Consider the following 144,179-nt stretch of genomic DNA (forward strand, 5'->3'; position numbering starts at 1 on the left):
ATAAGCCACTTCGTTGAACATAATTTGTGGCCAGGTCGCTTCTGAAAAAGAGCTATAAAGTTCAGTGGCCCTTACTTGGTAAATTAAAAAAAAACAAGTAAAATAATTGTTTTAACTTGATGATGATTAATATGATGATGAACAAAATGGAAAATAAAAAAAAACTCTCCAGCAGCGTGCAGAGGCTGTGGTCACCCTGGACAGAACCATTGAACTTAGAATAACGGAGGAGGAGACATCATCACAGCCACGATGCACCACTCCGCTATTCCTGAAGCAATCGTCTGGCTCCACCGCCTCGATGTACAACGACAGTATATATACGTTGCTGTCCATCAACATCAGGGACGGGGTAACTTGCTGAGCTGCCCCTGCTGGACATCTGTGAAAAAGAGCTTCATAGCTCGTCGGATTCCTCCAGGATAAATAATGAATTTCATTCTGCCATCAGCCACACGAAGACCTTCAATTTGAAAGAATGATTGGCGCCGTTATTGAGAATATAAGTAACAAAATAAGCAGTCTATCTCCATACATCGGTTCATCTCCAATTTATCCCCCACCACGTCATAGCAGTCTTTAGCAGGAGGGTCCCAGCAGTATTTTATTTTAAGATGTCTTCAATTCATCAATGAGTAGTTGTTTATTATTATTATACGTGTGGGAGGAAACCGGAGCACCCGGAGAGAACCCATGGGTGCGAGGCTGGCAACACTCTTGTCATCTTACGGATGGAAACAGATGGCGATTCGTCCACTTGCCGTACCGCCTTCTCCTGGCGAGCCCGCGGGAGGGGAGTTTCACAACAACTGTGCGACGATCCACCGACCCTCGCTGCCTCCACAGTGCTGGAGTCCAGGCCACGTGTGTCGTAGGCTCGTAGCTACCAGCGCTCGGCATAACATTTTAAAGTGTCATTTACACGTGAGCAGCAGCCGTTGCTGACAAAGAGTAAATAAACGCAGATCGCCAACATTGTAAAAATACACTTTATTTTCGTACAAACTGATGTCCAAAATATAAATTATTACAAAAGTGTGCGTGCGCCCACACACAACCGTCCATAGCTCGCGAGGAGCGACGGCGCGGATAACTCAAATCATTTTAGTTCGCCTCATTGATTAGTTTCATCTCATCATCTCCACCGCAGCTGCTTCACAAAGTATGCATGATAGGGTTCTTGAACAGGGTGGCATGGGGGCCAAAATGTGACCCGCGAAGGCTCTTGGAGTGGCCTGCCCACCAAGAGACGTGGCCCACCGAGATGAGACACAGAGAGATACAATTTCTTGAGATATGATAGAGATAACCGAGAGATTAGAGATACAGATTAGCGGTCACACGTACAGACATCGTGACCTTTACAATTCCACCGCACGAGATCAAAACGTCCGTGCACGTCACATTGTGACGTCAGTCAAACAAAAACATGTGACGCGTGATGTCACGTGGCCCACCCAATGGCCCTCGGGAAAAGACAGCTGAACAAACTTGTATTACACGGTCCAACCAAGTCCCGTTTCTTCATACCGCACGAGCGTACTCCTCCACCACCACCTCCGACCGCCCTTCAGAGGCCGCTAAAGTTAATACGCGCGCAGCATGCGAGCCGCCACGGACGTCGACCTGGCGGCGGTGTTCAAGGTTGTTTCTTCACCTCCAGCCACTCCTCGCAAGCTATCCACTCGTAGCTGCCTATCGACGATGACGTGTGCGAGAGGACGCTACTTGCGCGAAGGCATCACTTCGAGAGTGGGCCCCCGACGCCAACTTGGGCTGGACACCTTTGGGAAACACCTCCGTAGCTCGTCGGGTTCCTCCAGCGTCAATCGAACGCCCGTTGTCTGTGCTTGATGCGTGTGGGAGTCAACTCAAAGTACGTTCCCTCGTTATCGCAGCTTCAAACTTGTGTCGGGGAGTGGGGGAGGCGGTGGACAGCCTGGGCCCGTGGCCTAGGTGAGTCGCCACGAGTTGTTCGTTTTTTTTTATGTTGGTAGCATCTTTTCATAAATCCACAAACGTCAATCCCTCACTCGAACCCCACTCTCATCCCCCCCATGAATAACATCAACAATATAGCGATCGCAATGGACAACAACGGTCAATTCAGACATACGTATTTGCAATTAAGCACACTTAAGAGTCCACGGCACGTACAATATTACCACTTTTAGGCGATGGCAAACGGTTGGTATCTGTTTCCTGTTGCCGTGTTGGGCCGGCACACGTGGTGGAGGTGGGGGGACTTTGAGCTCTGGCTCCGCGCCTCCGGAGTTTCACAAATCGAACATCGCGTCCGATTCGTGAAACACGTACGCCCCATAAATTGTGTTCATCACGAATGTCGTCGCGCTACGGCCTAGATTACGACTATATCGATGTCGGACCGACTTTGTCTGAATGAACCCAGTTTCGTTAGTTTATTTTCTTGGATGGGAGACCGCCTGGCAATGTCAAGGTGTCCTAGGCGTGGGCTGTTGGGTAACCACGAGATGGAGGCGCATAGCCAGGGAGCGTCACCCTCCTCCTATGCCTGCTGGGGTTTCTCTCCGGTTTCTATCCGACTGCAGCCACTCACGGTACTGGCCAAACATCTGACATATTGCAACCGAACCCTCCCGACAACGGGTCTTTTGAGGCTCCGCGATGCTGTCCTGGGTAAATCATTGCCCATTGTTCTTAACACAATGGGCAAGTTTTGAAAACGACGCTGCTGAGGTTTTTTTGCGCTCAATCCAGTGAACCGTGCACATCCCCGGTCGATAATCACAACAACACCGACCGAAGTCCAGAGGAAACTATCCAGCGTTTGTCTTTTTGGAAACGGACCGTTGTCTCCGTGCAAACTAGTTCACCAGCAAGCCACGGTGACTGATCTAAGGCTATCCGTCTCTCCAGATTCCAACTGCCTGCCACTGGCAAACATTCTCATAACGAAACGGACCGACCGACCGACCGCGCTCTTTGTGCGTTCCATCCCACGAGGCAAGGTACGAGCACAAAGATTGTCAAAAAAGACACAAATGTACACGTGCTATTCGGTAGAACACGGTAACACAATGGCCTCTTCGGATTTCACAATTAGCAACGCGAGCCCATGAAAGGGGGCAATCTTGTGCGGATAAGCGTTTGTTGCGGCCGGTAAAAATAAAAAAACAACAACAAAGGAGATCACGATGGACGGCGGTTGTGGGAGGGACGCAGGATGAGGAGAAATGTAATGGAATGGGGGAGCAAGAGAGGAGTGACATGGAGAGCAGACGGTGGACGAGTGGGCATTTCCACACCCAAACCCAGGGCTTAAATTATCGCTGAATATTTTCCAGGGCGGCTGGTGGCACGCGACGAGCAACCCACAGCCAGAGGGAGAGGTACGGTGCACGTGATGCGATCGACGCGGAATTGTTATTCCCAGGTCACAGACCTGGACGAGCCCAGCCAAAATGAATCAACGGCTAAGCCCATGAACACGGAACACGTGCCCAAGTGCGCACGCGCGAAAACGCTCGCCAACATCGCAACATCACGATGCCGTGCCGCGATAACCGGAGCGCAGCTTTCATTTATAGCCACGTCCGTAAAAAGATGTGCCGTCATTCTTCGTCTCCGTGCGTCAGTAAAAGAAAAAATAGAATCGGTTATCCCGAGTGCAATCAGGGCTGCTCAAGTAGTGGAGGGACGCAGAGCAGCTACTACGGCCCTCGCTGATTTCTGCAACCCTCTAGTGGTGCGGTCGCGCCGAAACGGGTCGCAAACCATTGCGGCGCAACTCCCCGGCGGATCACAGGGAGAGACCTTCCTCCTCTTAAAGGAAGACACAACTCAGAAAACATAACCGGCTCTAGCCGTGTAGATATTATTTATACATACCAAGCGTACCTGTGTCCTGGGCTGTCTGCCTTGACTTTTAAGTTGAACCTAAGCAACTAAAAGACTTGAAACGTTGCGTACGTTCCGCCGTGCCGTTGCGGCATCGTTGAAGACGCCAATGCGATGACGACGACGACGCGTTGCAAAATGTGCGGGAGGAATGTCGCAGCAACGTCACCGCCGTGGTGCCGGAACGGCGAACCTTGACCTTTTAGCTTGAAACGTCGAATCGAATATTGACGCGAATGCGTAAATCCTCCGCTCTCGTCGCCAATACGATGATCAAACGGTTCAAATATATACGGGGAAGTAAGTCTGATAGGAGACGGTAAATGCCCTCGGGGGAACAGAGCTAGGATTTGCCACGAATTAAATTAGCATTCAGCAAGAAGGTGGATGAGCAGGGAGCGGGAGAAGAGAACAAAGTGAAGGCCCTTAGCGTGGAGCACTGAAGTGCGTGGAGCGTTACACTCGGCAGGCATGGATGCCGGGAAGGCCTTGAGAGATGGGGAGTGGCGCCGAATGCAGAAAATCGGCTGTAGGGGGAAAGAAAAATAAATAAGCGCTCACGTGAGTTAACGAGCAGTCTAAGTGGAACCTATTGGAGAAGGCAAAAGGCCGAGGCTGAGCAGCACTGGTAGAGGGGAAGGCTCGCGAAAGGAAGCTCTTCAAGAGCCGGGGGGAGGGGGGGAGGGGAAGGCCAAGAGGTAGAAATGGGAAGGTGCTGCTCCACCGCTCATAGAAAAGAGGTTCCATGAAAATGAAGAAATGCAAGTTTAGACAGGATGGAGGAAACGTAACCCTTTTATGATGAGAACTCAAAAAAGAACATGATGGAAATAAATATATATACATAAGACTGACTCTTTGGGCAATGGCCCTGGGGGACACACGGCCTAGGTGCGCATCTACCTTCCGCTTCCCGGACCCGCATCCCCCCCAACCCCGCCCCCCAAGAGCCGTCGCTTACGAGGCCCCTGGGCCGCTCCCGCTAGCGGAGGAGGCCCAGCGGTTCGGCCCGCCACGCCGCGTCCATTCCCAGCGGATCGTCGACGTCCAGCTGGCCCTCGGATCCACCGCCGCCGCCGCCGCCGCCGCCGCCATCTCCGGGGGGCTCCGCCAGGTCGTCGTAGGCCAGCACGTGGTGAAGTGGCACGGCGTTGACGGTGGCCAGGAACTGCGAGAGCGGCGGGAGGAGGTGGTGCCTCCCCGACGAGGTGGACGAAGAGGAGGAGCGCAAGCGGCCCTGCCCGGGGCTGAGCGTGACGACGGCGTGACGGTGCGCTGAGTAGAAGATGGTGTAGCCGTCGGGCAGGGTGCGCTCACGGAAGGTGCACTCGCGCGGGCGGTACTCGGTCTGAGGGAGCGCACGGAACGCGCGCGTGAGTTCGGTACAACGTGGGGGGGTTTTATTTTCATCTCGTGATTTTATCTCGCGATAAACTTCGTCTCTGCAGTGAGGCTACGGCTTAGCCCGGGGCCCGCCGGTTTTTCCCTCCACAGTTAGGAACATGCGTTTAGAGTGTTTGGCTGCTGTAAATGTTTCTGTGGTAAGCCACTTCGTTGAGCTATCATTTGTGGCCAGGTCGCTTCTGAAAAAAAGAGGTATATAGCTCAGTGGGCCTTATCCGGTAAAACAAAAAAATAGTTTAGTTTTAAATAAGGCTGAGTCGACCTAGAGGAGATCCAGCAGCAGTTAAGAAATGTCGCCACTCATGTTGGCCGTGAGCGGGAATCAAATTCGGGTCCTTGAGTTCGTAGAGCAGTGCGCTAACCACTGTACTGCCACTCCCCACCCTGTTCCCACACTTGTGTATATGCACCGGGTGTCTGGTTCTGGGCGGTTGCAACTTTGGCGGTAGCAGGAACAGAAATAGTTGCTCAGCTCTTCTTGCCTAGGAATGAAAGTGCGTTGTGTGCGATCGCGTCAGTCCAAGCAAAACAAAAACAATGTCTCGCGCGTAATCGCAGTGGTGTAGTGTGCTTGGCATGCGGCCTGGTGGAGCAAGGGATCAAATGGGGGCTCCCTGTCCAATTTCCACCCCCTCCTTCGTGACTTGGTGCCTGGGCCCCTCCGGCCCCTGGGCCCCTCTGGCCCACAGGCACCGGTTGCAGTTGCACCGCCTGCACACTTCTGAGCTACGCCGCCATGTCATTGTTGATTAGCAGATTTTAATTGTTGTAGGTGTTCAAATGTGAGGTGTCAGAATACTCTTTGTTTTTTGGGTAAAGTCACGTGGGTAAAATAAAATTTAAAATAAAAGAAAACAACTAAATTAAATCGCGACGTTTCGGAGGCAACACAAGCTTCAAGCACTTGATGCAGATATCTTGCTGTGACTGTTCCACCTGAAGATGGAAGCTTGTGTTGCCTCCGAAACGTCGTGATTTAATTTAGCTGTTTTCTTTTATTTTCAAATTTATTTTACCTACGTGACTTTACCGAAAAAACAAAAGAGTATGAATCCTTGCAGTCACGAAAGCTTCAAATCTAGAATCAAAGGTGTCAGAATGTTACGGGGTTTTTTTTTTTCTGCTGAGCCACACCGGCTGACACGGAACACCAGGAAATACCTTTCTAACGTGAAAGAAAATGAATGCTATTTCCATCTGTCATCACCATTATCTACGAAGCATCTCATGCGCGCGCGCATTCACTGGCAAGACACACCTCCCCCAGGGTCACACAAAGTCAAGGATCCCTCGTTCAGAGCCATGCTGACTGCTAGAGCCAGTGCAGTTGTCGTTCCGCACGACGGAGTGATGAGAGCCAGCGCCACACAAAGCCCCGGCCTCCACTTAGGTTCCCCCCACGCGACCTCATTAGCAGATCACGGTTGTTAGCAATAGTAATTTACACTCATTGATCACGCATAGTCAGCGAAGGACAGTTGCGCCAAAGGCGTGACCTCTTGTGACAGCATTCGCATCAACTGCTCTTTGCTGCCTTACACAGGCAGCAAAGTGTTTGATCTACGGATCACTGGGGGGGAGGGGAGGGGAGGGCGCCATTCCTTGGAGGGTCACAGTTCTCACTCGGAACGTCGACCGCCAATTTGCTGCAGGAGTTTGCGCGTCGAGACGGGGCGACAGTGTCCACAAAGTGGCAGCCGTCATTTACAGTCCTCTGTCGATCCATCTGCTGGATGAAAGGCTCCCCACGCCCCGTCGGTTGTGCGGGTTGTTTGACCCCACTTCAACCTGAAGATTTGTGCAGGTTGGTGCCCAGGACCGTTTCAGCTATCACTCGCCACGAATGTTGGCCGTGGCCGGGAATTGAATTTGGGTCGCTGGGTTCGTAGCGCAGTGCACGAAACGCTGTGTTCACTGCTGCTACCCCAGTTCAGTTTTTTACACGTCGCAATCGCTGGGAAGGCAGTAATGATTCAAGCCCTGCCACCCCACTGCTGCTTGACAAAGAACGCTTACACCGCACGAACCTTCTATGTGTTTTTTTATACGCCGCCATTCATATTTTACCCCGCGATTCTCTGCAATATAATGAGGTTTTACAATGTTGCTGTTTGGTGTTGAATAGATGCCACTGCTTACGGGCGGTGCTCTTGCGAGTAATATTTGGTAACATACCCTGCAAGCACTGAATGTGTGAGTAAAAAAAATTGTGCCATGCTACTTTACAAATTAAAATTTTATGTAAACCTGTGAGCATTGATTTGTATGTCGGGCCAAAGACGTTTCCAATTATCTGCGTTATAAGATACTTTATTCGTTGGTCTGTCAAAATTAATGGTATCGAGTCGAGAATGGGCTCATTCTGACTGCAAGTGAGCCTTGAGACTGATGGTATTGAAAGGTTATATATGGACCTTGGAGCTTGGCCCATCTGTCATAAAAAAAAAACATGACCCGAAACTTTCTCCTCACTAAACTTAGGCACATTCTAAGCTCTCCTTCCGGGTATGTTGTACATTGAACTTCTTTCGCACCGTACGTAGCCAACCGTGCTAATCGTAGGTGTGGAGGGGGGGAGGACAAACGACTGCGCGGCCTCTCGTCGCTCATCGGGAAAGTCGAAGCGCTCCACCGTGTCCACCGGGCACCCGACTTCCCGGCTTGCCCGCATGGTATATTTGCATGCGTGAATGTGATTTTGATGTGGCCTGCCCCAATGCCCAGCCGGCGCTCCTCTACCACTCATTCGGGGGAAGCGGGAGGGGGGCACCGCTGTTCCTCACCGAGCCGTGCAGGCCGCCGTGGTCGTCCATGCACAGGTACCGCTGGCTGCTCACGCCCTTGATGGCCACGACGCCCCTGTCCACCCAGCGCATCTCCAGCAAACCTGCAGCGCCGCGGCACACGCGAAGGGGCGAGCGAGCGACCGTCAGTGCGGCAAGCTGGCACGCCGGTCCGTCTGTTAAGAGAGCCTCCGTCGAATTTTCAGGAGGGTTTAATAATAGAGACGTACGTTTGTCAAGTGGCGCATTTCATTCCGTGAGATGCCAATGCGCCCCGTGTGTATTGTCAGCAAGAAATCAACAGAATCGAGGTATACGGAGAGAACTCGGGAGTAAAGGCGAATTTAACGAGGTGATAATAATAATAATAAGGGTTTTCCCCTTTTTATTTTCTGGCAACAAAACTGAAACCTTTTTTACGGGGAATCAAGTGTGCATTAACCACAATACTTGTCGTCAAAATTCCAACAAAAAACGCACTCTGATAATATATGCATATACACACTCTGCATATATGCATATATTATCAGAGTGTGTATATACATATATTTTCAGAGAATTATTTTGTTGCCTATATTGCCAAAATCTAACCCAAAAAAACTATATTATTTGGGTGATTGGTGACAGGGATGAGACCATCAGCTCACTGCCATTGAGTATCCAGTTTCATCAAAGACATGACAATGGTAATGTTTGCCTGAATTCAAACGCAGGATCTTAGCAGTGCCCACTCAGCGCTCTGACCTGTGATCCACCCTGCCATCTACCCCCCCCCACCCACCACCATAAAAAAATATAAAATAAAATACCTCGAGAAAATTATTTTGTTGCCTATATTGCCAAAATAATATAGATAGATGCACATTTCTGTTACACTATATTTTATAAAAAAAAATTGTCTGGCTTGCGGGCAGGTGCGCAGTGGTTAAAATCACGTGCACACCTGCGTGATGACGTCACCTGCATCCCTCAGCGTTGAGCCGGCTTCACGCGTTGTGCTGATGTGACCCCTCCCTGACCCAACCCCGGTCGTGTATGCCGCGCAAATGCACGGCAGTGCTAATTAGTGTAATTAGTCAGCTGCGTGTTAAATTGCGTAGCAACTGGTTCAGCGGTTCATGCGAAATGTCCAAAGATAAACATCCGATTTATAGCCTTAACAGACTGTTGGGGCAAGTGCTGTTAGCGAGCATTTATATATTAAAAAAAACTGACACGGCACACGAGTTGATGGGTGGCCAGCGCCACGGCCGGCTACTTTTGTCTCCCGAGTGGCAAAGTTTGACACACCGCACCAGCTACAAATGTGAGGCTGAGTCGACCTAGAGGAGGCCCAGGACCGATTCAGACAATCTTAACTTTTGTTGGCCGTGAGTGGGACTAGAACTTGGGTTTGCCGGATTCGTGCTGCAACGAGCAAACTGCTGAGCAGTGGCTTAGCGGTTTGCATGCTGACCCTTCACGTGAAGTGTCCTCACACGGACCGACGGAGACGCAAGCAGACGCATAGCAATAAAGTGCCAATCAGATCCCTTAAAAATAAAAGTGTGGGAGAGGTGGCCTGGTGGTGGCTCAGAGGGGTAGGAGCACCGAGCCAGCACCACCAAGATCCTGGATTTTAATCCAGGCAGCCCATCAATGATTAAACTAGGTTTAATACGTAGACTTTCACGACCAATATTATCCATAATGGAGGTTTGTTGGATTAGATCACGTGAATGTGTCGTTAAACCAACCACCACCCGACACGGCCAATTAGTAAGGTTTGTCACGTGAACGAAACATGGCAATTACTTATTAGTTCAGAACACCGGTGTGTTGGAGGGTAAACCCACAACATTTACAATTCGAGTACGATATTCCGCCGGCAATTACAACTCGCCTCATCAGGTGACATCCAGAATTGTGGATAAATCCTCCTGTTTGGGTATTAAATCGAGGGTGATTAAACTGGGTTACCAATTATAGAGAGATGGCCTCTATCCATTCAGCAATTACTGAGCACAAACAAAAAACATCGTGTTACACATTTGCCCGTTCACTTAATTTGGCAAAACTCCCAATTCTGAGAAGTCACAAAAACAAAAAAATGTCTGAACCTGACTGTTATGTGTTGAACACCTCAATAGTAGCACATTGCGGGTAAAGTGCAGCACCGCTAGTGTGTGGATAAGAGGTCGCTTGAATATCTCAGAAGTAGTTCTGTAATGTCCCCCCCTGTGGGCCAGTCTCTAACACGTCGGTTGATATGTTCCTTCCACGGCCCACTCTCTGACACCTTGGCTGCTCTTCGGAATGGAGACTGCGTCTCATGCCAAGATCTTTGTTTGGTGGTGATGATGCTCATCGCAATCAATCGAATTATATATGGGGTTAGTGGGTCACGCAGAGATGTAGCCTTCGTGTGCCAGAGACCCTCACCTGCAAGGACAGTGAGAGGTGGTGCCTGCTTGAAGCAGTACAGCTAGTCGTTGGCTAATGTCTTGAATTCACGATTGCTGGTGTTGTGAGTGAATTCAAAATTGAGTGCCCAGTGAAATAAACTCATGATGAGGAGAGTACCAAGAAAGCATCCGCATGGTATGGAGCAGCAAACTACTTGATGTACTGCCACAAACAGGCACCACTCAGCCCCTGCTGCTGAGTGTCTATAAATATGATTGTTTGCGATCAACCAATCCCACACAAATGCATTTGATTACAGATGTGTATGGCCACATATATTATGCTGTATCTTCAGCATATACCTCAAATTATCTCTATATCTGTTGCGCCATGCAACACATTCACATTATCCTGCACCTCCGATTAGCACGGTCCCGCACCCCCCGGTTAGCACGGTTGGCTACGTACAGTGCGAAAGAAGTTCAACATACATACAAGACGTGTGAAAATCTATGAATGCCCTCATCCATGAAAACATCACCGAGTCTCAAGACAATATTTCAGGAGAGCATTGCGATATTGGGGCGTTGGCCAATTCCATTCATGAGAGTTTGGCTTCAAATGGCAGGAATCCTGAGAAAATCCACCATGCATATGAGGAGGTAACACTCAAAGCTCTGCACAGAGAGAATCAAAATCTCTTTTCCGTGTCACCCGTCTCCGAGCCACCTCGTAGCCCTAGCCTATAACACCTGGCATTCCGATAGGCCCTCTCCTATGCAAGTACTAGCCAGTCTCAAACCTTCTTAGCCTCCAAGATCAGACGAGATCGGGCACATTGAGGGGCATTTGGACGTCGCTGCGTCAGAGAAATGCTTCCTATAAACTTCCTATTAAACTAACAATTTCCGCGTCAACTTCAGTTTCACTCTTACCCGCTGTTCCAAAGTACAGACTGCACAGGGGATTTTACGACAGCTTAGGGCACTCGCATACATTATCAACAAGGGCCCACCAGGGTTGTCGAGGTCCAACACAAGAAGTCAGATAAACGTGGCTTTTTCCCGGTTGCGCTTTTTCCCGGTTGCGCGACGCGAAGCGCTTTGAGGCTTCTATGTGGAGGTGGCAGGCGCATCGGGGGGCTCATAATCGCCGTGTTAGTGACACCGTGCCGGCAAGATGAGAACATGGGTTCGGATTGGTGACTCGGCCAGCCGCACGTGATTTAAACCGAGTTCTCAAGCGTAGTGAGTTGACCGTGGTATCGCGAATATTTCACTGTCGATTGAAATTTGCATTTGACAGCATTCATCGTGTTGGGTTTAACAGCTATCCACGGTGTGCGCTTAATGTGAGAATGTATGAAGAACATCTTTGTGGCCAACCATGTTAATCGGAGGTGCGGGGGTAGGACAACAAATTAAACACAAAACGTAGTTCTAAAAGAAATGACTCTTCAATCTATATTTAAAAGTACATAGCTCCAGTGGCTTCCAAATATCTGAAGGAAGAGCGTTCCAGACGTCCGCAGAAGCGCATCTGAAAGCGCTCGATGCGGTGACCGTCTTTATTCAATGGCAAGCCAAACGCCGCTGCGAGGATGACCAGAGTTTGTGTGATGGTCTATGCTCCTTAGCTAGATCAGCAAGGTATTGTGGTTCGTTTGCGGCGAGCAAATTGTGTGTGTAATGATGACAACCAGCACTGGCTTAGAGCAGGGAGGGGCTGCAGAGATCGGAATCAGAACATGTATTTATACTGGAGGAATCTGAAGAGCTATGAAGCTCTTTTTTACAGACGCGCAAATCAAAGTTTTACAATCAGCCCCCCCCCCCCGCTCAATGTGCTGTGTCCTTTCTCAACGACGTCAGCGATCGTGGTCTTCCATCCACTAGGCGCTGTGCAAAATATTGCTCAGGAACTTTGCACTGGATACTCCTCCGAGATGCATCAAATTGTTCAAATTGCTCCCTTATTAAATTTGCTGTCTTCGGCTTGTTGTACATATAGCTTAGTGTGCCTTTAATAGTACGTCCCCGATTGTACCTAAATATATTTACACGATCTAAGCTAAACACGGTTATTCTAAATAATAAAGCCTACGTGTTAAATTGTACTTATACAATCAGGCAGATAATAGAAAAGAGCTGTATGAGTAAGATGTCGGTATTTGTTTTGTAAACTTGAATCAATCACGGGATTCTGCCTGGAGGAAAGCGCTATGGATGGAAACGTCTATGTTGTTGTTATGGTATTTGGGCCTGCTTAATAACTTATGTGATGGAATTTTGGTCTGTGTGTGACGAGTAGCCAGGGACATCAGAGTGGTTGAAGGTGAGGACAAGTTATTTGACAGGGGTGTATTTTGTAATTATAATTAGAACCCTTGGTATTTGCGCCGTTCGTAAGGCACAAGGCGCAAATAATACACTGTTTCACAGACGAATGTAGACGTATCAGAAGGGTGTTATGTTGCTCGTAGGTATTACCCAATTAAGAACTTTTTTAACTCAATTTGTTTGAAGTCGTGCTCGACCACGCGTTCACCAAAATCATGACCAGCGTAGAGACAGCAAAACATCCAGGGATTAACTATGGATCATTTACAATTGAGAGGCTTGGACGTGCAGGTTGGATATTTAACAACGTCTCTAGAAACAGTGGTTCTCAACCCGGGGTGCACGCATCCCCTGGGGGTGCGAGATGCCCTTTCTGAGAACCCAAGTGGTGCAGTCTGTAGTAAAGGTTTAGCACCACTGCTCTAGAATATAAGCTTCTGGCCCCTGTGCACACAGGTTCAAGTCGAAGGTGCAGGGAATTTCATGGCAGGAAGGGGTAAACAAGGTATACGTTTAGGAATAGAACATGGAAGAAAATGTACCATGTTCTATTCTGAGTTTACAATGGGAGGGTGGGTCACATGTGCAGGGTGGAGGAGGGCAGGTTACAGAGTCAGAGGTTGACTGCCAAGGGGAATACCTGAAGTCTGATGGTGGCGGTGGTGATGATAATCAGAATCTTTATTCAGACTGGAGGAATCCGATGAGCTATGAAGCTCTTTTTCACAAACGTACAGTCGGGGCGGATCAGCAAGTTACAACAAATAGAGAAGAAGGTAATAAAGTCACAACATATAAAGAATTAAATATAAATAAAGTATACGTCCGATTTTTCAACACTTTATGCAAGCTTGGGCAAGGCAGCAAAACAACAACAAAAACAGTCCAAGACCACACCAACACAACACACCGTACTTCAATAAAATGGCACATTAAAATTGAACTCTCATTACAAAGTTAAGGATAAAAGTTACAAATCAAATTGGCAAATGTGACTGTATCCAGCACTAATCTTCTGCATCAGGATATAGATTGAAACTGTGATTTTTAAAAAAGGCCTTAGTGGTCAGGTATGGACTTTGCAACAATAGGGGGATCTAGATCATGGGACCTCCTTTGCCAGTACCAAATTATGATAATAGATTTTTTCCTCTTTTATGGCAACAAAACAGGTGTTAAGATGTTAAAACACCAAACTGAAACCTTTTACGAGGAATCATGTCTGCATTAACCACAATACTCGTGGTCAGAATGCAAACAAAAAATATACTCTGATAATATATGCATTGTCTTTGAAACTGATTGGTCCACACCAGAGACAGCTTTCTGGTCTAACACCATTTTAGACTAGGCTCAAAAGAAAGCTGTCTCTGGTGTGGACCAATCAGTTTCAAAGACAATGCAAATATTATCAAAGTATGTTTTTTGTTTGCATTCTGACCACAAGAATTGTGGTTAATGCAGACGTGATTCCTTGTAAAAGGTTTCAGTTTTGTGTTTTAACATCTTAACACCTGTTTTGTTGCCAGAAAAAAAGCGGAAAAACCTATTATCAGGGAGATCTAGCATAAGGACGTGATGGCGAGGTGTGGTGGAATCGTGATGAGCTCTTGACCTGAACCAGCAGGGTGCTCGTAATCCTATCAACTGGAGGTGGGGTTGGTGGATCAAACAGTGATGCAGCCTATGTATGTATGTATGTAGAACTTCTTTCCCACCGTACGTAGCCCAACCGTGCTAATCGGAGGTGTGGGGGAAGGACAACAAACTAAACCCTAACAAAAACTGTTCTAAAGAAATGCGTTTTCAAAGTAGATTTAAATGTGCATAGCCCAAAGCGAGATCACCCCGACAGGACAACCATGACAGAGATGGAGCGATGAGATCGGCTCTGGTACAGGAGCGAGATGCATTTTGGCATTGTCGTGCCACAAGGGATAACGACGACACGGGGAAGCTTTCATCCAGCAGTGGCTCGACCATGGATGATGACAATGATGTACAGCACAAGCGTTTAAGACACATCTACTAAGAGACACCTCGCGATGTATCTCAGAGAAAATCCATGCATACACAACGAGATGCTACTGGACTCAATACCCCGCTGTCTGCCCACTTTGCAGGTGAATTTCAGTCGCCATCTCTAGGCGATCACTAACCCCGCCTTTAAGTTGTTTCATCGCATCGTGATCTTTATATCGGCCAATAGTACAGTGTTCATAATATAGCAGCAGTGATTGAGAAGTCTGGGCTGAGACGAGGAAGCGATTCATTAAACCATGCTATTTCATTATAATATAGTCCTCGAGCTTACTGGCTAGCTACTGGCTCCTCTGCACTCCAAAAATAATAAAAGTGTTCGTGGCTGTGGGCCGCTGCCACTGAAGCTAGCTGGGTAACTGGCTAAACGGGATTTTTTTCCACGCAATCAAATAAACGTTCAACTGATTTGCAACGGCTGAAAACGTTCGGGAAGACATTTATTAGTGACACTGCAGAGGTGGGAAGAACCAACACAGAAGACTGACACGGTTTATTTAAAATTGCTCAAACATTCCAATTTGTGCCTCTATAAATGTAAATTCTTTCCGCCAGAACATTTTTGTTTTAATCCTAAAGAATATAACAGACAAAAACCTCACAGCTCACAGTACGTATTATCTTGGCATTTTGTTACAAAAAAATCGGCTAACTTTAAAGTGCTAAGAGTACAGGACGATCGAGTATGAAAAAGGCAGCTCTTATTTTCTATTTCAGAGAAACGGGTTCTTTACTGGTGGTCTTAAAAAAATTGTACGTACACGAGTCGAATAGTCGACTTTAAATAATTACTAGATGAATCATACTTTATGGATTCAGTAGACTCGAGGGCTTTTCTCGTCACTGTGAAGCGCCACGTGCTGCATTGTTATGGAAGGAGCGGAGTTAAATTTTATCGGTGCGAATTAAAGGGCACCGCACTTCAAAGGGGCCCGCGTGCAGACAAAACGGCAGGGCCGTCAAGGCCACTCGCGCTGACTTTTGTGGCAGTACAGAATTTTTCTTGGCAGCGTCCCGCAGAGATGAAAACATGAAATACAAACGAAAGTGCAATGTATCATTCGTAATAACACTCATAACGTCATCGATATATCGCGAAAGCCCGAGACTCGAGATTTGCATCAGGAGAGTTCCATGCATTTATTTGGGGGTTTGCCCAATACAATGAATGTGTGTTAGCGCTCGATGTGGGACACAACCAGAGAACCCCCGGATGTGAATCCAGCATGCTTACGAAGCGGGGGAAACACTCTTAAAGGGTATGCTAGAGCGATGCGCTCTACTTAACCAAATTGCTGCACTGTGACATCCTACCCACCACCACCAACCACAACCTAGCAGCCCTTCGCAGCGGAGTTTGAAGGAATCTCACACAAATCACTACGTGATCCACCACCCCCCCCCCCCGTCCCCGTTGGCTGCATTTTAAGCCTGAAAACTAAAGAAGAGTGGGAGAGGGTGCGTGTGGGAGAGCCGGCACAGGGAGGATGACAGGAGATTGAGTGGTGGAAGGGGGGGGGTTACAGTGGTGGGTGTGCTAACCCATTCCCACCACCACCCCGCCTCCCCTTTCAATGAATCCAAGTCTGGTGAGGTGACAGAAGTGATATGGACAAGAGCGCAATGTGCGGCGAGGCGAATGAACTGTGGACAAAAGATTGAGGTGTAAAAATGAGACGAGAGAAGGGTTCTACGCGAGACCGGGAACGTCGTGAAATGAGATGCGGACAAGAGAGAGCCCATGTCGTGAGATGTGAGAATATAACTGAAGGCAATATTTGAGACGACAGAGATGAATTAGCTTACGTCAATGAGTATGTAATGCCCATTAGGGTGTGCATTCGAGCTCATGTTCGGTGCCACCTAGATTGTTTTCTAAACATCAAGGAACACTTGAGCTACTTGGGACGCTTCAGTTTTTTGCCCAGATTACTTGAGCGCAGCACCTACATTTGAAAGCGAAATTTGGGGGTGCGTCTTATCATCCACGAGGTGTGCCTATGAGCAGATTTGTATGACTTCATCCACACCGGGCACACCGTTTGAGGCTGCGTCTGATTTTCCGGAGCGTCCTGTAAATTCGAAGAATACGGCGCATAATCAAAACAAAAAACGTGATACGTACTTTGCTTACTCTGCTGGGCCGCTCCGCCCACCGTGCCGTCGTCTCTAAGATGCAGGTGCAGCCCTCCCGACCCGCGGCTCTCGGGGCTGTACAGGTGCCTTAGACGGACGGGTCCCGCCGCAGGAACGTGCCTTGGACTCCTGTGGGCTGCCGGCAGCGAAGAGGAAGACGACGACGACGACGACGAGGATGACAACGCCGATGATGACGATGATGCAGCAGCAGCAGCGGGCGCCGCAAGAGAGTGTCGCACAAAGTCGAAGTGCAGAGCCGCGATGAGCGCGGCCACAACCACTGACGGGAAGAAGAGTCCCTCCGAATCCCTCCGCGAGCCCATTCTCATCCTCTGGCAGCGCGGGTCCGCCGCATACGAACACGTGTCCCGTGACACTTGCAGTCTTGGCCACGCCAGAGGCCCTCTCTGTGTATTTTTCACGCCCTCGGTTCTGGCTTTCTGAAAATCCTCCTACAGGACGAGCTCGCTGATGGCAAGGCTGGTTGGTGCTGGTGAGTATAAGTATGCTCTTGGTGATGATTGTGGTGGTGGTGGTGCTGGTAATGGTGATTATACTGGCGGTAATGATGCTGCTGGTAGCGATGGTAATGCTGGTGGTAATGATGCTGTTGGTGATGATAACGCTGGTGGTAATGATCCTTGGACGCGCCGATCAGGCGACGACCGATGCATCCATCGTGTCTCCCTCCATCTCCTCCCCCTTATCTCTCTCTCTCTCACACCAACTCTTGCACTTCTTTATCTCTCCCTTCCTTAATTGTTCAACTTGTTTGGCGCGACATGACGTCTCTCCGCGCACTGCCTGTCACGAATAGTCGTGTCATCACCTCCCTTGCAACCCAAAGGCGTCGGGACGGCTTTGGTAAATCCTCTGTTATTACAGTTCACACTATTAAAATTTAGCCCTATTTGTGTTGTTGTTGTTGTTGTTTACTTCGCCGTTCGAATTGTCATCGCGCACCTATCTCTCTGTCCCGTTAGCCTACAACGGTGTCTCCGTGTGTTGTATCTTGTATCTAGCTAGACAGGGCCAGCCTCAGGCTTGGACTGGTCCGACCTTTGATGTCACCGTGTCACCTCAGTTTCCTAAGTACCCACTCGGGTGAGGAAACACTTCCAAAAACTGGCCAATTTCAACTCCGCCTCTTGTCTCTCGTCGCACGGACACAGAACACACGCAACCACCCCCAGCCAGTCTCTCTCCGGACACTTTCAACAACACACCAATTACAACTCTTGTCTCTCTGTCTCTCTCTCGTCGCACGGACACAGAACACACGCAACCACCCCCCAGCCAGTCTCTCTCCGGACACTTTCAACAACACACCAAATCCAACTCTTGTCTCTCTGTCTGTCTCTCTCTCTCTCGTCGCACGGACACAGAACACACGGCACCACCCCCAGTCAGTCTCTCTCCAGCCGCCCTAAAAGTGGTCACCAACGCCGGCGAGTCGGATTACAGCTCAAAACGAGAGCGGCCTCCCACGACGGGCGAGCTTTCTCTCTCTTTTCCCTCTCTCCCTGTCTCTCTTCTCTCTCTCTCCGGCGCGCTCTCTCTCTCTCTCCCGGTCTATGCTTGGCGTGTTTTTATTGATGGATTCGATATCGTGTGCCGATCCACTCTCAGCTGGTTTAAACCAGCTGAGAGTGGAGCGAGTACACGGGGCAGCGTGCGTGTGTATGTGTCTGTCTGTGCGTGGGTCCGTGCGTGTGTATGTGTCTGTCTGTGCGTGGGTGCGTGCGTGTGTGTGTGCGTGTCTGTGCGTGCGTGTGTATGTGTCTGTCTGTGCGTGGGTGCGTGTGTGTCTGTGCGTGTGTGCGTGTGTATGTGTCTGTCTGTGGGGAGCGATAGTGTAGCGGATAGCGCGCTGCGCTATGAACCCGGCGACCCAAGTTCGATTCCCGCTCACGGCCAACACCAGTAACGATTATCTGAACCGGTCCCGGGCCTCCCCTAGGTCGACTCAGCCTCAAATTAGTACCTGGTGCGGTGTGTAAACATTACCACTAGGGAGACAAAGGCGGTCGGGCGTGGTGCTGGCTACCCACCCCCTTGTGTACCGTTCCGGCCTTCATAGGTGCTCGCTAACAGCACTTGCCCCGACAGTCTGTTAAGGCTATATGGGGGATCTTCATCTTTTATGTGTCTGTCTGTGCATGGGTGCGTGCGTGTGTATGTGTCTGTGCGTGCGTGTGTATGTGTCTGTCTATGCGTGGATGCGTGTGTGTATGTGTCTGTGGGTGGGTACGTGTGTGTGTATGTCTGTGCGTGGGTGCGTGTGTGTGTATGTGTCTGTCTATGCGTGGGTGCATGCGTGTGTATGTGTCTGTCTGTACGTGGGTGCGTGTGTGTGTATGTGTGTGTTTACAATCGACACGTATGCAGACACACGCAAAGATCCCCCATCATCGTCTTTAACAGGCTGTTGGGGAGCGAGCGCTGTTTGGGTCGCAACGTGACGAGTGGCGCGTGTCCAGCAGCAGCACCACGCCCGGCCGCCTTTGTCTCCCTAGTGCAGATGTATTATTGTTATAACACGCCGCACCAGGGTTACCCATTTAAAGTCTGGGAGGGTTACCCAGGAACCGGTCTCTGATATTCCTCACTGATGTTTTCCATGAGCGGGAATCGAACTTAGGTGTGGCTGGGTTCGTCGCGCAGCGCACCGCTTACGAATCACTGCACCAGCGTATTTGCACACAGACACACGGACGCACAGACACGCCTCACACACAGACACTCCTCACACACAGACACATTAACGCGCAGACACACAGACACACGGACGCACAGACACACAGACACGCCTCACACACACAGACACGCCGCCTCACGCACATACACATTAACGCGCAGACACACACGCGCTGGCTTGCACGGTAACGGCAGCTGCGGCGTGGCAAAGGTCGCGTGTCTTGGAAGACGTGCCTCTCGACTCTTCCCATGGAAGAGGTGCCTCTGGACTCTTCCCATGGAAGAGGTGCCTCATGACTCTTCCCATGGAAGAGGTGCCTCTCGACTCTTCCCATGGAAGAGGTGCCTCTCGACTCTTCCCATGGAAGAGGTGCCTCTGGACTCTTCCCATGGAAGAGGTGCCTCATGACTCTTCCCATGAAAGAGGTGCCTCTCAACTCTTCCCATGGAAGAGGTGCCTCTCGACTCTTCCCATGGAAGAGGTGCCTCATGACTCTTTCCCATGGAAGAGGTGCCTCATGACTCTTCCCATGGAAGAGGTGCCTCATGACTCTTCCCATGGAAGAGGTGCCTCTCGACTCTTCCCATGGAAGAGGTGCCTCTCGACTCTTCCCATGGAAGAGGTGCCTCATGACTCTTCCCATGGAAGAGGTGCATCATGGCTCTTCCCATGGAAGAGGTGCCTCTCGACTCTTCCCATGGAAGAGGTGCCTCTCGACTCTTCCCATGGAAGAGGTGCCTCTCGACTCTTCCCATGGAAGAGGTGCCTCACGACTCTTCCCATGGAAGAGGTGCCTCACGACTCTTCCCATGGAAGAGGTGCCTCTCGACTCTTCCCATGGAAGAGGTGCCTCGTGACTCTTCCCATGGAAGAGGTGCCTCACGACTCTTCCCATGGAAGAGGTGCCTCTCAACTCTTCTCATGGAAGAGGTGCCTCTCGACTCTTCCCATGGAAGAGGTGCCTCATGACTCTTTCCCATGGAAGAGGTGCCTCATGACTCTTCCCATGGAAGAGGTGCCTCATGACTCTTCCCATGGAAGAGGTGCCTCTCGACTCTTCCCATGGAAGAGGTGCCTCTCGACTCTTCCCATGGAAGAGGTGCCTCATGACTCTTCCCATGGAAGAGGTGCATCATGGCTCTTCCCATGGAAGAGGTGCCTCTCGACTCTTCCCATGGAAGAGGTGCCTCTCGACTCTTCCCATGGAAGAGGTGCCTCTCGACTCTTCCCATGGAAGAGGTGCCTCACGACTCTTCCCATGGAAGAGGTGCCTCACGACTCTTCCCATGGAAGAGGTGCCTCTCGACTCTTCCCATGGAAGAGGTGCCTCGTGACTCTTCCCATGGAAGAGGTGCCTCACGACTCTTCCCATGGAAGAGGTGCCTCTCGACTCTTCCCATGGAAGAGGTGCCTCACGACTCTTCCCATGGAAGAGGTGCCTCACGACTCTTCCCATGGAAGAGGTGCCTCACGACTCTTCCCATGGAAGAGGTGCCTCATGACTCTTCCCATGGAAGAGGTGCCTCATGACTCTTCCCATGGAAGAGGTGCCTCATGACTCTTCCCAAGGAAGAGGTGCCTCATGACTCTTCCCATGGAAGAGGTGCCTCTCGACTCTTCCCATGGAAGAGGTGCCTCGTGACTCTTCCCATGGAAGAGGTGCCTCTCGACTCTTCCCATGGAAGAGGTGCCTCTCGACTCTTCCCATGGAAGAGGTGCCTCATGACTCGTCCCAAGGAAGAGGTGCCCCTCGACTCTTCCCATGGAAGAGGTGCCTCATGACTCTTCCCATGGAAGAGGTGCCCCTCGACTCTTCCCATGGAAGAGGTGCCTCATGACTCTTCCCATGGAAGAGGTGCCTCTCGACTCTTCCCATGGAAGAGGTGCCTCATGACTCTTCCCATGGAAGAGGTGCCTCATGACTCTTCCCATGGAAGAGGTGCCTCATGACTCTTCCCATGGAAGAGGTGCCTCACGACTCTTCCCATGGAAGAGGTGCCTCACGACTCTTCCCATGGAAGAGGTGCCTCATGATTCTTCCCATGGAAGAGGTGCCTCTCGACTCTTCCCATGGAAGAGGTGCCTCTCGACTCTTCCCATGGAAGAGGTGCCTCATGACTCTTCCCATGGAAGAGGTGCCCCTCGACTCTTCCCATGGAAGAGGTGCCTCATGACTCTTCCCATGGAAGAGGTGCCTCTCGACTCTTCCCATGGAAGAGGTGCCTCATGACTCTTCCCATGGAAGAGGTGCCTCTCGACTCTTCCCATGGAAGAGGTGCCTCATGACTCTTCCCATGGAAGAGGTGCCTCATGACTCTTCCCATGGAAGAGGTGCCTCATGACTCTTCCCATGGAAGAGGTGCCTCACGACTCTTCCCATGGAAGAGGTGCCTCACGACTCTTCCCATGGAAGAGGTGCCTCATGACTCTTCCCATGGAAGAGGTGCCTCATGACTCTTCCCATGGAAGAGGTGCCTCACGACTCTTCCCATGGAAGAGGTGCCTCACGACTCTTCCCATGGAAGAGGTGCCTCATGACTCTTCCCATGGAAGAGGTGCCTCATGACTCTTCCCATGGAAGAGGTGCCTCTCGACTCGTCCCATGGAAGAGGTGCCTCACGACTCTTCCCTTGACGCCGCACTGAATGCGAGCGTCCGTCCGGCCTTTGCTGTGGTCCCCGTGGCCCGAGTGCTCGTGGTCACACTGGGACGCACGCACTGCCTGGTGCTAACACTGCCGCTACTGCTGCACGTGTTGCGAACGCGGTAGAATTTGGGCGCAACGTAGAGGAGGAGTAGCAGCTGCAGCAGAAGCAGATTTTGGGGCGAACGCTATGATAGCAACGACGTCTGGCTGTCATGTATTTGCGCGTGTACTGTGTGTGTGTATGTGTGTGTGCTGGGTGTGGTGTCGACCACCCGCTCAGTCGTGTGCCGTGCCGGCCTTCAAAGATGCTGCTCGCGAACAGCACTTGACCCCAACGGTCTGTTAAGGCTCCGCGGGGGATCTTTGTATCTATTGCATGCGTCAGTGTGTCTGACTGGGTATATGAATGCGTATGCTGTGTGTGTGTGTGGCGGACTGTATCTGCATGTGTATATATGTCGGACTGGGTGTATGTGTGTTTGAACGTGTGTCTATCCTGGAAATATGTATGTATGTTTGAGTGTATGTACAGCATGTTGAACTTCTTTCGCACCATACGTAGCCAACTGTGCTAATCGGAGGTGCGGTGGGGGGGGGGACAACAAACTAAACACAAAAAGCAGCTTGTGAGAAATTAGTTTTCAATCTAAATATAAAAGTGCAGATAGCTCCAGTGGTTTCCTAACTTGGCCTGTGGGGACCGATCGTGTAGCGGTTATCCCCCACTGCGCTACGAACCCGGCTACCCGAGTTCTTTATATATTTTATCTATTGTATCTATTTATTTGACTTATATACTTTATATATTGTATTTATTGTTAGTAAATTTGTCTTACCTTTCCTATACTTTGCACGCATATCGTTTTTATTGTTTGCTGTAGTAACTTTCTGACCCGCTCCCTCTGGCCATCTGTTAAAAACAAGCTTCATAGCTCGTCGGATTTCTCCAGGATAAATAAAGATTCTGAATCCCGCTCTGACTCATACTATATTTGTTCATATATTTAATGGGCCGTACCACAGAAACAAATAGTTCTACTCCGTGTTCTGTTCCGCACAACCGTCGCGGGAAGGTGTTCATCACTGATTAAAGTCAATTCTGAAAATCCCTTTGTTACTGACGTCATTGGGCGACCCAGGTCACGCATGCAAATGGGACTACATGGACTCCTCTACTTACGAACATTATACTTACGAACGTTCAGAGATACAAACAAACCTGTCCATATGCCATGTAGCTGTTGCACGAAGAACTAGTAGCATCTACATTTGCAGAGCATGAAGAACTAGTAGCATCTACATCTGCAGAACATGAAGAACCAGTGGCATCTACATATGAAGAACATGAAGAACCAGTGGCATCTGCAGGAAATTGTACAACTTGTGAAGCCATTTCCCGTGTTTAGTGTACATGCCGTACAACATGTTTTAAATCGACAAGAGTAAAGTTGGACTTACGAACAAATCGACTTACGAACATACTCCTGGAACCTAACTCGTTCGTAAATAGAGGAGCCCCTGTATCCCTGTCTCTTGAGTTCTCACCTTGGAAGGGTTACGTGGTGGTGATATTTTTGGAGTGGGTGGGGCTTTGTAATGGGCGTGGCGGCCAATAGCCAATCGCATCCAAGTGGGCGAGGCCGTAGTGTAGTCAACTAAATACTGTCGGTTAGCAGACAATGTCTCCATAACATGTCCACATAAAGAATAAAACTTGTTCACACAATCAAACGGCCTTCCGAGAGTGAATCATTTCAGCAGCATTGATTCAGTGCAAATAAACTCTGGACCGGCTTTGACACTGAGTGTCTCATCAGTAGAGTCAGGCTTGCTTGAATCAATGCTGGTGAACTGCCAGATGTTGAAGGCAAGGGCCCTCTTAAAGATATGGGTCCTAATTCGACGCTAAATGGTATAATACATAACATAATAATCAACGTCATTTTCGGAGCATATAAATAACAATAGATATGCAGACCTTATGTCGCTCAACTGAGCTGGGAACGCCTGGGAATTCCCCAGGAAGAGCTAGAGTCTGTGTATAGTAGTGTATAGTGTAGTGTATAGGAGTGTAGTGTATAGTGTAGTAGTGTATAGTAATGTAGTGCTAGAGTCTGTCACCAGGGAAAGGGAGATCCGGACCGCCCTACTCAACATGCTGCCACCACGACCCCCACCAGGACAAGCGGACTGAGAAACGTACGAACGAACGCACAATATGTCAACTTCATATATATAGATATAAAATATTAAAGTATTTTCACAACCCATCGGCCCCAAGCTCTTCTGGGAGCTAATGATTATTTTGAGTTGTACGGTATAATAATTAATTCTGTGGCTTCTTACTTGGCTCAGCACCATTCATTCCAACACTGTTTGACGGAGTTAAAGCCGATGCAATTCATTACAAAAAAACGTGATTAGCATGCGTTTTATCATCTAAAATTCATGTGCACCGTTTTTTAAAGAAACTTTTTCTCAAACGAATCGCCCGACATTCAGATAAATTTGTCTTTGTAAGTTTCCCTGTAATTTTTGTGTGTGTTACTAGCGTTCGAAGGAACCTCGTTATGTAATATTGCATAATATTGGATATAAATGAGTGTAGTATTCGAGTACATACCACGGGAAACCAAGTCTGCCAGCAGGGCAGAAACGTCTTTCATGAGGGCACTGCTGGTATGGGGCATTCATATCTGCTTATTGATCACACACAAGCACAAAGACAAAGATTTCACTCATAACCGATTAAAATTCAAGGTGGCAAGCGCTGTTAGCAAGCACTTATTAAGGCTCCGCACGGCACACGAGGGAGTAGTGTGGCCAGCTAAGGTGCACGGCCACCTTTGTCTCCCCAGTGCTGAAGACCACACGCTCTGCCGGGTTGTATTTTTTAATATTGTATTGCAGCATACACATCTTAGGCTGAGTCCACCTACAGAGGAGGTCCAGGTCAGGTGAATATGAACGTGCCACTCATGTTTGTCCGCGGTTGAGAATCGATATAATAAACAGCTTGCAGGGATTTTAGCGCAGTGCACAAACCACTTTGAAATGAGTATCCTTGTGGCTTTGTCATTTGCAGCTTGCTATTGCAACATTCTCGGTATCATGACGCCCCCAGGTCATCTTTCATTGTCTTCCGTGTGCCTCCACTCTTAGGTGGACATTGGAACGAGACAACCAGGCACTCGTACTATCCCTCCCACCGAGCATAATTTAAACCCTTGACTGCCACTTCTGACACTCTGCCAAGGATGCCCTCCTCATTTGTTGTTTGTATTTTATGTTTTGGTGTTCACATCGCTCAACGTGGCTTGATGTTGAAACCTACAAATGTCAAAACAGCACTACTAGTCCGAGAATCGATATGAAATGTCAATTTTTTTGTAATCTCGTAAAAGCCACTTCAAGAAGAGAAAACGTTGCAAAAGGATCTACACAGCTCTTTTAAACATCTAATACAGGATGACGACCTCCTTGTGCTGTGCGTGTCAACGGGGTTGTGTGACCATACTTCACAATACTGATCAGTGCGGGTCCGTGAAGACCTTTACAGACTTAAACCTATATTCTTAGTTTTTTCGGTAAAGTCACGTTGAAGAGAAACAACAAAATAATAAAATATATATATAAAACGATAACAAATTCTCACGACGTTTCGACCGTAACTCAAACGGTCGTGAGAATTTTTTTATTGTTTTATATATCTTTTATTATTTTGTTGTTTCTCTTCAACGTGACTTTACCGAAAAAACTAAGAATATGAATTACTGCAGTCACGAAAGCTTTAAATCAAGACTTAAACCTGCTTAGCTTCCAATATCTCATGAGTTCGGGTACACTCCGGGTGATGTAATCAATGATTTGCATGCTGGAGCGATGATTAACCTTCATTTAAACCGTATGAGAGTGAATATATACTCAGTCTCTTTGTCAAGGGAGACCTGGGCGGAAGGCCAATTTTTGTTATGTTTTTGGTGTGGCAGGGCTGCAAAGAAACTTGCTGCCAAATGCAAAAAGCAGCCTTCTGAGGCGTAGAGATAGAGAGAGAGACTGGCAGAGACCGGGGAAAACTGCCTGGGGCCAGTGGGAGGAGCATGGGGTGGGGGAGACGGGCGGGCTTGTCACCTTGAATATATTCACAAGCATCACTGTCACTATCAGCATTATGACTAATGCCATCATTGCCATTGTCGCTATCATCGTTTTTTGTCTTTTGTTTAACACAATTACCGTCATTGTCGACCTTGTCACCGTAATCATCACTCTGGTCATTGTCACCGTCATGGTTTTTGTATACCATCTTGATCGTCATCATTATCGTCATCAGCAACAGCATTATGTTATATTTCTATTTAAAGCTTTCGTGACTGCAGGGATTCATCTTCTTGGTTCTTTCGGTAAAGTCACGTGGAATGGAAATAAAATAATAAAAAGAAAACAATATTATTATGTTTTATTTTATTATTTTATTTCCATTCTACGTGACTTTCCCGAAAGAACCAAGCAGAGGAGCATTATGTTATCTTAAGCATTATTATTAGTAGTACTATGAATCTTAACCATTATTATCACCATTGTTACAATCACCATTATCACTATCTCCATCATTATTACACGTGATACAGTATTTATTATTGCCATAATAATTGTAATTGTCGTCACCATACTCAAATGTTGTCATAATCTTCGTCGTTGTCATCACTATAATTGCCATTCACCCTCATAATTGTTTTCGACATCATAACCATCAGCACAGTCACCATCATTTTAGAAATTGTTTCCATCATCGTTAAGTATACCCCGTCATGATCGTCATCACCATCTCCTTCAGGACCATCATCGTTATCATGATTACTATATCATCACGATCGTCAGTTCACTATCATCATCAATCCCATACTGGCAGATGTATGTGAGCTGAATATATGTTTTTCCCATGACACAGTCAATCTTAAATAAACATTTCATACATTTTTACCTCCTAGAGAGAATGAGTAACGATATGATCTGAGGTTGTCCATCATACATTCTGCTACAGCTCTCACCCACGATTTATCTGAGGAAATGATCCCCATTTCTTAATTGCCAATGGTATTAAATATTATGCCACCAATGTTTGGCTCGATTAAAACAATTTAAATGGGGGCTGAGCCAGTAGGAAGGGGCAGGAGGGGTCGTCAACATTTCAAATAAGTACATAATTAGTTTTGTTTCAGTCTTTGACCAAAATAGTTCGAGAGCCGCATCACGCGCGGAGAGAGCCACTTGTACACAAACAACGGCAGGTATACAGCAGATGACCAACAAATTCTGACTTAAACACAATAGGTGATGGAATAAACTTCGTCTGTTTAGTTGTTGTCCCCCTTAGTTATTCTTTAACAAAAAAATAGTTGGACTGTGCATTTTGTTTTGTCACGTTAAATTCCGTTTATGATTTGAGGGGTTTTTTTTTTTCTTCAAGCCGAAGAGCCACCGCATGCGGCTCCGGAGTCTTAGGTTTGCCGACCCCTGGGCTAGGGTGATGTTTACAGTGCACAGAGCACGCTGTGATAGCTCACGCCGCGATGTTCCAGTGTAAAGAGGCATGGCTAAAGCAAAATCGCAGTATTTTCCTGCTCAAGCGAGCATTAAGGCAGCGCTCAATCCCTGTTCACGTACAGCACTGGTCACATGATTCTCTCTACACTGGGTCTTCATTAGATAATGTACAAATGCAAAATTACAAGGTTACAATCATTAGAAATTGCTAGATTGCCTTGAAATACCACCTGAATGGAAACGCGACTAAATGTGTTACTTTTATGAGCCCCAATTCTACTCCAGCTCAGAACCATTGCAACTTTGTGCAGAACCACTCTATGCAGAATCACAATTGAAAATGTTTCCTCATACAATTATATTGGCATCTGGCTGGATTCCCATCTCATACTCAAACCTCGGGGAATTAATTATTGAACATTGATTCACGTCTGTACAGCATTTCCGATTACTCATGTGACAGTTGTCACTGCTTTGATTTCTATTTGGTTCCATTGCTGAACTTTATTGTATTTTTGACTTAAAGCTTTCGTGACTGCAGGGATTCATTCTTGGTTCTTTCGGTAAAGTCACGTAGAAGGAAAACAATAAAATAATAAAAATATAAAACAATACAATTCTCATGACGTTTCGACTTCAACACAAGCAATCAGCATCAGGTGTGAAAACCACAGCAAGAAAATTTGAAAAAAGTGTAGTTTTTTTTTTAAACGTTAGCACCACGGAGAGCGATTTGACAGTTATTCAGATGGACGAGTCCATCTATGTTCGGAAAGGAGGAGGGGGGAAACTAAAATAATGGATGCGGTCTGAAAGCCACCGTAAGTGTGAACAATCAATTAAGACCCGAAATGGTCTATCAAATCCTTCCAATGATTGCTCAGCCAGAATCCATCTTCTCGGTTGAAATTGTCTCTGTGTTTATATATGTGGATAGCTTCATGAACGAATCTCTCATGGTAGCCAGATGGCTTGCAAAGAACCTCTGTCTTGGAGAAGTCAATGTCATGTGAGCCTACTGAATTATAACAGTGATCTGCCACGGCCGAGGTGTTGGTCCTACCGTGTTTTAGATCTGCTTTGTGTTCACGAATGCGGTCCGAGACATGTCGTTTGGTTTCTCCATTGTAACTACTACCACAGAGGCAACTTAGTTTGTAGACGCCAGGGTACTGTATGTCCGGAATCACATCTTTTACAGACGGAACCAGATCACGGATTTTATGTAATGTGTTGAATCGGACCTGGATCTTGTGTTTATTCAAGATTTTGGAGATCTTTTTTGTGATCCCTGCAATGTAGGGTAAAGTGATGGTTTTGAAAGGCTCCTCAAGAGGGTCCTTCTTCATGGTTGGAGTGATAGCTTTGCGGATTGTGTAGTCGGAGTAACCATTAGCCTTAAGAGTTAGGTGTACGTGCTTGAGTTCACTGGCTATGTGTTCCTGGTCGAATATGCATTGGGCTCTATGGTGCAGAGTCTTGATGAGGGAATTCTTCTGGGATGGATGGTGGTAGGAATCCGGTTTCAGATAAGCATCCGTATGGGTAGCTTTCCTGTAGACAGAATGACTCATTGAACCATCAGGTCTCTTTTTTATTAGGACATCCAAAAAATCTAGCTTGCCATCTTTTTTGACTTCCATGGTAAATCTGATGGCTGGGTGTATGGAGTTGATGTGGTCGAGGAATTGGTCTAGAGCAGGCAGGCCATGTGGCCAGATGACAAAAGTGTCATCCACGTACCTCTTCCATAAGGTTGGGCGTCAGTCTCAAATTTCTCCATGAAAATGTTGGCTACAACCGGAGATAGGGGGGAGCCCATTGGGGTGCCCTCAGTTTGCTTGTAGAAAGTTCCATTCCAAGTGAAGTATGTATTGGTTAAACAGTGTCTCACCAGGGGGGGTACCTCAGTGTTTAGTCCTTGATGAACCAAGTCTTCAATGATTGCGATGGTGTCAGGTATAGGAACTTTGGTGAATAAGGAAACTACATCAAAACTGACAAGCAGGTCGTCTGGGGACAGGGAAATAACCGTGATTGTCGATACCACGTGAGTAGAATTTTGTACCGCAGAGGTGTTTTTTCCAGTGAAGGGCCGCAGGATTTCAGACAGCAAACGAGCCAGTTTGTAGGTGGGGGAGTTGATAGTAGAGACGATGGGACGAAGAGGTGTATCTACTTTATGTATTTTTGGTAAGCCGTATAATCTTGGTGGCCTAGCAGCAGAACATTTCAACGAGAACTGTTTGGTTTGCTAAATTAATGCGGTTGAATCAGAAATGATTTTGTTGGTTTGTATGACGAGGCTGTTGGTGGGATTTATTTTTATTTTTATATAGCTGCCATCGTTGAGTAATTCTTGAATTTTGTTGTTATATTCTATTTTATCCATGATGACAGTGGTATTGCCCTTGTCGGCTGAGAGGATAACAATGTCATCCCTCTTTTTTAATTTATATAATTAAAAACGCTTATCTTTGCTGAGGTTGTTAGCTGGCATCTTAGCGTTTTTGAGGGTTGCAGCGATTTCAGATCCTGCTACGTCTGCAGCGATGTGACCCAGGCCCTTGAGAGCCACGTCTACTTGGGCAATGATGTCATTAACTGGTATGTGTTTAGGTGTGACTGCAAAGTTTAGCACGTACACCAAGCTCTTAAGGCTAATGGTTACTCCGACTACACAATCCGCAAAGCTACCACTCCAACCATGAAGAAGGACCCTCTTGAGGAGCCTTTCAAAACCATCACTTTACCCTACATTGCGGGGATCACAACAAAGATCTCCAAAATCTTGAATAAACACAAGATCCAGGTCCGATTCAACACATTACATAAAATCCGTGATCTGGTTCCGTCTGTAAAAGATGTGATTCCGGACATACAGTACTCTGGCGTCTACAAACTAAGTTGCCTCTGTGGTAGTAGTTACATTGGAGAAACCAAACGACATGTCTCGGACCGCATTCGTGAACACAAAGCAGATCTAAAACACGGTAGGACCAACACCTCGGCCGTGGCAGATCACTGTTATAATTCAGTAGGCTCACATGACATTGACTTCTCCAAGACAGAGGTTCTTTGCAAGCCATCTGGCTACCATGAGAGGTTCGTTCATGAGGCTATCCACATATACAAACACAGAGACAATTTCAACCGAGAAGATGGATTCTGGCTTAGCAATCATTGGAAGGGTTTGCTAAACCATTTCGGGTCTTCATTGATTGTTCACGCTTACGGTGGCTTTCAGACCGCATCCATTATTTTCGTCTCCCTCCTCTTTTCCGAACATAGATGGACTCGTCCATCTGAATAAATGCCAAATCGCTCTCCGTGGTGCTAACGTTTAAAAAGAAACCCGCCACTTTTTCAAATATTTTTGCTGTGGTTTTCACACCTGAGGATGATTGCTTGTGTTGCAGTCGAAACGTCGTGAGAATTGTATTGTTTTATATTTTTATTATTTTATTGTTTTCCTTCTACGTGACTTTACCGAAAGAACCAAGAATATTTATTGTATTTGTTTTGTTTTATGCATTCTGGTGACACAGGTCACTCTTGCAAATGAGATTATCTGGTCTGTCTAGTTATCGTCCTATTAAACAGATGCACTTGAAACTTCGGAGGTGTAAATTCCACGTCCCTATGTCGGGGACAGGTTTCTCCAAAGGAAAACCATCAATTATTAAATGAAAACTCATCTTATCGATCCCGGAGGGAGTGATCGGCTGGGTCAACCATGGCAGACGGTATAGCATGGTGACCAAGGTTAAAGTGCTGATGTCTACTGTTGATGTGGTTTCTTTCCACAAGGGGGCAGCATCGCTCTGTTAGGCCGAGGTGAAACGCTTAAAATTCCCAGCACCTTAACACAACCAAGTAGCCTTAGTTAATGACTGAAATAGAGACAACCATGAGCTTCTTAAAATTCAAAGTGCTGTACATGTGCAAATGTCTGGAGCAAATGCACACTTCATATTTTTGGTGAAATTAATTCGGCCCAGGACTCTCCTGCCTCAATTGACTTTTATTAGAATCATATTATCGTCTGCTTTTCTTGTTCTAGGCAAGCCAAAGCCGCTTTCACCAGCAGCAGTGTGGAGCTGGTACGGCCCTGAGACCAACGTGAAGTCCAGCCAGGGGACACTGTTTGACATCGCGTGCGATTGACAACTCAACCAGGTCGACTCATCACTATTAATCCCGCGATGACAGTCCAAACACCGTTCAGGAAAGATGACACATTCCTCTGCCATGAAGAAGGCCCATCACCCGAAACGTCGCCAATTGTTTCCTCTTAAGGCCACTCCGGTATCAACGGAGGTGTTGAGTCAGTGTGTGTTAGGGGCCGTCCATAAATGACGTCACGCACCTGGGGTGGGGGGGGTCAGACATTTGTGACGATGTGTGACGAGTTGGGGGGGGTTAAGAAATGTGACGTCACATCAAAATACGCAACTTTAGATATAGACAACACTTTCTACTTAAATAAATTTCCTTTTAATGTTTTCTCCTACATCAGAGTGCAGCGTCACATTAAATACGCACTATAATGACAATAGTTTAAAGCGATTTGAAGCATGTTTTGAAATATGGTTTTTGGGGAGGGGGCAGAGCTTCGTGACGTCATATTTGAGGGGGGGGTCTGACTTTTTATGACGCCGTGTGACGACGGGGGGGGGGTCAAAAATCGTCCAAAATCGCGTGACGTCATTTATGGACGGCCCCTATCGGTCGCGAAAGCCTCCGTGTTTATGCTCGTTACACCACGTGCCCACGAAACCCCCCCCCCCCACACCTCCCCGCATCGCACAAAACAGACGACTGCCTGTGTTGCGATCGAAACGTCGTGACCTATTAATTTCTATTTCCGTGACTTGACCGAACGACCCAAAGCGTTGGCGACCATTGTCGCCGCTGCGACACAACCACGCGGTTAGGCGAACGGGGCCGCCCGTCGTCGCCGTGCCAACGCAACGCGCTTCCGGTTTACACGGGAAGTGACGTCACGCCGCCCTACCCCCCCACCCGCCTTACCACCCCTTAGTCGCCGGCTGCTCTGTGACCAACGCGCGCTGCCCTCAAAACCTTTGCCTCTTCGCCCGGGTTCGAACTCGGCCGTTCGTGGCGCCGCCCGTTGGCTTCTTTGACGAAGCCAAAGATGTCAATGCTCGCCGAGCGTAAGTCGGGTGTGGGTGGGTGGGGGTGGGGGTCGGCGTTTGTCGTGGTGGCAAGCGAGTGCAAGCGAGTGCACGTGCTCGCAGCGCCCCCCCCTAAAAAAAAAAGAAAGCCTCGGCTGGGCCCGCGTTGCTGGAGGCCACGGACGGTGGGTCAGATCGGTGGTAGTTGCCGCGTTGGTGGAGGTGGGAGTGAGTACCCACATTTGTGCCACCACCGCACGCCGCATATGCCCCATTTATACTGCTTGGTGAAGGAGGGGGGGGGCGGTGTGGCACGCGAGACTTGAGACAACTTTCCAATTACATTTTGATTTAAAGCTTTCGTGACTGAGGGGATTCATATTCTTGGTTCTTTCGGTAAAGTTACGTTGAAGAGAAACAATAAAATAATAAAAATATAATATTAAACTATATATTTTTATTATTATTTTATTGTTTCCCTTCTACGTGACTTTACCGAAAGAACCAAGACTATGACTTTCCTGTTGCTTGAACTGTCGGACCGGCGACCTCTGGATTGCAAGTGCTGTGTGCTAACCGTTAAAACTCAACTTTTATTTTACCAGGTAAGGCCCACTGAGCTATACAGCTCTTTTTCAGAAGCGACGTGGCCACAAATAATAGCTCAACGAAGTGGCTTAGGGGCCGTCCATAAATGACGTCACGCACCTGGAGGGGGGGTTGAGAAATGCTCAACTTTAAATAAATATAGACAACATGTTCTACTTAATTAAATACACTTTTTTTAAAAAAATTCCTACATCAGAGTGCAGCGCCACATTAAATACGCACTACAATGACAATAGTTTAAAGCGATTTGAAGCATGTTTTATTTTCAAAATGGAAATATGAGGGTCTGACTTTTTGTGACGCCTGTGACGAAGGGGGGGGGGGTCTAAAATCATCCAAAATTGCGTGACGTCATTTATGGACGGTCCCTGATGTGGAAATGTATAGCAGCCAAATACTCTAAACGCATGTTTTTTTTTATGTGTGGAGGGAAAAACTGGAGGACCCAGAGAAAAATCCACGCTTCCACGAGGAGAGAGACACCGCAAACTCCAACTATACATCAGACGTCAGGGTCGGGATCGAACCCATGACCTGTATACCAGGCGACGTAGCTAATATCTCACCACCGCGGCACCGTTACAGCAAGGGGGCATCGGTCATATGGTGGAAGTACTTTCCCGACAATGGGAAGGTGGAATGTTTTACCGCTGACTCCGGGATGCAGAGAAAGAGATGGAGCTGCTACCAGCTCAGCATGCTGACCTCTGAACCAGCTGGCCCCCTCCAGTGGCACACATTTAAATGCCCTGTAAAGAGTGTTAATTTCTGGGTTTTACTCCTTAATGCTGCAAATTAAAAAAAGGGAGGGGTGTTGCATTGCTGTGCGAGAGTTCCGAATGGATTCATTGTCTCGTGACATGATGCCAGTAGCACAACCGGAATAAATCGATTATTGAATTGAATGAGCAGCCTGCATTGCAAAAAATCTAATCACTAGGTCCGGGTGAGGGTGTGACATGTAACACCATGCCTACTGGTTTTGAGCTTACCCACTATGGAATTGTTATTTCCACACCTTACTCATTCGTGTCTCGGGCCACAGCATTGAGCTAGAGCAGAGTCATTGGCGTTTGTAATCGTTGTCGTCATTGTACCTGTGCAGCACGCAGGAAGCAGAAGTGGTCGGTGGACCCCAGGAACTCCGCGTGGGTCAATGACAACAGCAAGTTCGGGCAGAAGATGCTGGAGAAGATGGGATGGAGTTCAGGCAAGGCAAGTGGGGTTTTGTGGGCTGGAAGGGGCACGGAGGCTCAGGGGTACCTTGGTGGTGAGATGAATACTACATGTCCTGGTATACAGGGGGGGGTCATGGGTCCGATCTCGCCGCCGACACCTGTATATTTGGAGTTTGCATGATCTCCCAGTGGTCGTGTGGATTTTTTTTCGGGTCCTCCGATTTTTCTGTCCACATTTATGTAATAAGTGAATCTACCTTTTATCGGTTCGATTACTGGACTAATCGGTGAACACGACAGGAAATAAAAAGTCTCGCCTCTGTTCCTGTGTGTGCCGCTAATCGGGAGGTTAGGCTTGATGAAGCCTTTGTTATCATTATTATTAAAGGGGCCCGACTAATTGACCACGAAAAAAGTAGTGGATTAAAAAAATTAGCCAAATAATAAACTATTTCAGAAATTGTCCCAGCTACAGTTACTTACGAACTTCCTCCAGTGCGTTGTGGTTGTGCGCTTTTGCTTTTATGTCAGCAGATGGCGCTGATGTCACTTGGTAGTGGAAGACCAGTTGCTCAGTGTTGTGTCTCTGTCTCTCATTGATGTTCATGAAGGGCCTTGGGGCAAATGAGCAAGGTTCCACCAACCACATCAAAGTGAACGTGAAGAACAACAACCTAGGGGTGGGAGCCGCCGTTAACCAAGAGGTGGGTGGGAACACAAGAGGTAACCAGACAACTCGGTAGTGCTAGTGCCATGTCATCACCAGCATGATCCATCCACTGCTAGATGAAGGCCTGCCTAAAGTGTTGCCATCTCAAACGGTCTCGTGATACAGCAATCCATCTAGCCGCTCGGAAGACGTCCACTTGGGCACGTTCCCTCCTTTGTCACTCCGTCGTTCGTATTGACCCCCGCCATCATCCCTTGCAACGACATCTCTTGGCCAACCCCAATTTTCTTAACAGTCGCTACGATGCCTCTAACTTGCGTATATTCTAATGCACCAGTTCCTCTTCCTGTCTCGGTGGAATTCCTATTTTTGTTTGCTCATTAGCATGGGCATCAAATGCATAATCGTTGTGATCATCACTATCATCACCGTCATTTTTAACATCATGAATATATTGTCATTAATAATCAGCGACGTCATCAACATCGCTTTGAAAGTCATTGGTACAGTCACTGTCATAATATTCATCATCAGGGTCACCAACATGAACATTGCCATCATTGTCATCCTGATTATGCATTATACTGTCCTCTCCAGTCTTGATCATGATCATCATCATCCATGATCAGTCCAATGCTGAATGAAGGCCTCCCCAAGCCATCATCTCTCATGGCCCTGTGATATCACAATCTAGTGCCTACACACAAGCTGATTTCATCACTCTATCTCTGTAGTGGACGTACTTGGGCTACCACATCCAACTGTCTATGCGGTTAAAAGGGAGGTGGTGTCTGTGTCCATGCTTTTGCAGGACAAGTGGATCGCGCACCAGGACGACTTCAATCAGCTTCTGGCCGATCTCAATGACCAGCACGGGCAGCAAGGTAAAGTTGCATCACCAAGTCGCCTGCTCCACCCCTAACACTCACTTCCTGGGGGAAGTGCTGTCACCATGAGAAATTAAAGGCCTCCAAAAACTAAAAATGTCATACATTGAAATCGGAATGATGGGCGAGCAGTTTGTGGGTGGAGCACATTTGCTAAATAGTTACTAACCCTAACTAACCATTGAGCCAAACATTCACTCCCGCGAAAGAAGTTCAACATTTATACAATTAGCCCTAGTCCTGACAAACTAGCTACCCAAACACTTATACTAGCTGTACTCCCTCGCCTTAATCAACTAACCAACCGGCGATTACTACTCACCCTCCTAATCCTAACTAACTAACTCGCCAAACAGCCACTACTACTAGCCACCCCAATGTCCCTATCCTTACCCCTAAGCAGTCACAAATATCCTATTTTTGCCCATAACTAGCCACAAATACGAACCCTATAGTATTTCATCAAGCTCCCTTTTCACTTTCGTGTTCGCTTTTCATCTTTGGTGTCCAATGCGTCTTGTGATGTGGTGCTGCCTCCTGAGCATTGACCTGGCAGATTTGTCGGTGATGGAGATGTTGGAACTCTTTCGCAAAAGGAGCAATTGTCAAACATCCTAATTTGACCCATCATGACTTAAAGCTTTTGCGACTGCAGGAATTCATATTCTTGGGTCTTTCGGTAAAGTCACGTAGATAGGTTCAAAGAAAATAACAAAAAGACGACCGCTTGCGTTGCGATCGAAACGTCATAGTTTTTTTGTTATTTTTTGTTATTTTTGTTGAACATACCTACGTGACTTTACCGAAAGGCCCCAGAATATTTGACCCATCATACTATATGATTTTCAAATACGTTTTGCTGCCTGGCTGGCGTGCGGGCAAGATGGTCATGTTACCGTGCACATTTTTGCGAGATGACATCACCCATGTCTCGCAGCGTTAAGCCATTCGTGTTGTCCCGCTGACGTCCGCCGCCCCCCCCCCACCCACCGTCCGCCCCTGATGTATATCCCGAGCAAATGCGTGGACAGTGCTAGTTATCCTTTAAAACAAATTGAAAGGCAGCTGGGCAGTTCAGGTGCTAATACTGTGTCAGAGGCACTGAGCAAGCAGCTTTGAGATCCTGGTTTCGAATCCGTGTATCAAATGCCCGTGATTCAACCAGGTTCTCAAGTGTAGTTCGTTAATGTTGGCTGTGGCTGGGAATCAAACTCTTGATCGTTGGATCTGTAGCGCAGTACACTAACCACTGCCCCGTCGCTCAACCTGTCATGTCCCCAAGTGGAGAGATTTCCTTTCGGAACGATTGCAGCGAGCTGTGCATCACCTCCTGTAAGGGAGCAGCTTCAGACTATGACATTGTATATCTACTTCTGAGGTTACGTCACCAAAGCTCTTGTCCGCACAAGGTGGTGCACTCTGTTACCACACATGCCCTGCAAAAGAAGCGCTCGCCCCCACGTCAATCACGCAGAGCTTTTCTGCGAGACGCGGATCGTACGCGCTGCGAGCAAGCCCACTTATTGAGTAAGCGGACTTAGTTTTGTCACGAAAACAATTACGCAACCTTTATTATTATTTTTCTTACCACGTTATATTTTTGTTTTGCTCATATTAACCAGCTTGTGAAGCCACGTTTGGGCACAGCCATTAACGGGCATTTTTTTCCCTCCACCGTCCATTGTATGCGGTGCCCCCACAAACCACGCGGCACGGCCACCGATTGTTGCGGGACCGAGCTAGCCTTCGCCCGGCTGCACAATGGCCCATTGTGTCACAGCCATTAAATTGAGCCACGTCTCGGGAACGTGTTTCATTTCAGAGGCCACGGAACAAGTGCAGAAAGCCGCCTTCAGCCTGGAGGAGAAGTCAAAGCGATCCCGAAAGCGCGTGCATTACATGAAGTTTGCGAAAGGTGGGTTTGTCTCTCGCTCGCTGTCTCACTCGCTCGCTGTCGGCACACCTGTGGCGGAGATGTATTCAATAGAGGATTTGCTGCTTTTTTTTTTGCGTGTTGCCCGTTGACTTCCTGTTGTGCTGACTGTGTCCGTGAAGGAGACTTTGCAGTGGGCTTAGCTTCGATTTCCACTTCAGCGAGGCAGGCGTGGTCCCTGGTGGGGGTGGGCAGGGGGCGTTGAGGATTCTTGCCTGAACCGCCGAATGCACACGCGTACAACACGCACAACACGTACGCATATGTACACATATACATTCTGACACATACGTTCGTGCGCGGACGAGTACATTCACGTCTACGTTCATACGCGTATACATTCATTCGCAAATATATTATTATACGTATGCATTCATACATTTTAAAGGTACGTAAGCATGCTCCTGCTTTGTCCCATATGAAGCCAAACATTCACTTGTTAAATTTGTCAACATCCCAGCCCTTGAAACTCAGATCCTTTCATCAATGAACACAGGATATTATCACGATTTAAAAGTGTAAGGGTAAGAAATTAATAAAGGCGTTTAATGCATATGACCACTGAGTGACGGGAAGATGAAATCGCGACAATTTCCAAGTATACAACTTATAAACATTTTACCGCTAACAAATATAAACTACTTTAGGGTATAAAAGGGGCAAAGGGGTGCTCAGGGCAGGGGAACACGGCAGAGAAGAGAGCGACACTGCGGCACAGCCAGGGATGAAGCAACCGGGCCAAGCACCACCACCAACAACAGTTAATACAACAACTACATCAACAATTACTACAACAACAACTACAATTACTAAAACAACAACAATTACTACAACAACAACAATAAGGAGCCCGGGAATGCACAAACACAACTGGGCACTGTGTGCAGCTCAAAACACGACCGCAGTGAAATACGCCTGCTGTTAATGTGCTAATGACAGCTGCTGTTGCATAATAGCACGATTCTATAGTTTTTGTTCAATTAACATTTGCTACGAATGAATCTAATTATGTTAATGTTTTGAAGTCATGTTCCTTAAATAGGAATTTTCCAAACATTGCAATATAAGTCCCTCCTGAAAGAGAATCTTGGGACTCTGAAAAGTAAGGCTTTCATGGATAGGTAAATAAATAATTGTAAGTTATTTTGTATAGCTGTGTAAATATGTAATTCAAACCTATAACATGCCGCAGAGTTTTCATCGAGGGAAAATTGCTCGTAGGCGTGTGGAACCACAGACAAGCAGGAAGGCCGCCACGCGATGAGCCGGCGTCAACAATCGCCCAAGCTCTGCGGTCCTGTATATATTAAGGTGTGATCAGCCAATTAATGTTTACATGCTAGAGGAAACCGGAGCAATTGGTATATGTCATGATTTGCAATGTCTTGTATATATAATTGTCATGCTTGAGTGGCAGTGTAGCACATCGATAACACTTGTGCCTCGCACAGCCAGCAACTAGGTCGCCTTTCCATGTGGAGGTTGTGTGTACTCCCTCTGTCCTGCATGGGTTTCCTCCAAGTTCTCTGGTTTCCTCCCGTTGCTTACAAAATATAAAATCGTCCAATGTAATTGGTGTTGACAAAAACATCCAATGCGAATTTCACTGCACGTTACTCAATTGAGATTGCACATAGTAACATCCCGACCCCTACTGCTGGCAGGAGGGCTCTCCTGAAACAGTCTTGAGACTCGACGAGGCTTTTCCTTGGTAAACGAGCGTGATAATGTACGAGGTTGCCAATATATGAAGAGACAATCTTCTGCCCCGCGACAATTTGTAAACACGTAACGCCTTGACATTTTGAAGTCCGCGAATATGCAATGGATTTGTATTCTGTGCCGTAATCTTTCCAACTACTATGTGGGTGGAGGAGCAGGGAGGGGGGAATTCGCCACCCATGGACAGAATTAAATTTGGCTGAATAAGCTCTTATCAGCCCTGCGCCCACCACTGCCGCCACTACCGCCAAACGCCCTGGCTTGTCTCTCCCATCACCCTCCCCCTCCAGAATCGCTGAAGTCATCCTATGTAAAGGATCGTTTCCTTGACCTGTCATGACTTTTGTAAATCCACATTGGAGTTTCCCACTCCAAAGCGCTATAAAAAGGGCCGGGCGTCAGCCTCTTGGCAGCGGTGGAGGCGGCCCGCTTCAGAAATGGCCGGGGGGGGGGGGTGGGGGTGGAGGTTTGGGACAAGAGAAACGATCGTTGGCCTGCCATGCTTGGTGATGACGGAATATGTATATTTGTGGTATGTGAGGTGGTTACCGGTAGTGCAACGGTTAGCTCGCTGCGCTACGAACCCGCGGACCGGAGTTGCATTGCCGTTCAAGGCCAACACCAGTGACGATTAGCTAAAACGGGCCTGGGCCTCCCCTAGGTCGACTCGGCCTCAACTGAATACTTTGTGTGGTGTCTAAACATTTCCACTAGGGATACAAAGGCGGCCGGGTGTGGTGCTAGCCACCCACCCACCTCATGTGCCGTGCCGGCCTTCATTGGTGCTTGCGAACAGCACTTGCCCCAACAGCTTATGAAGGCTATATGGGGGATCTTTGTCTTACGTGAGGTGCTCACTAACAGCACTTGCGTAAAAACTCTGTTAAGGCCACCAGAGTAGCTTTGTGTTGTGTATGTGGCGTGTATGGGCAAAGTGCTGGTGTAGAGATTAGCGCACTGCTACAAACACGAGTTCGATTCCCGGCCATATCTGACATTAATAGTAATAATGTGAGTCCATACTGGGCCTCTTGTCAGCCAAGACAGCCGTAAATGAATACCTGGTACGATGTGTAACATCAGCACTGGCCAGGCATGGTGCTGTTGCCACAGCAACCTCCCTTTCGCCGTGTCAACCTTAATAGGTGCTCGCTGACCGCACTTGCATCAACTGTCTGTTAAAGGCTTTATGTGGCGAGGGAGGCAGGTGGCAGGAGCCAGGAAAGAGCCGCAGTGGTTTTGGATTGGGGGCAGAAGTCTGATTGTAGTATCGCTACGATCAGGGTGGCCTGGGTTGGGCAGGCATGTGGTCGTGTAGTACATTTACAAACTCGCCTATAAAAGCATGCGTAGTGACTTTAGAAAGTGAACCGCATGGCGCTCCCTCCCTCCGGTACTCGCCCCACCGCTCCTCCCTCCCCCACCACCTCCGCTCCAACCGCTCCCAGTCGCTGAGCGCTGACAATGGGAGTGGCGCCGAAAGTTACTAATTCTGGGAAGCGGCAGAGACGGCGGTGGGTGTGTTGTGCTTGGCGGCGCTTTCCTCGGGTAGCTCTCCTCCCCTCGTCCCCCCCCCTCCCACGGGGCCACTGGCGCGACACTCAAATCCCAGCGGGGGGGGGACCGCTATACAGAAACAATTAATTAACAAATTACGAGCGTGTGCCATCGCTGTCACCGAATCGTCCCATGGGTATTTTTTTTGCTGAAGTGACCTTTCTGATATTAAAACCAGGTAAGAGTCCACTGAGCAGTATGGCTTAATGCAGTGAATGGCTCATTTAGCAAATTAGAGGCCTCATTTACTGAAAAGTCAGTGGGGCTTGGGGAGTACAAATTTATAGAAGGGATGCTGGTTCTCAGTACTAACGAGTGTCAGCCAATTTGTACTTAATTTTTATTTCGTGACTTGCTTAGATTCCCTATACTTTGCACTCCTGTTGGGGTTTTCATTGTTTGTTGTTTTAACTTTTTGACCCACCCCTATTGGACACGTGAAAAAGAGCTTCAAAGCTCACCAGATTTTTCCGGTCTAAATAAATATTCTGATTCGGACTAATGAGTGGCGGCGAAAGGAGGGTACATTCCCGAGGATAGACGTCCACCGTGGAGATGGAACGTTGAAATCTGTTCTTGTAGGAGCTACATGGTTATTGCAACGCTTGAGTGTAAGGCTCGTCGACAACTTGGGGAGGGAGGCCCAAATCCAGCAGTGCATTAGCGGTGGCACTTCCCATGGTGCAGTTTTGTGGCAACATTGTTTTGCCTGTTATTGTAAATGGATGACTTTGAATGTATGGTTTGTTTGATACACAAAACTGCTCACGTGTCAATTGAAAATGTGTTCATTCACCAACCTTTTCCAAATGGCCTCATTTTCGCAGGGCACCACAGTGTAAAGTGCAATCTCCAACGATGAGACGAAAGTCAGTCTCGCCACTGCCACGAACCTACATCATCCACCAACCCTTGCCTCCAAAGCAATGGAACGCACACTTTCTGTTTAACATTGTTGCCGTAGTGTAAAAACAATTTGTTTTATTGTTAATCAGCTATTTCTAAATAATATTTGACTAACTGTACCAGATTCTAACCATTTTATGTAAACATAAATTCCAGCCATCCTGAGTCCACCAATGGGTAAAGGCCTTCCCTGACCATGGGGGGGGTTTGACTTAACTTTATCATGCTAGCCCCAGTGCAGGTTGGTTGAAGAGGTAGATTGCAGGGACGGTTCTCATATAATTCAGCACTGATGTTGGTTAGCCATGTCTAGGAGTCAAACTCAGTTCACAGGGTCGTAGTGAAGTGAGAAAATGCCTGTTCCACCGCCTCCACCCTAGCCCTTTTACCACCTGTAAAATTACCTTCAGATCTCACAACCAGTCGGCTCTGGCTTGCAGCGTGGCTGATAAGACACTTCAAAGTTTGAATATCAAACTAAGGGCAATTCCCTTCACCCCCCTCTCTGGCACCGCCTCCTGTGATGTCCCATTACACCCATTAAAAACCCGAGGCTCTTGTTTGCAGAGCCGGGGCTATGGTTGGTTGCTGATTAAACCAAAAGCTAGTTCAGTGTTTTAATTAATCCAGAGCTAATTCAAACAGACCCTATAATTTGGTGTCCTGTGTGTGCACAGTATACACCCTTTGAAAGGCTTAGCACTTTAGGATAAGTTATATTCTAAAAGAAACATTACCATTACGTAATGTTTGTATTTTGTGATGGCCAATGTGATTTGAGCCAGATTTAAATCTTACTAAAATGGCCGAAAACGAAATCACCTGGAGAGACGCACTGCCCGGTCTGTCTTCTGCAGGGTTGGTGATGAAGACATCGCCACGTGTTTTTTTTGTCAAAACTGTTATGGTGCATACAATGGTAAAGGCATAGCTTTCCCACCAGTTTTAATGATTCAGGTACTTTATTCATTGCCAGGTGAGAGCCATTTTGACGTGTTGGTGCGGTGGTCATTCGCGCGCTGCATTACAAACCCGGTGACCGGCCTGGTGAAGTATGGTCAAACACTCTCCATCACTCGAATGGTGTGAGGGAGGTCTTTGTCCAGCAGTGGATTATTAGAGGGCTGTAAAAAGAAAACCAAGAGAGCCCTTTAATAAAAGTGTTTTTTTTGTACAAGAGAAACATTTCAGTATATTAAATATTTATTTTTATCCATGAAAAACATCACTCAATCTTTAGACCCACATGTATACCCAGATGTCGGTTATTGTGCCACCGCCAGTGAGGCTAGCTTTGTGTTGTATTGAGACATAGCTGCATTGTAATGTGTTAAAATACGACTCTATATTGCAACAAGGTTTGTTAAGCTAGGCTTGTTTTTGTGCATTACCGGTAATCACGTGAAATAAACGTTTTTTTTATTATAATTACCTGTTTGCTGCGCATAGATAAATGTCTCGAGCAACATGTGTAAAATGTTCATCTTAACTGAGACTCGGCAGGAGCTGCCACAGTGGTGTCACGGTCAGCACACTGGACTGACTTCTCCTGGTGCGGCAGTAGAAACGATGGTGACAGTTTCTTAAATCCTTCCCAGTGCCTCGGTCCACCCAGCAGTATAAGCGGGTGCACCACAGTTAGTCGGTTGGTAGGTTGCGTGTGGTGGGGAAAAGTGTGGGCATAACACCTTTCAAGATGTCTGGACAGCGTGGAAGAATAGGCCAAATACTTCCTGGAGGGACCTCTCTAGAGCTCCCTCTGGTGAAGGCCCTTCTGCCAGCAGTGGCGTGAGTAAGGTATTACAGGACTACACCTTAACCTTCGAATATTTACCCACAAAGTGGTCAACGACAGACAAAGAAGTTCACAACCCCATGACTTACATCTCCTGGCCACTTGGTTGCGCACAAGTTGGGTTACGGGAGTTTCCCAAATCTCTACGTGATCCACCAACCCTCCCTTCTGCAGTGCTGTATCATGGACGTTTGCCACCACCGCTACACCCGCATGACTCGGCATTCACCTCCCTTTCCCCCACCACCGCCCCGCACGCCCCCCATTCATTTTGCCAGGCAAGGACCTGTCCACGCGCAGCGCTGACGACCTGGCATGCGTCTTCGGAAAGCGAGCGAAGAAATCCCACGGGGAGACGGAGCGGGACGCCCCGGCCTCTGTGCAGGAGGTGAGGCTAACCCCACGTTAACCCTTCTCCTCCTTCCGCTGCTGCTGGTGGAGGAGGAGGTGGCAGGAGGAGCGACTGACAGCGATTTTCATTCCGTTTCCACTCTGAAGCGGGTTGCCTGTGCTATTTAGCGCGGCGGACATCGACTGAATGAATGATTGAGTGGATAAATGACTAAATGAGTCCTGCGGTTGCAGCGCTTGAGCTGGTGCGGCCAATCTATGTCTCTGCCGCTCTTACTCTGTATGTTCCTCGTCACGGTACATGGGCGGGTGGGCAGTCGCGTACGTGAATTTTTGTTGTGCGCTCTGCGTTAGCCGTGGCTTTTCAGCGGTGGCTTGCGAGGGGGACTCTCGGTCCTCGGGGCTGTTGTGTTGCCACTACCTCCCGCCAGTGTTAGAACGGAACGGTGCACGCTGGTCAAGCCTCGGGGAGCCCTGACAGGCATGCGCGTGTACGTGCGCGTCTCCTTTAGTGAAACATGACCGATGGAGTAATGTGATTGTCGCGGTTTAATTGGACGAGCGCGGCGGTGGCCCCAGGAGACTGGGAGAGGGTTAAACCGCGACGGGTGACGGCACATGTCGCTTGCAAGGAAAATCCTATTAATTTGCATAATTGTGCCGAGCATTCCTACACACGGCCCTCGTTAACGTGGGCGGATCGGGGCCGCGTTCACGGGGATTAAAACACGCGGCGGTCACGTTGCTCGTATTCGGAACTAATGACATCGCCTGGCGACCTTGTGGTTCGTTGGCCCGTGCGTGTGTGTGTGAGGTCAGAAAGGCCTGTGTCAGGTTACTACGGAGGTGGCTGAACAGCTCAGGAGTGTCGGAGACACTGAGCCAGTAATCATCACTTGAGGTCCTTGGTTCAAGGCTTAGGTCTGGGTGTCCCTCTTGGTCTCTCATCGTCATCACCAACATCAGGCATTATCTATCCATTGTTGGACAGAGTCCTCCCCAAGCTGTTGCGCCAGCTCTCACGGTCTCGCGATGCAGCAATCCCTTCACTTCCTGCACACGAGCTAATTCCGTTGCCCCTTCTCTGCGGCGGTGACCATCCTCTCAGGGGTGTTTCCTACCTTGGCTTGAACTCTGGTCGTTAGTCCTTCAAAACCACATGTCCTGCCAGTGCTTTCAGGGGCATCATAATGGCCATGTCGGAGGCACTGAACTGGCAACGCTGTGAGGCCTGGGTTTGAATCCAACTTCCCACCTTGTGTGATAAAACCGGGTTCTCAAGTGTAGTGAATATATGGTCTCGGCCCAATCACAAATGACTGGGAAAAAGAAAGTCATTCTCTAAAAAAATTAATGGATTCATTCCTGCCTTACCTTGATGGATTATTATATTTGTGTTTGTATGGCGTGGTTGAAAACAATGAACTACGAGTTAAAATAGAATGTAGTAGTTCTCTTTAGTGTTTGGGTAGAAATGGCCTTAGTAAAGGACAGATCTTCATCACTCGCGCAACAACTTATCGGGGTACCATATAAAAGGCTTGCCTTTCTGAAACCAACTCCTAACCTCGCGAGCATCCTTGTCTAAACTCGTAAGCGTACCAATACTGGCGCATCGTGGGGGACGTATCCTGGTGAAAGAATTTATGTAGGCACCCTCTGTCTTCATAGTCGGCATCTAGGCCTCTCTCCCTTCTATGGGCCCTGGTGCAGATGCACCTCCTGCTTACTCAGTAGTTATGCCACTGCTTTAACTGAAACTCATAATCGCTAACAGTAAACCCTAACCATTAACCAGGTATACTCCCTCCTAACCCTCAACCCCAATCCCGGGGTTGATGGTTTCTTTGTACGTTGGAACCACCAATCAATCAATCTTTGTTTTACGGTGCAATATCACCCTCGATAAGGTGAGCATCGGTGCACGTCGCCGCAGACCGGGAGCGGTGCAGGGGCAACGTTGTGCGAGAGCGGTGCCGTCCCACCTTTGGGGTCGCGTTTTTTTTTTGCCGTCACTCGTCCAAACCTCCCTGCCGCCTGCCCACCCCCAGCCGCTGCCAAGGCCCCCACCCCCAAGCTCTCCTTGGTGACTTCCTATGGCAGAATGACAGGGCATCGTGACTGGGCCTGGCCCACCCAACTCGTGCTGGGCCACGACCCGGCGGCTTTGCTTCTGCGTGCCTTAAGCAGCGTGCTTGTTTGCATTTTCGAGCAGACTGTGTACGTTTCATTCCCGTTTGCCAAGTTGGAGAGAGAGCGATGGGCGAAGTTAAAATCTGATCTGCGGTCGACGTGGCACGTAGTTATACATTGTCCATACATTATTCATAATCGTCATTCTACATCATCCTACAAACTCATCATTGATCTATATCCATTGTCATTTTCCGTGCTCGTCCATTCATTATCATCATCCGTAATCATCAATGACCAATCGCTCATGAATTATTCATGCATCGATCCTTTGTTGATACAAGCATTGAATCATGTGCATGTGAATCAATTATTCATGATGTAAGAAAACTACATACAGATTTAATGATAATGCTTCATTTTGGCTCCTGGAGCAGAAAGAAAGCGGGACAGAGCAACCAAGAATCTGTACAAAACACGATGGCAAAAATACAAAAACAAAACTTGATTCTGGATCGTCCTGGTCAGAGACAACTTGATCATCATCTTTGTCATAGGAATGTGGAATTTCCACCTCTGACTTAGCGCCACCAACAGAGATGTCCCCTACCCATCACCACTCATTGCCTTGGTTTTCTAAATTCCTTTCGTTGACTCGTAGCATTTTTGTATATTTACATGTCAATATGTAACTAGGCGTGTGTATTATAAATTGTTGTGCTCTTTTTAAAATAGGATCATCCATTCCCAACACGGATAACAAAGTTATTATGTATACAGAACCTACAGGTCAATGTTTAGGCTGTGGTTTGTAGGCATTTGTTGATGTTGCCAAAAAGCCAGTGTGGATGTGTTTAATTACCACTGTATAATATTTATTATTTCATCAAGTTTCATACCTTGCTGAGAGTTTTTAGGGTTTTTGTAGGGTTGGGCATTTCACCGTTTAATGAGGGTGCGGGTTTATAATCCCTATCACGTATTGGCATCTTGGATTAAGTAGATAATTGTTTATAGCCCTGCCATGTGCTCTCTAATCAAAAGTGCAGTGTTTAAAATGTACCCGCTTGTAACCAACGGCAACAGTGTGTAGAGTGCGTTTCATCTGGGGATGCATTACAGTCGTAAAATACTCAAAGTAATTATGCAGGGGAGGGTGGCACAGGGGTTAGTCCTGCCCGGTGCCTGAGTTCGAATCCTGGGCCGTGGTTACTATCTTCTCATTCTTCCTGTCGCTGATGCTGATATAGAGAAACGATTATATATTTTTTACATTGAGACGGCGAAGCTAGATTATTGCATCAGGAGTAGTGCAGTGGTGCGTCGCTGTGGTGATGATTTCTTTGTATTGGGCACCATGGTGGTGAGATGTTATCTGTCTCGACTAGTATGTAGGAGGTTGTGGGTTCGATCCTGACCCTGATGCCTGTAGATTTGCAGTTTGCATGTCTCTTTCCCCATGGTCATGTGGATTTTTCTCTGGGACCTCCGGGTTTTCCCTCCAACTTTAGAATCATGCTTTTTAGAGTGTTTGGCTGCTACTATAAATTTCCACATGCTAAACCATTTCGTTGAGCTATCATTTGTGGCCAGGTCGCTTCTGACAAAGAGCTGTATAGCGCAGTGGGCCTAAAAAATTGCTTAGTTTAGTATTTGTGAATCAGACATTGAGTCGTTATATATTCCAAGGTATGTTCCTGATGACCACAAGGCCATCTATATACCCTACCTTTAATTAAAATACATTACAACCCCTTGTCAATTCACTGCTGGATGAAAGGCCTCCCCGTGCCGTGTCAGTTGTGGATGTTGTTTAACCATGCTGCACCACGCTGGTCAACAGTGTGGGATGATGAAGTGGATGGAGGGGGGGGGTCAGAACCAGTTCGGATATCACTCCGCCACTGATAATGTTTGTGCCCGGGATTCGAACTCTGGTCCACCGGGTTCATAGCACAGTCCGTTAACTACTGTTCCACCACTCCCCCCACCTACCTGTGTGTATCTGTCTATATATCTTAACCCCGATTAGTACTCTGCCTGACCTCCCTGAGTAAACGATCGTCACAAAGGTGCCATGCTTGAGCAATCTTGCCTTGCAAGGTGCCATGCTTGAGCAATCTTGCATTTGTCCATTTTTTGTGACCCTCGTGTTTGCTGCGTTTATGGGGAGGCCTGTTTTTAGGAGCTTGTGTGTGCGTGATGATGGTGGCGAATCCTGTTATCTCTCACTTGGCATCACTGCCACCGCTGTTAAATTCTCTGTTAAATTCTCTCCACGTGGTCTCCACTGCAGTTCCGGACCCAGCAGTATAGCTTCAAATCCATTTGTTGTTGTTTGTGCAAATCCTACTGCTTGTTTTGGATGTATCGCAATGTGGGGGGGAGCTCCACGTCTACATCATAATCATCAGCAGCCATGATCAATCCACTGCTAGATCAAGGACCCACCCTGCCGTCGCAACCTCTCACAGTTCTGTGATGAAGCAATCCACCTCGCCACATAAAACACGAGGTGTGATATCGTTCCGACATTACGGTGGATATCCTCTCGGATGCATTTTCCCCTCTGGCTGCCACCTTGCCATGAGTCTCATTAGCCAATCATCATCATCCCTTCTAGCGACGACGTGTTCTGCCTAAGGCCACCGACTTTTCATGATTGCCAAAACGCGACGAGGTTTTCTTTGGGACCTCAGAGAGCAGTGCACAATCCCCCCGTGTTGGAAAACAACTACATAGAAATTAATTGTAATCGATGCGTCGCTACGTGTCTTGCGGTTAGTGTTGGCCTGCACCGTACGAGTCCGTCGTGCGTCTGCGTGCCCCCTTGTGACCTCAGTCGTGACCCAGGGACTCTGCGTGTTTGCGGGATAACACGATTCTATCTCCACTCCACAACCGCGCCCCCTCCCCATGCCAAAACGGGCACGCGTCTGTTTATGTTTACGTTTGGTGGGACTGGCTCAGGCTTTCCTTTCCATTCCCGCAGTGCGGTCTCTTTTCTTTTCATGCGCTCGCTCCCTGGTCTCCCGCTCTCACCTACCCAGCCACCCACCGACCCACCCGGCCAACAAAGCGAAACTCCCCACTCTATTGACATAGCAGCCCGTGGGTAGGTGCGGTACACAGGGGTGCGCCCTGCCTGGTATGAAAGCCTCTCTAAACACTGGCTGCTGCTGTTGTTGTCGTGTGGACGTGTGACCCTCCTGCATCGTTGAAGTGAACCAAGAAACACAACTGTTGTGCTGAGATATCGTAATTCGATCGGAAATTGTAGCCGGGGCAGCTCAGAGGGGCTTGTAATTGTAGTGTCGGAGACAGCTGAATTGCTGCATTTGAATCCAGGTTCCCGCCACCCCTAATGATATTAATGTGCCTCCTTTTCCCTTGTGATGCATGTCCTACGGTTTTTTAACAGCGTCTTCAGATGCAGTTTCATTCAGACGATCTATGATAATGGTCTGTCTCTGGTAGAAAAAAAATACTCAAATTTGTTTTACTTTGCTTGACTTTTTACTTAGTATATTCTATCCCTGAGACGTATACATTGTTCGTTTTAAATTGGCAGACACCCTTTGCGTGTCAACATTGTGAAATTACTTTTAGAGATATTTTGCAGTGTTGTCCTCTGACACAGGGTGATGCACAGCAAACTGCAAGAGCGTCAAGTAAGTAGCCTTCCTTCATCTCATGGCAATAGCACACTTAGAATATAGTTCTGGGAGTGGGGGGGGTGTGGAAGGAGAGAATAGAAACTATTTTGAAACTATAAACGCAGATGAGCGTGTTGTGTTTGGCTTTGGAGTGTGGTTACGCCGCCAGTCTCATTGTCTTTCCTGTAACCCATCGCACGGATTCGTCGCCCGAGTCAAACCCCAATTATCCCAGCGCTGTGCTGTACGGTGATTAGGGAATTTGATTCGTTATCTCGGGTGGAGTAAAAAAACAGGTATTAATTTAGTGACTTACATTCACCACTTAGCGGAGAGGTCGAACTTGATTGTGTCGTCATCTCTCCGTTCCTGCCACGGCGCGAGATCTTGAAACTAAAACGAAACTGTTTTTATTTTACCAGGTAAGGCCCGCAAAGTTATACAGCTCTTTTTCAGAAGCGACCTGGCAACAAATGATAGCTCATCGAAGTGGCTTATCACGTGCAAATGTATAGCAGCCAATTACTCTTAACGCACGTTTCTAAAGGTGGAAGGAAAAACTGGAGGGCCCGGAGGATAATCCACATGACGACAGGGAGAGAGACACGCAAACTCCAATATACAGGGGTGAAAGGTCAGGATCAAAACCACAACCTCCTGCATACCAGGCGAGGTAGTTAACATCTTGCCACCGTGGCGCCCCTCCCTGCCACTCTCGTGCACACCCCTTGCCAAAGGCATATTCCTATCCATTGTATGTTTTTGAAATGTGGCTCGCATCGCCCACCGGGATATTTTAAATTGTCCAGTGGATAAAGAGTGCCCGGGCTCCGCCTATAGGCCGAATTTGCCAAATTATCAGGTCAAAATACAAATTAAATTATTACTTTCTACCTCGTTGGCATAAAGCACACACAGGCAATCAAACAACAACAACACGTTACAATTGGCAGACTGTTGGAGCATACTAGTTTCATACCTAGGATTTTAACAGCGCTGGTTGAGATCTCAGACACCCATCCAGTTTCGGTGCTGATGTGGCATTATTCTTTGCTATGCTATTCAATCAAAATTCCGCCACCAGTCTCTGCAATTTACTGTCAGCGTCTTGAGATGCAGTTGCATTCAGACGCTTTGTAAATCAGCACTGTGTTTCTTTATGATCTTCCTCCTTTACCCCACCAATGCTTACGCCAGTTTCTCTCCCGGCCACTAGGAATGCAACGTTCAACCCCTACCGTAGGAATACCGTTGTATCGTCACTTTTCCATCTTGTCGTTTGTATTGTTTCCACTTTTCTGCATCTCATTTGTACAATTGTGTTTACTCCGTTGTCCTACTTGCAACATTCGCACATCGTTTGCATGCGCACGCTGTATCAATCTGAAATAAGAAACTATTCCCACAGGCATCGGCCGAGCGTAAGGATTGATTGTAATAATTTAGTCGATTCTTCGTTTGCACGCCTGCTCTTCACTGTCGGCCTCCTACTCGGCACGTATTGACCTGACCCCTCACCTCCTACGCTCCCAGTTACTGTCGCCTACCGTCTTGCTCCTCTCGCTCCCTCCATCCTCACCACTCCACTCACCCCCACACCCCCAAGGGGTTCCCATCCGCCCCCTCCCCCTCTCTCATCTTGGCGCCCTTCAGCCCCCGCTCGCCACCCCCCCCCCTCCTCCGTCCTCCACCACGACTGCCTTGGCCTCATCTTCCTCCTCTTCACCGCGTGAGCCTTGAAATAGCCGAGGCACGACCCCTCCTTCCTATGCGAGGTCTCCGGTGCCGTTCTCATGGCCTGCCTCCCCGAGCAGGAAGCCGGGTCATGGCTGCGCTTGTTTGTGGCGTGTGATAAGCGGGGGGCGCGCGCATGTGGGGTGGGGGGGTGGAAGGAGGAACGTGCCGCGGTGGTTGTTTGTTGGTGGTTGTTGGTGGTTGGTGGAGGTGGTGGGGGCATGACCCTGTCGCGTGACCTTGTTTAAAGGGAAAGCGTACAAAAAGCTTGGGGAGAACACGACACAGTTAATGTTAAATGTTGTTTCAGCATTTTTTTTTTACTTTTTTTGAATTGACGATATAAGAATGTATAGGGGGGGCGCTGAAAATTTGGCACGTGAGTGATGGTGCAATGGCGAGATGTTATCTCTCTCGCCTGGTATACAGGTGGTCGTTTGTTCGATCCTGACCCTGATGACCCCTGTATATTTGGAGTTTGCGTGTTCTCTCTCCCCGCAATGGTCGCGTGGATTTTTCTCCAGGTCCTCTAATTGTTCCCTCCCCAACTAGAGAAACATGCATTTAAAATATTTGGATGTTACAATAAATTCCCCCATGTGTGACATAAGCCGCCTCGATGAGCTATCATGTACGTATATATGTGGAACTTCTTTCGCACCGTATGTAGCCAACTGTGAATCGAAGTCGAGCTAAGAGCTCGGTGGGTTTTTCCCTGGTGAAATAAAAGCGCAGGAGTGATTTTTTTTAATTAAACTTTCTACCAACCCAGCGACCTGGGTTTTATTCCCAAGCCACGGTCAACATCGATGACAAGCCGTAACAGAGCCTGTCTTGAGCCTGCTCTCTGGGTTGACTCGTCTGCAAACACGGCTGACCGTGGTGGTAGTGGTGGTGGTGATGGGGAGCGGTAGTGTAGTTGGTTAGCGTGCTGCGCTACAAACTCGGCAACCCGGGTTCGATTCCTGTTCACGGCCAACACCAGTGACAGTTATCTGAACTGGTCTTGGGCCTCCACTAGATCGACTCAGCCTCAAATGAGTACCTGGTGCGGTGTGTAAACATCTCTACTAGGGAGACAAAGGCGGTCGGGTGTGGTGCTGGCCACCCACCCTCTCGTGTGCCGTGTCGGCCTTCATAGGTGCTCGCTAACAGCACTTCCCCAAACAGCCTTGTTAATGTGGCTATATGGGGGATCTTTGTCTTTGATGTAGTGGAAGCAGTGGCGATGGTGGTTTTCAAAGGAGGTTTTGGGAATGGTAGAATATTTTGAAATAAAATTGATGGGGTGTTTCAGATTCTTGGCAGTGCGCTGTTTCCTGCGTAAAAGGTCAATCACAAAGTCTTACACGCATTCATACATAGGCATATGCAGTATGCATTGCCTTCGATTGAGCTGTGATCGTTCGGTTCATGTCTACCGATGGTAATCTGAAAATCATCAAATCAACTAACATTTGAAGCGGGAACCCCTTCTGCAGGGAGCGCAGAGGAAGGCTGGAGGTTGTGCTGGTGACAAGAGGGGTTGTGTTGCTTGCTTATTGAGACTGAAATACACACACACAAAAACTACTGCCGTTTAAATGTCTAGTCTTAATTCTGCCGAAGAACCATTGCCCAAAATGTTACGAAGAATCGTTAATGTCAGCAGCCATGATCTAGCCATTGCTGGATGAATGCCTTCCCCAGTCGTTGCAATCTCTCCCTATCTGTCTAACTCCTGCCCACGAGCTGATTTCATCACTCCATCGCTACAGTGGACGTAGTGTCCGCGTATTTTGACAGGACTGCAGGGATAGGCTCGCGAGTCCTCTTGCTGGACTGCCACTCGGCGGCCCAGCGGGGGTTTGCGGGTCTCACGACTGGCTGGGAACGACGGGCCGTCGGCGCGCCACCACGCCCGGCTCGTGCTCCAGTCGCTCGGTCTGAGCGCCGACTTCCCAGGGGACACGAGGGCCGCTCGTTCCCAGATGTCCCCATGGGACAGCGGTGAATTCAAGAGGAAAATAATAATCATAATAAAACTTGCGGGTGGGCTGGGGGGAGGTGAAGGGAGGAGGAGGAGGAGAAGTGGGGGGGGGGGGGTGTAGGAACAAAATAATAAATAATGAACCCACATTTCCGCAAGCATTCCCTCTACAAAAAAAAATGGGGAGACGGTGCTAGGGGAACGGGGCTGCTGGGCTAGCCAAGCTGCTGCTGCTTCATCCCCGCGTAACACGACTGCCAGCCCAGCCTCGCCAGTCCTCGCTCTCCCCCGCCCGTTCTCTCGCTCGTTCTCCCGCTCGCTCGCTCGCTCCCACTGAAGCCAAACGTGCGCTGCGCGAGAGCCGGCCATCTGTTTGCAACCCTCGCTCGGCTTCCTTCCTGTGTCCCTCGGCGCTTCCTGCCCGGCGCTTATCGCGGCCGAAAACTCGGCAACTGGGCGCCGCTTCCCAGCGCCGGCTTCGCGGGCGCTCCCGGCCTCGCGCCGCACGGCTCCGACGCCGAAAAGGTAAATCGTCGCCTGCCCGCCTACGCCGCCGCCAACGCCGCTGCCTCTGTCGCCGCAGCCTCGCTCCCCGGAGGGAATCGGCTGCTCGCTCGTGTTGGGTGGGTTGGGTTACGTGGTTTTGGGGGTGGAGCGTGGGGGTGTAGGTGGAAGTGGTGGGCAAAGGGGGAGGTTGAATGAGCGCACTTTCTCACAAAAGCACGAAATGCACGTGGCGTGTTTATATAGAGCGATACAATGGAATCGGGCTCAAAGGATCGTTCCTCTGGTCTGATAAATCGCTGGGGATTCGTTGGCGATTCTCACGCGAAGTGTCTTGGAAAGCCTGGAGAAGCGTCATGCGATGACAGGGCGATGAGTCCCGACTTCCTGTGATGCCACTTCCTGATAAAAGGAATGCATGGCTGCGAGGCAGGGCGTCGAAGATGTTTCCTTACGTTTGTCACCGATTGACCCATCGTTGACATTCGGAGTAGCCATATGAGATGAAACGTCATGTGACAACATGGCACCAGCTGCCGTGTTCTTCCACCGAGTAAAACACTGCCGATGGATAGAGGTGCCCAGGTATCTCGGTGGGATCATAATGGCCATGTCAAAGATGCTGACCTGGCACAGCTGTGAACCTGGGTTCGAATCGTAGTCTAAGCCATCTATGATTAAACTGGGTTCTCAAACCTAGCGTGTAGATGGTCTAAAACCCCATCAGCAGTGAATGCAATCTTTTCGTACAGCCCTTTTGTGTGAATCCACTGCTGGATGGATGGTTTTCCCACACCGTGCGGTTCATTGGGCTTATTTAACTGAACACCACAAGGATGGGCAGCGCGGTTTGATGAAGGCGGCGAGCGTATATCCGAGAGCACAGGAGTGCAATACAACGGTGTGTTTTTGCTGTACTGCCCTCTGCTGCCGACGACGTAGCCCCACAGCACCCTGTAATGCCTGCCATGCATGGTCGTCATCCAAGGGTTAGACAGGCACAACAAAAAACACCTTAGCTTCCGAGATGTGACAAGATCGGCCAATTCGGGGCGATTTGGTCATAGGCTGAATTGAATCACAACCTCCATATTGTGACAGTTGATCAAATCATGACAGTGGGGGGGGGGGGGAGGGGTATGGGATCGGAGGGGGGAGAAGTGGTGAATTGTTGAATGGGGTATTTATCAGGCGAGCGCAGATTACGAGTCCGAGAGGGGGAGGGAGCGCGTGAGCGCGAGCTGCCACTGAGCTATGCAGCAGCCGAAGGTTCGTGTTTGGAAAATGCCCGCTCACCGACCTCTCAAACTGCCCCACCTCCTCCCCCCCCACAGCGATCTGATTTTTTTCCTCTCTCGTGCTGCGCGGGAAGATTTGTTTCAGGAAAGGCAGCATGGGTGGTGTTGCGTATTTGGTTTTTGTTGTGATTTCAGCGGCCGCTTGCCCGCTGTATAAATCAGATAAGGTGGATTTATGGCGGCTTTTAAAAAATATTAGTTTCTTTATTGTTATTATTGACGATAGTAATTATAACAGCAACAAAAAATAGAAATAAAACAATCGAGGCAACGACATAAATGATGTAGCCTCCCCTCGTGCGACGAGCGGGGATATTCACCACGGGTGTTTTTGGAAAATGATCGCATGAGTCCGTGTTCGTAATTGTGCCAATATTTTTGACCAAGTACAGCCTCGCTGAGTCACAGGATTATTGTTCAGGAGGGTCCTGCTGCATTGGGATGTTTGGCCAATTCCACGAATGAGAGCTTTGGCTTTCTGTGGGATGAAACCGGAGAACCCGGAAAAAACACACCCACACCTACGAGGGCATAACGCACTGCCATCCTCCTGGCCACCACGCACCCCACACCCACCTACAACATCTGGCACCCCAGTAACCTCGTTTACCAGCAAGGGTCATCTCAGCCTCATCATCTTCATCTCCTTGAGCCCCTGATCTCTGCAGCTTTCTATTTGCGTTAATCTCCTGGGCCGACACATCTTACGGTTTCAAACTCCTCATCCTATCAATCTCCAGATGTATTCAACTTGCTTACCTCATCAACTGATTGGTCCCATCGACCTTGTGTTGTCAGTAGTTTCCTGGTCCCCATGGCCTCCTAATATGAACCTCCCGGTCGCCCCCACATTGCCTCCTCAACCAACTGGCGCCATCAGCCCTTTGGTGCCATCAACCTCCTTGTCCTGTCAATCTCACGGTCTCCTTATCCCGACCTCTCGCTCCTTGATATTCTTGTCCCATCGACCTCGTCGGTTTTTCCACCTGTCTTCTCGGTCTCGGTCTGCCTGACATGTTCCACCAAATGCCTGGTCTCCTTGTCCACCTTGTCCCAACCTCTGTTGACCTTTTGCTCCCTTAAGTTTTTGTTGGCTGCTCATCCTCTGAACCTTTGAGTCCCAGGAGCCTGGTCATCTTCATCACCTCGGTTTCACCACTCTCACACTCTCCCTCTCTCCCTGTCTGTCATCTGTGCTCCTCACGTTTCAGCACTGACAGATCATCAATGTTCTTTAACCCCAACTTAATGTTCTTGTTATTGTTGTTGTTGTCACCGCTGTTGTTTCCTTTTGGCTACCACTATTAATAGCTAGTGACGGCAGTGAAGATGTACTTGCGTGTAATAAAAGGGTAGGAATGCGTGTACGTTTGTACGACGCAAAGGTCAACCGCGCACATTGCGCGCGTGCTGTAGTGCGCGGAGGCCCACCCCTTCCATTTAGAGATTTAAATACACACACGCGCGCACACACACGAAATGTGCACCCGGTTATTATAGTCATGTGGCATCTCACTAAAAACTGCCAGTTTCGGACAAGAGAATTAAACATTGTGTGATAGTCATCTCAGTCAGTCAACCCATCACACCTGCGTCTGTCCTGTGACCTCCTTTCCAGCGAGCCTTCGAGACTTCACGAAGGGGTGCACATAGCCTGGTACAAGGGCCGTGGTGAGGTCACCACCTCTTTGTGGCGACCGGCGGCTGTTGTTTGTTGTGTGCTACAAACCCGTCCACCTAGGTTCGATTCCCGGTCTCGGCTAGCATCAGTGGTGAGTGATGTGAAAACTTGTCTTAGGCTTTCTTTAGGTTGACTGAGCCTTAAATATGTACCTGGTATGGTGTGTGAACAACAGCACTGGAGAGACAAAGGCGGCTGGGCGTGGTTTCAGCCCCACCACCTCCTTGCGCACAACGCCAGCTTCATGGCATATGCCCCGACGGTCTGTAAAAAAGGCTACACAGGGATCTGGGGAGACAAAGGCGGCCAGGCGTCAGTGCTGTTTACCCAACATCAGTCGATGCTCGCTAATGGTGCTTGCCCCAAAATGTTAGCGTTGTAAGTGATATAGTTTACTGGCCACGTATGCTGATATTTTTGTAGAGTAGTGTGCTCATTATAACTGCCTGTGACTGGATGGAATCTTGTCTCATGTACGGAAATTCAACGTAAACCTTGTTCAGCGAGTCAAAATATACGAAGGGTAAATATTTATCCTTTTTCTCAAGTAGGATACGCCATTTGAAATATCCATCCTACCCATTTCCCAGACAAGTTTAAACGACGTTAATAGCGCTCGTTAGAACAAAAACATTAATTTTGAACCCAGTGACTCGGACTTATCCACACTCTCAGAGCCAACCGCGACCGAGTTGATGGTAAAATCTGCGGCCGGGCACAAGCCATGGAAGGCAGGCTGCGCAACCACTCGCTTATAATGTCAGTGTCACCGATTGACCCAGCAGTCCCGAGACTTCTTCAGGAGCACGCTGCGACATTGGAACGTTCGACCAGTTCCTTTTAGACGAGCATTTTACGCCCTGCGCTAGAACGCTAGACGGCCAGGGAGAAAAACCCACCGTGCATACGCGAGGGGGAAAACACTCATAGGTCGGCACATGTGGGTTTAGAACCTACTTGCTGTACTGCCATGTTATTGACTCCCCCTGACCAGTCTGCTTGGATTTGTGAACTGCCTAAACCCGTCTTGTTTCAGAGTTTCTTAAATCTATTTGATGCACCAACCCTTGCCTCCAAATTGCTGGATTATAGGAGCCCATTTCCAAGGAGCCCGTGTTCAAATTTCTCACGTGCTGCCTGCGGAGATTTAGTCAAGGTCTCTTGGTGTTACGGGCTTATAACACAGCAACTAGCATCGCCTCTGTGAGCAGGCCTCTATGTTTCTTGGTAAAAAAACAATAATGATGCGTAGAGAAAGAGTGAGGTGGAAGAAGGGAAGGCAAAAGGTTATTTTGTACACATTAGAGTCCTCTAACCGCCACTTACCACTGAATTATCTACACTCTGCACCTCACGGTTGCCCGAGGGCACAAGACTAGCGTGCGACGAATGGGGGGGGGGGGTGGGGGGCTGTACCACAGAGCGTCATCATCGCTAGGGGGAAAGATCGCGCGCCGATTCTTCATCAGCAACACGCTTCGTGTCAAATCGGTCAGCGTGCGCCCGCCTTTATACCACACCACGGCAATTTCCGGCGATTCCGGGCATCTTCACTCACGACCTGACGGGCCGGGCAGGCTGACGGGCAAGCGGGCGGGCGAGCTGGCGGGCGAGCTGGCGGACGAGCGGGCGGACGAGCTGGCGGGCGAGCTGGCGGCGAGCGGGCGGGCGAGCCGGTGGGCGGGAGAGAGGGGGGGGGAGAGACTGCGTGGGGACCGCAGGTTTCACACGGGGCAGGGCGCTGGCACCGACCGTTCCCCACCACCGCCGCCGCGGTGGCGACGCAGCTACTGCCAGGTGTGGTGGGAACCGGCAGGTGAGCGCCGCACTGTGTCTGCGCGACGCCGCCGGGCCAGATTCCAGGAGCGACGCGCGCCCAGGCCCCGGGGGACATCATGTAGACAGCGGCCGTCCCCGCCGATGTTTTCATCACTCGTCTGTGTGTCCACCCCTCTGTCTTTCCGTTCGTCTGGGTGTCTGCTGTCCCTCTGTATATCCGCTTGTCAATCTACCTGTCCTTCTGACCATTCCATTTGTTTGTCCATCTGTCAGTTCGTCCATCCGTCAATTCTCTGGGGTTGATAGAAACGAATACCATTTTGTGAGAATTCAGCAATGGGTGTCCAATGGATATACTGGCCCCTGTCACAAGAATGTGGAATTTCAACCACTGGCCGAGGTCAACTAGTGGAGACCGGTGCCGTCCATGCTTCTTTAAGCATAGACACAGTCAAACTTGCTTGCTACGAGCTCACAAACAGTCCCGTCAGTTTATTGGAGAAATTTAGCAACTGACAGTGGTAATGATGATTGATGATGCAACTTGACGTTGATGGTCACAACAGTGTTGCAGGTCACACGAACCCACGTTTTAAAGATGGCTTGTTTGTCCCCTGTCATTAATTCACTGTCATAACCTGAAGTAAACACAAGTCTTCTATAATTATAATAATTTATCTCGATGATAACGCATTTACTGTCTACTGGCATGAGTTATGGATAATTATGGTATCGTGGTACAAACCGTGGTTGCTGTATTGATAAACTGGTAACTGCCTTAGGAATGTGGAATTTCCACCACGAGCATTGGGTTACCATTGGGGATGAGAGTACCATCCTGTACTCGTTGGAGCAAGAAGACAGCTTTGACTTCAGTTGTCGATTTGCAACAGAAATCTCAGTAATGAGCAGCCACACACCCAGAGCAGGACCCTCCTGAAAAGACTCTTGAGACTCAGTGAAACATTTCCCTGATACATTATAATTAGTATTTCATGTGGGCCAAGTGGCACACACGGGTTGAAGAGCTTGACTCGCAATCAGAAGGTCGTCGTGAGTTCAAACTCTGGTCGTGGCTCGATTCAGTCCATCGTCCCTCTAGGGTGGACAACATGAAAATCGAACTCATAATAGACTGCTGTCCTGTCCAATACATTCACTGCAACAAACATACAAAAAAAATGTATTGGCACGAGTTGATTCGCGACCCTGAATCGTGACATTTCTTGGAAGGGTGAATCCTTACACCTCGAGCTCAGTCACGTTTGAATCATCTTGGAGTTTGCAGGTGATGGATGTGGTGACACGGTCGAGAAGAGCGTTACACAACGAGCGTAGGCAAGACGTGAAAAAGTTTATTACGACGAATAAAGCATATATATAAATATATCCGGAGTTAATTCCTGAATCACATAAGCTTTGTCTGACTCATCCAATTATAACTATTCCTATTTCTGGCTCATCCAGATATTTTCTAAGAAACGACGCAAATGAAATTGGACGGAGCTATGGACATGCCACCGGTGCAGGGCAGAAGGAGGGGAGGGAGACGGAGGGTGAGATGAGAGGATGCGATGGAAAGAGATGCGAGGACAGTGGCTGTGACTGGAGAAGAGGCACCGACAAGCAGTCGTGGAAATTGTGGCTTAGAAGGATATGATTGAGGCTTTTCTGACAGGCCTATCCAATAACTGCCTGGGACGACAACTCGCCCCCTGGGGAGCAACAGAGGTGTTCATTACCTTTTCCCCACGATCAATTAGCGTTCGCACGCCTCTCAGCAGCGCTCCGTTCACACGATTGTGAAGTCTTGCCCGTCAGTGTACGTGTGCTTGCATGTGCGCGTTGTTGGCCTGTGTATAAATTAGGTTTTCTCTTTGTGCTAATATTTTTAAGGGAACGTGCCCCCAAGTGAACACTCGCATGACGTTTGTAAGTAATTGTCGTGCAAAATTAAAAATGGGCGTGCGTGAGCGCTTGTGGGTACACTGTAACTCGAGACGTCCCGTGCAGAACCGAGCTCGCCAACCAATGAACCGACCAACCCACCAACCTGTCGATAAACATCACCTTAACTCCTACCTCTGCTGCCATAAGAACAACTTGGGGGAATTAACTTGAAAAAGATATGGGGTTTTTTTTAGGTCTAAAACACGCTGCGCCACAACCGCCACCACCTGCGCGCGGCCTTCGTCACTGAAATGAGTGCCACATCACTGCGTCGTTAAGCCAAATTATTGTTTTGCGAGTGTGGTACGCAGGACAAGGCAGACCTCAAAAACGCGGCTTGCCCCGTCACTTGGCGCGGTTTAGAAGTTGCGCGGCTGCAAAGGCGACTGTAGCTGCAGGAGGCGGAGAAGGAAGCACAGCTGCCGCTGTCGATGCTGATGATACTGCTGCTCCTGCTTCTGCCGCTGCCACAGAATGAACGCCTGCGGTTGCTGTTGTGTAAACACCGACGTATAGATCGAGTCAGAAAACTTTTTTTTACGCAAGACACAGCCCAATCTTAAATCCATCTGCGGCAGATGTTTAGAAAAAAAAATAACAAAAATTCAGTCGGGCGAGAGAGTCGACCTTCAGCTCCCGTGAGACGGGACACAATGTCGTGCGTGGATTTCAGATCCCAGTGGCGCCTCTCAACTTATCCTTATCAACCGTAATGTGTTTTGTACCCGTTCCCCGTCGCTCAAATCACAGTGACGGCGTCAGCCTGTTTGCTCCCGTTTTGTTTGGATCTTGGAAGCTAAGCTGGCTTCGAACCTGGGTAGTTAGTCCTTGAATGAAACACTGTGCTTTCGATCACTTAAACTTCCTGCCCGTGTTTGTTTTTAAAATAAATGCGTGGAAGGTCAAAAAACAAATATATTCTAACCTCAATTCGTCTTCGCTGGCTGAGTGGATCAGGTGTCCGGGACTCAGAGCTGTTGCCATTGAAATCCTGAGTCTGAGTCCAGGTTTTATCTGCCCGCGATTAAACTAGGTGACTGGATGGTCTCGGACTGAAGAGAAAAAAACGATTGTCACGTAGTTTAGCATTTTCCAGCTCTGAGAATAAAAATTTTTAGTTTGTGTGATGATGAGATCTCCGTTCAAGTGACTTTGCCAGTAGTTCTTTGACATCCTCATCCGAGAGGATGTTTTCTGTCACAGAGTGATACTTTGCTAGCCATGAGATTTCCACCGATTGCTAAATTTGAGTCTTAATTTTTACAGATGTGTAAATTGCCGATTTTTGGCAAATGTATGAGTGGCCATCAAAAAAGTGGAAATTTGCCACAGTGATGCCTGTTACTTTGGGGCATACATCTGACTTCTATGAACTTTAAATTTTGGCAGTTGTAAAAAACTATATACTGAAATTTAAACTTCTTATTTGACCAGATAAGGCCCACTGAGCTATATAACTCTTTTTCAGAAGGAACCTGGCCACAAATGATAGCTCAATGTATAGCAAGCAACCAGCTACTCTAATTGCATGCTTCTAAATGTGGAGAGAAAAATTGGAGGACCTGGAGAAAATTCCACGTGACCACAGGGAGAAAATTAAAACTTCAAATATGCAGGCATCAGGGTCGGGATCGAACACACAGCCTCCTGTATAGCAGGCGAGGTAGTTAACATCTCGCCACCGTGGCACCCCCACGGTGACGAATTGTGATCAGGTGTATACCGACTCACATCCGTCGCCCATCGCCACCGACCTCCCCTTCCCTGTCCTGCAATTCGACGTATGAGATTTGATTCCAGATTTCAGTTTTTTCCATCAAATTCCACTTCCGCTGATTCCATACTGATTGAACCTATCACTGTCTCATCCACTGCAATGCTCACAAATAACTTTTTGATTTAAAGCTTTCGTGACTGCAGTAATTCATATTCTTAGCTCTTTCGGTAAAGTCACGTTGAAGGGAAACAATAAAATAATTACATATATTTTATTATTTTATTGTTTCCCTTCAACGTGACTTTACCGAAAGAGCTAAGAATATAAATAACTTTTTGTTAAGTCTAAGAGAATAATTTAGTTTTCTTTATGCTCCGCCGATCTTAATATAACATGAGTGTCTCATTTACATCTTACAATTATTTAATGTGCTCACGATTCCATATGTATGATGAACTTCTTTTGCACCGTACGTAGCGAACCATGCTAATCGGAGTTTTGGGGGGAAGGACAAAAGACTAAACGCAAAAAGCATATCCAAAGAAATGTATTTTAAATTTAGAGAGATGAGTTTTTAATTTAGAGAAATTCGTTTCCAATGCAGGGTATCTTGAGCATCGGAATCAATTTGAATCACACATATCCCACACCTCCGTTTAGCACGGCTGGCTACGTACGGTGCGAAAGAAGTTCAAGTTACATACATACACTCCTCAGCGCTAGCGAGCTGATCTCGGATGAGTCGCCTTCGAGTTACCAGAGCGCCTAACGCGCGTCGACCAGCCGCTTTCCCCCCCCCCGACCCCTGCGGTCAAGCGCATTATCTCCTCTCCATCACAGCTGCTCAAACAGCTCTTCGGCAAGACGCTCGGAGCGAGCACCGCCACTGCTTGCAGGCGCTTCGCCCGCTGCCGCCTCCTTTATCCTCCGCCACCCTCCCCCCCCCCCCCCCCCCCCCCGGGGGACACTTTTCTCGGCGACGGAGCGTTTGCGAGTGGACACGCGAGCCTCGGGGAGGGGGGGGGGGGGCAGCTATTAGCGAGGGGCGCTGTTCGGTGACGGCAATGACGGGATGGGGGGTGGAGGGCGTATCATCTCGACCGCCGCTGTGTGCGTGTTAGGCAAGCAAAATGTTCCAGGCCCCGGCCGCGGTGGCGTGAGTGACGGGCAGGTGTGGGGTTCTAAGCCGAAACGACGGTCACTCTCTGGGGGGGGGGGGGGGGGGGGGACCGTGTTTTTCTCGTTCTCACCTGGCCTCATCGTGCCGCCCTCCTCTCGCTCGCTCCTCGCACCCGTCCGCCGCCACCCGCCCCCACCAGGCTCCCCGCCCACTCGCTTGCGCCAGAGGACACCTGGCGTGGCGTTCGTGCCGGGCTGCCGTGCCACCGCTGCTGTAAAGTCCGTCGCGCGACGTCTCGGGTTACCCTGACGTCGGCAGCGCTGCTTTCTGGCTGGCCCCACCTACGGAGGAGGCACTGTGACAGACAGAATATACGCACGAACGGACGTACGTACGTGCGTAGGAAACGTACGCAAGCACAGAGATCGAGTTAAAAGTCGAAGTGTCTCGTTGCTCAGATGAGAAACGGGGTGGCAGTAATTGCATTTGCGGCACTGAGCCAGCGCTGGAAAATCCACATTTCTATGGCCAGGGGCTAGTTTACCTATAACTAACTGCTATTGATAGCTGATGAAAAATCACTTGTTTTATTGACTCCCCAAAACAATTTCTGAGCCGAGTTGACCCCCGACAAACGAATTGACCTCTCGTAACCTTCCTGATGGTGAGTGGATGGAGAGATGAACTCTACCGAGAGGGGGGGAGAGCTCGTTGAGACACGCGTCTCTTGCAAGAGAGATGTTGGAAGAAGTTTAGAAGAAAAAAACAACCTGGCACAAAGCACAGCAAGTGACATAAAAAAGAACAACAAACGAGTCACAGCGTAAAACAAGCACGGAGTGGAATTCATCTCCCTATGACTGCGCTGAGCCCGTGGTGGAAATTCCACATCCCTGCGACATTGGCCAGTTTATCCACTTGATAACCGCTGTTGGGTCTCTGTGCGGGTGAAACGCATCGAGGCCTCCCATGCGTCAGACTCCTTGATGGCTTTCTGAAGGGCCTTTTGAAGGATTCGCTTGAGTTGAATTTGTTCGATTTTTCTTTGTTGTTGCATTTTTGTGCGTGTTCGTGTAAATTAAAGGGGACCAATGAAACGACTGCAAGTGATGCAGCTCTGTGACATAATCTCCTGGGCCCGTTCTCCGAGTGGTGCACTGCTCGCTGTCCACGGTTTCCAAACGGTAAATAATGAATCTCGCGACATTCCGCCGATAGCGCGGTTGCGCAAGAAATTTTGAACAAAAATATAAAATTAGGCGGAACATCATTGACATAAAAATAAACACTCCGTTGTTTTTGGTACACACAGAAGAACAGACACAATCACGACGCATTTGACACATTCGCTTATCTAAACTCAGCCACTCGTGTGTGGTGTGTATGTGTACCTTGCCGAAGTTTAGCCTACAAGCAGGATTGACCCGTACTTTAATTTTTCCTTTAATTTACACTCATGTCACGCTTCGCCGGTGGACTTCGCATTGTTTTATCAGCTGCGCCAAAGAGCCGCCTCGAGGGTCCGACGACGGTGACCACGACGGCGACGACATGCGTCTCTACCCCCTTGCTTGTTGAAACAGTAAAAGCAGTCGCTGCCGGATCGCGTTTCTTTACACAGCCCCTGCGCCACCACCGGCTCGACAAATTGAACGTCGTCGGTGGGAGACCGAAAATTGCCGGTTAAATAAACAATTTGCTAATTTATTTTCACAAACCGTGCCCCGTCTGTTTGCAATCGCTGTAAATTTGCCGTAAAGCGCAAACATTGGACGCGGCACGAAATGCCCGCCGCCCCTCGAGCCCGCCCGCTTTTAAAGTTGACGTTGACGGCGCGTCTGCGTTGTTCCATTTCTCTCTTGCTTTTACTTCTAGGTATGTTGTTTTTATTTATTTTATAAACGCTTCCCGCGCGTGGTCATTTTAGGTGGCGGGTGTTGGGGGGGGGGAGGAGCAGGCTGGTTAAAGACGGCCGCTAAAGCCGGTGTAGTGTTTCAGGCCTGCCCGCCGCAGTATCACTCGTACATCACCCTCTGCATTGTTGCGCGACCAAATGTCTCAAGTGGAGATTATATATTTGCCCTTTTCGTCTTATTTAGAGCATCGCTCTCCCGCCTCTTGCCCAAACACAGAGATCCCCCAACCCGTTCCCCCCTATCAGCCCCAGATAAAATTTCTGGAGCGAGTGCTGTCAGCGAGCGCCTATTAAGGCCGGTGCAGCACGCACGGTGGTGGGGGCGATGTATGGGACGGAAGGAGAGTGCGTGGCAACACAGACCTACGGGTCGTACTGCGTCTCACCGCTGCTGATGTCGGTTGTAGCCACTGCACCTGATAATGTTAGAGCCGAGTCGACCTAGGGGATGCTCACGGGACTCCACTGCTGAGTAAATGTGAGATTATGAAACATTTGGTGGTGATTTTCCCTTATCAACCCGTGCTGACCAGCGTGGTGAAGTGTGGTCAGATAACCCTCGCTACCGGCATGGCGTTGAGAGGCCCTCGTCCAGCTGATTTGTCGCGTTGTCGGCAAAGGAGAAATTGCCGCGTTTTTTTGCGAAAATCAAACAAAATAAACTCCTTTAAAAAAGTTTTTTTTTAAACCAACGGTTCTATTAACAACTTCGTTTAACTCACGGTCTTCGAGACGTACGTCAATGGCGCCTGAGACACGCGGAGCCTGCTTTTTGTGCGAGCCGATTCCACAGTTTTAGGGACCGTGGCGTTTTTGACCTACACACAAATGTATATAAATAATAAGGCGTCTATACAAAATGTAAATTGTTTTAAAGTAGCGATTTAATGTATTAATTAATTGCTTTTGATACAGGCATGCATTGTCACCGGATCTGAGTACGTGCGCAAAATGTGGAATTGATTGGACAACGGGAAGTGAACGAAATTTTGATTACAAGATTTGACCACGACAAACAGAGGAATCAAATTTTGATTTAAAGCTTTCGTGACTGCAGAGATTCATATTCTTGGTTATTTCGGTAAGTCACGTAGAAGGGAAACAAAATAATAGAAATATAAAACAATAAAATTATCACGACGTTTCGACTGCAACACAAGCAATCATCATCAGGTGTGAAAACCACAACAAGAAAATTTGAAAAAAGTGGCGGTTTTTTTATATAAATTCCATACACCCAGCCATCAGATTTACCATGGAAGTCGAAAAAGATGGCAAGCTACCTTTTTTGGATATCCTAATTAAAAAGAGACCTGATGGTTCAATGAGCCACTTTGTCTACAGGAAAGCTACCCATACGGATTCTTACCTGAAACCGGATTCCCACCACCATCCATCCCAGAAGAATTCCCTCATCAAGACTCTGCAACATAGAGCCCAATGCATATCCGACCAGGAACACATAGCTAGTGAACTCAAAAACGTACACCAAGCTCTTAAGGCTAATGGTTATTCCGACTACACAATCCGCAAAGCTATCACTCCAACCATAAAGAAGGACCCTCTTGAGGATCCTTTCAAAACCATAACTTTATCCTACATTGCGGGGATCACAAAAATATCTCCAAAATCTTGAATAAACACAAGATCCAGGTCCGATTCAACACATTACATAAAATCCGTGATCTGGTTCCATCTGTAAAAGATGTGATTCCGGACATACAGTACCCTGGCGTCTACAAACTAAGTTGCCTCTGTGGTAGTAGTTACATTGGAGAAACCAAACGACATGTCTCGGACCGCATTCGTGAACACAAAGCAGACCTGAAACACGGTAGGACCAACACCTCGGCCGTGGCAGATCACTTATAATTCAGTAGGCTCACATGACATTGACTTCTCCAAGAAAGAGGTTCTTTGCAAGCCATCTGGCTATCATGAGAGATTCGTTCATGAGGCTATCCACATATACAAACACAGACAATTTTAACCGAGAAGATGGATTCTGGCTTAGCAATCATTGGAAGTATTTGATAAACCATTTCGGGTCTTAATTGATTGATCACGCTTAAGGTGGCTTTCAGACCGCATCCATTATTTTTCGTCCCCCCCTTCCTCTTTTCTGAACATAGATGGACTCGTCCATCTGAACAAACTGTCAAATCGCTCTCCGTGGTGCTAACGTTAAAAAAAACGCCACTTTTTTCAAATTTTCTTGTTCTGGTTTTCACACCTGATGATGATTGCTTGTGTTGCAGTCGAAACGTCGTGAGAATTTTATTGTTTTATATTTGTATTATTTTATTGTTTCCCTTCTACGTGACTTTACCGAAAGAACCAAGAATACAGAGGAATCAAGTTAAGTAAAACCGTTGAAAAAGAACACTTGCAATACACGTGCATCGGACCCTAATCGTACCTGTATGTTACAAACATGTACGTATGTGCATGTGTGTGGGGAGCCAGTGGTGCAGTGGTTAGCCCACTGTGCTGCACACCAGACGACTTGAGTTCTTCCGGGCCACGGCTAACATCAGTGGCGAGTAATATCTGAACTGGTGCTGGGCATTCGCTATGTAGACGGAGCCTTAAATGAGTACCTGGTGCAGGATGTAAACATCAGCACTGGGGATACAAACATGGCCAGGCATATTGTATTGGCTCTCCCTAACAGCACTTATCTCCCCAAAAGTCTATACATCTGTATGGGTTATCTTTGTTTTTTTTTTCTGTGTGTTTAACATGTTTAGCTTTCTGTCCCCTGCCTTCTCTCTACCCCCCCACCTCAACTTCTTCCTCGCGATTGTCCCAAGCTTAACGCAGTCACTCCTCACAATATCGCTCTCGCCCCTCATTTTGAGACGTTAATTGTGGCCTTGTCACTCCGCCTCCACTAATGCCGGCCCCGGCAGCGCACGCAGCTCTCCGCGAGTGACCGTGAACATGACACCGGCGAGCGGACGAGCGAGCGAGTGAGTTAGTGAGCGGGTGAGCGAGTGAGTGACGGTGATAGAGGGCTGCGGCGGTGGCGCTCCTGTTGGGTGATGGGCCGGATTATCCGCTGACGGAACGAGGCAGGAGAGGGCTCTAAGCCGACTCGGGCGGGACAACTTTTGGCACGTTGAGCCGTGCGGTGCTCACTTGTGCCGGCACCGCCGCTTACTGTGTGCAGCCGGTGTCAAAATAATGTCCCTCGTGCGTGCGTGCTTTTGCGTGTGTGTCCAAGTACAATCGGAGATAGCGGTGACCCGCTTTGTAGCACACTACATGACCCGAGTTCAATTCCCACTCGTGGCCAACATCGATGACAAACATCTAAACCGTTCCTTGGTCTCCCCGAGGTCGACTCGCCCTTAATTGAGTACCTGGTTGCGGTGTGTTAGCATCACCCCCAGGGAGACAAAGGTGGCTCCAGCATACACCTCATGTGCCGTGTTGGATTTATAGGAGCTCGCTAACTTCCCTTCGCTATCGGGGTGTCTTTGTATAGCTATGGAAAGCAGAAACTAGTGGTTGGTACACTGCACGACCAACCTCGCCACCCGAGTTCGATTGTCAGCCACGGCTAACATCATTGGCGAGCGATAATTATCCAAACAGTACCTGTGTTGGCTCAAGCCCTAAATAAGCACCTGGTTCGATGTATGAACATCAGACCTGGGAAAACAAAGGCGGCTGAGTATGGGGTGCCGCTGTGGCAAGATGTTAACTACCTCGCCTGGTATACAGGAGATCGTGGGTTCCATACCAACCCTGACGCCTGCTGTATATTTTGAGTTTCCATGTTCTCCCCATCGTCGTTGCGCGGATTTTTCTCCGGATCCTCCGGATTTTCCGTCCATAATTAGAAACTTGTGTTTGGAGTATTTGGCTGCTGCTATAAATTTCCACGTGAAAATCCACGTCGTTGAGCTCTCATTTATGGCCAGGTCGCTTCTGAATAAGAGCTATATAGCGCAGTGGGCCTTACCTGGTAAAATAGAAAGTTTAGTTTAGCACCGGCTGCATCACCTTGTGTGCCATGCTAGCGTTACTAAGAGCTCGCTTAACACCATTTGGTACTCTGGGTTACCAAGTCTGAGTGGAATCTTTGTATGGGTGTGCACACAAGTGATTGTCACAGTGAGAAATGTAGCATCTCTTCGTGTCAGAGAACGGCTCTGGAAGATGTCACGCAGGGAGGAAGTCACTCCAATTGACCTGTTATCCGCACTCTACGGCGAGCCCTTTCATGTCCCTCACTGCGTGTCAATCAAATGAAAACATATTGCTCCCAGTGCAATAGAGTTTACATTCATGTAGCAGCGTCTAAATGTTACAATAAATAAATAACCTTCAGCTCTACCCACGTCAAAACGAAATGGGGTCTTAAGTTAATGTCAGACGTACGGCCTTTGTGACCAATATTATTCGTGCTACAGTTTCGTGCGTTGGATCGCGTAAACGTGAATGTGTGTTAAACCCGTCTCATTGACTTGAACAAGGACAGTACAGTCTCAGCTGCACAAAGTTCGAGGGGAAGGTGATTCCAGACAACAGGAACAGAAGCCGAGAAGGAGGGACCATGAAATGAAGGACGGCAGTGGGCTTTGAAGGGAAGCCTTCATAGCTGGAGCGGAGATATTGTGCCGGAGAGTGAAGTGAGATGAGGGAGCAATGGTCGGCATTCACCATCTAACCGTCTGTCTCTCTCCTAGAATATGCGTAATGATGTCATCAGACATGTGTTTAGTTTTGCTGTCGGCATCGCGTCAGATGTGTCCTTTCCAAACTCTCACGGAGCAGTGCATCGCCCTGTTTAGTCGGGAACAGCCCATGGAAGGAGATATCACAGAACTACTCCTGAGCTCTCTTGAAGCGACCTCTGATTCACATTCGGGGCGTTGCACCTTTCCACGTCCCCTGCAGCAGACAAATCTGTTGCATAGGAGTCATTGCTGATATTTATTTTAATACCTAAAAGAGTTTAAATTTAGCCAAATAAAAATGTAAAGCCACTATATAATGTAGTGGGTTTTCTTGTGCAGTCTAGATCAGGCTGAGACCATCGGCTTGCTACGCTTGACAACTCGCTAAACTCAGCCTGTGCTGAGTCTGTGCATCTTGATGTAGACCTGCGTTTCTCTGCAATTATATGGGTATTCTGTGTGAGTCTTTATGTTAGGCCATGAGTCTCTGTGTAGTATGTGAGTGTCTTGAGTTTATGCGTCTCTCTGTAAGTCATTGGTAAATTGGCGGAAACCATCAGTGCTCGCTATACATTACATTATCCTTTAATCATGGTCGGATGAGACCCGGTTTCAAACCTAGGATTTCAGCTGCACTTGCTCCGTGAATCTGGCACGCAAGGACACCACCACTAGCCCCCCGAGCTATTGCGGCACCTCTCCTCCCTCCTCAATTCCCATCACAATAAAGAGACACCGAACTTGCCACGGTTCTCACGGTCACCGCAGCCATATGGGGGGGGGAGAGAGAGAGATGATGTAAGGGCGCTGATGCCCCCCGCCCCCCACCGCCGACCGTTTCTCCCCGAGCCCTCGCTACGTCTCCCCACAGGGGTCGAGTGGCTCTTGACAGCCACAGGAGCGAAGGGAACTCAAGCGAACAAGCTCCAGGGGTAATTCCCCCCTCGAGGGAGAGATTCTCAAGGTGAATCTCGCTTCGCCGCCGCCGAGAGCCGCTGGAGCCGGTGCTGTGACTCATGCTCCCAGAAATAGCCGGCGCTGGACGACGATGAGGTGGGAGGTTGGAGGGGAGGGTGGGTGGAACCCCCACCCGCCTCGCCTGGCTAACACTAACCCATGGTCCCCCCCACCAACCACCCACGCCATGTGCAGCCAGCCCCGCGCCGAACGGCTGGCGCTAGCGTTCAGACTCGTTTCCTCCCCAGGGCTGGCGGTGGCTCCTGCATTCTTTGCGACGACGGGTCCCCTCCTTGTCCCATAAAATAAATGTTTAGAAGCAGGGTGGGGTGATGCTTGTGTGTGGGGGGGTGGAGGGGGGGGGCAGCTGGGGGAGTTGGAGGGGGGTGAGGAGAGGTGATGTGTGCGGTTAGGACCAGAGCGTGGTTGAGCTTAGTTGGCAACACCGGCTCTGATTGTCCCTCCTTTTTTATGCGAGCAAATCGCCCCCAATGCACCCAATGCCCTCGAATATCGGCAGCTGACGAAGGGCTAAATCCGATTAATGCTTAAGTATGCACACTATTGCGCCAGTAGTTTAGGGTTAGGTTAGTTTTTTTATGGTTATTACTATAGTTCGTGTTGAGGGTAGGGTTGTAGTTATTATTGTTGCTCGGGTTAGTGTTTGGGTGAGGATGAGTGCACGTTTATGGGTAAGGTTTGGGTTATTGCTTTCACTTGGGTTAACATCAGCTTGTGTTAGGGATGGCGTCCATATGTACAGTGAGGGAAAAAAAGTATTTGATCCCCTGCTGATTTTGTACGTTTTCCCACTGACAAAGAAATGATCAGTCTATAATTTTAATGGTAAGTTTATTTGAACAGTGAGAGACAGAATAACAACAAAATCCGGAAAAACACATGTCAAAAATGTTATAAATTGATTGGCATTTTAATGAGGGAAATAAGTATTTGACCCCTTTGCAAAACATGACTTAGTACTTGGTGGCAAAACCCTTGTTGGCAATCACAGAGGTCAGACGTTTCTTGTAGTTGGCCACCAGGTTTGCACACATCTCAGGAGGGATTTTGTCCCACTCCTCGTTGCAGATCTTCTCCAAGTCATTAAGGCTTCGAGGCTGATGTTTGGCAACTCGAACCTTCAGCTCTCTCCACAGATTTTCTATGGGATTAAGGTCTGGAGACTGGCTAGGCCACTCCAGGACCTTAATGTACTTCTTCTTGAGCCACTCCTTTGTTGCTTTGGCCGTGTGTTTTGGGTCATTGTCATGCTGGAATACCCATCCACGACCCATGTTTAATGCCCTGGCTGAGGGAAGGAGGTTTTCACCCAAGATTTGATGGTACATGGCCCAGTCCATCGTCCCTTTGATGCGGTGAAGTTGTCCTGTCCCCTTAGCAGAAAAACACCTCCAAAGCATAATGTTTCCACCTCCATGTTAGACGGTGGGGATGGTGTTCTTGGGGTCATAGGCAGCATTCCTCCTCCTCCAAACACGGCGAGTTGAGTTGATGCCAAAGAGCTCCATTTTGGTCGCATCTGACCACAACACTTTCACCCAGTTGTCCTCTGAATCATTCAGATGTTCATTGGCAAACTTCAGACGGGCATGTAATTGTTTTCTTGGTGACTATGGTCCCAGCTGCCTTGAGATCATTGACAAGATCCTCCCGTGTAGTGCTGAGCTGATTCCTCACCGTTCTCATGGTCATTGCAACTCCAGGAGGTGAGATCTTGCATGGAGCCCCAGGCCGAGGGAGATTGACAGTTCTTTATGTTTCTTCCATATGCGAATAATCGCACCAACTGTTGTCACCTTCTCACCAAGCTGCTTGGCAATGGTCTTGTAGCCCATTCCAGCCTTGTGTAGGTCTACAATCTTGTCCCTGACATCCTTGGAGAGCTCTTTGGTCTTGACCATGGTGGAGAGTTTGGAATCTGATTGATTGAATGATTGCTTCTGTGGACAGGTGTCTTTTATACAGGTAACAAACTGAGATTAGAAGCACTCCCTTTAAGAGTGTGCTCCTAATCTCAGCTCATTAACTGTATAAAAGACACCTGGGAGCCAGAAATCTTTCTGATTGAGAGGGGGTCAAATACTTATTTCCCTCATTAAAATGCTAATCAATTTATAACATTTTTGACATGCGTTTTTCTGGATGTTGTTATTCTGTCTCTCACTGTTCAAATAAACCTACCATTAAAATTATAGATTGATCATTTCTTTGTCAGTGGGCAAATGTACAAAATCAGCAAGGGATCAAATACTTTTTTCCCTCACTAGGTCAGGGCGAGAGTGATATCTTGAGTTAATATCAGTGTTCGCGATATCATTTAAGTAAAGTTTTGTATCGGGGTTAGTGTTAGCGTTAGGGTATGGTTGTAGCTAGCTTCAGTATCAGTGTTGGCGTTATGGGGCTATTGTTGTAGCTGGTGTCATTATCAGCTCGAGGATCAGGTATCGGCGTGAGCGTGCAGGCGAGCGTGTTCAGGCGGGCGCGTGCTGCACACGTGTCACCCCCCCCCCCCTGCTACACACTCGTGACATAATGCAGAACACAAAGGCGCACGCACGGGCATGGGTGACTCACGCGTGTCCCGGGGAGGACTTCCTCGCCATGCCACTTCCTTCCAGCGATTAGGCTACGATTTGCTCGCGGGCCATTGAGAGAGCGAGGTCGGCAGCGCAAGGACCAGCGGGCCAGGTGCGAGGCTCCACTCTTAATGGGGGAACCCCTCCCCCTCCACAACCCTCACCGATCTCCCTCTCCAGCCTTTCCTTCCGGAGGTGTTTGTGTTGGTGAACAGCACCTGTGGAGCTGTTCACCAGCGAAAGGGCTTTTCCTGGGTTTCTTCAAACTTAATGAAAACGGTACATCGACAAAGCCCACGGCCAAATCTCCCTGGAACGCAGCGAATCTCATCAGATGCTAAGCAAATTTGGGCCTGGATAGTGCCTGCATGGGAAATCAAGACGGACGCCAGGGTTTATCGTGGGTGGCTGCGGGGCTGTCATTTGTTGGGCAGCAGAGGGCAGTGCAGCAATCTCCACAGTCGTACTCTACCTTTATTCTCCCACGCTACCTTCTTCAACCTGCACTGACCGGCATGGCGAAGAATGGCCAGATAACCACCAGGTGTGGGAAGGCCCTTATGGTGCTGTATAGACGTGTCCTTGGCCTATACAACAATATCGCAAAGGCCGGGTCGTTAGGCTCACCTCACCGTTTCTCGTGCGCGGCTTCCCCAAATCAGCCTTTGCGGTGGCATCGAATTCTCACTAAATCCGTGCCAAATTCACCAGAAACTCGGCGGCACGATGCCTGGAAGAAGCGTCATTTCTTTTTCGACGGAAGAATAACAATTCAATTTTTAAAAAACGAAGTCAGTCGGTGGATGGTGGGGGGGGGGGGTGATAGGGAGGGGTTGTGCCGCAGCGATGGTGAGGTATTTGGTAGCTTGTCGTGGGGGTGGGTAGAGTAGTAGCGGCACAGGGTCACAGGAAAACCCCAGGAAATTTGCGGTGTCGTGGCTTCACCCGCTAATGACTTCTGGTCAGCGCGCGGAAGTGTTTTGAAGTGTCGCCCTTAATGGGGCCTGTCATCATTTTTATGTTTGCCCAAGATCCCCGGCCGCCACCCCCCCCCACCCCCCCCACCCACCGCCGTCGCCGGCCCGGTTTGGCTGGGTAGATAGAGGATGGGGCTAGCGCTGGGCGCAGGGGCATCCTGTGTTTTGCTTGCTCAGGTCCGTGTCGATGCCGCGCCAGGCTCCGCGGACGGCATCGTGCCCAGCGGCGAGGACAGCGCGCCTCCGCCTCCCGCCTCCGTCTGTCGTCGAGCGGCGGTGCCGTGCAGTGTTTACTCTGTGTCGCTCGGGTCGCCCCGTCTCCTACCTCGCATGCACTCGCGCCGCTGCTCCTCTGCTGCTTGGGAGGTGTTCAATGTGAGCGAGTCGCGACACGTGCCTCTGTGTTCTTTCGCATTCGTGTCTATCCGTCACGAACCTTTGGTTGATGGGGCCTCCGTCGTGTCCGCGGTGGTCGTCGGTTCGCCGCAGTGGATGGATAATGAGGCGTGCGATCTCCGCTTTCACTTTTTTTTTTTGCCTTGTCCGAACGCGCGGTGTTGTGCGGTCTCTGCTATTTGCACCAAGCACCTGTTGCTTTGCTGCTCGCTTTTGGCAGTGAGGCAGTGCTTGCCGAGCTGTTGGTTATCTCCATAAAAAAAATTGTCTTCCTCTCCCGGTCAAACTACTTACCATTTTTTTTAAAAAACGGGAATTTTTTTCTGTTTTCGTGTACTGTTCATCCTCGCACTACTGTTTGGTTCCCGGGTTCTACAGGGAATGATGGACACACAAACAATAGGAATATACTTTTTATTTTGCTACCTTGACCCAAGCTGCCCTGCGTGGGCAGAGAAACGTCTCCTTTATCCCCACTTTGTGGTGGAGGGCGTGTGGGTGGGTGGGTGGGTGTGTTATTGCCGGTCTGTGTATTTGCGCGTGAGCTTTTGGGAGGCTACTCGGCAAGGCGGCGCACCGAGACACCCGCTGACATGACGTAGCCAACAATGCCCGCGCGCGTCAGACTCGACAAATCGTCGCTGCAGAGCGCTTTTAGCGCTGGCGCACGTGCGGGCACTCAACGACGGCGACGCGAGGATCGGGAGGGGGGGCGCGGGGCGCTGGCGGGGTCGGTGGATCACGCACGGATGCGCAAAGGATTGGAGTCGTCATCATCGTGCATGTGCGTGGCATCTGCCTGCAGGGCTACTAGGTCAGCTTAAGGTGGCAGGACAGCAAGTAGGTTGTGACCCACCTGCGCGGAATGTTCAAGTGTGGGGTTCTACCCTGGGCACTCTCCCACACGCAAAAATTGTAATTGAAAGTAAATTAAAAAAAAGTCATGGAGGTAGACTGCGTACGTGCCAACGAGCACCGTCCGTGCGCTCGCCATATCTCTGAAGCCATCAGCTGCATGGTTTCTCCTTTCCGATTCACGATCACCGCTGCTCGCCAAGTCTGGGACGTTGTTGTTGTTTCGGTCGTGGGGCAGAGAAAGTAGTTTTTGTGGTGGCTACACAAACTTGGCTCCTGCCCTCCCGCCTTGGCTGTATTATTATTATTATTCTCGTGCAACAGTCTAAACATGGGGGGCCCGACCCGGCCTGTTAATGATTTGGTTTCCGGGCGGCTGTTCCCCCATCAGAGTGGGCATGATGTGACACCGCCCCTTCTGGGGTCGCCTGGATTCCTGCCCAATGCTACCTGTCGTCAGGCCTGCCCTCCCGCTATCCTCGCTGACCCTGGGCCAAGGGTGACGAGGTAACGGTCGTGCAACGCTGAGGTGACCAGGTGGCCAGGTGGCTCGGATGATTGAGACGACAGCGATGAGATGTGTGGAACCACGGAGGTTCCGAGGATGGGCGTGTCTGTCAAGAGCTTTAAACGGCAGTGTCAGACGTAATCAAGGCAGCACCAAATGAGATCTTTGGTTTGGGTTCTGGGGCTGGGTTTGTCTCGCTCTTTTCAAGAGGGTCCTAAGTTTTTAAGGTGTGTGTGTGTCTTTCAGAGGATTTTAGTGACGATATCAGTCACGGATCCTGGGTTCCAGCTAATCGGGCTGGTAAAATACCAAGTTAATGTGGAGTGACGAGGATCTTGGACAAGGTGTCGATTTTGGCATGACAATTATCATTGCGATTGATGACAACGATGATGAAGATGTTGATGATTATTGATAACAGCTCTCCCTAGGGTTATCTGAATCGTGTTCAGTCGCTCATGTGTCTGCAGCGCTACTCTGGCTGAATGTAGGGTCCTGTTGATAGCCTCGACCCTGTCACAGGAATGTGTAATTTCCGGCACTGGCTCAGAGCTATACACGGAAGATAAGCACCACCGCAATGCTCATTTGAGCGAAATCTCTTTTACTTGAGTGGATACTCAACTCAAATGTTTACTTTTGATTTAAAGCTTTCGTGACTGCACTGATTCATATTCTTGGTTCTTTCGGTAAAGTCACATTGAAGAGAAACAATAAAATAATAAAATATATATAACACAATAAAATTTTCTTGTTTTATATATATTTTATTAATTGATTGTTTCCCTTCAATGTGACTTTACCGAAGGAACCAAGAATATCAAATGTTTACTGTTCACCACAACGTTTCAACGTGTGAACTTTGAAGTTCTGTCTTTTCGAATGTGGTTTGAATGTGTGGGTGGGTGCCTTCTCTTGTGTACATTTTTGTGGGTACCTGTGTTTGTGTTGTCTGTTTTTAAGTGTATGTGTGTTTGTGCATGTTAGTAGGTGAATTTACGTGTGAATCACTGTCTTTGCTGGTGTCTGTGTGTTTGTCTATAGACGTGTCTGTGTGTGTGTGTATTGTTGTGTGCGTGCGAATGTGTTCACGTGTAGTGTGTCCATATCCTTGTGTGTGCCCGTCTGTTTTGTGTGAATGTCGGCGTGGTGCTGGCCACCCACCCCCTCGTGTGCTGTGTCGGCCTTCGTAGCTGCTGCTCGCGAACGGCACTTGCCCGAATAGTCTGGTAAAGGCTGTATGGGGGATCTTTATCTTCGTGTCTGTGGTAATACATGTGTGTGCTCGTGTGTGCCTGTGCATTTGCGTGTTGGTGGAGGACGGTGGCTCAGCGGTTCACGCAATCCGCCATGAACCCAGTGACCTTCTTTCGATTTCCCCACCATGGATAACATGAGTGGAATACGATATCGGAACCGATCCTGAGCCTCTCGTCGATGAACTTGGCCGCGTATGAGCACTCTGCAGAGCAGAAACGTCAGAACTTGGTGGGGGAGACAAAGGCGGCTGGGCGCAGTGGAGGCTGCACCACCACCCCCTCGAACACCCCCATTCCAACTTTAACAGATGCTCGCGAACTGCATCAACCCCAACGGCTTATCCGACTTCACAACTGGTGTGTGTGTGTGTGTGTGTTTATTTACGTGCGAGTATGCTTATGTGTTTGTGTGCGCTCGTGTCTGTACTTGGTATTGAGCTGAACATTTGTCAGGGCAAGACGCCCTTGCGCTGAGCCCGAGATGAATTCTTCTCGGCTCAAATGTAGAAACGCAATACTTGACGTGCAGATGACAGTGGTGGTATTAAGTCCAGTGTTTATCCTTTATATAAACCCCCCCCCCCCCCCCCGAGAAATCAGGCTGCGCTGTGTCAGCGCGCCCGGCTCGCAGTCATGAGTTCCAAGTCCCGATGCTGCTGGGGTCCGACTTAACCCATCAATGCCATCATCGTCATCGCCATGGTCATCGTAGTCACAGTCAATCACTGTCGTTGTTGGCAGCAGGGTGGCACGTTATGAAGGAACCTGGGTTCATTCGCTTCTAAACCTGTGTGCACCTTTTCTCAGTGGAGTTTGTACTTTCTCCCCTTTTTCTGCATTCGTTTCTTCTGGGTTCTCCAGTGTTCTCCCATAGCTAATTAAAAAAACACACACACACATGCGATATAACTGGTGTTGACCATACATCCCCAATGTTGAAAGAAAAAAAGTGAAAATTACTCAAGTGGGATTAGCACGGTTGGCAGGAACCTGAAAAAAAGAGACTTGAGAGTTAGTGACGCTTTCCTGTGTAAACAATTTTATAACGCGTTAAACTGCATTTTATAATAATTATAACTGCCTTGGTTATCATGTATTGTCATCCCCATAGATGATTAATTTTATTGTTGAAATCAGCATCATCATCCATCCACCCATCTTTAATATGATTTGTTTATTGTCATCATCATAATTGTCATAATTGTGGTCGTCATCATTATTAATCATCATCAGTGTTACAATTATCATTGTCATCATACATGTCATCATTGTATTTGCCATCATTACCACCCATCATCATAGTTTTTGTTATTTTATTCGCTAACATCATCTTCATGACCACCATCACCACAATAAAACTATTCATCCCTCACCACGTCCAGGTCATGCTTTGTCCGTAAATCATCATCATCATCATCTTGAGTCGTCATTCCTCCGTGGTCAAGATAATTAGCGCCGCTCAGATGGAGATTAACCGGTGACCATGGTCTGGAGAAAACCCTGCCCTACCCGTTGCAATATGGAACTTCCATTGTTGTCTTAGGCCTACCATTGTGGCTAGACACTGACCAATGCTCATTTCTAAGGGGAGGAGACTCTTTTGGGTCAGATTTTTTTTGTCTTTCCATAACGGCCACGACGACACGTCGCATCGCCTCGACAATTTATGATCCCATTGTTGGTGGCGGTTTAGACATTGATTGGCTCCCGTCTAAAAAAAATTTGACGAAACCCAAAGTCCGTCAGGACGAGAATCCGGCGAATCTGTGCTTTTGACTTTGACCTCGGAAGCTCTCTGCACAGCTGTCGCCCCTACAAAGTGATTTTTTTTGCGGGAACAACGGCATATTTACGATTTAACCGAAGCCCACGGTAGACAGATCGATGGATCTGATAGGTCGTACTAGATCTGTCATGACAGCACAGTGCGCTAGCCCACTGTGCCACCGCTCCACCCCCAAGAAAGACTCAGAAAGATTCGGGCTTTACGTGCACAGGGGTGAAGCACGCAGCCACCTACAACTACAAGCTCGCACTTGACGCGCCGCCACTTGACATCACAACAACAAGGAAGATCTGACAAGTGCCGACGATCGATTCTTAAGGCTGTCGGAATGAGTGGAAATGATGTCACCCAGATCTGCTGATCCCGAGTGTCCTAATGTCTCTTAATGCGGTGGATAATTACACGGTCTGTGCCCGCTGTCTTCCCCCCCCGCCCCCATCAGGGAGGGAGAAGCTTTCCAAGTAAGAGGCCAGGTTGGTGGCTAGGGCTGGGTGCTGGCGGGGGGGGGGGGTCGATGGGGAGAGAGGGGTGGAGGGGTGTGCGGTGACAGGGCCAGTGGCAGTGCCGTGCCCTGACTCGCTTGTTTGTTGCCTAAATAGTGCACGTGGCCGACATGCTCGACCCATCAGAGAAACGCATGCACGCACGCGCGTGCTCACCCATTACGCACCCACAAAACACAAAGATATCCCGCATGTGTCGCCTACACAGACTGTTGGGGCGAGCGCTGTTCACAAGCAACGATGAAGGTCGGCTCGGCGCATGGGGGTCATGGGTGAGCGGTGTAGCCAACACCATGCCCATCCGCCTTTATTTTCCCGGTGCTGATATTTACTGTACCAGGTTCTCATTTTAACGTAGATTAGAAACACAGTGACAACTGTTGATGTTATCCATGGCTGGGTGTCAGTTAAACTCAGGTTTCAGCGTTCTTGGTTCATTGAGTGAACCGCTTGGCCCGGCGACGGTGCCTACACACATGGCCAGTAGTGCATCGGTGGTGGTGTTGCCAACACCACGTCCGACTGCCTTCATCTTCCAAGTGCTCTGCCACCAGCACTGTGGAGGCAACGAGGATTAGTGGAGCATCGCAACAAATGTTGTGAAACTCCCTTCCGGAACGTGGCCGTCGAGGGCCACGCCTTCACCTCTCTCGCCAGTAGAAGGCAGTACAGCAAGTGTGACTGATCGCCATCTGTTTCCATCTGCACGGGGATGGTGTGTAGCACCCTCGTGCAAGGCGTGGGTTTTCTCCCAGTGCTCCGATTTCCTCCGACATCTATAAACGCTCGTCATAAATTGCCTGTATACATCTTAAAATAAAAACCCGGTGGAGCACGACTCTCGTGAAAAAGCGTCCGAGGACTCGGCGTGGCTTTCCTGGATAAATAAGTAAATTGTTACGATGGTTCTTATTACTCTGCCCACCGCTCCGTGCGCGTGTGACATCGAACACAAAACCAAGCGAGACCCACACGCGCACCTCGGCCCGTCACGTCGTGCGCACGCGCGCGTGCACGTGCAGCGTCACGGTGCGCGCACGTGCACGTGTCGGCAGCGTCGTGGCTGCGGCACGGCTCGGTACGGCTCGGCACAGCGCTCACTGTGACAGCTCCCACCATCTCCGCTGCTGCCGACTCCGCCACGGCCCACGGGGTAACGTGCGACTCGCCCGCGAGCGTGCTCGGGTTCAGAGCCGGCCCCCTGCGTGTGCAGGGACGTACCAGGTTCCCTCTTAGCGTCGATTGATGTTGTTGCGGAGCAGCAGAGTGGCTTGCGCCAGGCTTTCACACAACTCAAAATTGCGACGACCTTCTGGTTGTGCTCGCATAGAGGGGTGGTGTGGCCAACGCCGTGCCCGGCTGCATTTTATCTTCCAAGTGCCGATGTTTACACCCCGTACCAGGTGCTCATTTGAGGCTTAGTCGACCTAGGGGCGGCCTAGTGCCAGGTTAAGATGATTCGTCAGTGATGTTAGTCGTAAGCGGGAATCCAACTCGGACGGCCGGGTTTGTAGCGCAGCACACTTTAAGAGCTGCGCCACCGTTCACTAAAGATACAAGACAAGGATCTCCCGTGTAGCCTTAACAGACTTTTGATACACACACACACTCAGGCAGCAAGCTTTTATCCATCTTAGATTATCATCAGAACTGTCCAAACACGGGTGAGATCACTCTTTCCCCCCAATGTTTACCCTTTTCCTTAACGCGAGAGAGCACACCTGATTGGCCAGTCAGTCTTTGGCGACGGGACTTCTGAAACTTAGTTGCCTGTTGACAACAGTTGATCGTCGTCTTCACGGCCATCGTGAGCGTTCAAAATCTCAGCCGGCTAACTAACGTGTGCTCACAAGTGCCATTGTAGCGCGAGTTTACTACAGCTCTCCGATGTGCTTTCGGGTTGGGCCGTGCGCTTCGGTTGGGCATGCTGGTCCGGCGTTCCGTCTGCACGTGTTGGGAGTTTATTCAGCCACTGAAGAAGTGAGTCAGTTGCTGAAGAAGCCTCCAAGCACGTGGAGCAAAACCGCCGTAGAACAGCGCGGGCACGACCACGCAAACACGGCGTGCCCGCCCCCCCCCAAAAAAAAACCTATGCGGCAGTTATTGATGTGGTCGGCCCGAACTTGAGTTGTGCAGCGACACGTCGATTAACGTTGATCTTTACTGTGACGACGATCGCAGAGACTCGTGCATGTCAAGGAGCAGCGATTGCTTGCAGAACATTCACATCACTTGGGAACGACATGCTGACACACAATGCAAGAGAGACAGGGTTGAATTGTTAATTGCTCCTAAATATGCTAAACAGGCGTGGGGTGGACCTTGATTGGGTTTTTTTTTAAATAAATATCCACTGATTTTATTGCCTTTCTCCTTTCATCCCACCACTGACTGTGCCCACCAAACATTAACGAATGTTCCCCCTGCCTCCACTCTGGGAGTCGCTCACCTCACAATAGCAAGGTCGTAAGTTCGGATCCTCGGATCGTATTGCTGACTCATGATCCCTACTGTGGGTGCTGCGTGAATGAGTACCGTGTCGTGTGTGAGTACCGTGTCGTGCGTGAGTACCGTGTCGTGAGTGAGTACAGTGTCGTGAGTGAGTACCGTGTCGTGAGTGAGTACCGTGTCGTGAGTGAGTACAGTGTCGTGAGTGAGTACCGTGTCGTGAGTGAGTACCGTGTCGTGAGTGAGTACAGTGTCGTGAGTGAGTACCGTGTCGTGAGTGAGTACCGTGTCGTGAGTGAGTACAGTGTCGTGAGTGAGTACCGTGTCGTGAGTGAGTACCGTGTCGTGAGTGAGTACACTGTAGTGCGTGAGTACCGTGTCGTGCGTGAGTACCGTGTCGTGAGTGAGTACCGTGTCGTGAGTGAGTACAGTGTCGTGAGTGAGTACCGTGTCGTGAATGAGTACAGTGTCGTGAGTCAGTACCGCGTCGTGCGAAGTGGATAGCAGCGGGTGTTGTTCTAGAGAGACAGGGATGTGAAATTTCCACCGCTGGTTTGAGGCTTTTTAGCAAAGTTGAGTGCTCCGTTGGAGATGCACGTACTCGCTGCGCAATGATGCATTGACTCTTCAATAATTTAAAAAAATGTTACGTTTAAAATAATTGCGCATTTGAGAATTGATTCATCATCAGCCCTTTGTCAGTCCACTGCTGGCTGAATGCATTCCCCGCACCTCCGATTAGCACGGTTGGCTACGTGCAGTGCAAAATAAGTTCATACATCGATTGTCAATCAGGAGGGTTGTTTGTCCATACTTCAACACACTTTGTCTGAGCCAGTTAGTGAAGTGGAGTGGGGGGTCGGGGGGGCTCCCAGGACCGGTTTAGCTCACTCTATCGCTCACCGTCAATGTTAACCCTGGCCGGGAATCAAACTGCGAGGTCACCTCATTCGAAACACAGCGCTAACCACTGTGCCACCACTCCGCTGTTTTCTTCGCCGAGTGTAATAGCCCGGAGGCAGACCGCAGCTCCGGATGACAATCATGCTGCACCTGACATGCGTAAAAGCCTGCGCTGGAGGTGAGGTGAGGGTGGGACAGGTGATGGTGGGGGGGGGGGACAGGTGATGGGGAGATGGGAGGTTGAAATTTGCGTATTTGTACAGGTGGATAAGAGGTCTCCATTTCAAACAGTGCACCCTTGATGCACGACGAGGTCTCCTGACCCAGAGCTCGGATTCCGTATTGGGAGTTATTATTAAAATACATTTTTATTTTCAAGTGGTAGATGCTACGGTTGAAAAAAATAGTTGTTTTGTGTTTACGATTACCGCGTGCAGAAACCAGTTAAATCCTGGTTTAGCCGCATGGAAAGAGATGTTTCACGATAAATGTGCATTTTTTTTTACGGAGAAACGGGAAACTGTCACAGTGTTACGGTTGGCACACTGCGCTTACCACCGAGAAGTCGCCGTTTGGGGGGGGGGCGCCACGGTGGTGAGGTGTTAACTACCTCGCCTGGTATGGAGGAGGTCGTGGGTTCAATCCCGACCCTGCTGTATACTTTTGAGTTTGCATGTTCTCCCCGTGGTTGCGTGGATTTTTCTCTGGTTTTTCCCTCCACATTTAGAATCAACATGCGTTTAGAGTATTTGGCTGCTGCAGGGTCAGCCACTTCGTTGAGCTATGAATTGTGGCCAGGTCGCTTCTGGAAAAGAGCTACATAGCTCAGTGGGCCTTACCTGATAAAATAAAAATAGTTACGTTTTTAGTTTAGTTTGGACTGCATCTCCTGTCGCTGCATTTTAAACTATGAGTTAAAGTTCCTGAAATCCACCTCAGATTCCCCTCGCCACCACCGCCTCTGTCCACCCAGTAGTGTAAATGTGTTCACCGCAGTGCGCCAATTGGCCGGTCACGTGTGGTGGGGTAAAGTGTGGGTACGCCCGCCTCTTCCAACACATCTGGTCAGTGTGCCCTATCACCAGCAGTGGCATGAGTGAGAAGTTGCAGGGCTGCACCTTGATTTTATTTTAAGGTTGTTGCAGTGGTAACACTTGTGCCTCAGAGCAAGAAGTTCCTGGGTTTCATTCCTGCATGGGGTTTTTTGGGGTCCTCCGGTTTCCTCCCATACCTAAAAAAACCCTCTAAAAATGCAACTGCTATTGCTGTAATATCTTAGTGTCCGAAACATCATGAACTACTCAATTGAGATTACAAACGGCAGCAACATTGCCCCCCTACTGCGAAAACTTGGCAGGATCATCCTGACAAAAGGGCCTTTAGACTCCTAGGTAAACATATGTAATTATAATTTACCCAAATGATATTTACGTATAGGCCTGCCACCGTGCTGTTTGTACTTTTGCATGCACCAGTTGGTGCCTTCAGGACTAATATTTCACGAGAATCGATTACCGGTCCCTGTCTTTCAGAATTGATGATCGATTTTGAAGATTAGGCAAAGAAACAGAGAAATAGGCAACAATAAGTTTGTAGCGACCTATCTTTGGCCTGTGCGAGCATGCGCGTATTTGTTTCGGGCGTGCGTGCAGGCGTGCGTGTGCGTGCACGATGTGCGAGGGTGATTATGTAGCGGCAAGCGCATCACGCTATGACCCCGGCGATCCGAATGCGATTCTCGCTTGCAACCAATGACAGTGGTGAATATTTGAACCGGTACTGAACTTCCCCAAGGTCAGGGGGGCCGGCATCCTGCAGCTCTGGAGCGGCATGCGGCTCTTTAAGGACTGCTTCGTGACGTTATTCGCGTCCATTGGCAGGCCTTGGAATATCGCGTTTTTTTACCGAATTCAAAAAAATTGTCTTTTCGTGTTATTGTGGCTGTCGACCCTTGCCCGGGGTCGACTCGGCCTCAAATGAGTACCTGGTGCAGTGGGTAAACATCGCCACTGGGGAGACAAAGGCGTGTTGCTGGCCACCCACACCCTCGTGTGCCGTGCCGGCTTTTATAGGTGCTCACTCTATGCACATGCTTATCGCCACATCTCTAGATCTGAGCGGCGGCCTCTGTGTGTGTGTGTGTGACGAGTGGGCACACTGACGCATTCGCACCTGCCGAGGAGGGCACTCTGAGTCTGCCCGAGTCTGCACCCGTGCACAGAGCGCGTGTTCACCTGCGCCAACGCTCTCCAAATGTTCTTGATTAAATGTGTGCGTTGAACGAGCATGCCGCGAGGCTTCTAGCTTTCCACATCTCTGTGCGAGCCCATCACTCAGCTCAAGAATCTATTCCGTTTGACGCTTCCCAACGAAGGTTGAAAGCATTTATGCATTAGCTCTTTCCAGCCGCCTATCCGTAACGAGGGTTGGGGGCGTTCGGGGGCGGGGGAGGTCAGGGCAGCACTATAACTTCCGTAAAGTTGACCCCAATGTAGTAACAGTTTGGTATGACCATACCTTACCCTCCTGGTTAGTGAAGGTGGTGGGGGGGGGGGCTCGCTGCTGCTTCAGATATCACTCGCCGCTGATGTTGGCCGTGCTCGAACGGCCACTCTCTATCTGTGAGGGTATCATTGCATTGGAAACTTTGCATGCTCACTTTGTTCCATGCTGAAATTTGCCTTGCAGACTCACGGTCTCCCTCGAAGAACGCATTTCTGTTCTCGGATGTTATAAATCGAGGTCGGAGCGTTGTACATCGTCACTTCGACGGCTCTTTCAAGAAAGCTTCTCTCGCGTTCCCCGCTGATTTCACAGTCTTCGACTTCAAAGTTCCACGTCGCGCATCGTTACGGGAATCGGGGTGGGGGGGGGTCGTATGTAGTTGCAAAGATGTTTGGAATCGGGCGAATTAGCCGGACTATTTGTATTATTTCTTCTTATCGTAGTTTTGTTGAAGAGTTTGTTTATTTTTTTGTGTGTGTGAGCGGAGGGGGGAGGGGAGAGGTGAGAGGGCGGTAGTTAAGCTTTTGGGTTTAGGCTTCAGGTTCTGCTCTTGCCTTAAAGTCTTGTAGCCTAAATCCAGTCACGTCTCCCGGTTAAGCCCCTCTGCAAATGCCCTCGGGCCACTTTACAGGGGATTTCAACTCATGCATTTTGTTAGGGGGTGGGGGGGGGTAGAAGCAGTGAGCGGGTGGAGAGGTAGGGGAGTTGGGGGTGATGGGGGGGGTACAGGTGGAGGGAGAGGTGGGAGGAACGATGTTTCGTTGCTGCCACCGTGAGATGGAGAAGCCCCCTCGCTAATTCCGGTGCACAGAATCCTGCACGCCCCCCCCCACACCCGCTAACCGCCACCTCCGTTCGCAGCAAAGAAATAAAGTTACCTCTTTATTCACCGTCGCGCGTGTGTGGCGGTCCGACCTGTTTTTGGGAGCTCCCACCGACACGTGGGGGCGAAACGTCGGACATCGTGCCGAACAGCAGGAGTCACAACCTGAATATGTGCCAGAAGCCCCCTTTTTGTTTATCGGGGAAAGCCTCTTGAGTCGCAACACTCGCTTTCGGAAGGGTCCTGCACACGGATTGTTTGGCCAATGCCGTGATGAGCAATCAAACATCTGCATGGACAGACCAGGAACCTACTTGCTCTACTGCAGTTTATTTGCCGCCTCAGAGCGCTGAAGGTTGGGAGTTTCAGACCGGGCAGTGATCTCTGCGTAATCCACAAACCCTGCCTCCAATAGCACGGAATCGCAGGCGTGCACCTCCTTGCCTGGCTCACTCGCGTCAAAAAATCCTCCCCTTCCTCGCGCTCCCTCTCTCCCCCTCTCGCACGTCTCTCATCTGCTCTCTCTCTTGCTGTCGCTCATTCTCTGTCTCTCACCCTATCTCTCTCTCTTACTCACCACCTCTCGCTCGCACGCACACATGACTCCATCCCCGCCGTGCCGTGGCTTCTTTGGGAGTCACCGTTGCCCTTTTCGTGGTCATCGAGGATTAGCGCTCGGCGTTTTGCGCGTCAACACCGCGACTCGGAAAGAGGCACGCTGGCCGTCGTTAATCGCCGCATCTTCAATGCCTCCGCCGCCGCGTTGTTAACTCCCTCGCCTCGTATACAGGAGGTCGTGGGTTCGATCCCGACCCTGACGAATGTATATTTGGAGTTTGCGTGTTCTCCCCGTGGCAGTCCTCCGGTTTTTCCCTCCACATTTAGAAAAGTTCATTTCGAGTATTTGGCTGTGATTTGTGATCAATTCGCTTCTGAAAAAGAGCTGTATAAAGCTGAGTGGGCCTTACCGCGTAACATAAAATGGTTTAGGCGAACGCGCGTGGGTCACGGTGTAGCGCTGGCAGAGGCGCCTCTGCCCGCTTTGTAATGTGACGAAGGTCGTAAGCGTGTGGAATGTTTATTTGAGAGCTGTGATTTTCCACCGTAAGTCCGAAAAGTCCCCCCTCCCCCCAGACGTTTCTCTTTCAACGGAGACCTTGGGTTCAATAGCAACAGCAACAATAAAAAAATGTAAATTACAGTCTTTTGCCAATCCACTACTGGATTGAGGGCCTTCCCAAGCCATGTCAGTCATGGGGGGTTGTTTGACCATACTTCACTATGGCCATTGTGGGTCGGTGAAGGGGTCGGGTGGGCGGGTGTTGACCCAGGACTGGTTCTAAATATCGCTCGCCACTGATGGTAACCCTTGGCCGGGAATCGAACTCAAGCTGCGGCTGGATTCATGATCTCACCTCCGATTAGCACGGTTGGTTACGTACGGTGCGAAAAAAGTTCAGCATATACTGTGTGGTGCACAAACCACTGCTCCCACCGCTCTGCCCCCCTGCTGTTCTAGGTCATTTTAATAAATATGCGGACTGGTTAGTAGCGCGACAGGGCAGGATAGACAAGGGCAGTTGGATCTGAGGCTCGTGAGTCACCAGCCCTACTGGTTTCCGACCTCACCGGTGTCTTAACGTGAAGCCTCCTGTCATGCAAGAGGTGCGAGGGAGGGGGGTGACGGGGGAGGGGGGGGGTTCAGGCACTCCGATTTCCTCCCACATGAAACGAAACGCACTTCAAAAGGGAATTGGCCAAACATCCCAAGCAGGTCACTTGCGGGTAAGCAAAAAAAATTGAAGCACTTGCTTACACTTTCCTACTTGAGAAGGTCAAAAGTAAGTGTCGTTTCACGTTCAAATATAAGAAAAATAATACTTTTATGATGCCATTTATTGACCCAGAAAAAAAAGCCTTATCAAGCCTTAAGGCCCAAGTCCTGTGCACGCGCTCAATAACCGCTTTTACGGAGGCAGAACTGCACCGAGCCTCAAGACACGCTTTACAGGAGGGTTTCTGCATTGGGATGTTTTGGCCATTGTTACTTTATTGGAGAACCCAGGGAAAACCCACCACTCACACGAGGGGAGTTTACGGTGATTAGCTACAGCTGCGCACAGACGGGTTCAATCCAAATCCCCAATCCGTAGTGTCCGACTGCTCAATGAGTTGACACTGCCGGAGAGATGAGCACCCTGCCACCAGCACCACCCTCAAGCAAAGAACATCGGAGTGATTTCTTACTCAATTGAGCATTCATTCGGTGCTCGTTTCTCATTTACAGCCCTGACTCTGTGGTGGAAATTCCACATTCCTATGGCGAGAGGGGGCGAGTCTGTCCATAGGACAACCACTTTTTACTTTATCCGCACGAGAGGTATGATAGGCTGAGTCAACCCTCCCACCCTCCCCCAATCGCGAGCCGCCCTCTCAGCAGTGCCACCCTGCCGGATATCAAGATCGGCCACCTGTACACGATAAGAAAGACCGATGCTTTGATAGCTGTCAAACAGGAGCCTCCCCGAACCTTTTTGACCTTCTGTCCCGCGCACCTCACGACGCGTACACACGCACAGGTAAACGGAGAGGGCTGTTAAGGTAAAAAAAGAAATCTGCGAACCGTCGATATCGTGAACGCCGATCGAGCGTCGTACAGAAGCGTTGGGCCGGCGTGCGCGTGTCGAGTTACCACAGCAGGTGTCGGCATTCCAGCGGAGACGTGTCGTGCATTAAATAAAAACTCAATCCGCCCCCTTCAAGTGAGGACTATTTGATATAAAAAAATAAATCGCCAAACGACGTTCTACAGCGTCGTCTGCATTGCCCGGCGAGCACTTTGATAGCGCTCAGTTCTGTCGGCTGCCCTGAGGCAGTGGTGGAAATTCCACGTTACTGTGTCAGTGCTCGGTCGCACCCGACTATTTGCCTGTCAAGTGTACGTATGCATGTTGAACTTCTTTCGCACCCTACATAGCCAACCGTGCTAATCGGAGGTACCGGTGGAAGGACGACAAACGAAACACAAAAATCAGTTCCAAAGAAATGAGTTCTCAATCTAGATTTAAAGTGCAAAGCTCCAGTGGCTTCCTATCCTATCGGAAGGAAGTGGTGAACATCCCACACATGTCGGGGAGTGCTCTCTCACTCTCCGTCTTTCCTTTTTCACAACAGCCGACGTTGACTGTACCGGCATCACATGGTGCTGCATCGCACGGTGGTGCATATGATACAGAACCTAGAGTGATGGCGACGATGATCACCATGACGATGAGGAAAATGATGAGGACAGTGATGATGATTTTCCAACTGTGCGAAATTCAGATTTACTCTAAATGCGGAAAATAAAAGACGTCTGCTGTACGAGCAGCCGCACCGCTCATTGCCCGATTATCTGTCGGCATCGACCACAGCCAACTTCTTACTGCTGGATCATGCAGATGAAGGCCTCCCAGCACATTGTCTCTCACTGCCTCACGATGGCAGCCTTCACTCAGCCCACTCTGTGAAGTGAGAAATCACGACGAATGCCATCAACGTGGCGACCGCCTTTCTCGTGACGATGATGCTATGGTGCAACGATGCATCCTTCTCCTGCGCACCAGCTGTTTCGATCTGAACTGGTCCTGGCCACCAGGACCAGTTCAGCAACCTAGCAACATTGATCAATCGTGGGGCAGACGTTCATCCAGCAGTGGATTCACAAAGGGGCTGTGTTACACCAAGTGCACAACATGGAGTGAAACAAGAAGCAAAAAACGAGACGCAGAGAATCGGTTTTGGAATGGAATGGCGGTCCACCCGCCCGCCCCGCTCAGTGACAGTTCGTCACGTGGCTGCAGGTGAGCGGCGAAACTCTGTGGGGTCTGATTTACATCTTCCCTTAGGGACCATCGTTTGATATCTAAAACAAATACTCACCCCCCCCCCCTCCTTTTTGTGTCCATTTTTGTTCATCCTATTTTTTATTTTTTTTCCGTGGAGATCGAATCTCTCAGCGACTGCACCCCCGCCGGTCATTGCAGAATGTCCCATTTCAGCTACAAAACACCGCGGTTATAAAAAGCTCGTGCAGTTTCATCCAGAGGCATGCCAACCACGCCAGATATGTGGCTCGCACGCCCACGCAATGCCGGCGTCGGGCGCGCAGCGCCGCAGATCGTGTCGCAACACCTTCATTCACGGTGCCCTTTATTTTTCTCTTGCCTGACTTTGCGACCTGTGTGTTGGTGCCCCATTCGGTGGAGCGCTGGGCCCGCTCAGAGCAAGGGCGCCGCCCCCATCGCTGTTGTCGAATGCATTCATCAGAATGAATGCTATGGCGATCGTTGGATTATGGCGATCGTTGTCGGCATCATGAGCGCAATTATAATCGCTGTCACGATTATCTTCCTCGTGGTCACATGATGTAACCATCATCATCATAACCATCATCATCATGATACATTGTCATCCTCATTGCCGTCGTTATCAACATCATCGTTATCTTACATCCTCCTCGAGGCGCATGTGGAATGAGCACCGCGCCGTGTGGCTCGGAGGTGGGAGTGCCGGTCCAGCACCACGGCGGGTCACGGTTCCCATCCCGGTGTCAGCGGTCCGTGACGAAGCTCGGCTCTCAAGTGCTGCAGCGAAGTCGATGGCCTTGTTCCGGTCACCGGCCACCGCACACAAACAAAAAATATTCTCGTTCAAAATCAGTTCTGCACCGCCTTGACTCATGGTGACCTTTGACTTCGGTCCAACCACAATAGAATCTCAAAATCCTGGTAATGAGATAATGAACCTCGCTTATTGCCAAACACTTTTTTTCCACCCTCGATTATTAGCTCGTTTACTCACAACCCCCATCCCCTACCTCTGTTCCTCCTCGAACCGTACCCATTTTGAAAATTACACACTCACCACTGTAATTGTGTTAAAGCCCGCGGTCTTTGTGACATTGTCGGCCGGTGGGCGTGGAGCGTGCGTGTGTGCGTGCCCACACGACGCAGTCTTTTCTGAATTAATCTTCCGCAGCTGCCACGAGACACGCGTACGGCGCTTGCATCACAGACACTGCTTATTGCAGGGGTGGGGGGGTGTTGGGATTGAGGCGGGGAGCGGTGCAACCCCTGCCGTGACCGTGTTGCATTCGTGGCAGAAAGGTTGCGTGGATCGGCTTAAGAGCCGTCACTCAGCGAGCGCGTGTAAGCGTGTAATTTGCCGTTCCCGAAGTGGCAGGAGGGGGGGGTGCTCCACTTCTACGCTTGGCATTCGGAGATAGCTTCCATTTCCCCCTCCTCCCATCCCTCCGTGCACTTGACTCCTCTGCCCCCGCACGGTAGCGAGGGATTTGCCGACACTGTTCCAGTTGAGTTGGGAGGGGGGGGATCGCGTAGCCCAATGTGCGGTGGCATGCGAAGATCACGTGGCCGCTATGCGCGCCGTGGCGCTGGTTTTCGCGACGCTGCTGAGCGGTGCCCCCGTTGGTCCACCGGCACCAACGAGGGGACACGTGCGATCGGAAACCAGCTGCTGGATCGCTCGCTCCATCGCTCACTCGCTCGAAAATCTCGCCTCTGCCCAGAGCCCCAGCGAGGATTATGTTTTGTTTTAAGCGAGAATTTGCTTAAAACGCCGCAACGCCCTCCGTTCCGCGTGTTTCGTGCCGCGATCCGGTCACCGCTGCACCTGCTTCTCTTAGCGAATGCCAAACAGGGCCAAGTTTAAAGGCCGGAGTGGGCGGGGGGGGCTAACCAAATAAAACCACAAGAATATCTGAATGTTTCACCCGTTGCCAACGCAACATTGATCCACGGAAAAGTCGCGGTCTAATAAAACTGCCAATTCACCTCAAAAACCCCGTCTAGTCTCCGCTCGCGCCGACTCTCCCGTTTTCACATTTTCCCGGAATGCACCACAACACCATTTGCCTTTCATGACCAACTCCCATAATGCACCATGTGTGGTAACCTATTTGCAGTGCCTGCGCTCCCCTAATGCGGCGGCTCCCACAGTGCGCCATATTACGTGCTAACGTAGCGATAGTGCAGGCTGCCAACGTGCACCGCGCATGCCATGCACGTTATCAATGTGCAGCGGTTGCGCCACGGTGACATTTCTCGAGCGTGCTACGATGGCGCTCTTGAGCTCGACGTTCCGTCGTTTTTGGATTCTCACGAAATAAGCTTCGACCTCGTGCCTCTGGGACACAGCCTCGTGGAACGTAGCTGCACGATAAGAGCTGTTTGTAGCTTTTTGTTGTGATTTTAATTTGGCCAGCCACGTTGTCTGGACACACTATGTGTGTGTGTGTGTGAGATCAGCAGCTACGGTGTACCAGCGTTAGATCTTAAACTTTGCTCCCTGGGGTGGTTATCGGCCAGCCCCTATATAAGCCGCCTGTCAACTGTCATTTCTTCTCCTTGGGCGCAGGCCAACAGCCAATCATCCCCACTCACAACCTCTCCTGTAACGACCGCTGCTGCCACAAAACACACGATTGTCACCATGGCACAAACCTCGACGGTTTTCGTCATTTTCAGGTCGCCGCTTGCAAAAGAGGCAATTGTGTCTTGCGTTTCATTGGGCCGATATTTCATCAAATAAAGGATACTTACAAGAGCGGTCTGTCAAGGGTGCCAAGCCAGGCGCCTGATAAGCGTCGATTGCGGAATGTTGTCACGCTTCGAGCTCGTAACCCTATATTCCTCTCGCTCCGAAGTGGCGTTATCAGGGAGAAATCTTAAGACACCTCCGCAGGGCCAAGCCAACCCTCTAGGCTGCTGTGAAACGGCCATAATGATATTTGTTTACTCGCTTTGAGCAGTAAACATGCTCCGCAACAGTGTTTTTTTTTACATTTAACATGTAAACGCACCAGGCAGGCAGAGCAGGCAGGCATGCAGCGGCAGGTGAGCAGTGATGGGGGTCAGTGGGCGTTGGCGGGGCCTGGCGTTGGTCCCCGCGCAAGCCAGGGTCCAGCGCAACCCCGCGGGCTACGAGAAGGGCACCTGGACGCGTGCCTCGTCTCCCGCCGCCCGCAATTAGCTGTCAGGTGCTGCCCTCCCGACTCCCCACCCCAATCTCCCCACCCCCATCTCCCCATCTTCTCATCTCCCCACCCCCATCTCCCTACCCCCCCCCCCGCCTTGGGGCTCTCTGACAATCAGCTGCCATTGAACTGTCGCGCGGAAGACTGCTAGGCATGGAGTTTGAAGGGCCTCGCTTTTGCGGCACCATCGCCACCATCGTACGCACGGAGATGACTCCCTGCGATCCGCTTGGTCCACGGCGCAAAAGTGGCGCGACGGATGAATAGTGGGAGCATCGTGGCGAACATGAACATCTTTCGATAAATCAATGGTCAAATGATGATGATCATGACGATGCCCATGTATGAAAAAAATTCCCGCTTTGTAAGTATTTTCGTGGTCATGCCATGAAACTCTCCTCCTATGCGCTTTCAGGTCGTCCCGCTCGTCGTACAGCATGCTGTCCGACGTTTCCCATCTCGAGAGAATCCCGCGGCGCGAAACGTCGAGCGCCGCGCCGAACAACACGCGGTGCAGCCCAAAAACGGCGGCGGAGAGATCGCGACGGTTGTTTGCCGTTGAGGGCGCTGGCTGACATCACGGGAAGCAGTAAAGGTTCATCCTTGGCACCGAAGTCTCGAGCGACGGGGTTTAACCTTTAACCGAGACGATCGCTGTGTAGCACGGTCTGCGATTAGGGTCGGGTGGGGGTGAGGACAGAGAGGATGATTTACGGTGGGAGGTGCTGAGTCTCTAGGAAACATTAAGCGCGCGAAGACTCCGCAAGATTGCAGTCGTACTTTTATCATGATTGTATACATTCACACCGCTGTGGATTCTGTAGATTCCCACCGCTGTCACATCTTTAGATTTACCCCTCTGGATTTTACAGATTCATACAACTATGGATTCTGTACGTGTGGATTCTATAATATTTACAACTCCTGTCGAGTCTGCAGATTCATACCATTGTGTATTCTTATTCACCTTCACGAATTTACACCACAATCGATTGTACACCTGCAGCAATCAAATAACGAAAGATAACCAGGGACTCAGACTCCTCGTGACGATTCGTTGCATCTTTGGGAGTATGGAGGGGTGTGATTTGTTCCTTACTGGTGTGCACCACGGTGGCGAGATGTTAACTACCTTGGCTGTTATACAGGAGGTTGTGAGTTCGATCCCGACCCTGACGTCTGTATATTTGGAGTTTGCGTGTCTCCCCGTGGTCGCGTGGATTTTTCTCCGGGTCCTCCGGTTTTTCCCTTCCCACTTAGAAACGTGCATTTAAAGTATTTGGCTGCTATAAGTTTCCTCGTTACGATAAACCACTTTGTTGAGCTATCATTTGTGGCCAGGTGGCTTCTGATGAAAAGCTATTAGCTCAGTGGGCCTTACTTGGTAAAATAATAGTTTGTAAAATAAATAAAATTGTTGTTTTACTTGTCTGGTCTCCCCAGATTGCGGTTTCCGTGTTCCGATCCGTGGCCATTTGTAAGCGTTCTTTCTGTGTGGCCGTATGCATGTGAGCGAGATGTACATTTTATTGGCCCTGGTAAGGGTTGATCGTGATGCGAGGAAAAGGTGAACATCACGCGGATAACTTTCTGACTTCCACACTGTATTTCGTATTTTTAAAAAAAATTAAGCTCCTCCTCCACTCGGGGAGGCTCAGGTAACAGAGTCGGCACTACTGAGCTCCAAGGTTTGAATCCAGGCCGCAGCTAGCTGTCATTTAACACACACGAGTGTGCGTGTGCATGCGTGTGCGTGCAATTGTTTTTCCTCGCTTTGTCCATGCCGCCCTTCTTAGGTGCTCGTGAACGGAACCTTGCCCCAATAGTCTTTTTAGGCTACACTGGGGATCTTTGCTTTTTTGCACTTGAATGTGCATATGTCCACGTGTTCACACGTGTGTGTGTGTGTCTTCACCCATGTACACGTGTGTTCACTGGTATGTGTATGTGCGTTCACCCACGTGCGCAGAGCGAGGAAGAGCAGTGCGTCTCGGAGTCTCCGTCGCCACCGCCCGTGGAGCCGGAGGCCGACGACGGGCTGCGCACGACCACCAGCGCGCTGTCCGTGCAGGAGTACTTTGCCAGGAAGATGGCGGACGCCCGGCGCGGCGCTGCGGCGGCGGCGGCGGCGGCGGCCGTGGAGGACGGGCGCAGCGAAGCGACTCCGGGCAGGACGAGCCGGGCCGGGAGGAAGAGGACGATGGCGGGTGACGTGCCAGGCGGCGAGGAAGGCGATCCGCGGGCCCTGCAGCCGCCCGAGGGCGAGGACGGTGGCCCCGAGTTAGCGGAGGATGCCGCGGTTAGCGTGCGCGAGAAGAAAAAGAGGAAGAAGGACAAGAAGAGGAGGAGGAGAGAGGAGCTGGAGGAGGAGGTGGAGAGAGCGAACCCCGTAGAAGACGACGAGGAGAGCGCAGAGCGCGACCTGCCGAGCGGAGACGTCGAGCAGGCGAGGAAGAAGAAGAAGGAAAAGAAGAAGAAGAAAAATAAAAATAGATCGAGGGACAGCGATTGACGATTGACGGGAGTGTCGCTCACCTCTGATAGGGTGAAGAGTTTGGCGTTCTGTGAGAGGTCACGTCAAACCATTGTCCAAATAAACACGGCTCCTAGACTTACTGCCTCTAGGGATGGGATGGCCTTCACTAGGCATGTAACGAAACGTCGGTCCATTGATTAAACCCGGTTCTTCTGCCCACGCTGCGAACACAACATTTAACGTGCAGTCGCATTTAGAGGTTTGTGAAACTTGCATTCAGATAATTTTGCTCACGTTAAAAAACAAAAATGTATGAACGAGACGGGGGGAATAAACGGAAATAATGCAAATAAAACGATGAGTATGAATATGTTCTTAATTTGAAACGCGACCCCAAAATTTCGAGGGTTCACCGGATCTCCAGCGGGTGAGTCGCTATGCACCCTGCCCTCGGGGGGGTCTGGCGGTTAGCGTGACCGTTCTGTTGATGCTGCCGACTCGGCTGCCAATTCTGACCTCTGATCTCACTTTTTTAGCCCTTTGACCACAACGCCACAGCAGAGAAGGTGCAGCATGATGATGGGAAAAACCATCAGTCGCCACCAAAATAATCATCAGCCATGGTCTCTCCGCTGCAGGATGAAGGCCTCTCCACAACTGTATCGGTCGTAGCAGGTTGTTTGAGTATACGTCACCACGCCGATCATTGAGTTGGTGAAGGGGCAGCAGGCCCAGCAACTGTTCAGATTTCACTCGCCACTGCTGGTAGCCGTGGCTGGAAATCAACATGAGGTCGCCAGGTCCATAGCACACTGCCCGCTACCCGCTGCACAAATCGTCTCCCCTGTGTGGCCACGAAATAACATGGTAACGGTGTCGACGTGTTAGCTTGTCATTATTTATTTGATTTTGTAGGATTTGTTTTTACTTAAACAGCTCATTTTTTGCCATCTCCCATTGGCCTACCGGTAGTTAAGGTTGGTATCTGACCCCCCCCCCCCCAGGTGGACCATCACTCAATGTCGATCGTGGGAAGCTCTCGAGCGAGCAGATAACGGGGGCCCCGGTTTCGGACGTACATTTCTGACATTTTAAATACGCAGGCAGTCGTTGGCGTGATCACGGAGCGGCTTTTTTTTTGTTTTACTTGCGTGTCGTGTACCAACTAATTCAGATGTAAATAACAACTTGTGCCGTCCCCCTCGGGTAAGGGGGAGAAGCGGCTCGTAAAATAGCGCGACGACGGACCTACCGGTGGCGAAACGACATCGTTGTCGCACCACACTGGGATGGCGATGATGAACTCATTTTAGTGCTCGCGTCGTGCCGTTGACTCATCCCATGAATAAGGCGTATTTGCGATGGTTACCTGCGGGGTCGATTATTAAAATGTTTCACGGCGAGGTCACCTGCCACTTTGTGGAGCGTGCGCAGCCACGGCTGCGTTGTCTCCGGTGCGCAATGGGCAGGGAAGGTGAAGGGGGAGGCGCCCCACCCGTGGGTGTGTGCGTGCGTCACTGACCAGAGCGAGGACACCTCCGAGAATGTTTTTCAATAAATCAACTTGTTTCGCGTCAACTCTAGCGTGCGGATTTGTTGGGTTTTTTTTTGCTTTTCGGTTGCTCGATTAGACTGGCCTCTTGATGAATCTGAAAGTTGCCGGATTGCACTGTCACTAAAATACTTTAAAGGTCATCGTCATCATCGTCATCACCACCCATTACCTGTCCACTGCTGGATGTGGAGCTCCCCAAACCGCTGACATCTCCTGCCGATGCTTCAATCCACGATGTGTGTGCACGAGCTGGTGTCATCACTCCGTGTCCGTGGGGGGACGTGCCCTGGGCTGTGTTTCCTCTCCCTTGGCTAGCACTCCATCGCTAATCTCGACCACCAATCATCATCATCAGTGACATATCTTGCTCAAAGCAACGTGATGTCTATAACTTGTTGATATTTTCTGTTTTGTGTGTTCCTCGCCGTGTTTCTTTCTGAATTGATCAGCTATTAAATTGGTGTTTAGTATCCACCTCTGATCCACATATCGTAGCACGTAATGTTCACTGGTATACGATGACCCAACCTTGTATCTGCCGTGCTTTTATAAAGCATTTAATTCAACGACACTAAAAGGAAACGTGCGTGCCCCACATCAATGGCCACACCGCATTGCACTTCCGCAGATTTCTAAGTGGCCCGAAGTGACAGGGCAGCCATCAATCTCTGGTCGCAACAACAACAACAACATTCTGACAATTTAGGGTCCTCGGGGATTAGGGGGTCCACGCTTCCGTGGCTGCTGCTGCTGCAACAGGGGCTTGGGGTTAGGGTTGGACTCAGGATTGAGGCCCCTCCGGAATGGCTCAAGGGGCTCACCACGGTTGCCGTGAAGGGAACACAGCTGACGCCGCCGAGGTCCAGAATTCAAATTGGGCTTTCGGCCACTCGTGGTAAAACCAGGTGCTCAAGTGTAACGAGTTGATGTCTCAACCCGGTCATCAACGGCTACGCGTGAACAAACAAAAAAGCTACGGTATTCAACTTGATTTGTCACTTAATTCTGATAAAATTCCAGCTCTGAAAATGACACTTCGGTTTGATTGACATGCGACGAACGCTCAGTGCAGGGCATGTAGATTGACGAAAAGGCGATTCGCAAGGTCTTGTCACTTGGGTCACCTACTGGGGGGACACCCAATTATGTGACGCGCGCCGGTGTGCACTTCTCACTGCGGAGATGTCCCAATTGGTAACGTCACCGTCTCGTGTCAACGCGACACAGGCGACGGTACAAAGTGAAATATAATTCTCCGCGTAAAAAAACAAAACATTACGAGCGGGTTAAAATGAATAAATAAGTCCCACCATACCAGGGGAGGAGACACGAACAAGAAAATCTGTTTGACAAACACAACAACAAGCAAAATAACAACCTGAAAAAGCGACGAGGCCTGATCCGAAAAACGTTGTGACGCTCGATCCGCAGAGTTTGCGACCTTTCGTGAGCCGCGCGTGCCTCAATTAGCCGTGGCTCAAGCCCTCCCCCCCCTCCCCCAGGTGTGCTGCGTGGTGGTGGTGGTGGGGGGAGCTGAGGGGTGGGTGGCACCAGGGTCTGGAACCTGGATCCACAGCGACTCGTGGCCCGTGGGGGGGTTTGAGAGCAGGAGGTGGGGTGTCGTGGTGATTTCCCCGTTTCTTCTCAGCCTGAGGGCTACCACCTGGAAGCGGCAGAATGTGTTTCCCTGTGTGTGCGTTTGTGCGTGCGTGCGTGTGTATGCGTGCGTGCGTGTGTGTGCGTGCGTGCGTGTGTGCGTGCGTGCGTGCGCGTATGTGTGCGCGTGTGTGTGTGGTTTTGCGAAGGTAAAGGCAAAGCCCTGCGTCTGCTTGCTCGCGGCCACTGCTGGCGGAAGGATCTCCCAACTTGAGGGAGCTCCACTCGTGTGGTGTTCTGCCCCTCTGTGTGTGTTTGCGAGAGTACGTGCCTGCAGTGGTTGTGCGTGAGTACCTAGTGCGGTGTGCAAACATCGCCACTCGGGATACAAAGGCGGCCGGGCGTGGTGTTGGCCACCCACCCTCTCGTGTGCCGTGCCGGTCTTCATAGGTGATCGCTAACAGCACTTGCCCCAGCAGCCTGTTGAGGCTATACGGGGGGATCTTGTGTGTGTGTGTTTTGGTGGTGGTGGTGGTGGTGGGGACGAGGGGACTGGCGAGAGGCGACTGTCCATGCACAAGCGGCGTCTCGCCGGGGCTCGCGGCGTGCTGGCTAATACAGCACGTGCTCCAACAGTTAATTTACGTGTGTGTGTCTGTATGTATATGTATTGCAAGTGGCGGGGGGGGGGGGTGTTTCGGAAGGTTGTGAGGTCACGTGGGAGGGGGGGGGGTAGAGATGGTCAGACCGAGACAATTGTCCCTGCGCACGCGTTTAGGAGGAGGAGGAGGTGGGGTGGGGGTGGTGGGCGCTGTTGCTCGCCGTGTGCGTGTGTCCCGCGGCTTAGCGTTGTCAAAATACGGAGGCGACCGGGGTCTGACGGCAGAGTGAGTGAGTCACACATGGGCGGTGGGTCGAGTCCTCGCCTCCTCTTCGTCGACATCGTCGTCGTGTCTGTCCGTGTGTGCCTCTCCAGAAGGGGTTTCACTGCTCCAACGGGACTGTCGCGTGACTATTTCATAAATGCTCGCCAACTATTGAGCTCCCTGTCTGAGTGCGTGGCTACCCAGATGCCTTCTTCCTTCGCCCACCTCAATATAGGTCTACCTGCCTACCTAGTTGCCTATCTACCTTTACATACCCCACCTACATGTTTGCCTTCCAGTCTGTTTACCAGCCTGTCTCTGTACATACCTACACAGTTGACATTTATACCCTATCTACCTTACTGCCGATTTGCCTGTCCATATATCTTCCTGTCTGTATACATACCCACCCACGTGCCAGTATGCCTACCTCCTGCCTGCCTTGCCTGCCAAACTGGTGGCCTGTATTTATACTTGCCTGCCTACCTTCTACATTCATATCAACCTCCCTGGCCGCCTACTAACCTAACTACCCGCCTACCTGTCTCCCTACCTACCTGCTAGCCTAACTATTCCAATAATGTACACGAACCCACCTGGTGATGCTGCAGCATTTGCCAGCAGGCCCCGACTGCTGATGAGACCCTTAGGGGAAAAAAACAATCCAGAGTTTGTTCGCTTAAACAATTGCTGCTGGTCCATAAGAGAGGGGTTTTTTTGGGTTAGATCGCGTAAATATATAAATGTGTCGTTAAAACCCGCCACCACCCGACACAGCCAACTAGTAAGGGTTGTCACGTAAACAGAACGTGACGAGTATAGCACACCGGTGTGTTGGAGAGCCAAGCCACTACATTTACAAACTGAGTTCGACGTTTCGCAAGTAATTACAACTAGCTTCATCAGGCGACAGCCAGATTTGTGGAGAAGTCCACCTGTTTCGTTCCTTATATAGAGGCGTAGATGTGGTGACCACCCTTCTGCGCTCCTGCTGCTGGGTAATCATTATCTGGAAAGGCCAGTAAATAATACGCAGGTGGACTGAGATCTTTGTCATTCTGCGCGAAGACTCAGAATGGAGTTCGGCTCGATAGATTTGATCTGATTTTAGAAATGGACGTCGCTGTTCTGATGCAATTGGCCAAACGTCTCAAGCAGGACGCTCCTTCAAAACGAGCCTTGGGACTCGGCGGCACGGAACGGAATTGTGTTGTGGTGATGGGAGGACAATACTCGTCTCTCGCTGCACGCGGAGAGTGATTAAACCCACCTGACGTCAGCGTTCCCAACAGCGTTGGCCATTACGTGGCACGTGTGTGTCACGGCCTAAATTCTGCTTTAAAAAAATAACCACAACAAGAAGACATCGCCTCGGTGTTCAGCCTGTTTGTCAATCCACTGCTGTATGAAGGCTTCACCCCACTCCGTGTCCATCGTGAGAGTTATTTGACCATACTTCGCCACACTGGTCATTGCGGGTTGGTGGACGCGGCGCAGCCAGGACCGGTCGAGACGTCACTTGAATTGACATTAGCCGTGACCGAGAATCTAACGTCACTCAGGAGCAGCTAACCATTGCACGAACCACAGTATGCACACTACCGTAGTAGCAGTAGTAGCAGTGGTAATGATCATTAAACCGACATTTATTTTTTGGCACGCCTCTTGTGAGTCTCAAGAGTATTTGTCAAGAGGGTCCTGCGTTTGAGCGTTTAGGGAATACCTCTAGAGTATGCAGGCGCGTGAGTTGAGGAATCGGAATAAAAATATTTAGCAGAATATTTTATTTATACTGGAGGAATCCGATGAGCTATAAAGCGCTTTTTCACAGATGTCAAGTAGTCGCAGATGTCCAGAGTCCCGGAGAAATCCCACTCATCGGAACGAGGGAACAGCGGGTGAAGGTAATTGCTCGCCGCTCACGTCACTGCAGGCGGAAGGGACTGCACAAGAGGCAGCTCTATAAGAGACACTCTGTCTGGTGCACCGTGGTAATTGGCCTACTCTTCCACGCTGGCTACACGTGAAGGAGTAGCCATACTTTACCCCCCCCCCCCCAACCACCTGCGGAGTATTCTTACTGCTGAGCGGTCAGGGGCATGCACCTTTGTTTTCCACTGCTGAACGAAGGCTTCAACGTTGATGACATTTAGCGTGGGGGTGTGGGAGTGGGTTTCTGAGAGTTGGAACTCGCAGAATTCGCTGCTGTGCTGCTGCTGGTTGGATCATCGTGGGTGGGGGAGGGGGTATTGACGGGGGCGGCGTTGTGAACGCTGAATCTAAACTAAAAAACGAAACTTTTTTTTTGTATTTTACCAGGTAAGGCCCACCGAGCCATATAGCTCGTTTCCAGAAGCGACCTGGCCACAAATGAAAGCTCAACGAAGCGAGTGGCTTCATTTACAGCAGCAGCCGCAGACTCTAAACTGCGTGATGTCGATTATAAGTGTCGAGGGGTGGGGGGGGGGAAACCCGGAGAGAGAAAAAAATTCGGAGACACCGCAAACTCCAAATATACAGCAGCAGGCGTTACGGTCGGGATCGAACCCACGACCTCTTGTATACCAGGCGAGGTAGTTAACATCTCATAGCCACCGTGATGATGAGAGAGAGAGACCGCAAACTCCAAATATACAGCAGCAGGCGTCAGGGTCGGGATGGAACCCACGACCTCTTGTATACCAGGCGAGGTAGTTAACATTTCATAGCCACCGTGATGATGAGAGAGAGCGAGAGACCGCCAACTCCAAATATACAGCAGCAGGCGTCAGGGTCGGACTTGAACCCACGACTTCCTGAATGAGATAGTTCATTTTTCGCCCCCGCTGCGACCCGAATCCATTGCCCCCTTCACCCCCAATGCCGCATTAAATAATTGGTTTTGCCACACTGGTCTCTGCAAATTAATACGCTGGGATTTAGAGGTCACCCCGAAATCACTGCGTGATAGTGTAGCGGTTTGTGCGCTGCGCTACGAACCCGGCGACCCGGGTTCGATTCCCGCTTCACGACCAACACCACGATTGTGACGATTGTCTGTAACCCTCCTGGGCCTCCCCTGGGTCGACTCAGTCTCAAACGTGTACCTGGTGCGGTGTGTAAACATCGCCATTGGGGAGACAAAGGCGGCCGGGCGTGTTGCTGGATACCCACCCCCTCGTGTGCCGTGCCGGCCTTCATAGGTGCTCGCTAACAGCACTTGCCCCAACAGTCTGTTAAGGCTACACGGGAGATCTTTGTCTTTGTTCACTGTGTTGTGTGTGTAGTGGTCACCGCACTGCCCTGCGGGACCGGCACACCGAGTTCGATTCCAACTCACGACCAATAAGTGGTCAATATTTGAACCTGTCCTGGGCCTCCCCTAGGTCAACTCAACCTTAAACGATGCGATGTGTAAACTCCACTGTTTATTTTAAACACTATCATCTTATGTACACTTTTATAATTGTCGTAAAGCGCCTTGGATTAAGGCGATATATAAATCTATAGAAGATAAGATGCGTACGTACTGGGAAGAGAAAGGCGACCGGGAGTACGTTTGGCTAACCCACCCTCTCGTATGCCGTGCCGGCTTTCATATGTGCTACCCGCTATCAGCACTTGCCCCAACAGTCAGTTCAAGACTACACGGGAGATATTTGTCTTAGTGTTGAGTCTTAATAAACACTCTTTACTGCGACTCCTGGCCTCGCTCTACAGTCTCTCGCCTCCCCGCGGTGTCAGATTAGAGCTGACATCATCGCCACCACTGTCATCATCATCATCACGACCACCAAAGTTCCCCCCCCCCAATGTAGCCTTACACAGACGGTAGGGGCAAGTGCTGTGAGCGGCACGGTACACGACGGGTTTGGTGGCCAGCACCGCGCCCGACCGCCTTTGTACCCCCGTGAGCGATGTTTTTTTTTAACACATCACACCAGGTACTCATTTGACGCTGAGTCGACCTAGGGGAGGCCCAGCACCGGTTCAGATAATCGTCACTTGGTGTTGGTGGCCGTGAGCGGGAATGGAACTCGGGTCGCCGGGTTCGTAGCGCACCGTAGCGCTAACCACTTCCCACATCATCATCATCACGACCACCATCATCATCACGACGACCACCACCATCATCACCAACATCACCGTCGCCACACTCCGCGACAGCGCCAGCCATCGCGACTCCTGCCCCTAACTTTACTGACGCCTCTCGCCCAGCCGCGCGCCTCTACAATGGTTCATCCATTCGGCGGTGGAGGGAGACACGGGAGTGGGGGGTGGAGGTGGGGAGACATCGATACAGCAGGGAGTCCCGCTGAGACGCTAATCCCTGGAGGAGTCCGTAATCCTCCAGAAAGCCCAGGGGAGACACTGCAACTACGGGGAGTCTAAAATCCCACAGGGGAGTCTTGGGGGGGGGGGGGGGGACGCTGTTTCTGCAGGGAGTCCTTAATGCTGCAGGTACTCTTATCGTGGGGGGGGGGGGACTCCCTCTACAGGGAGTCCGTAATGCTGCATGTAGTCTTGGAGATATACTTAAACTTCAGGGAGTACAAGCATGCTGCAGGGAGTATTGTGGAAATGCTGAAACAATGGGGAATATCTGGTGAGACGCTAATCACACTTTACCCCTAAACGCCCAATTTAAAAAAAAACCCCGTCCCGTTGTTTCAACTGCCGCGCTCGGAGATCGAACCCGAGTGGGGCTCTGGTTTGCAAAATCCAGCGTGCTTGCTAACTGCCCCACGACAGCAGCAGTATTCTTACATGCGCGTGCGTGTGTGTTTCTAAATACTGCATCTTGAAACGGTCCTGAGCTTCCATCTAGGTCGACTCAGCCTCGAATGAGTTCCTGCCGCGGTGTGTGAAGCATCATCAGTGCCGCGGTGTGTGAAGCATCATCAGTGTCGGAGACAAAGGCGTGCGGGAGCGGTGTTAACCACGCCGCCCAGCACTCTAACAGCACTTGCCCCAACATAGTCTGCAAGGCTACATCGGGGGGACGGGGGGGGCATACTTTTGTCATTGCTTCGGGCATGAGTATATGGGTGCATGTGTAATGATTTCCCGCTCACGGCCAATACCAGTGACGACTATCTAACCCGGTCCTGGTCCCCCTAACCCCCCCCCCCCCCCTAAGTCGACTCAGCCTCGGCGAGAGGCGTCAGTCAAGTTAGGGGCAGGAGTCGCGATGGCTGGCGCTGTCGCGAGGGTGGCGACGGTGATGTTGGTGGTGATGGTCGTCGTCGTGATGATGATGGTGGTGATGGTGGTCGTCGTCGTGATGATGATGGTGGTGCTGGTGGTCGTGATGATGATGATGATGGTGGTCGTCGTCGTGATGATGATGGTGCTGGTGGTCGTGATGATGATGATGGTGGTGGTCGTCGTCGTGATGATGATGATGGTGGTGGTGGTCGTCGTGATGATGATGATGGTGCTGGTGGTCGTGATGATGATGGTGGTGGTGGTGGTGTAGCGGTCAGCACGCTGCGCTACGAGCCCAGCGACCCGGGTTCGATTCCCGCTCACGGCCAACACCAGTGACGATTACCGGAACCGGTCCGGTGCCTCCCCTGGGTCAACTCAGCCTCAAATGAGTACCTGGTTGGGTGTGTAAAAATCGGCACTAGGGAGACAAAGGCGGCCGGGCGTGGTGCTGGGCACCCACCCCCCCTCGTGTGCCGTGCCGGCCTCCCCTGCGGTTGGTGCTCGCTGACAGCACTTGCCCCAACAGTCTGTTAAGGCTGTACGGGGCACCGTTGTCTTTGCATTTATTTCTGTGCGCGTTTCACTCCGACGAGGTACGAAAGTGGTCAAATGTTGCCGCATAAAGTTACTAAGTTACCTCTGTCTACTCAACAGGGAATCCCAAATCTATGCAACTAACATTACCGTCCTGAAGGAGACCTATCAGCCAAAACGTCAACGACTATATATTTGTATTATTGCTCAGTTTAAAAATCAATCATCCTATTAATGTTGCTCATTTCCACTAATTTGCCAAGCCAATGCTGGTGTACCCACGCCGTGCCGGTTGCTGGGGGACTTTTGACCATACTTCACCGCGTTCGTTAGTTGAGGACGGTGAGGAGTTGGAGGGGGATTGGGGGAGGGGGGCAAGCCCGGTTCAGATGCCACTCGCCACTGATGTCAGCCGTGGTGGGGAATGACACTCAGGGCGCCGAGATCACAGCGCAGTGCGCGAACCACAGCGCCACCGCTCCCTCCCCCACCCCCTCCATCGCTTATTGTCACTATGAGTGCAGCAAGTAACTCAAACTGTGGCATTCCAACTTGTCCCCGCCATAGGAATGTGGAATCCCCCCCCCCCCAGCCAACGGAGATGTGTATAACCAACCCAACGTTTCAGACGCCTCGTTATAGCTCTTGTGTCGCTACTACCACGGCGACTGCTCCCACCAACGTCACCCGTTGATTCCTCTCCACCAGTGTCGACGACTCGGCTCACCAAGCTGACTGTCTCCTCTCATCCGCACCGCGTTCAACCACCACTGCAGGTCACGACAACTCACTCGCTCGCTCGATCGCACAAAGTTCCCACCCCCCCCCCCTCCCCGCAAAGCCTTAACACGCAGTCGGGGCGAGTGATATTTGCGGTGTAGCACCACTTGAAGGTGGCCAGCACCGCGTCCGGCCGCCTTTGTCTCCCAGGGTGGCGATGTTTACTACACACCGCACCAGGTACTCGTTTGAGGCTGAGTCGACCCTAGGGGAGCCCCAGCACCGGTCCAGATAATCGTCGCTGGTTGTTGGCCGTGAGCGGGAATCGAACTCGAGTCGCCGGGTTCGTAACGCAGCGCATTGTTTGTCCTACCTTGGGACTCCCCTCCCCAGAGTCTACTCCCCACCCCCACCCCCCAACTCCTTACAAACTTTTCTCAATTCCCAGGCACTGGTCAGCTTTCATCTAAGGACCTCCGATGGCGCTGTTTGTTGTTGGCTCCTTGGCGTTTTGATTCTGTGCTCGACGAGCAACTGAGATTTTGTTTTGTTCGTTGCACTGTTTTGAAACCCGAAGCGCGCGGTGGATATTCCGTGCAGTGCGCAGTCCGCGCGATGGGTGTTTGAGTGTGGGAGGCACTGGTGATGGGTGGATTTGGGTGTCCGTGTGGGTGGGGTGAGGACGAGGGGGTGCAGGGGGGTCCGAGAGAGAAAGGGGGGGGGGGGAGGGTCTAGGGAGGTGCAGTTGTAAGAACTCACCAATCAACACGCATACTTGTCGACTTGACCCACAACCACACCCCAACACAACCTCCCCATCATCATCATCACCACCTCCCTCTCCTCCCATGCGCAGCCCTACCCCACCGCATTGAGGGGTGGTTGAGTTAACTTCCCGACTTGTATACACACACAGACACACGCACGCGCGGACACACCGAGATGCATAAATACGGCTGAGACCCCCTCGTGAACGCCATCAGTCACTCGAGCTGTGACCGCTGCGCACACGCGCGCACCTGAGACGCACGTGGCCCAGTAACCTTTTTTTTCCAATCCGTCTACCCGCCTAAGCTATACCTAAGCGCTTACCTACCCACTCGCCTACAACTCTCGCCGCCTGCGTAACCCGTGGAGAGACGCGAGGGGAGAGGGCAACAGCGCTAAGATGTGCGCACTGTCGGTGTCGCTCAACTCTCGATTCGGCGCAGCCATGCAGGGCGCTCACTCCGCCAGTCCTCCTCAACCCAGACTCGGGGCCGTGTACCCGTGGGGCGAGCAGACCGCTCCAGTATCTCATCAGCATGACCACCACCACCATCAACATCAGCATCATCACCATCAGCAGCAGAATCATATTCATCAGCAGCAGCAGCACCAACAGCAGCAGCAGCCGTGCGGGAAACTGAAGAGTGAGTCGAGAATACGCAGACCCATGAACGCTTTCATGGTCTGGGCTAAAGACGAAAGGAAGAGGCTCGCTCAGCAGAACCCGGACCTTCACAACGCCGAGCTGAGCAAGATGCTTGGTGAGTTATTTGGGGTGGGCGGTAGGAGAAGAGAACGGCGCGGTGGTGCGGCTCCTCGCTGTCACGTACGCGCTCACACTCAACTGCAATCCGAACACGCGTGCAATGTATCTCCGATGTGTCTTCGGTGCGGCGCGCGCGCGCATTGCTCGGCGTGTTGTCCGACGTTTCTCGCGACGTGTTGGGAACTTACATATGGTACCCTAAGGAGCGAAACGTCGGACATCACGCCGAACAACGCGCGGTAGAACCCGACAGGCACAGCCGAGAGCTGTGCGGCAGCAAGAAGTTGCGCCAGTAGCAGATGGGGATATCGTTGGGGGGGGGGGGGGGGGGGGTTGTATGTGTGTGATTTGGGTTCCATTGCGGCGCTTGCCAATAACACAACAGCATTGAACCGTGGCAGAAGGCCGATGAGTCGATGGACTCGAGAGTATGAAGGATTCATCTCCACACGGAGAGACGGACAGAAGTCTGGCTCATTTACCTTGCTCTTTTTATTCTTAAATGACCACTGCGGGTGACTGGAGTTGACAATTAAGTTGAACTCGTTCCATCATCGCTGCGGGGGGGGGGGTCTATAAAACGTGTACCGTTTTGTGGAAAGTCCCTATTGGTTGTGGGGTTGTGTGTGTGTGGTTTATTTACGGCCTTGTTTCTGTCGTAAAAATGTGGAATTTCCACACATGCTCAAAAGGCGAAAAGGATGAGCGCTGGCTACTTTGAGCGGCAGTGACACTTCGCCTTTTGATTTAGTTTCATCTTAAACTTACGAGATTTGTTCGTTTGTTTTTCGTTCGTAAATATTTTCAGTCACATTTTGTTATTGGACGTGGGCGGGCGCGCGCGTGCTATTGCGCGCCTTCTTCTACAAACACGAGAGCGAGAAAGAGAAGGTGCAATCAAGTTCAGAAAAGTTTTTAAACTTGAGAATTTGTTTTGTTATATTACAAAAAAGAGACTTAGGATATGTAGTGGGGCTCTCATCTTGGTTACAAGATGCAATTGCTTAATTACAAAAAAAAAGTTTGCTTGTGCCGACAGGTCGAGATCAAAAGTATCTCATTTCAAGGGGAGGTTCTGGATCAAATGCATTCATCTCGACAGCACAGACGGGTCTCGGGACTCGAGTAGAGAGCGATGCGTTGAAATTCAGAAAGAGGATAAGATCGTAAAAGACAATGTCGCAATAGGACAACAGTTATAATGCGACAATATTCAAAATTTGATTTAATAATAGGAATGGCACATTTCAGCAGAAACAAAATCGGATAAGTTAAAACGCAGAATTAAGTATCATAAGTTAATGTTTAGTTATAATTATTATATTGACACATATTTTCCCATACTCTTTTTAGGATGTTTGGTTAATTTCCGTCAATAAGTGTTTAGTATTAATCTGGTTAGAACACAGCGCCACGAACCTGGTCATCTTGAGTTCGATTCCCAGTCGGGGCTAAACATCAGTGGGGAGTGATTTCTGAACCAGTCTCCCTCCATGTCACCAACCAACCCGCGCAGAACAGCGTGGTGAAGTATGGTCAGTAAAGCCACCATGATCGACGCGGGCGTGGAGAGCATTTTTAATCCGGCGGGAGATTGACAAAGGCCCGTAAATAATGATGCTGACGACGACGACGATACTAGGTGTATTAATAAAAACACACGCGCGTGTGCGTACAAACAGCCCGTGTACGAACAGGAAGACACGCGCAAGTCCGCGTGCTGTGTATCCACACAACACACACACACACATCTAGAATGCACACAGGGGGCACACAACATGCACTCAAACACACTCGCAGCTTTGCACGATCCACGCGGGCGCGCGCGCCTGCTTGTCTGCCTGTGCGTCGTGGTTTGGCGGATGGTTGCGTGAGTCGTGGTCCCTCCTCCTCCTCCTCCTCCTCCACCTCTTCGCTTCTTCTGCACCGCCGATTAGCACGGTTGGCTTAAGTGCGGTGCGAAAGAAGTCCATCACCCATACATACATAAATACTCATCATCCTCCTCCATCTTCACCCCCTCTCACCTCTCACCTACTTGCTCTCATCACTCCTCCTCCTGTTATTGCTGTTGCTCCTCACCTGTCCCCTTCCCATCATCCCTCTCCTAACCTCTCACCTCTTCGTCCTCCTCCCCCGTGTACAGGAAGGTCGTGGCGCTCCCTGAGCGCGGATGAGAAGCGCCCGTTTGTGGACGAGGCGGAGCGGCTGAGAATCCAGCACATGCAGGAACACCCCAACTACAAATACCGCCCCCGGCGCAAGAAGCAGGCCAAGAGGCTGGCGGCCAAGCGCCTGGAGGGCGGAGAAGTCCTCCAGGGAGAACCTGCCCTCGGCAAGAGAGTCGGACTCATCGGAGCGGGAGGAGCGGGAGCCGGAAGCGTTGGCGCCCTGTCTCCACCTCTGCCATCGATGAGCCAATTCAGAGAGCATCAACAACAGCAGCATCAGCAGCATCAGCAGCAGCAGCATCAACAACAGCAGCAGCAGCATCACCCGCATCAGTTTGCCATGGCCGAGAGCTATGGTTTGCCCACGCCCGAGATGTCACCCCTGGACGTGGTGGAGAACGAGCCGGCCTTCTTCCCCCCGGACGACGGAGGTCTTCTGATGCAGGGCTACGGAGACTGCGGGGCGCAGTCGTCCTCTGCTGCTCATCATCATCATCTTCCTCCACCTGCTCCTCATCATCATCATCAACCGGGTGGGCTGAATGCACTAATGCACCCTTCACCCCTGAGTTCCAACATCTATTTCAGTGAATACAACTTTGATCATCAGCAGCAGCATCATCATCATCAGCAGCAGCAGCAAAGCCAGCAGCAGCAGCACCATCATCATCACCAGCAGCAGCAGCACCTTCATCATCACCATCAGCAGCAACAACAGCATCACGTCTATCCAGGATCGCCCGTCAGCATGGGACAGCTGTCTCCACCGCCGGAGCCCATCCCGACCGCCCTGCCCGACTCCCTGGAGCACCTGAGCCACAGCGACCTCCTGGAGGACGTGGACAGAGACGAGTTCGATCAGTACCTGGACAGCGCCGCGGCCTCCGTGCCGGCCGCCTCGTTCGGCCACTGCGTGGGCGCGATGTCGACGACGTCGCAGCTCTCGTCGTCGTCGTCGTCGTCATCGTCGTCAGCGTCCTCCTCCTCCTCCTCCGTCGGCGGTGACTCCAACCTCATCTCCATCTTCGCGGACGCCACCGCACTTTACTACAGCTCGCTGAGCTTCCACTAATGGGGGGTGGAGAGGGCAGAGGGCGAGGCTGGGGCTTGGAGGCAATGGGGAGGACTCCGTCGGGAAGATTCACTGCACCGTCGCGAACTGCCAAATCAGCGTCACCGTCCTCGCTCTCATGGACAAGAAACATCCAAATCGTAATGAAGATACTGGCCAGAGAGAGAGAGATTTACATACACTGCGTATGCAATTACACGCGTGCACACAAGACAAAGATCCCCCGTATAGTGCTGTTAGCGAGCACTTATGAAGGCCGGCATGGCACACGAGGCAGTGGGTGGCCAACACCACGCCCGGCCGCCTTTGTCTCCCCAGTGGCGATGTTTTACACACCGCACCAGGTACTGATTTGAGGCTGAGTCGACCTAGGGGAGGACCGGTTCAGATAATCGTCACTGGGTGTTAGCCGTGGACGGGAATCGAACCCGGGTCGCGAGGTCCGTAGCGCAGCGCGCTAACTGCTGCACTACCGCTCCCCAGACACACACACACACACGCGTACACACACGCGAACACACACATGCCAAACACAACGCAGGGAGATCTGGTTATCGATACCAACCCCCCCTCCCCCAAATCAAACCGTACAGAGAAGTCAGAGAAATACAACAACGCTACCCTCCAAAGTCTCTACGCGTCTCGCGGCGCCGTCACTTGCACGACATCGCAAGTTGGCCGTAGGAGGAGGAGAGAATTAGGGAGCGGTTCGTCCAAAATCGGTGGGGTATCTATACACGGATCGCGCTGCGTTATCCCCCACACGTTAAACCCCTCTCGATGTGCATTGTTAAACCCCGTATGATGTCTTCGTTTTAATGTTGAATCTCGTCAAAAGTTTAAACATCATCCCTCCCCCCACTTTACCCCCCCAACCAACCCCCCATCCCCCACGATAAAACACGTGCAAGTCCATAAACCGACGCAATAACGCTGTTACATGCTCTGCCTTTAATGTTATTCGTGCAATGAGCGTGTGGGTTATGGTTCGAGGGCAGCAGGATTCGAGATAATCTTGGGTTAAACGGGATATTCATTATTAGTAATCGTGATAATGTGTGTGTGTGTGCGCGCGAAAACTCGTGAGAAAATAATGGTTTCAACATGCTCTGCATGTCAAGTTGGGATCGCCACACCTTGGCACCATTGTACGATTGGAGGGTCTCCTGTCAATCAATGATGAGTCACGGTTAAAAAAAATTCAATGCATTTAGTTTATTGAAACGTGGGGACCTCTATCAAAAACGTTTGGCCAGTGTGGAAGAGTAGGCCAAATATGTACCCTATCGAAGAGGTCGTTTCTGCTTTCTCTACCCCCCACCACCACAATCCAGCAGTGGATTGACAAAGAGAGCTGTACTTGATGTACATTCGTGCATTACGAGTTTACTTGTCAACAGTACACTACACTGACATGTTTAAATACCCCAATATGGTCGTCGTAGGGATAAGCTAGCCTCTGTCTGCCACAGCGTCGGGGAATGTCCCACTGCTGATATAAAACTGTGCACAACGGTAGCACGCTCATCTCTGTACGACAAGCCATCGTACGGTGGAGGTGGTGGTGGTGGCGGAGCGTTATGCATGGGAAGGGAAAATTCACCGAACGGAGGCTCTATTTATTTATTTAATTGTCCATCGTTCAAACTTGTCCGCCAAACAAAAACAATAACACGCAACACAAGAAATGTTTGCCCTTCAATTTTGACTCGAAACTTTCGTGACTGCAGGAATTCATATTCCTTGGTTCTTTGGGTAAAGTCACGTAGATAGAAAAAAATAAAAGTAAAATTAAAAAAAACAACGACGTTTCGATCACAACACAAGCGATCATCATCAGGAGGAAAAAGGGGGAAGGCTCCTGAAAAAAGCGTTGCCTTCAGGAGCCTTTCCCCTCCTGATGACGATCGCTTGTGTTGTGATCGAAACGTCGTAGTTTTGTTTTTACTTTTGTTTTTTCTATCTACGTGATTTTTACCGATAGGACCAAATAATGTTTGTCCTTCAGTTACAATCACCCCCCCCCCCCACACACATGTCTCGAGACATACACACATTATTATATTATGTACATATTTATATTCGTTCTTTTAATGTAACGTGGCAACGAACCGGGGGGAGAACCTGTGTCTCGCTGGGTCTAAAGGGCACCTCGCCGCTCGCGAGAGGCCGCGAGACAGCGAGTTTCAGGGCAAATATATCCACCCGTCACGCGGACCTCAAAGTGTGTCTTTGTCGTGATGATCGATGCGATGTTGTGTAACCCGAGCAGCGTGCCAATGCTGAACCAACGCTGTTTGGCATTTTTGGTTGGGACCGTCGAATCATCATTGTGGCCCAAAAAACGTTGCTGGCACAACGTTGTTGACACGTTGGGACCAACTTTGTCCCGAACGTTCCCACGTTTAAATGGGTATGTTGTGTAGTGTGTGTCGTGCAACCATTACTGTATTAATCGGTGCTCGCTAACAGCAATTGCCCCTAAACAGACTATGTATCCCATAAGGGAGGGGGAGGGGGGTCATAGGTTTGTGTTGAGTGTCGAGCTTTGAGCGACATTTCACGTGCCCAACACGTGCACCTCGCTTGGTGGCGACACAATGGTAATAATTGTCGTTTGTACGTAAATGTGTATCATCGCCGTCATCGTGAGTGATTGTCTATCCACTGCGACTGTGTTTGTGTGTCTGTGTGTGTGTGATTATGGGGAGCGGTGGTGTAGCGGTTAGCGCGCTGCGCTATGAACCTGGCGACCCGAAGTTCGATTCCCGCTCACCGGTGACGATTATCTGAACCGGTCATGGGCCTCCCCTAGGTCGACTCAGCCTCAAATGAGTACCTGGCGCGGTGTGTAGTAAACATTGCCAATGGGGAGACAAAGGCAGCCGGGCGTGGTGCTGGCCACCCACCCCCTCGTGTGCCGTGCCGGCCTTTATAGGTTCTCGCTAACAGCACTTGTCCCAACAGTCTGTTCAGGCTATACGGGGGATCTTTGTCTTCTTTGTACATTATATCGTCTACGCGAGTGTGGGGGTGGGGTGATGCATTATGAATAGTGAAGACACCGTGCTACTGAGACCTGAGCGAACCCACTTCGAGCCCTGACTTCGTGGTGGCCAACTGGAATCTCAACCTGGCCAGATCTACCCTCCCCCTCGGTTGACTCTGCCTATTGATACCAGCACTGGAAATACAGATATACATACACAGTCGTTATACTGAGAGTGACAAAGGCGACCGGGGTGTGGTTCTGATCGTGAGTCGTTCCGGCCTTAATAGGCGCTCGCTAACAGCGCTTGCCCCCCCTCAATTAATCGATCCGGCTAAACAGGGGGGGGGGAGTGTGAGTGAGTGTGTGTGTGAGTGTGTGTGAGTGTGTGAGAGTGAGTGTGTGAGTGTGTGTGAGTGTGTGTGAGTGTGAGAGTGTGAGTGAGTGTGAGTGTGACCCGGTGTGACAATGATGGCACCAAGATGTTTAAAAATTAATATTTTACTCGGGGGTGAGATGGTGTTTATTTTATAACGAGTGACAACTACTGAGGAGGAGCGGGCCTGTTGGAGTATCGATGTTAAATAACTTTTCTCTTGTAAACGTGTTACATAGCGATATATTTTTTTTCTTAAGCATTTTTGTACAAAAGTTAATTTCATCAAATGTCGCGGGAAAGGGAGGGGGGGTATTATTTGATAAATATAATGATGATGGTAACAATAATAATGTATCATTTACTGTGTTTTAATTATTATGTTAAACATTCCTTAACATGAGCGCTCGGCTGGAGCTCAATGTTTGAGATGGGGTTTTTGTTGTTCTTTGTGTTCTATTAAAATGACATTACTGCTCCCGTGAGTGAAATGTGAATTATTTTGTAAAATAATGATTACAATATCAATAACAATAATTGTGAAAATAACGTACACGAATCTTCCAAATCCATTGCTAGATGAAGGCCCTCCCTCCACGCCGTGTCGTTTCGTGTGTGGCGGGTTGTGTGACCCAACTTTGGAGAGCGGTGGCGCAGTGTTTAGCGCGTTGAGCTCCAACCCTTGCAAACCCGAGTTCCATTCCCGCTCACGATGCCTCAAATGAGTACCTGGCACGGTGTGTAAACATCGCCATTGGGTAGACAAAGGCGATCGGACGTGGTCCTGACCACACCGCCGCTTCCACTCGGGCGACCCGGCATGCACTGAGCACCTTGGAGTTCTGAATTAATTAGCATCGGTAGACAAAGGCGGCCGGGCGCGTGGTGGTTCCGACAACACCGACTCACCCACCCCCCACCGCCACCACCACTGTCCCCTCGTTGTGTCCGGGTTAAGCGCGCTGCGCTACGAACCCGGCGTCCCGAGTTCGAGTCCCGCTCACGGCCAACACCAGTGACGATTATCTGAACCGGTTCTGGGCCACCCCTGGGTCGACTTGGCCTCAAATGAGTGCCTGTGGGTGCGGTGTGTCGTAAAGATCGCCGCTGGGGAGACAAAGACTGCCGGGCGTGGTGTTGGCCACCCACCCCCTCGTGTGCCGTGCCGGCCATCATAGGTGCATGCTAACAGCACTTGCCCCAACAGTCTGTTGAGGCTATACGGGGAATCTTTGTCTTGACGCTGCTAAGTGCGGGTTGGTGGTGAACGCGGGAAGCCTAAACGCTGGAGCATGGTTATAGTTAAGCCTGCTCCCCTGACTGTTCACCACCTAGCCCCCCCCCCCCTCATCCTGTGCGATCTGTTATGTATGTGCGTATGTATGTTGAACTTCTTTCGCACCGTACGTAGCCAACCGTGCTAGGGACAACTGAACACAAAAAGCAGTTCTAAAGAAGCGAGTTTGTCAATCTAGATTATTTAAAAGTGCACCGCTACCAGTGGCTTCATAATGTCGGGAGGAAGAGCGTTCCAGACGGCCCGCGGAAACGTTTCTGAAATCGATGCGGTGACCGGTCTTTGTAGGGGTGGTCGCTCATCGCTGCGCATTGCAGATCGAGAGATCCCACGGGGGGGGGGGGGGGGGTTGGCCGCCTCCTGTGCCATCTCTAGCAAGGTTCAAATGTCGCCTGCGCTGCACTGAACGGGTTCGACTCCGTTCGTGGGGCGTTCTCGTGCCGATAAACACCGGGGCCAAATCAGCGGCATTTGTTGAGCAGGCCCAAAACAAAGCCTGCTGATGAGACTCGGAGACGTTAAGAGTCGGTTTTAAGGCCGATATAGGCTGATGAGCCCAAATGTTAAGTTTAAAATTTCGACGCTAAAACAGAAACATTGTACTATTATTGTACCGCTTGATTAGCCAGATCGGTGCGTGTATAAATACCGCAGGTTACAATTACAAACGCGTTAGTGCTCACGATTTAAAAATAATAAGCAAAGTGTGCCAATTAACACACACACATATATACCGGTTAGTGTTTAACGAGTTTAACAAGCAGTAACTGGGGTGGAGTGGTGGTGCAGTGATTACATTATCGCGCTACGAACCCACGAACCCGTGCTGTATTCCCAACGTGGGTTTTGCGAGTGATAGACGTCGATGGCTTTTGAGGCCTCCTCTTTCACCGACCCGATACTGACCAACGTGGTGAAGTATGGTCAAACAACCCTCGCGACCAGGGGGGGAGGGGGGGTCGGAAACCCGCGGCTCCGGTGCTGTACCCACGTGCTGTACCCACGTGTGTACGCACGCATTGCAGCGCCGGATTATCCGAGTAACAAAAGTAGCTACATTTGAACCTTATGGACACAGTAGCCACCCCCCCCCCCCCCGGCTCTCGCATAATGTCCGTGATGCAGTCATTTTTAGTCTGTTGATGGTCGGCGATGCGGCAATCGACTCATCTCGACGAGCTGTACTCACGATGCACCACCACCACGGTGTGTACCGCGAGCGTTCAGGGTTTCAGCGCAATTGTCCTCGCTACGTGTCGACATCGCGAAGTAGCACTGATTTCGGATTGATTGGTACCCCAGTCGCGGAGTGAAGTACACCCCTGGGAAAAAAATAGTGTCCAAGAAATTAAATATTTAATTACCTAAATGCTTTCAAGCTATCAATTCCGGTTCAGGGATTCTGCACTTGCTCTATTACTATAGTACTATGCCGCCTTTAATTGTATGAACGACTGGGTGTTTAAGGTTAGCGATTTGTCGTATTATCTGGCTGTATAGCAAATGAAAAAATACAATTACTTTACTATGCCAGTTAAACATTTGTGTTTTAATATTTAAGTGTTGTTTTTTTTTTATTTAGGGCCCCTTCAATAACATATGCTGCAGGCCCCGCGCCAGCTTAATCCGGCACTGACGCATTGACTTGCACTGCGGCTCTTGATACGTTGAGTTTTGTACGGAATTCCCAAGAAAAAAATGTCTCTTCTTGTCATGTTTTGGCTGCCGGCGCCAGCTCACGACCAACAAGGCCTTAATCCAGCAGTGGATTTTCCACATGCAAGACACACAGCCAAGATCTCGTCCCGAGTATGACTGGCCAATCCGTTTAGGGTTGACGGATCACATTGAGACGTCGTGTGTGTGTGTATGGAGAGAGAGACTCCAATCTACGGGACTCCTCGGCCTGTCTGCGAAGGCAGTGCAGCAAGTGGGTTTCTGTTTTTCCTGTGTGGATATTTTTGTTGTTGCGCATCGCTTCATCGCAATCTCTTGTCTGCTTGGCCTCAATGCTTTCCCAGAGTCCTGTCACTCTCTCTTAATGACCCCACATTAAAGACGAGCCGCAGTCGTGCGATTGTGGCCATGCTTCCCAGACAATCTGGACCGTACAGTAAACCCATGGATACATGGAACGTTATAGGGTTACATTAGAGTAGTGGTTCCTAACCTTTACTGCAGCTTTGCACCCCTTTGGTTCTCAATCTTTAAAATGTATAATGTTCATAAATACACAGGCGAATTTGTGTTTCGATCATTTACCTTCTAACACAAATCTGGCCGTGTCTCGCACGCCCATAAAGGGCATCTCGCACCCCAGGTGAAGAAGAAGAAGAAGCACTGCATTAGTAGTGTGAATGTGGCCATGCTCTCCGAACTCTGGACCATATTCGTCTGCGCTCCCACAACGGAGGAGGAATAGCGAAACTCGCTGTCCTGAAGCCCTCTCGTGGATAGCAGACCCCGTCCCCGGTGTTTAGCTCCTGGACATAGCGGTACCGTACGCAGCCAGTTTCTGGAGGCCACGGTGGCGAGATGTTACATCCCTCGCCTGCTATACAGGGGGTCGTGGATTCGGTCCCGGACCCTGACTACGCCTGTATGTATGCAGGATTTGTAGTCCGCGTGCTTTCTCTCTCTCCCCGTGGTTCCCGCATGGATTTTTCCACCGGGTCCTCCTCCGGTTTCGCCCTTCACATTGAGGATTGATATGCGTTTAGATGATTTATTTGGCTGCCACTAAAAATGCCCACGTGTGATGGTACACACCACTACAATGAACTATCATTGTGTGGCCAGGTCGACTCTGAAAAAGATCTAAGAGCTCAGTGGGCTCGACCTGGTAAGTAAACCGGGAGTTGCAAGCGTCTCTCTCGCGATCCCGCGACGTAATCATTCACGTTGCACCTGCACCGCGAGCTGATGCCATTGCTCCATCGCTATCATCGACACGTCGTCCAATCCTCCGACTCTGGGAATTTGTCGCGTCTTCGTTGCGCAACACTGCAAGACCCGACCGTGTCCGTCCAGCGCTCGCCAAGCTGCATTGGCTTCCGGTTGCCGAACGAATCCGCTATAAGGTCGCACTCATTGCACAGACAAAGAGCTTGCCACAAACGAACCACAATACCTCGCTGATCTCGTCAAGGAGCATGAACCATCACGCGAACTCCGCTCATCCTCACAGCAGCGGCTTTAGGCTTAGCCATCGAATAAAAGATGGGCACTGCATCGCGAGCGTTCAGATGATCTGATCTTATGCGGCCATCTGGAATGCTCACCGTTCCGATGTAAGTCATTGGGAGCTATGCACTTTTAAATCCAGATTGAAAACGAATTTCTTTAGAACTGCTTTTTGTTATGTTTAGCTTGTTGTCCTTCCGACCTGCACCTCCAATTAGCACGGTTGGCTCCGTACGGCGCCAAAGAAGTTCAACATGCATGCAGTGCCGTACAAAACCACGATAGCATCTCGCCGCCTGCTGGCAGACTTCACTCCGTCTGAAAACAAGGCCCCGACTTAGTGGCAGCCTCGCGCGGTGAACATGGCGCAAATAGCAAAAGTGCGAGATTATTATTTCCGTATTCTCCGGATTATAAGACGCCCCCCCCCCTCGTGATTACAAACAAAAGTTGGTGGTGCGCCTTATAATCCGATAGGTGTGTGTGTGTGTGCGAGAGAGAGACCCGATTTGTACCATTGTATTGACACCAGGCGGGCACGCATTTCAGGGTGCGTCTTACTTTCCGAAGCATATTGGATCAGAAGCATAAACTACCCCCCCCCCACCCCGCCGCCGCCCTCTCTCCTAACAGTGGCGAGTGTTAACTACCTCGCCTGGTATACAGGAAGTCGTGGGTTCGCTACCTGACGCCTGCTGTATATTTGGAGTTTGCGTGTCTCTCAACCCGTGGTCGCGTGGATTTTTCTCCTGGTACTCCGGTGTTTTTCCCCCTCCACATTTAGAATGAATATCACGCGTGTATAATCTTTGGCTGCTGTACATTTACAAACGATAAGCCACATTCGTTTGAGTTATCATTTGTGATAGTCAGGTCTCGTCTGAAAAAGAGCTTTATAGCTCAGTGGGCCTTACCTGATAAAATAAAAAAGTGTTTATAGTATTCACTGCCCCTGGTTCTCTAAATCCGTTCGTCATGCCCAAGCAATGGTTTAATTATTCACCAAACATTTTCTCGGGGTAGCCGACAACCGCGTCAGGCGCAACGGAGTGCATCGCTGTGATGTCTCAATTCGTGTTGGTGGATCGGGGGCATTCCGTCGCTCTACGTTGTCGGTGTCTGCTTCGGATGACCACGGTCGCACACTGGAGAGTGCCTGCTAACCCACAGCCATAGCGAGAGTTATACTGGATGTCGTGTGCCGGGTGCGGAAATACTCTACACATTTTAAGCAAAAAGTCAGTGACGCGCCAATCTGGGTAGATCGGGCTGAAATCAAGCGTCGATTCCTGGCCGCCCACTCTTCGGTGAGCCAAGAGTCACCGGGGACTGGACTACTGGGTCGCGGTGTGACACCGAGTGGACATCTGTAACAACAACAACAAAATACGGGCTTCATAGCGAATCGGATTCCTCCAGTGGATATAAAATAATATTCTGGTTTTGACACTGACCCCTGACCTCGTCCGCCTGGTAGGAAGTCGCGCGCGGTGCTCCTCTGTTAAGCAGCGAGGCGAATTCGCGGGCTGCTCGCCTGCCCGCAGCGCTGCGGTGCGCAGGATATGCCACGTCCGGCCGTGTCCCGTGACGGTCCATCCGTCCAAAGGCACCGCGCTCCGTGGTTTGTCTTTTCTTTCGCGTGAAGCCCTGTGGCCAATAAAAGTGGAGTGCGCGATAGCGTACTTATTAAACGAGCTTATTGCACGTAAGCTCGCTTTGGATTGTCAACGGGTATTTTTTTTTCTGCGGAGTGTTTGGGTACAACTTAAGTTATTGCCGTGTCAGGGTGTTACCACACAGGTAACAGATTTGATTCCAGCCCACGAATTACATCCGGGTCTGTGTTGTGTGTGGTTTTTTTTTGGGGGGGGGGGGCGGGGAATGGGTGGACTGGCGTTGAAATATAGAGTACTTAAACACATCGTAAAATTTAAAACGTATCCTAAAGCTACCCAGCTGGATGAAAGCGTGTGCCTCTGAACGTGTCAGGGTTTCTGCGTGTCTGTGTATGTTTACTCTTACTATGTGTATGTTACCAGATAAGGCCCACTGAGCCATATAGCTCTTTTTCAGAAGCGACCTGCCCATCACAAATTATAGCTCAACGAAGTGGCTTATCGTGTGGAAATTCATAGCAGCCAAATACTCTGAATGCACGATTCTCAATGTGGAGGGAAAACCCAGAGGACTCGGAAAAAAATCCATGCGACCATGGGGAGAGACACCGCAAACTCCAAATATACAGACGTGAGTGCTGGGATCGAACCCACTACCTCCTGTATACCAGGCGAGGAAGTTAACATCTCACCAGGCAATCGCCACGTACATACATAAGAGATCACAATATGTGAGGGTTTTCCTCTGTAAGTTCTGTCATTCCGTGATTTCTACGCAAGTCTCTATGTAAGTCTATGTGTCTCTGTGTAAATGTATGGGTCTCTATGAAAGTCTATGTGTGGTTCCGCAAGTGTATGGATGTCTATGAAAGTATTTGGGGTGTCTGTGCAAGTTTTATGGATCTGTATGTCAGTCTCCCGCTGTCGATGTAATGGTACAGTCGAATCCCGTGATGAATGAGGCTCCCCTATTGGACTGGCTCGGGCAGGTGTTGCTTCTGCAACAGCTGCGACCCCCCCCCCCCTCCTCATCCGCCCACCCTCCCCGAATGGGGGGCCCCTGTACTCTATCTCCGTCCATCAGCCCCCCCCCCCCCCCCCCCCACACACACACATGTGAGTTAGAGACACTCACTTCCAGGCACCGGTCAACAATTCAACAACCCCGCTCTCTCACTCCCAGCTGCACGCTTCCTGTTTTTCAATCATTCCGCTGTTATTTTAATGCCTTTGGGCTTCTTGGTGTTGTGTTTAACGCTCCCCCCCCCAAAAAAAAATGTTCACGGCTAAAAAGCAGCGGTGGCGCTGAGACATCGGCGGCCTTAAGAGCAGAAAATATTTAGTGGCAAACCCGCTTCGCTCCCGCCTCTTCAATTGGTGAAATCATCGCGAGGTGGTGAAATCATCGCGAGGTGGTGGAAGAGACGCGGACAAGGAGGCAGCGACTTATCTGACGGCATGAACGCAGGCGAGATCAGGCGATGGATATTACGTTGGCGCTTTGATGTTGATAAGCTTGGTCATGGTTATTATGATTTGGATGTGAGCTGATATTTTATGCGCCCCGTGTTGTTTCGTCCACTGAGCCTTTTTGGGCTACCCGAAGCTCTAGCTTTGTCTGCGTGCCCACGCCGAGCGCTGCTACCTGTCGAAAGCGATCACGCGTTAGCTATGCCCGTTTTGTCTGGCCGTGGCTGTAACTGGGACGGCGTATTGCCCTGTAGAAAGAGCAAGCAAAGTGGTCGAAGCGTCACTTTATTAGCGATCGTTTAATACTGCCGAGGACAAACGTCTGTTTGAACGCATTCACGGAAGCCGTGCATATGTATTGGTTGTGCTTCATGGTCCTTATTGTAGCACTGCGCATCGAACCCTGGGAGCGGGATGTGTCAATTCTCTTCTGGGGCCAGTGCCACATTCAACCGGAAGCAAATTACTTGGTTCACAGATGATGGTGGTGGTGGGAATCATATATCTGCACGTGTTTATGTGTGAGACCTGAAGCCATGAATAACTTGAGGCTAGTCCTACCCAATCTTGCGGCCCCTTATTAAATATTTGTTTTTGTTTTTCCAATGCCTATCATCTATCTATCTATTCAATAACAAGTTCATCCATAACACCTCACTATTTTCCCTTGCTTGAGCAAGTCAGGCGGTGTAATAGTTGGTGGAGCTAATTGTTTTGAGCACCAATGGGTTGCGCAAGTGGTGAGAATGACACATTCCTACGACAAGGCGCCGTCTGTCCATAGGTAAACCATTGCTTTATATATATACACATGTTTATTAATAAATGCGAATGGCCCAATTATATTTCAATGGTGTGATTGGTACAATGTCATGAGATATTTAGGTGGCTGAAACCTGGAGTTGAACCCAGGTTTTTAGTGGTTGGTGGCTCAGTGCTTCTGACCTGGTATTAACCCCCAGAAGCTACCCAACCACGTCAACCTTGACATTATATTTATTCCTCTTCCCCCATCAGTTCCACTGGGAACACTTGGAAACCCTTATAGTGTCGCTTCGGTGTTTTGACAGCGGGGTCATGCACATTGCAATGCTCTGATGGCGAGCGAGGGGGTGATAGACGCCAGAAGCACGGACACACACAGTCGCACGTGTACACAAACGGATACACGCGCACGCAGACACACACGTGTACACACACAGACGCAAAAGACAGAGATTCCCCGTACAGCCTTAACAGACTTTTGGGGCAACTGCTATAAGCGAGCACCTTGTCAAGGCCGGTACAGCACGCGAGGGGGTGGGTGGCCAGTACCACGCCTTTGTCTCCCCCAGTGCTGATTATTTACACACTACACTAGGTACTCATTTGAGGCTGAGTAGACCTAGGAGATGTCCATGACCAGTTCAGATATTGCTCACTGGTGCTGGCCCTGAACGGGAATCGACCTGGGATCGCACAAACACAGTGTAAAGATGCACACAGAGACACACACGCGCGCGCACGTAGAGACAGGAGCATTGTGAGCGGCCTCGTGCTGTCGGTCCACCGATCCCCATCGCTGTGCGCTATTCAGTCGAGATGTGCCGCGTTGGTTTTTGCGCGGTTGTGCTGCCATGCAGAGTGTTGTTCGGCACGACGCCCGACGTTTCGCTCGACGGCGCTGGGAGCTCCATCGGGAACCGCGCGTTCCATTCTTCAGCAACCTGCGTATTTCTCCTTCTGAATCACGGTTTCCTGAAGGAGCTCCCACCGGCACGTGGAGCGAAACGTTGGACATCACGCGGAACAAACTCGCTACGTGGCGGCGATCTTTAAAAAAAGACACACGAGGGTCCCTGCGCGAATCAGCACCACCCGTCACGGCGGATGTCTGACCTCCCCTCCGCCCCAGAGCTCTCTCACAAAACATCACTGCATGGGGGGGGGGGGCAGATGCGGAGAGCGAGGGCAGAGAGAGAAGGGGGGAGAGAAATTCCCATGGTGCATTGTGCCAGCGAAAAATGAGGTGGTTCGAAAGAAGTTAGGCCAACTTTTTCAATAATAATAATAATAACAAGCGTTATGTAACGCTGGCCACCCCCTGCTAACATTAAGACGATTCGGTGAAATCGATCTGGTTCATGGCTCGTGTTTTGTCTGCTTCGCCAGGATCTCACCGCCCCCCCCATGCCCCCCCTGCTTTCCCTTGTTTTATTTTTGTTTTATTTCCTCGCTGCTTGTTTGTTTATTTACTCTCAGTCTAAGATGTCTGGCACTGGACTTTTCCTCCGATGTTTTGTGATCGCCAGTGCGATGGTGCAAGAACAGAAGCCATTAGCGCCACTCTCTCCACCCTCTGCACCAAAGACAAATATCCCCTGGATAGCCTTGACAGACTGTTGGGGCAAGTGCTGCTAGCGAGTATCACCTATGAAGGCCGCCGGAACGGCACACGAGGGGGTGGCCAGCACCACGCCCGACTGCCTTTGTCTCCCTAGCAGCGATATTTACGACACACCGCACCAGGTACTCATTTCAGGCTGAGTCGACCTAAGGGAGGGCCAGGACGAGTTCAGATCATTGTCACTGGTGGTGGCCGTGAGCAGGACTTGAATTCGGGTCACCGGGTTCTATCTCAACACGCTAAACCACTACACTACCATTACCACGTGACCACCACACTACCATTACCACCTGACCATTACACAACCATTACCACGTGACGACTACACTACCATTACCACGTGACCACCACACTACCATTACCACGTGACCACTACACTAACATTACCACGTGACCACCACACTACCATTACCACGTGACCACTACACTACCATTACCACGTGACCACTACACTACCATTACCACGTGACCACCACACTACCATTACCACGTGACCACTACACTACCATTACCACCTGACCACCACACTACCATTACCACCGGACCACTACACTACCATTACCACGTGACCACCACACTACCATTACCACCTGACCACCACACTACCATTACCACGTGACCACTACACTACCATTACCACGTGACCACTACACTACCATTACCACGTGACGACTACACTACCATTACTACGTGACCACCACACTACCATTACCACGTGGCCACTACACTATCATTACCACGTGACCATCACACTACCATTACCACGTGACGACTACACTACAATTACCACGTGACCACCACACTACCATTACCACCTGACCACTACACTACCATTACCACGTGACCACCACACTACCATTACCACGTGACCACCACACTACCATTACCACCTGACCACCACCCTACCATTACCACGTGACCACTACACTACCATTACCACGTGACCACTATACTACCATTACCACGTGACCACCACACTACCATTACCACCTGACCACCACACTACCATTACCACCTGACCACTAAACTACCATTACCACGTGACCACCACACTACCATTACCACGTGACCACCACACTACCATTACCACCTGACCACCACCCTACCATTACCACGTGACCACTACACTACCATTACCACGTGACACTATACTACCATTACCACGTGACCACCACACTACCATTACCACCTGACCACCACACTACCATTACCACCTGACCACTAAACTACCATTACCACGTGACCACCACACTACCATTACCACGTGACCACCACACTACCATTACCACCTGACCACCACCCTACCATTACCACGTGACCACTACACTACCATTACCACGTGACCACTATACTACCATTACCACGTGACCACCACACTACCATTACCACCTGACCACCACACTACCATTACCACCTGACCACTAAACTACCATTACCACGTGACCACCACACTACCATTACCACCTGACCACCACACTACCATTACCACCTGACCACTACACTAACATTACCACGTGACGACTACTCTACCATTACCACGTGACCACCACACTACCATTACCACGTGACCACCACACTACCATTACCACGTGACCACCACACTACTATTACCACGTGACCACTACACTACCATTACCACGTGACCACCACACTACCATTACCACCTGACCACTACACTACCATTACCACCTGACCACCACACTACCATTACCACCTGACCACTACACTACCATTACCACCTGACCACTACACTACCATTACCACGTGACGACTACTCTACCATTACCACGTGACCACCACACTACCATTACCACGTGACCACTACACTACCATTACCACCTGACCACCACACTACCATTACCACGTGACCACTACACTACCATTACCACGTGACCACCACACTACCATTACCACGTGACCACCACACTACCATTACCACGTGACCACCACACTACTATTACCACGTGACCACTACACTACCTTTACCACGTGACCACCACACTACCATTACCACCTGACCACTACACTACCATTACCACGTGACCACCACACTACCATTACCACGTGACCACCACACTACCATTACCACGTGACCACTACACTACCATTACCACGTGACCACCACACTACCATTACCACGTGACGACTACACTACCATTACCACGTGACCACTACACTACCATTACCACGTGACCACCACACTACCATTACCACGTGACCACTACACTACCATTACCACCTGACCACCACACTACCATTACCACGTGACCACTACACTACCATTACCACGTGACCACCACACTACCATTACCACCTGACCACCACACTACCATTACCACGTGACGACTACACTACCATTACCACGTGACCACCACACTACCATTACCACGTGACCACTACACTACCATTACCACGTGACCACCACACTACCATTACCACGTGACGACTACACTGCCATTACCACGTGACCACCACACTACCATTACCACCTGACCACTACACTACCATTACCACGTGACCACCACACTACCATTACCACGTGACCACCACACTACCATTACCACCTGACCACCACACTACCATTACCACGTGACCACTACACTACCATTACCACGTGACCACTATATTACCATTACCACGTGACCACCACACTACCATTACCACCTGACCACCACACTACTATTACCACCTGACCACTACACTACCATTACCACGTGACCACCACACTACCATTACCACCTGACCACCACACTACCATTACCACCTGACCACTACACTACCATTACCACCTGACCACTACACTACCATTACCACGTGACGACTACACTACCATTACCACGTAACCACCACACTACCATTACCATGTGACCACTACATTACCATTACCACGTGACCACCACACTACCATTACCACGTGACGACTACACTACCATTATCACGTGACCACTACACTCCCATTACCACGTGACCACTACACTACCAATTACCACGTGACCACCACACTACCATTACCACCTGACCACCACACTACCATTACCACCTGACCACCACACTACCATTACCACGTGACCACTACACTACATTACCACGTGACCACCACACTACCATTACCACCTGACCACCACACTACCATTACCACCTGACCACTACACTACCATTACCACGTGACCACCACACTACCATTACCACGTGACCACCACACAACCATTACCACCTGACCACCACACTACCATTACCACGTGACCACTACACTACCATTACCACGTGACCACTATATTACCATTACCACGTGACGACCACACTACCATTACCACCTGACCACCACACTACTATTACCACCTGACCACTACACTACCATTACTACGTGACCACCACACTACCATTACCACCTGACCACCACACTACCATTACCACCTGACCACTACACTACCATTACCACCTGACCACTACACTACCATTACCACGTGACGACTACACTACCATTACCACGTGACCACCACACTACCATTACCATGTGACCACTACATTACCATTACCACGTGACCACCACACTACCATTACCACGTGACGACTACACTACCATTACCACGTGACCACTACACTCCCATTACCACGTGACCACTACACTCCCATTACCACGTGACCACTACACTACCATTACCACGTGACCACCACACTACCATTACCACGTGACCACCACACTACCATTACCACGTGACCACTACACTACCATTACCACCTGACCACTACACTACCATTACCACGTGACCACTACACTACATTACCACGTGACCACCACACTACCATTACCACGTGACCACCACACTACCATTACCACCTGACCACCACACTACCATTACCACCTGACCACCACACTACCATTAACACCGTCGTCACCATCGTCATTACCACCGCCTAGATTTGGCAACTCTCCTCGGTTTTCCTAGGATTGTCCTCTTTTTTGAGACAGCTGCTGTACTGGGAAATCTGTCAGTTGTGTAGTTCTAATGCACCACTCAAGACGACGAGTTTACATGTAGCTCTCCCCTCTCCCGATATCGTGAGATATTCTTCTTGCTGGGATATTTCCTGGGTTGTTTTTGTTGTACCTCAGAGGTGGCAGGTCTACGACCGGCACACCAACATCAGCAGTACCAGCACCATCACCATCAAACCCCGCCAACATCACCAGAGCCATAATGTGTTCCGGTGATCCAGGGCTGGGGCGCCTTTATCTTACTCAGACTCGAATAGTCCTTTCGTATGTACCATTGGTGAGTGACCATACTTTAACACACTACCCTGGCGTTATCCAATAATAACGTGAAACTTATTTAGGGCTCATCTATACACGTGACTTAACGCACTGAAGTTACAAACACAGTGTTGTTTCCAGGTCGAAAAAATTGCCCTCTAGGAGCCAATTAGTGCGGCTAAGATGCTGGAGTGGGAGGGATAAATATTAGTCTTTGGTTCTTTCGGTAAAGTCACATAGGTAGATTTATTTTTTGATTTAAAGCTTTCGTGACTGCAGTAATTCATATTCTTAGTTCTTTCGGTAAAGTCACGTTGAAGGGAAACAATAAAATAATAAAATATATATAAAAAATTCTCACAGGTTTCACTTCCCTTGTGTCATCTTATATATATTTTATTATTTTATTGTTTCCCTTCAACGTGACTTTACCGAAAGAACTAAGAATATAGATTTATTTTGTTTCATTGCTACCTACGTGCCTTTATTTCTACCTACGTCACTTTACCGAAAGAACCAAAGAGTATGGATTCCTGCAGTCACGAAAGCTTCAAATGAAGAGGGATGAATATTGTTTGCGGTGCCGTTTCCAAGTGGTACGCATCATGCGATTGTGGGTCGTATGAAATTTTAAAACATTTTTGTGCCATGTTTACGTACTTTAGTTTTGCCCATTTGTTGCTGTGCTCAAACTGGAGGGGAGAAACATCTGCCCGAGTCGTATTGTGCCGCGGGGAATTATGTTTGCAATGTTTTCAATTCCTCATATGTCATGCAGTTGTTTTTATTCAGATTTTTTTTGCAATTACCCTTTCTTCTTGTCGTTTTTCGGTGAGCCAGGTTGACCTTGCACACGAGACTCACCCTGGGTTCTCTCGAGTTCTCACCTCCTGGGGTTAAACAAAAAATTAACTTGAAAGTTGAAACTTGAAATTGCATTTCTGGGGCGTATCTCGCTCCTTTGGGGTCCATGGGACATCCGCCCCCTGCTCTAAATCAGATTAATCAAACACAGGTATCACTTCCAGGTATCACAGGTATCACTTCCAAGTATCACGGGTATCACTTCCAGGTATCACATGTTTCACTTCCCTTGTGTCATCTTATTACCATTATTTAGCCGCGCGCTGGTTGGTTACTGTTAATGATGATTTCATTTCATACGTTGTTTAATAAATAACTAAAAACTATTCTTTTAGAGGAAGTTATGGAGTCAGTATTTGGGGTCAATGTGAGGACAGCAGTAGCAGCAGAAGCAGTCAATGCGTCCGGATCACACAACACACAACTACACTCACAGCATAGTGTAAATAAGCCTTACTGCTTTGTACAACTTGTCCGGAAAAATGATCGTGTACTCAAGACATCAGTGTTGTGTAAAAATATGAGGTTTGCGATTTTCTTATGTTAATTCTGAAACATCAAGCAATCAGTAATTGCAAACTGCTTACCTTCAAAATGTAATTGTTAAAACACTACCTAACAGCATTTGGCTATCACAAATGATAGCTCAACGACGTGGCTTATCATAACGTGGACATTTATAGCAGTCAAATACTGATTCTAAATGTGGAGGGAAAAACCGAAGAACCCGGAGAGAAAAAATCCACGCGACCACGGGGAGAACATGCAAACTCAAAATATTGGCATGAGTGTGCGAGCGGGTGGGCGATGGTAGCCCTTGTATGTGGGTACGTTGGGGTGGTAGGCGGGAGAGGTGAATGGGCGAGTGGTGGTTATCGGTCCGACCCTGTTGGGGGTGCCACGTCGCAATAGACGAGAGAGGTCGGAGTTGGGAATTTTGCCCGGGGCCGCCCTCGTACTGGTGGCGCGTGGAAACGCGTGGTGACAGCCTCTGTTTACGCAGTGTCCCCTGCTCGCCCGCAGATAACGCTGCAGCAGGAAGCCGTTTATTACGGATTCTGCGATCCTGAGTCTCATGCAGAGAACGCGGGGCCTTGGCTGTGTGGGGTAAGAAGACGAGGGGGGTTCTCATCCCTGCCTGCCTGCCAACCCCGGCCCCCCACGAGCCCCATGTCTTCATAAACCCGGTAACCCCCCCGCGCACCCCTCCTCTGCAGTGGCTCTGCTTCCTTCCAGATTCCAATCGGCGGGGACTGAGTGCGCAGGAAAAAGAACCCACGCGTGATAGTTTGGAAATGTCCCTGTTTGTTCCGCACGTTTGGGGCAGTCCGGGTTCAGTTGTGAGTTACTGTTGCAGATTTGAGTGCTGAATTTGATCCGAGTTTGAGTTCTTACTCAACCGGAATTAACCAGTGAAGTATGGTCACACAACCCAATACATGGGAGGGGGGGTTCTCTTCATCCAGCAGTGGATTGACAAGGGCTGAACATTATTCGTTAATTGGTTTAGTCATGATTGTGGGCCAGCTTTAGGCCTGATGCTGGCCTCTAGTTTTTGTCCTATTTCTGGTACCAGTTTGAGTCCTAATGATAGATTTGGTCTTCATTCCACCACCACCATCATTGCCACCATCATCCACACCGCTACCATCACTGCCACCAACACGACTATAACCACCACCAACATCATCATTGTTAACATCATCCCTACCATGGCCACCACGACCATCATCTTCACCCCCTATCACCACGAATATTACCAGCGGCATCACCCCCCCAACGCGACCACGCCCTGCACGGGCTTGGTCGCCGGGAAAGAGAACTCGAGTTACCGTAAAGGAAACGAGTCCTCCTGTGATTTAAGGAGCTCGATAAGACTCTGCTGGGGGTGACGTGGGGTGATGGAGACCGAGCGGACCGAGCGGGCAGGGGAAGGGTGTGGAGAGGGGAAACGAACATCCAATCATGACCCCGCTCGTGACCCCGCTCCCCTATAATACCGGACCCCATAATGGCCAACCGCACCTCCGCCCAGCCACAAGCACCACATCCAACACTTGGGCAAGGGCGGGGAACCTTTCCCTTCGTCGGGGCCGAATCGGACTTTCAAATACCCTTTCAGGCAACAAAGACAAAGATCCCCCCGTATAGGCTTAACAGGCTTTTGGGGCAAGTGCTGTTAGCGAGCACCTATGAAGGCCGGAACACGAAGGGGTGGTGTGGCCAGAACCACGTCCGGCCGCCTTTGTCTCCCTAGTGGCGATGTTTACACGCCGCTTCAGGTTACTCATTTGAGGCGGAGTTGACCTAGGAGAGGCCCAGGACAGCTGCACTGGTGTATGTGCGTGAGCGGGAATGGAACTCGGGTCGCCGGGTTCGTAGCGCAGCACGATGGCCGCTACACCACCGCTCCCCACTTTTCAGGCTTCCACACATTAACAAACTCAAACACGCACCTCAGCCACTTCTACCGCCGAAACGGGGGCCTTGCGTGGACAGAAGGTACCACCTCGCAGTCCAGCGGGTTTTGGGAGTTTTACAAATCCCAAGGTGATTCACCAACCTTTGCTTACAGTGCCAGCCTCCCCACGTGCAGTCTTCGATGTAGAGCGACAACTGTAATTTTACATTGAGGTAGTCGAGCCAGATAATTGTTTCAGGAGTAACGGAGCGGTGTATCGCTGCTCTGACGATGCCTCTTTCGTATTCGTGAATCAGGTGATGAGTTGTTATATGTTCCACGGTCTGTTCTGGGTGGTGTCATATCAGGCCAAGTCGTCTATAGTGGCTAAAGCGCCCGACGAGCAGATCCGAAGGTTACGATCTCAATTTCCCGGAACTGTTGGTAGGGTCATCGCCACTCTACCATTGTCAATGAAATGAGTACCCCATTCCTGAAAACCCAACAGTGGGAATGTGGTATTTCCACCACCGGCTCACGGATACGACCTGGTTGTGCAAGGAGTGTTTGATACACATAAAGCGCTTGACACAAATGAACCGCAACAACTTGCTGATCTCGTCTGGGAGCATCAACCCTCACGCGAACTCTGGTCATCCTCGCAGTGGCTTTTGGCGAGGCCATCGAACGAAAACGGCCACGGCATCGCGCGGTTTCAGATGCGCTTCTGCGGCCGTCTGGAACGCTCGTCCTTGCGATTTTAGGAAACCAATGGGGCAACGCACCTTTGAATCTAGATTGAAAACTATTTTCTTTAGAACTGCTTTTTTGCGTTTAGTAAGTTGTCCTTCCCTCGCGCCTCCGATTAGCACGGTTGGCTACGTACAGTGCGAAAGATGTTCAACATACATACGCACATACATAACAGATTGCACAGGATGAGAGGGGGAGGGGGGCTAGGTGGTGAACAGTCAGAGGAGCAGGCTTAACTATATCCATGCTCCAGCGTTTATGCTTCCCGCGTTCACCACCAACCCGCACTTAGCAGCGTCAAGACAAAGATTCCCCGTATAGCCTCAACAGACTGTTGGGGCAAGTGCTGTTAGCGTGCACCTAGCGTTAGCATTGGGAGATCGTTGTCCTTAGCCGTTTCACGAGACGCCACACACACCACTGGCGGCCAATTCCATCTCTCTGAAGTTTGTGGTTTAGCCACCAAATCTCCACCCTCAATGCACGCAGCACCTCCAACCGCAAGTTCGACCCCGCGACAATGCATACATGGATTGCCTGCACTCCTCACTCACTCATCACACTTGGTTAACTACAGAAGTAACGATTTAGAACTATTTATCCAGTTAACCAGGTCGAACACGGAGTGAATTATGTTGGTTTACACTTGTATTCAAGCGGCTTTGCAGGTGGGGGTAAGTGTTGTTAATTCTGAATCAATTAAAGAAGATGACACTTGCAAACAATTATGATGATGAAGTTGATGCAATACAACTCAAGTTGGATTTGATGATGATGGGCGATGATGACAAATAATTAAATGATGATGGTGAATGTATAATGATGATGATGACACTGTGATAATGATTGATACACTATCATTGTAATCATGATGATCATGATCATGACGACGATTATGCAATAGAGTTCCAATTATATTTGTTGATGAGGGTGATGATGATACACCTAAGTGTAATTTGTATTTGGGGATGATGGTAGTGATAATGATAACGATGGAAATTAATGATGAAGTTTTCTCCTATGTGATGTATGCACGTGGCGATTGTCTGGTGAGATGTTAACTACCTTTCCTGGTTTACAGGAAGTAGTTCTGGGTTCGATCCCGAGGCTGATTCCTGTATATTTTGAGTTGGCATGTTCTCCCCGTCGTCGTGTGGATCTTTCGACATGTCCTCCGGGTTTTCCCTCCACATTTAAAATATTCGTTAAGAATATTTGGCTGCAATACATTACTACATGATAAGCCACTTCGTTGAGCTACCATTCGTGGCCAGGTCGCTTCTGAAAAAGAGCTACAGTGTATATATAGCTCAGTGGTCCTTACCTGATCAAATTTTAAAAAAATCAATAGTTTTATTTAGTTTAGTCTGGCCGTTAGTGTTGCACGATAGAGACGTTACAGAAGAAGCACCCACCGCAGTTGTGGTTAGCTGGGGGTTTACCGATCCCCTGTGCTCTCTGTGCTTTATTTAATCCCCCCAGGTGCAAAATCTTCCACCGCCACGTGTCAGCATGCCTCGCAGATGGTCGTGGTAACCGTTCGCGTTCATTAGGAACGATCGTTCATTATTCAATTATAATTGTGTGTGTGTGCGTCTATTAATGGTAGGGAGCGGTGGCACAGTGGCTAGATCACTGCGCTACGAACCCGGCGAACCCGAATTCGATTCCCCCGCTCACGGCCAACATCAGTGAATGATTATCTGAACCGGTCCTGGGCCTCGCCTAGGTCGACTCGGCCTTGAAACGAGTACTTGGTGCGATGTGTAAACATCACCACTGGGGGAGACAAAGGCGGCCGGGCTTGGTTATGGCTATACACCGCCTCCTCGTGTGCCTTCCTTAATAGGCGCTCGCTAACAGCACTTTCCCCAACAGTCTGTTAAGGCTTATTGGAGGATCTTTGTCTTTGCACATTAATATATGTTTGAACTTTTACGTGTGTCAGAGCACTGCAATACGAACCCGGCGACCCGAGTTCAATTCCCGCTCACGGCCAACATCAGTTAGGAATATCTGCACCCTCCTGGGTGTCCTCCCCCTAGGTCGACTCAGTCTTAAATGAGTGCATGGTGCGACGTCTAAACATCACGTCACCACTGAGAGACAAAGGCGGCCGGGCGGGGTGCTTAGCCGCACCAAAGCCTCGTGCGCCTAGTTGGCCTTCATAGGGGTTCGCGAGGAACACTTGCCCCAATAGTCCTGGGGTCTAGCGGCGGATCGGTGTCTTATGTTGCATATGGCGCTGTGACCCTATACACGTTGCCACTGTAATGCAATACAATTCACGTTTCCCGTTCGCAAACGTTGGAGCAGGGCAGCACTCACCCTTACCACTGCGTGGGTTCTCGCGTTTGTCCTCTTATCATATTTTCGGGTTGTGCAGCGCGCGTTCTTCGGCTTGATGTCCGACGTTTCGTTACTTCAACTAGACGCTTCTTGAGGAACCGAAATGAATTCAGTTTAGTCGCTGAACTGAATTCAGTTCCTGATGAGGCTCACAACGTCGGGAGAGCGTAACTTATATTATTTTACCACCCTGTAAAAAGCCCCCGCTGAGCAATTTTTTTTTCAGAGTCGACCTGACAACACATGATAGCTCATCGAAGTGGCTTATATCATCACCACACGTGGGAATTTAGAGTAATAGGCAAACAATCTAAACACGTGTCTCTAGACGTGGAAGGCAATACCGGAGGACCGGGAGAGAATTCCACGCGACCACGGGGAGAACGAGAACAGGCGTCATGGGCCAGGATAGAACCCACGACCTCCTGCATAGCAGGCGAGGGAGATAACATTTCCCCGCTACTCGCCCAACAGTCGATAAAGCTGCACGTGGGATCGTTGTGACTGTTTGGCGAGCGACCCGCAGCCACGTTGAGGCACGCAGGCGAGGAGGATGTGATGATGGGGGCGGGGGGGGGTACGTGAGAGGGAACTCATGATTTATGATGAGAAACTGCTAATTCTGAGCAAAGACTCCTCTTGCAGGAAGACGGAAGGAGGAGGAAGACCGGGAATTAGGCTGAGTCAGACCCAGGGGCACAGGAAAAGACCCGCTCACCCTTCTACCTCCTCTACGACAAAAAAAAATTATCACACTTTATTAATCGCCTGTTATTCCCTTGCAGTGGCCGTTTACCTCTCATCTCCCTTATCTACGCCCCCTCCACGTGCCGTCCAGCAACAAAGGCCATCATCCCCTTGTCGAAAAGCGCTCAGCCATCCTCGGTTCGATGGGAGGTACAGAACTTTTCAGGACTGTGAAATTGCATCGCAATTCATAAGTGCTGCGATTTTTCGCAGGTGTTTCAATTGAGCGTGTGTGACATATGAACCGTTTTGAAATCGGGGGGAAGAAATCTGTAGAAAGGTTTCCGATGTCCAGACGAATTAGAAAACGAGGTAAAGTCGAAAGATATATTGGGGGAGAAAAAAATCTGAAGACGTTAAGAAATCTACATCAGGAGACCTCCTTTGCCAGTACCAAAATATGATAATAGGTTTCCCCCCTTTTTTCTGGCAACAAAACAGGTGTTAAGATTTTCTTGGTTCTTTCGGTAAAGTCACGTAGAAGGGAAACAATAAAATAATAAAAAGGGAAAAAATAAAATAATAAAAATATTTTCTTGTTTCCCTTCTACGTGACTTTACCGAAAGAACCACGAATATGAATCCCTGCAGTCACGAAAGCTTTAAATCAAAATTTAGGTGTTAAGATGTTAAAACACCAAACTGAAACCTTTTTACAAGGAATCATGTCTGCATTAACCACAATACTTGTGGTCAGAATGCAAACAAAAACATACTCTGATAATATATGCATTGTCTCTGATTGGTCCACACCAGAGACAGCTTTCTTTTGAGCCTCGTCTCAAACGGTGTTAGACCAGAGGACGCCAAAAGGCGTACACAGCACAAAGACAATGCCACTATCAGAGTAATGAGAGCTCGGGGTGAGCAGCTACATCATGGGACCTCCTTTTCCAGTACCAAAATATGCATTCTGACCACAAGTATATTGTGCTTAATGCAGAGGTGATTCCTTGTAAAAAGGTTTCAGTTTGGTGTCTTAACAACTTAACACCTGTTTTGTTGCCAGAAAAAAGGGGGAAACCCCTATTCTCACGTTTAGAAACATCTGAAAAATTATGTAAATCCACATGGAGCTGGATAAATATAATGCCAAACATGACTCCCAGCGCCGTCCACGTGCCTACACAGTTACTGAACCAGTCGTGGATGGGAAAGCGAGTTTATAGTGACGTAGAAGCAATGTGTGCCGTGAAAGGATGGTTAGAAGATTAAAACAAAACATTCCGCCTGTCGGGGATGAACGGCCTGCGGGATACGGATGATGATGATAATCATGATCACGGAGCAAGTGCAATGCACTTCACTGGAACTGTGCTTGAGAAATAACCCAGCGTCAACCATGTCAGGCTTCCTGACACTTTCATCGGTCCATATTGCACAGTCCCACAGTCCCGGCCCACACCGGCCTCTTGGGCCACAGCAGGGAGGGAAGTTCACGCCCTGATCTTTTTTGGGGTCGGGGGCCCCCCACAGGACTCTACCCCCCCCCCCCTTCTTCCAACCCGGGTGGGTCCCCCGGGACGGGACCTACAGATTCCAGGAACCAGAGTTCAGTTGTTTCAAGCCTTTGCTTGATGTCGCGTTCAACTTTCCATTGTTTTTATTGTTATTAATGAGCGCAATAATTGTTTTTCCTGTCTGTGTTTGTGCATGCTGCGTTGTACCCTTGAAATAATACTGACGATTTTAAAAGGGTTTTTATTTTGTTTCCATTTCATACTTAAAAATACTTTGTAAATCAATTGAATAACCAGACGGTTTATAGGATTCTCAATACATCTGCTTAAAATAAGTGTGGACAGTTTTTTTTTACGATCGCAAGAGGTCACTTTCCTTTAGTGGGCGTTTAGTGTCGTGATGGTTTAATGACAAACATTTTACTTTTTTTTACTTGAAAAGCTTTTGTCCTTTTTATGGGGGCGAACATAACAAACATATTTTATTGATAGTTCCTTGTGAACCTTGTGTCTCTTTTACGGTTGAACGTCGACTTAAACAAAGGCGACATTTTACGCACTAACCTATGTGGTCCCTTTTCATCTTACTATTGTGACGAATTATCTTCTAGATCGTATACTGTATATACATTGTATAGTATTCTCTATCTAATAATAGGGTTTTTCCCCTTTTTTCTGGCAACAAAACTGAAACCTTTTTACAAGGATTCATGTCTGCATTAACCACAATACCTGCAGTCAAAATGCAAACAAAAAACATATATTTTATTATTTTATTGTTTCCCTTCAACGTGACTTTACCGAAAGAGCTAAGAATATAAAAAAACATACTATGATAATATTGCATTGTCCTTGAAACTGATTGGTCCACACCAAGGGACGGCTTTCTTTTGAGCCTCGACCCAATTGGTGCTCGACCAAATGACGCCAAAAGGCGTACAGCTCAAAGACAATGCACTATCAAAGTAATGAGGGCTCGGGGTGAGCATCTACATCATTAGACCTCCTTTGCCAGTACCAAAATGTAATAATAGGGTTTTTCCCCTTTTTTCTGTCTTTGACAGACTACACTATATATGAAGGTGGCTTATTTTTTTTCTGTTTGTAGTGGGTTTACTATCCAACAAAACCGGTGTGCTGCTGTACTAGTATACTACACTATACACTACACTATACACTACACTATAATTGTAAATGTTGTAGTGGGTTTACTCTCCAACAACACCGGTGTGCTGCTGTACTAGTATACTACACTATACACTACACTATACACTACACTATAATTGTAAATGTTTGTAGTGGGTTTACTCTTCAACAATACCGGTGTGCTGCTGTACTAGTATACTACACTATATACTACACTATACACTACACTATACACTACACTATAATTGTAAATGTTTGTAGTGGGTTTACTCTCCAACAACACCGGTGTGCTGCTGTACTAGTATACTACACTATACACTACACTATACACTACACTATAATTGCAAATGTTGTAGTGGGTTTACTCTTCAACAATACCGGTGTGCTGCTGTACTAGTATACTACACTATATACTACACTATACACTACACTATACACTACACTATAATTGTAAATGTTGTAGTGGGTTTACTCTCCAACAACACCGGTGTGCTGCTGTACTAGTATACTACACTATACTATACACTACACTATAATTGTAAATGTTGTAGTGGGATTACTCTTCAACAATACCGGTGTGCTGCTGTACTAGTATACTACACTATATACTACACAATACACTACACTATACACTACACTATAATTGTAAATGTTTGTAGTGAGCTTACTCTCCAACAACACCGGTGTGCTGCTGTACTAGTATACTACACTATACACTACACTATACACTACACTATAATTGTAAATGTTGTAGTGGGTTTACTCTTCAACAATACCGGTGTGCTGCTGTACTAGTATACTACACTATACACTACACTATACACTACACTATAAGTGTAAATGTTGTAGTGGGTTTACTCTCCAACAACACCGGTGTGCTGCTGTACTAGTATACTACACTATACACTACACTATACACTACACTATAATTGTAAATGTTGTAGTGGGTTTACTCTCCAACAACACCGGTGTGCTGCTGTACTAGTATACTACTATTATCATAGTGTGTCATAGTATGTTTTTTGTTTGCATTTTGACTGCACGTATTGTGGTTAATGCAGTAACATGAATCCTTGTTAAAAAAAAGGTTTCAGTTGTGTTGACAGAAAAAAGGGGGAAAACCCTATTATTACATTTTGGTACTGGCAAAGGAGGTCTAATGATGAGGTATGATGTTGTTGATGTTGTTATTATTATTAAGCGCTAGTCGTCTCGTTTGGTGTCATAATGTTGCTCAATGAATCACTCCCACGCCGGTTGTTATAGCCGGACGAGAATAATTAATCCCTTTTCTGCGTTTCCGTTGACCGATTGCAAAAAATTAGCAATCGTTAATTTGTCTCAAGCCCCGTCGCCGTGACAACGCCACGACCACAGATTTCGGTGAGATTGAGCTTATTAGTGATAGCTGCTTAAGGTTAAAAGCGAGTGGGTATCGTCAATATCGGGGATATCGAGATCCGGCGATTCCACGATATGCGACCCACGATAATCGTATGGGCCGATTGCCTCGTTACTGTTATATCGCGATTATCGTAGCTCGCGTATGATTTACCTGTGTTTTTTTAAATTTGTTTCTGTCAAAACTCCGTGTATGAAATAAACTCAAGAAATAACAGTTGTAAATAAATACTGCAGCTATTATGGTCCATTAAAGGATGCTTTGTAAACAACGTTTATATATTTTTTTCTGAATGGTTTATATTTTTTTACGCGTTCAGTCGGGGGCGCTCCACTCTCTCGACCTGTTGTTAACGAAGCGTAATAATATTATCAATTGTGCGTTTATTGATTATTCAGTACTGCAATCGTATCAATACACGTTCGTGTTAAACCGACAGAAGCGTTGTAGTTTTAAATGAAAATGCTGGCCTCGAGACTCAGGAGTCAGGATGGCCGAGCGGTCTAAGGCGCTGCGTTCAGGTCGCAGTCTCCCCTGGAGGCGTGGGTTCGAATCCCACTTCTGACAAATCATTTTCGTGCCCAAAATGAACAATGTTTTTTTGTTTGCATTTTCTGTTGTTATAGTCAAATACCAGTTGCTTGCATTGTGGGAAAAATATATATGTATTAAAGTACATTTTTGTTTCACCTCCAGCCACGTGAAATGTTCATACATTCTAATTCTCATTAGATTTTTGTGCTGTTGGGTTCGTGGACGAGGCCACCAATGCATGAACGCATCATAGCGCAGTACTTTACTGCCACCTGCTGATCATCGATTGCAATCACAACGAAGCGTTTGACACCGGGGTCTCCCCATCAACCTTATAACTTTCCTGTTCTAGAAAACATCTGGGCTAAAAAAAAGACTGGTCAGAGACATCTACATTTTTAAAGTTTTGTGCAAAATACGCATCATCAGTGAATCAAGTAATTCGCATCGGCTGTAGAGTATGACGCTCAACCCGCTACCAGCTCCTATAAACGAACAGGAAATGGACTGTTGTTTCATCACCACAATAAACTGACACGTCAGTTAACTCAGCAAATGACCTTTGGGACCATTTTTCAAGTGGCATTTGTTAACGGACCACATCCTGCCGATGATAAGCAGACGCATTGACTACCGGTCCATAGTTTGTCCCGATTAAACACATGCTCCTGAAAAAATATTGTTACAGAAAGAAGGCTCCACAGGCTGCTTCATTTTATTCATGGAGAATGCAAATTTGTATTAACTAAAATCTGCAATAATGATGATTATTAATGTGAAAAATATAATTTGATTGATCATGGCTGATGGTAGTGATCAGGTTGCAAAGGCACCGATTCTTCTTTCATATGGATTGATGTAAATGAACAGCAACAACTACAAGCTCACATTCAGGTGCACTAGCACAGGTATCGCTTTAATGTCTCCTTTCGTAGTGGCCCAGCCCACAGCCTCAGCCGGCTGGGCAATCTAGACGAGGCCGGGGACTCTGCACGGGACTAGGCCTCACCACGGCAACTCTGTCAGGTTAGTACTTTGCGCTATAGAGTAGCTATATATACTGCTATAGAGTAAGCATGTACTACTGTGGTCATAGCAGGTACCATCACAGTATGCACTGCTGTAATGAAAGCAGGAACCACCACAGTATGCACTACTGTAATCATAGCAGGTCCCACCACAGCAGTATGTACTGCTGTAAATATAGCAGGGACCACCACAGTTAGTATGCACTGCTGTAATGAAAGAACGTACCACCACAGTATGCACTGCTGTAATCATAGCAGGCACTACCACAGTATGCACTGCTGTAATGAAAGCAGGTACCACCACAGTATGCACTGCTGTAATCATAGCAGGGACCACCACAGTATGCACTGCTGTAATCATAGCAGGCACCACCACAGTATGCACTGCTGTAATGAAAGCAGGTACCACCACAGTATGCACTGCTGTAATCATATAGGTTCACCACAGTCAGTATGCACTGCTGTAGTGAAAGCAGGTACCACCACGGTATGCACTGCTGTAATCATAGCAGGGACCACCACAGTCAGTATGCGCTGCTGTAATCATAGCAGGTATCACCACAGTCAGTATGTACTGCTGTAGTGAAAGCAGGAACCACCACAGTCAGTATGCACTGATGTTGTGAATGCAGGCACCACCACAGTATGCACTGCTGTAATTAAAGCAGGTACCACCACAGTCGGTATGCACTGCTGTAGTGATAGCAGGTACCACCACAGCAGTATGCACTGCTGTAAACATAGCAGGTACCACCACAGTCAGTATGCACTGATGTAGTGATAGCAGGTACCACCACAGCAGTATGCACTGCTGTAAACATAGCAGGTACCACCACAGTATGCATTGCTGTAGTGAAAGCAGGTACCACCACAGTCAGTATGCACTCTTGTTTTCATTGCAGGTACCCACCATAGTCAGTATGCACTGATGTAAGCATAGCAGGTACTACCACAGTCAGTATGCACTGCTGTATTCATAGCAGTAACCACCACAGTCAGTAAGCTCTGCTGTAGTGAAAACTGGTACCACCATAGTCGGTATGCACTGCTGTAAGCATAAGCAGGTACCACCGAAGTCGGTATGCACTGCTGTAGTAAAAGCAGGTACCACCATAGTCGGTATGCACTGCTGTGGTGATAGCAGGTACCACCACAGTCGATATGCACTGCTGTAGTGATAGCAAGTACCACCACAGTTGGTATGCGCTGCTGTAGTGATAGCAGATACTGCTATCAAGTTGGTAGATACTGCTATATACAGTTAGTAGATACTTAAACAGTCAGTAAAAACCACTACAGTCAGTCAATACTGCTACAGTCAGTAGATACTACTATACAGTCAATAGATACTACACCGGTGAGTAGCTACTAGAGTCAGTAGATACTACTATAGAGTGAGTAGATACTGTTATAGAGTTAGTAGTTACTACTATAGTCAGTGGATACTACTATAGAGTTAGCAGATACTACTAAACAGTTAGTCGTTACTACTGTAGAGTCGGTAGATACTACTGTAGGGCCAGTAAATACTACTACGGTCAGTCGTTACTGCTACAGTCAGTAAATACTAATATACAGTCAATAGCTACCACAGGCTCAGTAGATACTACTGTACAGTCAGTAGATACAACTACGTCTGAAGAGGCACCAACACGTGGCCGGGGACCCGAGTGAGGGTCCGACCCTTCGTGGCTGTAACCCCTATGTATAGTGTAGTCAGCTCGGTGGTCACCACCCCAGGCTGTATCTGGTAAAGGGGCAGTTACGCCTTTGTATATACGTGTTACAATAAATATGTTGCCTCTGAAGAAAAACGTCTGCGACTCAGTTGGACTCACTGCAGATTTACCATGGTTGAAGATGGTGACGATTGGTGGTGCATAACTTAAATCTTGTGAATCGGGA

At 49.4% G+C, this 144,179-nt stretch overlaps 3 protein-coding genes and 1 non-coding gene across 5 annotated transcripts; 3 read left to right on the plus strand and 1 right to left on the minus strand.

The window, feature by feature from the left end:
* Positions 1-2,987: 2,987 nt before the first annotated feature.
* LOC116958535 (fibroblast growth factor 19-like) lies at positions 2,988-19,565 on the minus strand. The gene is made up of 3 exons (XM_032981194.2): positions 16,956-19,565; positions 8,067-8,170; positions 2,988-5,227 (listed from the first exon to the last, which is right to left on the minus strand). The coding sequence occupies exons 1-3, from the start codon at positions 17,296-17,298 to the stop codon at positions 4,862-4,864; spliced, it is 813 nt and encodes a 270-aa protein (XP_032837085.1). The 5' UTR covers positions 17,299-19,565; the 3' UTR covers positions 2,988-4,861.
* Positions 19,566-32,862: 13,297 nt separating this feature from the next.
* PINX1 (PIN2 (TERF1) interacting telomerase inhibitor 1) lies at positions 32,863-98,358 on the plus strand. 2 transcript variants are annotated; one of them, XM_032981129.2, is made up of 7 exons: positions 32,863-33,038; positions 34,714-34,823; positions 35,398-35,490; positions 36,268-36,340; positions 38,166-38,258; positions 44,535-44,644; positions 96,274-98,358. In XM_032981129.2, the coding sequence occupies exons 1-7, from the start codon at positions 33,020-33,022 to the stop codon at positions 96,814-96,816; spliced, it is 1,041 nt and encodes a 346-aa protein (XP_032837020.1). In that variant the 5' UTR covers positions 32,863-33,019; the 3' UTR covers positions 96,817-98,358. The 2 variants fall into 2 exon arrangements, with proteins under 2 accessions (XP_032837020.1, XP_032837028.1); XM_032981137.2 differs by lacking the exon at positions 32,863-33,038 and adding an exon at positions 33,079-33,184.
* Positions 98,359-108,096: 9,738 nt separating this feature from the next.
* Positions 108,097-115,861, plus strand: LOC103091844 (transcription factor Sox-18B). Its single transcript, XM_032972922.2, has 2 exons — positions 108,097-108,770; positions 110,922-115,861. The coding sequence occupies exons 1-2, from the start codon at positions 108,410-108,412 to the stop codon at positions 112,016-112,018; spliced, it is 1,458 nt and encodes a 485-aa protein (XP_032828813.1). The 5' UTR covers positions 108,097-108,409; the 3' UTR covers positions 112,019-115,861.
* Positions 115,862-141,196: 25,335 nt separating this feature from the next.
* Positions 141,197-141,279, plus strand: TRNAL-CAG (transfer RNA leucine (anticodon CAG)). The gene has a single exon. It is a non-coding gene; the product is annotated as a tRNA-Leu (tRNA).
* The last annotated feature ends 2,900 nt before the right edge of the window (positions 141,280-144,179 follow it).

The sequence above is a fragment of the Petromyzon marinus genome, chromosome 3, assembly GCF_048934315.1.
Source record: "Petromyzon marinus isolate PM22_M1 ecotype Great Lakes invasive population chromosome 3, UKy_Petmar_22M1.pri1.0, whole genome shotgun sequence".
Lineage (NCBI taxonomy): Eukaryota > Metazoa > Chordata > Hyperoartia > Petromyzontiformes > Petromyzontidae > Petromyzon > Petromyzon marinus.

Bases quoted from the DNA above. Each gene is read 5' to 3' on its own strand.
- LOC116958535 (XM_032981194.2), bottom strand. From the start codon at position 17,298: ATGAGAATGGGCTCGCGGAGGGATTCGGAGGGACTCTTCTTCCCGTCA. The intron at 8,171-16,955 runs GTACGTATCACG...GCGGCGCTGCAG, and splicing joins GGCCCAGCAGAGTAAGCAAA to GTTTGCTGGAGATGCGCTGG. The intron at 5,228-8,066 runs GTGAGGAACAGC...GCGCTCCCTCAG, and splicing joins ACGGCGGCCTGCACGGCTCG to ACCGAGTACCGCCCGCGCGA.
- LOC103091844 (XM_032972922.2), top strand. From the start codon at position 108,410: ATGTGCGCACTGTCGGTGTCGCTCAACTCTCGATTCGGCGCAGCCATG. The intron at 108,771-110,921 runs GTGAGTTATTTG...CCCCGTGTACAG, and splicing joins CGAGCTGAGCAAGATGCTTG to GAAGGTCGTGGCGCTCCCTG.
- PINX1 (XM_032981129.2), top strand. The intron at 36,341-38,165 runs GTAAAGTTGCAT...GTTTCATTTCAG, and splicing joins TGACCAGCACGGGCAGCAAG to AGGCCACGGAACAAGTGCAG. The intron at 44,645-96,273 runs GTGAGGCTAACC...CCACGTGCGCAG, and splicing joins CCCCGGCCTCTGTGCAGGAG to AGCGAGGAAGAGCAGTGCGT.